The 102,529-nt window shown below is 42.6% G+C and overlaps 5 protein-coding genes across 8 annotated transcripts; 4 read left to right on the forward strand and 1 right to left on the reverse strand.

Moving 5' to 3' along the window:
• Positions 1-2,894: 2,894 nt before the first annotated feature.
• Positions 2,895-6,176, forward strand: LOC138608022 (TBC1 domain family member 7-like). The gene is made up of 4 exons (XM_069680678.1): positions 2,895-3,006; positions 3,116-3,196; positions 3,692-3,882; positions 6,132-6,176. Exons 1-4 carry the CDS (start codon positions 2,895-2,897, stop codon positions 6,174-6,176), a joined length of 429 nt encoding a protein of 142 aa, XP_069536779.1.
• Positions 6,177-9,513: 3,337 nt separating this feature from the next.
• Positions 9,514-24,698, forward strand: LOC138607096 (desmoplakin-A-like). Of its 2 annotated transcripts, none has more exons than XM_069679647.1 (24): positions 9,514-9,994; positions 11,378-11,471; positions 11,628-11,749; positions 11,874-12,006; positions 12,484-12,609; positions 13,029-13,088; positions 13,169-13,336; positions 13,625-13,729; positions 13,816-13,911; positions 14,778-14,903; positions 15,051-15,203; positions 15,687-15,841; positions 15,937-16,063; positions 16,147-16,327; positions 17,277-17,512; positions 17,642-17,820; positions 17,931-18,069; positions 19,240-19,430; positions 20,364-20,526; positions 20,614-20,697; positions 20,790-20,897; positions 21,021-21,119; positions 21,467-21,931; positions 23,301-24,698. In XM_069679647.1, exons 1-24 carry the CDS (start codon positions 9,612-9,614, stop codon positions 24,597-24,599), a joined length of 4,992 nt encoding a protein of 1,663 aa, XP_069535748.1. In that variant the 5' UTR covers positions 9,514-9,611; the 3' UTR covers positions 24,600-24,698. The 2 variants fall into 2 exon arrangements, with proteins under 2 accessions (XP_069535748.1, XP_069535749.1); XM_069679648.1 differs by having other exon boundaries at positions 17,322-17,512.
• Positions 24,699-27,518: 2,820 nt separating this feature from the next.
• On the forward strand, positions 27,519-31,658 carry tbc1d7 (TBC1 domain family, member 7). The gene is made up of 8 exons (XM_069679835.1): positions 27,519-27,730; positions 27,892-28,013; positions 28,123-28,203; positions 28,663-28,853; positions 28,969-29,106; positions 29,633-29,778; positions 31,070-31,199; positions 31,288-31,658. Exons 2-8 carry the CDS (start codon positions 27,902-27,904, stop codon positions 31,372-31,374), a joined length of 885 nt encoding a protein of 294 aa, XP_069535936.1. The 5' UTR covers positions 27,519-27,730; positions 27,892-27,901; the 3' UTR covers positions 31,375-31,658.
• Positions 31,659-31,728: 70 nt separating this feature from the next.
• Positions 31,729-73,049, reverse strand: phactr1 (phosphatase and actin regulator 1). 3 transcript variants are annotated; one of them, XM_069679834.1, is made up of 13 exons: positions 72,919-73,049; positions 43,922-44,086; positions 40,566-40,646; positions 40,070-40,192; positions 39,784-39,984; positions 39,450-39,618; positions 38,028-38,242; positions 36,689-36,845; positions 34,682-34,737; positions 34,529-34,590; positions 33,899-34,039; positions 33,735-33,811; positions 31,729-32,952 (listed from the first exon to the last, which is right to left on the reverse strand). In XM_069679834.1, the coding sequence occupies exons 1-13, from the start codon at positions 73,025-73,027 to the stop codon at positions 32,937-32,939; spliced, it is 1,572 nt and encodes a 523-aa protein (XP_069535935.1). In that variant the 5' UTR covers positions 73,028-73,049; the 3' UTR covers positions 31,729-32,936. The 3 variants fall into 3 exon arrangements, with proteins under 3 accessions (XP_069535935.1, XP_069535934.1, XP_069535933.1); XM_069679833.1 differs by having other exon boundaries at positions 39,450-39,705; XM_069679832.1 differs by lacking the exon at positions 72,919-73,049 and adding an exon at positions 51,967-52,258 and having other exon boundaries at positions 39,450-39,705.
• Positions 73,050-77,613: 4,564 nt separating this feature from the next.
• On the forward strand, positions 77,614-83,284 carry LOC138607354 (NAD-dependent protein deacylase sirtuin-5A, mitochondrial-like). The gene is made up of 8 exons (XM_069679938.1): positions 77,614-77,713; positions 77,802-77,935; positions 78,524-78,753; positions 79,176-79,259; positions 80,416-80,469; positions 80,566-80,689; positions 81,770-81,885; positions 81,971-83,284. Exons 1-8 carry the CDS (start codon positions 77,614-77,616, stop codon positions 82,041-82,043), a joined length of 915 nt encoding a protein of 304 aa, XP_069536039.1. The 3' UTR covers positions 82,044-83,284.
• The last annotated feature ends 19,245 nt before the right edge of the window (positions 83,285-102,529 follow it).

Below are 102,529 nucleotides of genomic sequence, written 5' to 3' on the forward strand. Positions count from 1 at the left end.
TATACAGCGCATTGAATGAGATATTCTTGTTGGCAAATAAAAGAGAAGATAAAAAACATTAAATTAAAATACCCTTTTTAAACATGCAGAGACTGTTTCACTAGAAATTATAACTTAAGTTGGTCAAGTATCTCTAAATCTGAGTTGTTATGCCCACAGCCTTCCTAAAGACACAGCACAACAACCGATACCATGGTTGCCTTGCACTGCATTTGCCTTCAAAATAAAAGCATGTTTGGTTTAATTCACTTGCTTTGTGTTTTAATATAGGTAAGTAATGAGAAAGCTTTCATGGTGGAGATTTTATACTGAAACTTTACAAGGTTTCAAAAAATGAACACGCCGTTAAGCGTACAAAGTCAACCAATCATCACTATCACCCACCACAGCACCAAACAATAAAGTAAGGAAGCTAAGGGAAATCCCGAAATAAGTTACATGGAGGGGGGGTACTACAAAACAGGATTTGCGGTTATCGAGGTAACTTCAGGGTTAACTCTGAGTTTTCAGTACTTCAAAGGTGGTTCACTTCTTACCGGGGTAGATCACCATAGTTATTTTTGCTGAACACCTAACCTGCCCTGGAGCAGATTATGTCCGAGATAAGAGATCAACCTGAACTCATCACCACCTACTGACCAATCAGGTCTCTTTATTTAGGAGCTCTGTGAGCAGATCGTGAAAGGGAGGAGGGAGAGAGAGACCGGTCAAACACTTCCCCTTACCGTCTGATTTTATGAAATATATACATTAAAGATATTCATCGAGCTTTACTGATAAAAACAATGAAGCCTGAAGTCCTTTTTTACTTATATTATATGAAAGTAAGCAGTCGTACTATTACTATGATATTATATTTGCATTCACACAGTCTGCGTTTTTTTTACTATTTGTCCTTCCTGCATTTGACCGCTGCATCTGAGTGGATATTAGTCTGGATTATGTGTAAGTTCTTCATATCTTTCTAAAATCATAGTTTGCTCTGAGTTTGTAAAATATGCTGATCAGCTGACGGCAGATTTGCCTGTGTTTAGATTGGTCATTTGTGCCAAACACCGTTGCGGTGGTGGGCGATATATTAAACAGGCCGTTGACTCGAATGCTGATTGGACGAAGCTCAATTGCCCGCACCTCTCGCGAGTATGCGACCTGGGGAGAGCGGCAGTGGGGACCAGAGAGAGAAACTGAAGCCTGAAAGTGAGAGAGAGAAAAAGAGAGAGTGGGAGATAGAGACGTATAGAGACGATAATGGCCTTTTCTACAGGAGATAAATTAAATTATTCTGATTGTGATTCTCATAACAACAGCTGTAAGGTTTTAGCAGACCGAGTCTATAAATTATCTATGTAAATTTGAAGATACAAGAACGTTCACCTTTATGTAATTTTAAACGAGCGACCGTGTCCTTACTGTAATAGTTTAGTATGCCTTGTACTTCCTGTGCTTTGTAGCGTACATTCATGTTAGCGCGTCGACTGGAGTTATGTAGCTTATGCAGCTAACTAGCTAATAGCTGTATTTGGCTTAACGTCCCTGCGTCAAACATCAGTGTCAGGTAAAAGTAGCCAGCTATATATAAAAGAAATGTTACCACCGTATTCTGCAAATCTTAAAGTGTCATAATTACCTAAATTAGGGTGACCATACGTCCCGATTTGATCGTCTAAAACACTAATATGTCCCGGTTTTGACCAATTGAAATAGTAACGATGCACCATGCTTACAAAACTGATTTGTCTGTATATATGTCAATCAATGTCGTTGCCAAGGCTGTTTTAACCAATAGAAAACATCACTATGCACCACCAGCCAAAGTTCAGTAGACGTATGTTTGTGCATGTGTCAGTCAATCGGTGTGCGGCTGTTGCTTCGCCTGCCCATCTTATCATACTGACAGGACCTGCTGCATAACATCGGGTAGGCAAACTGTCATGCCATTTTTATGTTTTCGTTTATCTGTTTAAGTTATATTGGCCTCGATGTATTTCCAGGCCTACCTTGTTTTTGTTAAAACGACTTCCAGTCAAGACTTCCTTTTCCACGTGCTGCATTGTTTACAGAAAAAGAACCCGCTTATCCTGTGATGTAAAAAGTAAAAATGAAGCTTTGTCAGGTCTGTCATCAAGAGGAGAACAAAACTACTTTTAAAATGCTCGTTTGTTGAGCGGAGGTCGGCTGATCATAAGATGATGCATTCAAGGAGGTCGGGAAATCTGAACGCTGATCGGCTTTAGTGACACAGTGTCAAGGGAATTTATCTCAAGTTGAATTTTAGATCTAGTACGGATTGTTGGCTGAACTTACATACAGACATCTGTTTATAGAGATTAATAAGAAGGTAAATCGTTGTAAGATGACGCTGATGGGATCCGCCTGCTTTTGCTCTCCACACAGACTGTTTTTCCTGCATGTGTCACAGCCTGCTGATACGTGATTGGTCAATATTACTCAGACTAAAAGCCTACTACAAATGGAAACCAGAACAATTGCAATCCCTTAAATCCACTTCCCTTTCTACAGATTCTATATTTCTAGAATCTGTAAATAGAACTCTCCGATCTGGTAATAAATAAATTAATGTTTTGTGTTTACTGGTGTTCTATAATTATATTTTTCAAATAGGCCTAAAGTTTCAGTTGATCTTGAGAGACATGATTTTTCATTTGCTGAGGCACTTTCCATGGTGTTGAAAATTGCACTGATGAAATATCCAATTGTACCATGAGCTCATACATGTGGGTTTGCAGTAAAATCCAAGTGTCCTTATTTGGAGGTTTGAAAATATGGTCACCCTAACCTAAATGAAAGACCAATGGCTCGGTTATTGTCGTCCTCGTGTTTGACACCTGATGTCATGTAAAACTGCATACTAAACATTGTGCAGGTGTATCAGTATGGCTGACGACCCACAGAGAAATTTCTGCTCTGCATATTATGAGAAAGTGGGCTTCAGGGGAGTGGAGGAGAAGAAATCGCTGGAAATACTGCTCAAGGATAATCCTCTGGGTAGGTAACAGTTCATATTTACCTGCAACACACAAGGGTAGCTTTTATGTTTAAAAACATACTACATGCAGGATGAAATGACTAGCAGCTCCTGTCCTGTTTGCCTCAGACCTAGAAAAGCTGAGCACCTTCAGTCAGAGGTTCCCCCTCCCCTCCATGTACAGGATCCATGTTTGGAAGGTATTGTTAAGTAATTAGGGCTGCAACTAAGAAATATTTTCATAACATTGCACATCATTTTTACAATGAATCGTTTAGTCTATGAAAGCCAAAATATTGTTAAAATGCTCATCACCATTTTCTAGAGCCCAAAGTGTCGTCTTCACATTTCTTCTTCTGTCAAACCAACTGTTCAGAATCCAAATGCTTTTCATACACTATGAGACAAAGCAGCAAATCTAAGAAGCTGGAAACAGCAAAAGTTTGACATTTTTGTTCGAAAAATAACAGATGATTGAACAATTATCAAAATATTTGGCTTTTAATCGACTTATCCATTAATTGTTGCAGAGAGAGAGTCACGCACACACACACACACACACACACACACACACACACACACACACACACACATACATATCACAGTAACTAAAAGGTCCAAATAGTATGTAAAACAATAATTTATGATGTTCTAAGCGTAATCTGCTCAATGATACCAAACAAACAAACTCTCCTGTCCCTGCAGGCATCCTGCCTCCCCACAGCGACTCTCACCCTCTGGTGGGAGGCTACAGGAAGGAGCAGTACCAGGACATCCTGCAGGCTCTCGAGGTGATGAGATACATCAACTCTTCCACACCCTCTACCCACATCTACCTGCGCATGTTCCAGCTGGAAGCCCAGGTGCTCCCTCGGTGCTCAGAGACCTCCGCCCCGGTAAGATGAAGCACACCCAGGGTAATGTAGTCATGAATGAGACTGGTAAATGGTTTTAAGCAGCACCTGTTGACACCTTGATCAAGGCTTAAGGTTGTGCTGAAACATCATGCAGGATTTCAATATGATGGTTGTGTTTTACCCGATCAGCTGATAACCTCAAATAGAAATAATTAGAGTAATGGGGGACTGTGACATTGAAGCTACCGTAGGAGGTTGTAAGAGTACCAATGTCTGCAAGCAGAGGTGATGAGAGGCCAGTGGTACTTCATAAAAATCCACCAAGCCTTGTATGTGAGACATCTTAACTGTTATCGTTTATGCTTTATATACTGCATTAAAAGCACCTATGTAAGAGCCTTTTTTGGGACAATATTTCATCAAAGCTGGGTATATTGTGTCTCTGGTTCGAAACTGCAAAATCTGTTGTTCTTCTATCAGCGCTGTCGGTTGAAGTCGATGGCTGCCTGCAACAACTACACACTTTTATTGACATGCGTTCGCTTGTTTTACAAATTAGCTAAATCTATTACATCTATTATACAATTAGCTATAATCAGCAAAAAGGGCATCCCATGTTTGATGTATTTTACTGGGTTTTTATTTAAGCTTTTTTTTTTATTGTGCAGCACTTTGGTTAATAGTTTTTTAAAACGTGCTATTTAAATAAAGTGGATTGCATTGGAAAAAATATTTAATGCAAAGTTTAGGTAACTAAGATAATTTGTGTTTTTGAATTGACCCAGCTTGAAGGCTGTAGCTGTGGAACAGAGTAAGTTCAAAACACAGATGGAGATTCCTCTCCTTCAATCATCCTGCTGTTAGTTTAGTATATATGAGAGAGTTTGATAATGCTTTTCCACTGCAAACCTAGTTTTAAGTTACTTCTTGAAGCTGCATTTCAAGATTTTCTTTGGCCATCATGGTGTTAGCACACAGCTTGGAAGATGAGCAGTAATTTAGAGTAGTTTGCATTAACCTGGTGAAGTCCAATATTCACTTTCCATTTAGCTCCAATTTGGTTTCCAACAACTGTCTGAGGAAAGTATTCGGTTCTCGAGCTGCTACATGTATCAGTAGTTCATGTTGCTTTGCTTGCCATTTGGTGCTTGGCAGGTAGCGCATAATGGCTTTAGCAACAACATTGAGTGAGTACGTTTTAAGCAGGGACACAGGAAGTGAGGTCGCCACCTACAATCAGGAATCATAAAAACATTTAGAGCCTCTGACCCTTTTTCGCCCTCCCAGTGTCCTTCTATTTCTAATAGTTCACCTGAACTTATTCAGAACAACTTAGTGAATTCTTCAAAGTAAAAAACCTGTTGATTGATATTTCTTATTTATGGATGAAATTCATATAATTCCTCTCTGCACCACCTGCTTTTACAGGTGCAGGCATGGATGACACATTGATTTGCCAATATCCTTGAGGGCGTTGAGTGCAGACAAGACAATGCAGGGCCGCGCCCATGTGTGAGTGTATAACCGGCTCCGCTTTATTTCACTATGTGAACTAGGGATGCTAATTTGGATTTTTGTTTCTGAACCCTGTTAATGATCATCAACCGTTAACCGATAAGAATAAAATATCTTTTTTAGAAAAACAGCCGGAGACCGACAACAAGCTCTCCATCATTCTGATGCACGCTCTCTCTAATACTCGCAGAAACATATTCACACACACCCAATTAAGAGGTACATTTATTATAATCCTCAAACATCAGTACTTGTGGCACCAACAATCGTGCCCACAGATAGCCATGTGATCCAGCAGCAACAATAAGTACATAAACATTTACAGCCGACCTTTCTTTGATAGTCAGCAGACAGACTTGTGACGTCAGGCTGTGTGCCGTTATCTCCATGGTGACGCGTCACTAATGAGGCATGACAGAAACAGTGATGCTTAACAGGACTTTTTACATGTCTACACATGTGTGTACAGTAACTCGTCTACAATATTGAGGAACAAGCGTCAGGATAGATTTTTTTCAGACTTTTGATTGCGTTTAGACTGGGATTTTTTTTATAACCGTGCTTGTGTGGACAGGATTTTTTTGGGAAATGAAGGAGGCAAAAACTCTACTAACAGAAAATTTTCTTCGAGTTGCTTATTTCCTGCGATATCTTAGAATCCTGAGAGCAGTTCCAGAACAAGCAACCACACCTGATGTACAGCGATTATCATCACCACTCACAAACGCTTTAATTTCTTTCGATTAATGACTCAAAACTTTCCCTTGACTCAGACACGCCTGCATCGTTCAGGTCAGGTGAAGATGCCAAAGATCTGACAAAAGATCAGACCGCCCCTCAGACGAGGAAAACACTAAACAAAAGAAATAAAACGCTTCTCCTATTACGGAGCGTCGGAGTGGAGAGAGATGAGCTGTCTGTACATGCACATGTGGTCTGAGTCAGCACAGCACTGCTAACGTGAGAGGATAGTTGTGTCTGTATGTGTGTGTGTGTGTTGGCTTATGGGGTTTCACTTGATAGTAAGGAATAAGAAAGCACTCATTCACTCCAGCTAATCATGGGTGTGGAGTGGTGTGGTGGGTGTGGTTCCATCAGCTCACCTGTGGGACAGAGCCAAGTGTGATGGCATCGAATAAGTTAATATGAACCTGAATGGTTGTAACTGCTACAAGACGAGTACATGTTACTGACAAGTACGATGATTTTCACACATTCGACACAACAAACACACTGCAGATGATCTGAGGTGCTGTGTTGCATGAAAGCACAAGTAAAAGGATGTTTGAAAGAATGTTTTTTGACTTAATGGTCTTGTGGTGTTTTTCACAAATAAAGATAAAGATGCCTGGGTGACACCAAACAACTGCACGTTAAAGTAAGATGGAAAGATTAAAGGGCATGAATGACTTCCTGAGATCAGGGAGTGCCCGAACGGGAAAATTATTCCGATTTAAACATCTTATTTTACTCGTTTATTGAATTTTAGTTCTAAACTCATTTCCTGTCCTATCCTTCTGCTCATAGCTGTCACTCTCCTTGCATTATGTCATAATATGCACTAAAGCATTCTCTTTCCTCTATCTTAGTTCAGTATCTCCTGTGAAGCATATTTAACCCACATACTTGAGCTTTGCAGAGCTGCAAATCAGGACGCAAACTGTCGCTTTCAAAAGGGGAAGACCAGCGCTGGAATGCTGTTTTGGCCAAAGACGTGTTATCCTTCTGAGTTTGTGTACAAGCAAAGGCGTGTCCTTGAATGTCACTCAAGAGGGGGAATATCATGATGGCAAGGCGGGCCTTTTATTTTCCCTGAGAAAAATGTTAGAGCGGTTAATTTATTATCTTCCTGAATCACTGACAGCGTGCATTAAAAGCTCCAAGGCCAAGTCGATACTAATAAAAGTGCTGAGTCTGTAAGCAGCGCTGCTGGATCTACCATCAGATCTTAAAATATGATGGTAGATAAAAATCCTGCTGCACCCACTCGTCCACACCGAGTCTGCAATTATGCTTGAGCTAAATAAAAACAAATGCTTGTACTGAAATAAATCACACACAGCAAACAAACCCTGATTACAACTCCTGTCTCTGCTTCTCTGTCTTGTCCTCTCAGTCTTGCACGCTCACACACATAACTCACAAACACACGTTACATTCCTCTGGTAGCTGCTGAGTTTTATCGGGTGATGTAGGTCAAACATATGTCATCATTGTTATTTGAATTTAACACAAGATATTTGTCCCCTCCCCTTGTTCCCTTATCCCAAAAATGAACCTAACCTGCCACTGCTCCACTACCAGCTTCCTTCTTTCTCTGTGACTTGCTTTGTTTACTCTTTCTGTACATTTTATGTAAATCCGTCCAGTAGTTGTTGAAATATTTTGTTCAAGGAAATTAATTTTCATCTGGTAATGGAGAATTGAGGTTGGAGCTTGTTTGCTTCACACTTTACACTTGTGAACAATGACCCTGAAGTCTACGGTGGTTTCATACTTCGACACCTCGACAAGTTTCCGAGCTCTGTCTGCCTCAGGTTTTCCTCTATGATGGCTGATTTCAAGCTTCTTTGAGGTCACATTGGCTGCAGACAGACGGTGGCTTTAAAACAAACAATGAACAGGAAACAATGATTAAAACTGCAGTTAAAACTCAACACTTACTGGAAGATGGACCTGCACCTCTACAAGTAAGAAAACTACAAAACAGTGACTGGATTGGTGTTTTTTTGAGTCCTGTAGAAATTAAAAATTTTAAAGTACTTCTACTCGACTTGACTTATCAATTTTATATGACTTGCTGCGTGCCTTTTCTCCTCTACTACTCAGAGAAAAACATCGTATATTTTACCCAACAAACTGGAGTGTCTCAAAAAACATTTATCCGTTATCAGTCAGTGGTGTTCTCTGATAACAAGTTCTTCTCATGTAGCTACAGCCATCAAACCTGTTTGTCCTGTGAGTCACACCCATTTGCTGGAATCGAGTGTTTAAGTAGGGTGTGACTTTCTCTCGGTTAAAGGGACCGGGACGAGAAGGGCGTGTTCTGTCTAGGTTAAAATGTGAAAAGATGCACCTTGGCGGTTGTTTAATAGTGGCGTCTTTCACTTAATGCCTCAGATGGTCAGGTGGATGCATCATCACCTGTCATCGCAGCAGTTTGCCCCGAAGCTTTTTCAGATCGGAGGCCAACACCTAGACATCACAAGAGAGACTAAGCTGTTGCAGATGGTGCAGGTGTCTAACTTATAATAAATAAATAGCTTACAAATGCAGAAATATTCTGCATGTCAATTATTTTTCTAAAACAAAGTATTAAATAAAAAATAATATTTTTGATAATCAAAACATTATAGTTATGTGTTTATTTATTTTAGGTTTGATCTGTCTACGCATGTATTTTTTCATAATAATGACATTAGACATCTTGTCCACTTTAGGCCTTAAAGCTAAATCTAGTTCTTTACCCTCAAACAAATCTTTATAGCAGTGAGAACCCAAGAAAATGGCCTCACTCTCCAACCCTTTCAGAGATAACATCACTTTTCTCTTTCCTCACTTTCAAAAATATCTTTCTTTCTTTACTTTAGTTTCATCTATTTAAGTCATTCCTCGTTTTTTCACACTAGTAGAGTTTTAACCTTCCAAAATAATTACAAAAATAACCTTAAATTTAAACAAATGTCTTAACTTTGAAAAAAATGTCCTGTTCACTTAGTTTGGAGTTCCAAAATGTTCTTGCTTTTTAAAAAAAAATGTCCTAGTTTTATTAAAATGTCCTCAAATCTTATTCCTGAGGTCTAAGTTTAAACAAATGTCATATTTTAACCAAACTAAAGTCCAATTACTCCAATTTCAGAACTTAGCTCTCTCTTCCAAACTGTTATCACTTTTAAAAAGTGTCTGAACCTTCCCCCCAAAAATAAAAATTTCAATAAAATATCCTCAAATTGTCTGAAAGTCAGAATGGTCCCCACAAAGATAGAAACACAAGAGCACAAACAAACACACTCTGCCTCCAGCTGAGTTTAGAGGGGAGTGTCACTCAGAAAACTAGTTTTTGGCTGACCACATTGAGGGAGGGAGAGGTGTTGTCACCAGCCTATAAAGATGATCCTCTCCTGCAGTTAGCTTGCAGTCTGCAGCAGAGGGACGGAGTGTCTGGGGCGATCAGGTGGAGACAGGTGGAGACAGAGAGAGTTTCACCGGGTGGTTTCTCACAGTGTTGCTGTGGTTGCAGTTTCCTCGTCAGAATGAATTACGGGTCTGAGAATCCCGTGTACACTAGCTGGAGGGTCGTGTCCGGAGGTGACTTAACTGGCAGGACGACCCAACAATACGACCAGAGCGAAAACGTGCTCGGAGGCGGTAGTGGATACGATCCCTACATGGAAAGATACAACACCTGCACCTTCTCACAGACCTCCTCGGGCGGCGGTTTGGGCAGCGGTTTGGGAAGCGGAATGACGAGCGCATCATTAGGCGGAATGAAGAGCGGTGACGGAATGACGAGCGCATCAATAAGCGAAATGAAGAGCGGTGACGGGATGATGAGCCCAGGGCGAATGATGAGTGGGTCTTTATGCAGAATGAAGGGCGGAGGCGGAATGTCAGGCACAAAAGGAGGCGGGATGAGGTATGAGTCATTAACTTTACACCTATTTAACCTGCGACCCTCTCGCTGCAACCTGTTACCTGTCTCGTCCTCTCTGCAGTCAGTCTAGAAAGCTGCTTGCCATTAAGTATTGATTATGACAGCCGGTTATATCCCAGTATGCATTTGGCTCCTGCACATCCTGAGTACGCATTGTAGTCCGTGAGCCAAAAAGCGCTGACATTTGCAACTCAAACAACTGAGCAAACGCGTTATCACATTTTCAGGGAGCATAATTACTTCTAAACTCTGATGTTGGACATATCCTGAAATTTCTTGTTGCAAAAAAGTTTTTCACAAAGTTTTTTGTCTCCAGTCAATATATATTCCTCGGCCAATATTGGCCTGATATGCATATGGACCTATCACAGATAGATATCGGTACCTGCATATATATTTTCCAACTTTTATTACAGGACATCTGAGGCATAAAACAATGCTTGAAACTATTTAGAAATGGTATCTGCACCTAATTTGTCCAGCAGTGTTTGCTCCGACCCCATCGCTTACAATACCCTTTACACCTTGCAGCACACGTATCAGAGCATCACATATGAGCAGACCCTGGTCTGTTTCTGTAACTTTCTCAGAACCTTTGAATGTTTGTACAGGTGCACAACCCAGAGGTTTATTTTGCTCCAACTCAAAAAGTGTAGTTATATCGGCCTCCATATCAGTAATAGAAACATTTGTCCTCTTTAAAATCAGTATTGGTACCTTTCTCAAAAATCCCTCATTGGTCTGTCTCTACTTCTGCCAAATATGACAAATTCTCCAATTTTCCTGCTGTTCTTTTGCATCCAGAACCTTTTTGCTTTATGTTGATGTGTTTCAGTGAGGTTGAGGTTGAGGGTGGTAGTGTGTTGGTGAAGGAGGTCAGCGAGGGGGCAAGATTGTGGAGGGCCTTGTAGGAGGAGTGAAGGATTCTTTGGTGAATGGGGAGCCGGTGGAGGTTTTGAAGGACTGGGGTGATGTGGTCTCTGGTGCGAGAGTGGGTGAGCAGACGGGCAGCTGAGTTTTGGATGTATTGTTGTTTGTTGAGTATTTTGTTGGCATCATCTTTATGTACTTTACCAGCCCCCCTTTGTTTTCAGTTACTCATAGACGTCTTTCTAGGAATGTCTTAGCGCTGAAACTGAGTCTGAAACTAAAATGCTTCACAGGCTGTGACATCCAGACTGTGCAGTCTAAATCAGCTATTGTAAGAAAAATACATTTTATGAGTTCAGACATGAACAGCACCAGAAAGCAGAAATAAATAAAGCCCATATATTTCGCTGGATGCTCTTTTAAAAAATGTATGATGAAGATTATTATTATAACAAAGACCTTGGTTGTGATGAGTTTCTCTGCTGCCCCCTGCAGTGCCTCCAGCCTCAACACCATCCACCAGAAGGCCATGATCCTGCAGGGCCAGTGCCAGGATTACCTGAAGAAAGCCGATTACGCCCTCCAGACTGTGAGTCATGATGTGTTTGTTTAGTTGCTTTACTTATTGGTTCTCTTCCTTCAGGTGTGCAAATAACAGCCTGTATTTAGGTTTTCACTTTAAAGTTAATCTCGTTCTGACAGTGGTTTTGTAAACCTCTGTGAATGTTGTGTTTGTGCCTTGCAGAGCGGAAACACCGGTGATGCACAGTTCTACATGGCGATGGCAAAAGAGAACATTGAGCAGTATAAGAACTTAGTTGCACCCCTGAGACAACTGGGACAACCCAACGACAGCATAGTGAGGAAGTAAGGACGACTCACCTCCTTCCCTCCTTTTCTCTTGTCCCTTTTTTCAATCCCATCTGTAATTAAATTAATAAACATACAAGTTATGCAAAATGTCCTCCCGTTTTTTCATTTTCATCTTAAGTTTGGACCACCTGATGGGGGTCCACATGTCCATCACAGACACCATGAAAAGGAAGACGAGCAACGGCTCCGCAGGCTGCGAGGAGCTGGGAAGGAGCGTCCGTGATGCTATAAGCTGGATTGCACAGCAAAAGGTTTGAGCACACACAGCTTCACATCTTAAACAGCAAAAACATTGACCGATAACTGCGTTGCATTTGTGGTCGGATAATAAAACCTGGGTGACAAATAAAAACAAGACGTCTGCAAGTTTTGGACACTATGTGCGTTTTGTTGATACCTCCAAGTTAGTTGCTGTTTAACCCAAACACAGCCGATGTAAACAAACCACCATGACTCGAGTAACTTTGAATCAGACGATAGAAGAAGGTTTTGTTTTGGGTTTATTCTCAGGCCAACTTTTTTCAGTGAAGAGGCTCATAAATTCACCAAAAGTTTCCTGCTCCAACTTGTTTCTCTGCCACCACCTGCTGGCTCATATGAGGAGAAAACTTTTTTTGAGTCTCAAAATAAAATCCATCCTGTCTTTAGCTGCAGTAATATGTGTGTGATTCTGCCCTGTGCTGATTATTGATTAGCAGTCACACCTCTGTGTGTGTTTGTTGTTTCAGCGTCTGATTGAAACGGCGTCCTGGGGAGGCGACGCTGCAGCCATCGATCAGCAGCTGGTGAGCCACCAGAGGTTTCACAGCTCCATCCAGAGGAGCCCAGAGGTGGACCGAGCCCGAAACGACCTGGTGGGTTCACGACACACCACACATGCTGTCATGATGCACAATCCTCTAAATTGCTCAATAATGTTGTTGAAAGTTTAAAACATCACCCGGAGTTTGGTCAGGACCTCAGAGTGGAGCCTGTTTTTATTATTTAGATTAAGTTTAACCTTTTTTTTTAATCAGAGAAAACACAAAAACAGCAACAAATTAGCCAATTAACCAAAAGTGGAAGTAATGCACTATTTAATTAAAGGGTTATTCGATCAGGAGTTTGTTTCTAATCCTCTAAACTAATTTATGCATATTGTGCTCGTTATGCTCTTAGGAATAGATTTAGATGAATTAATTGAATGCCTCAGAGTTTGTCATGTTTTTTTGTTTTAAGATAAAATCTCAAGTCTTGAGTCTCTTACCAAACCAGTTTGACTCTCTTCCAACAGATGAAGAAAGGAGACAAAGGAAATCTTCACGCTCTGGAACAAGAATGGGACAGTTTACAGGTATGAAACAATATCCACATTTGCTCATCACTTTTAAATATCTGTCTCGTACTTAAACTCGCTTCTTCCTCTCTTGCAAGAAAATGTCAATTGGTCGGACCGAGCAGCTGCAAGAACTGCAGAAGATCCTGCAGGAGATGTCCAGAGAGATCATGTGGGTGAACGAGAGGGAGGAGGAGGAGCTGGTGTTTGACTGGGGAGACAAGAACATCGACCAGTACATCCCACGCAAGCAGGAGGGCTACTCGGTCAGTTTAACACCATTAAAGGTTCAGAAGTTCAGTTAGAATCAGGAGAGAAAAGTTGCAGAAATTCATGTTTGATTTTAATATTTGAGCGCTTCATTCTAGTGGATGGCGATCCTGTGAGTCTAAATTACACTAATGCCTCTTCATCAAGCTGATCTGCATCTCATAAGGGAATAATCATCGTCATAGATTAGATTTTGGCAGCTGCAGTCATCCACTTAGAGCGAAGCCACAGAGTTCTCCTCAGGCTGCAGCCCTGTGATTTCTGAACCTCTGCTTGTGCAACAGAAACTGATGAGTGCTCTGGAGGACAAGGAGAAGGACCTGAACAAACTGAAAGGCAAAGTGGACACGCTCCTGAAGAACGAGCACCCGGCTTCAGACAAGATCGAGGTGTGAACCCGTCCATTCATCACGTGGAAACATCAGTACACACATGTGGGAAAATGATCTCTTTATTTTGTGTTTGTGTATTTCAGGCCTACGAGGACACTCTGCAGACTCAGTGGAGTTGGCTCCTTCAAATTACCAAGTGCATTGATGTTCATCTGAAGGAGAACGCAGCCTATAACCAGGTAAAAGGACAAAACATGAAACTTACAGCTGCTCTGATACAAACCCTAGAGACAAACCCTGAGAGAATTGTCAAAGGATTATCAGCTCTTTATTTTTTTAGCATCTTTCAGCTCATTGTTTTTTGTCGGAGGAGATTCTGTGTGTGGTGGTGACTGACTGCAGGTGTTTATTTATCAGACTAAAGAAGTAACGGACTCGCCGCTCGCTCGCCCTGTGAGATAGTGGCGGCCGAACGACTTAAAAATAACTGATCTTCACATCACTAAAGTCGGCTGTAATCTCTCTGGGGAAAAGCCAACAACCTCTGACTCCTGTTTACTGGACAAAGAATAAACAAATGTTAGTTAAACACCGAACAGGCTCACAGGCCAGGTATGGGGAGCACAGTATACCAGCCAAAAATACCTCTCACCTGTCACTCAAGTGAGCCGGCCCCTTGATTTAAGGCTTAATATAATTAAAACAGATGTGTTACTTGTGTTGGGGTAGACGGTAGTTCAGTCTGTGGGGGCTTTGCTTGGGAACCGGAGTGTGGCCGGTTCAAGTCCTGTTTGTGCATGTGTGTGTATCCGGCCTATGTTTGTGTAGTTTGTAAAAACAGAGTGAAAAGATTTAATTTCCTCTCGGGGATTAATAAAAGTATCGCTTCTTCTTCTCCTTCTTCTTATAAAAAAATCATCCTTGAACAGTAAAATCTATTTTTGAATAAAGGCAAAAATGGAAAACACAGTGCGTCCCGTTTTTTCCGGACAAAGCAGACGTGGTCTAAATGTGAAGTGAATCAGGAAATGCCCCATAAAGTATACCACCTGATTATCCTTTTACTATATCACACTCTTACATACCATGATGTGTTTAACAACAGTTCTTCAAGGAGGCCAATGAGACGCACACCGCCCTGCAGAAGGAACACGAGATGATCCGTAAGAAGTTCACCTGCAACAAGAAGATGTCACTGGAGGACCTGCTGCAGCTCCACAGGGAACTGGAGGTACAGCAGCTTCTTACAGCCGTAACAGATCAGCCAGGCTTTGTCAAAGTGTCATTGTGCACATTTACCCCTAATTTCTGTTTTATCACACTACATAACAGCTACATTTTGAAGTGATTATTTATGATATGTTTGAATTATCTTCAGAGTGAGAAGATTAAGATTATGGAACACAAGAGGCAGGTTCAACATCTGGTCAACAAGTCCAAGAGCATCGTGAGACTGAAGCCCAGAAACCCTGAAGAGAAGAGCAGCAGCCCGGTCATCGTCAAAGCCCTGTGTGACTTCAAACAAGACCAGGTCAGTTACCTTCAGGACACAGTCTCACACATACTGCATGTTTAAACCACTGAGGGTAAGTTCAGTCAATGCAAAGATGCAAACAGTTGCAAATTTAGCATATTAGCTTCACGTAGTTTGCATTACATGAATTATTTCAAAGCCTGTCAGTCGTGAGATTCTCCTGTCATCCTGCGATGCATCAGAAATGGTTCATCCAACCTCCATTAAAAACAGGCGTTTTAAAAGTTGTCTCATCTTGTGAACAGACCTGATAAAACCGGAGATTATTAATGCAAAATGATGTAGCTATTTTGGTAAACTCCAGTGAGTACCACGAGGTGAAAATGAGCTTTGCTTTTATTCAGAACAAAGCATCACAGGTTCTTGAACCAAAACAGGCCTTACGGATTAAGAGCCTTTGAATGTGTTGGAAGACTTTTTTCTTGTGGAGCAGTATTTGATTTGATTTTGTTATTAAAGTCATTTAAATGGGCTCCACAGAAGGTGATCTGTAAGGACAATGAGGCGATCCTAAAGGACAACAGTCAGCGCGGTAAGTGGCAGGTCACAGGCCCTGGAGGACTGGACATGACGGTGCCCTCCGTGTGCCTGATCGTACCCCCTCCCAATCCAATCAGCGTCAGTCTGGCCAACAAGTAAGACATTAACAATATGCGGCCCCTCGCTGAGGAGAAGTTACATGAAACCTCGTCTTTAAAGGTTCAGACTAAAACTTGTGTGTTGTTCACAGGAACGAGCAGTACTACGAGACCATCCTGTCGATCTGGAATCAGCTGAACATCAACATTAGGAGTCTGGTGGCCTGGCAGTACTGCCTCCTGGATATCAAACGCATCAACAGCTTCACCCTCGCCACGGTAAGAGATGCATAAATTACTATTTTATAAAAATGAGTACATTTATGTAGTTATGTACACAACCATGATGTTTGTGTGTTCAGCTGGCCCGGATGCGTCCTGAAGAGTATCGCCAAATTATCAAGACTCTGGAGACTCGCTTCGAGGAGTTCAAAGTGAACAGCCACGGCTCCGAGATGTTCAGCGACGAGGACAAGAGGGCGTTTGAGAACCAGTTCACTGGAGCCCAGACCCACTACCACCAGCTGTTGCTGCAGCATAATGGTAACATTTTACACATTTCACTCTTTTACTCAGAGTTGTTTTTTTACCCACGTGTCATATTTTCAGGCCACTGTGTTTACGTTGATTTTATACCAAGGATGTGATCAAATAATGTATAAAACGTAATTATATTATTAAAACCTACCGGATGTACCAGCTGGCGCATTCGTGTCCTACCTTGTTGGCAAATACATTGATTACACCTACGTAGTTACTATGCTATACTATACAACCCAAATCTGATTTAGCATTTAATATATATATATATGTATGTGTGTGTGTGTGTGTGTGTGTGCATGTGTGTACATATAGACTTAGACTTAGACTCAACTTATATATTATATATATATATCTTAGAATTTTTAATATAATAAAACATGTTACAAATGAGCCGCTCGACGCTCTCATGCTTTGGCGTTCCATACAGAGCAGAACTAGCATGCATGACATGTAAAAACTGTGCTTACTGACGAAGAACAGATACATGTAGACAACCGTGTGGATTTTAGCTCCACTACATACAAACACAACTTTACTGACTATGTGCTAATCCGTCTTTCTAGCTGCCATCCCACGCAGAGTGGACGGATTGGGTTGAAATTTCTCAGGGATGTTTATTACTGCACTGGTCACATGCTGCCGTAATACGGTCATGACTGCATTTACGTAGCAAGAGTAAACGTGCGTGTTACAACTGTAACGCATTACATTTAAGGCGACTCTCCCCTCCTTGTTTTCTTATAGGTTAGCACAGCCCACTCGATGTTCTGGACTCATGTCCCCTAGAAATATTAACTTGTTCTAATATGAGACACACTTCTGCTATAGCAAACAATGGCTTTCATATATGAGAGTCCACCTGTAGCATTAGGAGAATTAAATACATATTTTTTACCATTGCACATTTTATTCAACCATCTAAAACATAACCTGTTATATCTACTTACAGTTAAACCGATCACGCCAGAACCACTGCCCTCTCCTCCTCCCACAGATGTGATTACTCCGGACGTAGTGGACACGGAGATTGTATTGCCCCCTTCTTCGTCTTCACGCAGCTTATCCGAGCTGCACGCGCTCAGACTGAGGCTGGAGGGCGTTGAGGACACGCTGAGTCAGCACATTCACATCTGCCTCGGAGACGACGGGGTGCACGACTGTGGCCTCAAGATCACTCAGTTAGAGGTAGACACAAAAAGGCTTAAATACAAGAAAGACAGACGGAATTTTTGAGTATTAATAACCAACCTTTTTTCAAATACTTATCCCTATACTCATCGTAACCACTGCGTCTGTGTGTATGTTTACCTGTAGACGGTGCAGCGTGATGTCCACATCATAAGTAAGGAGTTTGTAAGTCTGAGGGATCGGATCATGAAGGAGCTGGAGGGCATGAATGACTCAGATAAAGACGAGTTCCTCCGCAGTGAGATTACAAACATTAACACGAGGCTGGGCAGTCTGGAGAGCAGATCATCAGCTTACTCACAGCGGTGAGCAAAGAAAACTCAAAGTCTCTTTTAGCTTTGACTAATACACAAAAATTATGTTACTTCAAATATCCATGTGTTCCTGAGCTGCATCGTTTCTTCTTCTCTATCAGGCTGCGGGCTCTCAGAGACATGCTGGAGAGCGTGGCCCGAGCTGAAGACATTGTGAAAGTTTATGAGGCGAGACTGACGGAGAAAGAGACCACCTCTCTGACGCCGAGTGAAGTGGAGGAGTACATGCTGGCCCTGAAGGTATTTTATTCATTTACATATTTCCTTTTCCTTCAGTACATTTCATGCTGTTACATCAAATGTCCAGACTCTCTATGAGCACGAGGAGAAGACTTGAGCAGGCCACGTAGACTGTGGTGATGTTCCTGTTCCGTCCACCTTCCAGATTCTGAAACCATTGTGTGCTTTGGTTCATGACTAACTTTGGCCATCGTACTCTTTACTTTATGAGTTTGTACACTGGCCAACACTAAGTCTGTGAAGACGGTGTCAGTTGTACATTTCTGTGGACGAGGCCCTGATGGGTAGATCTCAAGGGATCTCAAGGGACTTTGGTTCAGTGAAGGTTAAACAAAAAACAAAAATAAAAGACTACATTAAAAACTGATGGGTGGTATCTTTAAAAAAATACCCTAATTGACCCTTCGCTAAGGCCCGCCCTTGAACAGCCACTGTCCAATCCTAGGTTAGCAACCGTAGCTAGGCGCGGGGGGCCAGTCAAGCTTTCAGAACAAGGAGAAATGCCTAAAAGGTGTGCATACGGAATCTGCAGGTCCAACAGCAGAAAGTTTAGAGGGGGTTGTCGAGAGGAGAGATGTCGGACATGGATTAAATAATGTGGAAGACCGTCAACTGGTCTCCTCTTACGATCTTGCCTGGCCTTCGCTACCACCACCGATGATATCAGCACAGCCTTTATTTCACCACCCCTGGTTTGTGCCGTTGTTGTGGCTAAGTTCTACAGGATTTTGTCGGCCTTTCCTGTTGTGCCTTGAGGAGATCCAGTGTTTGGATCAAGCCCACGAAATGTGAGCAATATCCTGATGCGCTTTAAACTAAATGAAAATTTAGTTTTGCTAGCAATGGGCTAAAACATATTAGATAATGAAAGTTATAGGGAGTCATGACTAAACATTAGCTTTAAATAAAACAATATATTGACTTACCATGCTGTGCAGAAACATTGTTGTTCCTGTATATACACTCCGCTGACTAATTATATTCTGGATGTAGCTTTCAAAAGCGTGTTGTCGTCCGTTCTGTCGACTTCTCTCTCAGATTCTGGAACTATTTTTCCTGAAATTATTTCCCTTGGAACCTCTCTCACTGTTATAGTTGAAAACGGCACTCAGCGAAGGGTCACTTACAGGTCAGGGATATAACACTGGTGTTTTCTGTGTTGATTCATAGACTATGAAATCAGAGCTGGATCATAAGAAGTATGTTCTGACCTCCATGGAGGCAGAGCTGGCCAAGGTGAGCCACTGCAACAGCCAGGTGGGCACGCACTTTCACAGGTGTGACATGCTGTCCAAATACATGGAGCAGGTGACCCTGCTCTCAGACCGCTGGAGACGAATCCTTGGACAGATCGACAACAGGTAAGTTTGTCTCTGTCAGGTGTATATATAAATATATATATATAAAATATATTGCCCTGTGTCTACCAGCAATTTACCTTTACCTTACACCAACCTTAAAGACCTACATTGTCTCATGCTGTATCTCAGCTCAGACACTTGCATGTTTTATCAGCATGATCAGCCCTGTGACACGAACTTTTCTCCTACTTCCTGTCGGCACACACACAACCTCACCCCGTGTGTGCGCTGCAGATGAAGCCACTCCGCAGCACCTTCCCTGGGTGAATGTTCTGTTTGTGTAGCCACAGTGTAAATAAGCACCGGGACAAGGTGCCTCTGATGATGGGAATATACACACTAAAGAGCTGCAACACATAATTTAAAGCCTGCCTCGTTAATCGTGATAGCAGCAGCGTCGCGTGCATGTTTACAGTTTACAGGCAGGTGCACACATTGCAATCGCAAATGTGAATGTGAAATGATTTCTCGTGCATCCCTAGCTCCACCTTGACCGGCTGACTCGGGTCTCTGCAGGGCAGTAGATCTCTGCTCACAGGAGCCCCACAGCGCCCCACAAATACCCATGTCAAACTGTGGTCACATATGGAACTGCAGCGAGCCCCCAAGGTGACAGCCATCGGGGCAGAAATAAATATCCGTAATGAACGTTGACACACACACCTCGGTGGGCCAAGACAAAAGGAGGGCAGGCCAGACCTGGCCCGTGGGCCCCAAATTGGGCAGCCCTGGATTAGAGGTATAGAGTTTGTTTTGATTAGTGAGCTGTACCAAAGTTAATGTGAGATCATCTTATATCACACACTTGGGGAAGAAGCCCCAAAAACCATTTATCACAGACCTAAAGACAGAACTACTCCTTTATATCATCCATTATCTCATCATCTAAAGATATTTGCTATTGAATAATTTTTCCTAATTGTCTTTGCACAGAGTCCTAGATTTGCAGTCATATCGGCCTCAGCTGCAGCGCTACAAGAAAACCAGCACCTCCCTCAGCGACTGGATCGATGTCACGAGGAAAAAACAAGACACCCTGCGGGCCACCAAGATAGATAACGTCCAAGCACTGCAAGACCACATTGACAACCAGAAGGTCTCATGCTCATATATTATAGAGGTCTTTGTCCATGTGTGTGAAGTCCTCAGACACCTGACCTCTTTGTATGATTTTGTTCTTCAGGCCCTGAACTCAGAAATCAGAGCAAGGCGGGAGACGGTCGACAGTGTGCTGTTGGATAATGAAGCCTGTGTAACTTCTATCAAAGTAAAGAGAATTTCTTACTTCTTAAAATGATCTAAACTCTTTTATTTTTTTAATTTCATGAATTTGTGACCTTTTTTTTCTTTTTCTAACAGGACTACGAAACTGACCTCGCCTCCTACACCTCTGGTTTGGAGACTTTACTCAACATCCCCATCAAGCGAACAATGCTGAAGTCTCCATCAATGGATCTTAACCAGGAGGTAATAAAAACTAATTAAAAATGTTGTGTCTCATCAAAAGTATCTGGAAACATAGTGTGACATATAACGTTTAATTAAGTGATATCTAAATAAATACTTGAATGTGCTTTGTCTTTGTCTCAGGCTACACAACTGCAAACTCGTTACATGGAGTTGCTTACACAGTCTGGTGACTATTACAAATTCCTGGGAGAGCTGCTCAAAAACATGGAGGAGCTCAAGGTACTGATGTCGTGTTTTGTCGTCCTTTTTATTTGTATCATCATTCAAACAGGGACTATTGATTAAGTACTAATGATTGAGTTTGATTCATTTGAGCTAATTTCATAGACTATATAAGAAGTGGATGTAGCCGCCATGACGTCACCAGTAGCCTTGTGGAGTGCTGATTGAATATTTAACTTGACTCCTGAATGTAAAGCTTCATATCTGACTGATGTGTAAATAGAATAGATGGTGTTCAATCATTCAAGAACATTGTAGTGAAGTGTTCGTTACAGGTAAATAGGAATGCACTTGAAGAAAGTGCTCCTACCTCTGCATTGATCCTCGCTTTGTCTTGCTCACAGATTCGTGACACCAGGATTGGCTTGTTAGAGGAAGAACTTCCCCAGCTGAGAGAAGATATAAAAGATAGAAACTACAAGATCAAATCTTTGGAAGACGCTGTTTCTCGCTATCAGCTGGAGATCTCCGAATTAAAAACACAGCTTCTGTCGACAGAAGAGGTGACGCGAAAACTACACACGGCCCAGAGAGGGCTGGCAGACCTCAATGCTCAGGTGTCAAGTCTCACATACTCGCTTGAGGAAGAAAGGAGGAAGAAGAGGCTGGTAGAGGAGCGCTACGCTCAACAGCAGGAGGAGTACGAGGCAGTGCTGAGGAAGAGACAGAAAGAGCTGGAGACGGTTCGCTGGTCCAAGGTGGAGTGCGTGGAGAGTGTTGCAAATAAGGAGCAGGAGATTGAGCATCTGCGGCGGCAGCGTGCTGATGAGGCAGCGAGGGTCAGGGAGCTACAGATGGAGATTTCAGAGGTAAGGAGCCAATGCAGTACGGAGATCAATAACTTTAAACTCAGCCTCGAATCTCAGATCCAAGTCAGCCGCACAGACATGCAGAGGGAGGCAGCCAAGAGGGAGGAGGATACAGCCGAGCTCAAGCTGCAGTAAAACATGATGGTGGCAGAGCGGAGGGATCTGGAGGAGGAGCTCAGGAGGCTCAGGTTGTCTGTTAACCAGGCTGAGGAACAAAGGAAGAGGGCAGAGGAAGAAGCTCAAAGGTTCACATTTGGTATCATCCATGTGTCCTGGGTGATCCGATCCCAAGTGGTCAGCTCGAAGCACAGCAGTTCACACCGAGCATTAACGAGCCCCTCAAATGCGTCTCAAGTGATCTCACGTTCCTGCTCTGTATGCAAATAGCGACAGTTGGAAAAAATGTTCAGTAATTGATGCATTATAGACGTGTTGGTCAAGACTGCATCCTGTCTATGGGTGTTAGCTATTTGTGCAAATTTATAGAATGTGGGTACAAACCTTTTCACTCCGAACAAAGTCGTAGTTAAAAGAGTTGTTGGTTAATAGTTTTGCAGTTACAGTTACTGTAAACAATAAAGTGTCCATAAGGTTTGTCTGCAGGATCGGGAATGTTGACTTTGACATTTTTTATGATTATTTCTCTCTGCATAGTTTTCTTTAAAAATTGACCGCAGTGTTTTGATAAATATCTAAGAAAATCGCAGTCTCTACTGTAATGCCACGACCTATTAACTTTAAGTCTTGTATGACATTGTCCTGTTTTTTTTTAAGGTAAATAGCAATTTGCACAATACACAGATAACTTATCAAAGAAAATATGTCGGCTGCACACACACACACTCACTCGCTCACTTTGTTTTGATAAGAGTTATTATCAATAACAGCTCTTGTTTATTGAACTTCTGTACGTTTAACACTGCTATCTTTTGGTTTAGTCTATTCTGTCACAACTAAAGTGAATACAGACGAAGGACAAAAAGACCGGAGCTTCAGCAAGAACAGAAGCATTCAATCTGCGACATCGCTGTTGCACCGAATTAAGCAGAGACACGAGTTCAATATTTTTCTGCCTGGAAAAAAACAAGAATGTGTGCTGTTCTCTTGGAATTGTTAAAGTTTACCTTTAAGGTTACATAGCAATGGTTCCACTCTAATGTGTGTTAAGGCGCAGTTGATTTCTGATAGTAATTTAAATTTCATTTAAATCCAAACCTGCTTCATATCAGTTTCATTGATTCGACTATCGTATACCGTGCTGGGAAATACAGAGAAGAATGTATAATTTTTGTACATCTGTGAATATATTGTGTTTACTAACTTTTTATCTCTGTTCTATCTTTACTGTTTTCCCTCTATTTTTCTGCAGATAACAACCATGATGCAATCCATCCAATCCAAGTACAGTGAGATTGTCTCTGAGAGAGATGCTCTGTTGCTGAAACTCAGATTGTCAGAAACAGACCGTCCTGAACCTCAGAAGCCGGTAACTGTCCAGGGGCTCAGGGACCAGGTGTCTGTCACAGATCTAGTGGATGCAAACCTGCTGAAACGTTCTGATTTGGACAAACTAAAGGATGGTAGATTGACCATCCAGGATATTGAGGACCGCCTACGGCCATACCTGAGAGTTTCTACTTGTATTGCAGGAATTTATGATGAGGCAGGTGAAAAGGTGATGCCCATCTATCAGGCCATGAAAGATGGACTGTTAAGACCTGGGACCACTCTGGAACTGCTTGAGGCCCAGGCTGCCTCAGGCTTCATAGTTGACCCTGTCAACAACCTCTACCTGAGTGTAAGTGATGCCTACTATAAGGGACTTTTTGGGCCAGAGTACAAGGACAAGCTGCTGTCAGCAGAGAGCGCTGTGACTGGTTACAAACTGCCTGGCACAGACAGGGTTATCTCCCTCTTTCAGGCCATAGAGAGAGGTCTAGTGGACAAAGGTCATGGCGTTCGTCTGCTTGAGGCACAGATTGCCAGTGGTGGTATAATTGATCCTGGACTCAGCGCCCGTATTGACTTGGACGCAGCGTACAGGAGGGGTTACCTTGATGAGAAAATGAACAAGACCCTGACTGATCAAAGTGTTGATAATAAGGGTTTCTTTGACCCTAACACAGAGGAAAACCTAACCTATCTTGACCTTAAGAAACGCTGTGTCACAGATAAGAAGACTGGCCTCCTCCTTTTGTCCATCAAGGACAAGACAAAGCTAGAGTCACATCGGAATAAGAGGAGAGTGATAATTGTGGACCCAGCCACAAATCAAGAGATGACAGTACGTGAAGCATATGACAAAGGATTAATTGGCTATGACCAATTTGTGGAGCTGTCTGAGCAGGAGTCTGAGTGGGAGGAGATCACGATTACTGCTCCGGATGGTTCCACACAGTTTTTTATTGTTGACAAGAAGACTGGAAGAAAGTATGATATTACTGAGCTGCTTGAAAAGGGAGTAATACATCAGTCAGATATAGATCAGTACAGATCTCGCACCATCACCCTCACTCAATTTGCAGATATTATAACACACAAGTACGGACCTGGATCATCATCACTAACATCATCAACTTCAAGAACATCAGCTTCCAAGATTTCATCTTCAGTGACATCATCATCCACCTTTAGAACATCAGGAGCCTGGGGCGATGGTTTAGCTTAGTTGGTACAGCCCCATGTACAGAGGCCACAGTCCTCAGCGCACTGATCGCAGGCTCGAATCCCGGTCTGCCGATCATTTGGTGCATGTCTTCCCCCACTCTCTACTCCCCACATTTCCTGTCTCTCTTCAGCTGTCCTATAAAAACTAAGCTCAAGCCTGCCCAGAAAGCTTACTTTGGTTTTGAAGATTTAAAAACCAGGAGGAAGATGTCTGCTGCGGAGGCCATTAATGCTGCAGTATGTAAGATGGAGAAGAGAGCGGACTTTGCTTCAAAATTTGAAAGATTACAACCTCCAGGCCCCTCCCCCTTTCCCTCCGCAGCGCTCAGCCCTGCCTCCAAAGCCCTCCCCGCAGAGGAGGCTGTCATGCGCGTGCAGGCTAGTAACCACAGCAACTGGAGGAGCCAGGTATATAATATGGCAGACACAATGGTAAAAACATCAAATGACAACAACCGCTCAGGTCCCGTAGCTCTCTCCACCTCGAAAATGCCGCTCATGTTAATTTTCTGTCTCGGTCCAACTCTTTTGTTGGAGCAGTTGATCCTTGCAAATGCCATTAGGAGCAGTGGGAGGAGCTGGAGGAACATGATTATTTCATAGATTATCTCTCTCATTTACTACTGTATGAATAAAGTGACAGTTTGAACAAAAATGACAAAAAGTTAGTTTTGATAATGTTACCTACTGAACATTTAAGGAGACGTGGCTGCCACATGAGGCAGGGCAGAGGTTTCTGGAGTTCCAGTTCATAACAGGAGGATTTTATGACCCAGAAAAGGCCCAAGATGCAAACTAAGACTCTCATTGAAGGAGGCTCTGGATAATTGCCTGGAAAAGCACTGGAGTGAAAATGCTTCCAGCATCATCAGTGTCTTCCAGTGGGATCAGCAGACCTTACAATGTCTCCTCTGCCCCAGGATCCAGCAGTGGCTCAAGGAGTGGCTCACAGAGAGGCTCCCCCCTCTCGACAACTAGTCGCTACACCTTTAACTCCTACACATCCACCTCCACCAAATAAATGTGTTTCATGAGGAAAAGTTCAAATATGATGTCCTTCAAAGATGATCTCTTTAACCTTTTACATAGTTTTAGATTTAAGCTTTCTTGTTGCTACGCTTTTAAAAAACTTTTTAAGTTGCAATGATCAGCACAATTAACACTACCAAGATATGTTTTGTAGAATCAGGCTAAAGTGTTGATGGCAGCGAAAAGCTAAAAGGCTTTGAAATGACTGCCTTATTCTTGCATACACAGATTTTACTGACAAACTTCCTATTTTTTTTTGATGTAATTCAGTTTCAAGCTTTGTCTTGGTATATATAATGGTATTGTTTGTATTGTTTGACATCTAAATGATAGTTTTTGGGGGAAGGGGGGTGCAAGGTGGGGTTCTAAATATCAGCATATTAGTTTTTTACTTAATCGGTTGTTAATCTATTGTTTCTTGCTAATAAGTGCTTTTGGTTTTGTAACAGTTTCTAAATATCTCAAAATAAAAGAGTCTTGCTCATATTGATTTGATGACTGTTTTTTTTCATGGTCTCATGGAGACTTTTTAGAGCTACGTGTCAGGTGACATGAATATTCATCAGTTTGATTAATACTTTTAGGGTACCTTTATTCTACTATGGTATGAAAGTAGGCACAGTGACTTTCAATTAGCCTAACTCCTTATCAAATGAAATGTTAAAGACAAGTTGTTATTCTTATATGAAAGCAAAGTGTGATTTAACAAAAGGTCTGCATTGATTCCTTCTTTTAAATGTAACCAGATTGCTTGAAATACTGGTAACCTTCTGTATAATGTTGCACCAACTTCTTTCAGGTTCCTTTGGGTGATATACTTCAGAAATGTTTTACCTTTCCTTTAAGAAAAAATATTGTCTGATGGGCATGCCTACATGTTTTGCTGCATGTTAAATATGGGCACTTTTGACATTTATTACATACAGCGCATTAAATAAGACTTTTAAATGAGGCCTTTTTCACAGAAGACTTTTAGCATCACAGCAGGTAAATCGCAGGTGTTTATAGTAGCATTAATGACAGCTGTATTCCATTTAGCTACTTCAATTTCACGGTCCTGGTTGTGTGCATGCTGACTGCCTGTCAAGGCTTTCTCACACATCTAAATACCATTGAACCATTGTTCAAATTATTATTAACACCTGTGCTTTTCCACCTCTTAGAAGTCAAAATGTCCATTTAAAAAAAAAAAAGCCAAATAAATAAATATAATATTTATAATAATAATATATGGCAAATAAAAGAAGATAAAAAAATCACACATTGAATTAATCTTTTTACACATGCAAATACCGTTTCCCTTAGAAAGTATCACTCATTTTTCAAAGTTAGTCAAGAATCTCTCAATCCGAGTTGTATTGCCCGCTGTCTTCCTCGGACGAGACATAACACCGGAAGCCATGCTTACCTTGTACGGTATTTGCCTTCAAAATAATAGCATTTTCGGGACCAATTCACCAAATTAGTGTACTCCGGGTTAATGTAAAATATGAGATGACAAAGTTATCAGGGTGCAACACCAGTATGGCTGAGTTGTTTTTATAATGAAACATTAGACGGTGTCAAATGGAACACGCTGTTAAGCACTGAAACAACCACAACATTACAGCTGCAAACAATGACGTAATATCATAGACTGTATGAATAAGCGTAATATAAGGGAACTCCGGAAGTACGTTACCGGTATAAATTAACAATTACAAATAGGCAAAACATTTGTACGCTTTAACGTGGTGGTATTTGAGGTATTTTTTGGTCTGTTCTTGCAGTAAAGCAATTACGGAGGCTCCGTAAATTTCTCTTTCCGTTTGACAATTCGAGGGTATTTTATTTTGACAGTGCTACCCGGAAGTGTTTTGATAACAACAACAGTGCTTAGCTTTTAGCAGACTGAGTCCATGAATTAGCTATGTAAATGGAAAGATACGAAAACGTCAACCTTTATGTCATTTAAACTAGCGATCGAGTCGTTAATGTAATAGTTTAGTATGCCTTTTATTCTCTGTGCTTTGTAGCTTGTTGGATGAAGTTATGTAGCTCATGCAGCTAACTAGCTAATAGCTGTATTTGGGTTAACGTCCCTGCGTCAAACACAAACTCCAGGTAAAAGTAGCAAGTTATAAAAAGTGTAATTTTTTTACCACTGTACTCTGCTAATCTTAATGTGTCGTAATTACCCAAATGAAAGACTAACGGCTTGGTTATTGTCGCCCTCGTGTTTGACACCTGATGTCATGTAAAACTGCATACTAAACATTGTGCAGGTGTATCAGTATGGCTGACGACCCACAGAGAAATTTCCGCTCTGCATATTATGAGAAAGTGGGCTTCAGGGGAGTGGAGGAGAAGAAATCACTGGAAATACTGCTCAAGGATAATCCTCTGGGTAGGTAACAGTTCATATTTACCTGCAACACACAAGGGTAGCTTTTATGTTTATAAACATCCTACATGCAGGATGAAATGACTAGCAGCTCCTGTCCTGTTTGCCTCAGACCTAGAAAAGCTGAGCACCTTCAGTCAGAGGTTCCCCCTCCCCTCCATGTACAGGATCCATGTTTGGAAGGTATTGTTGGGTAAGTAATTAGGGCTGCAACTAAGAAATATTTTCATAACATTGCACATCATTTTTACAATGAATCGTTTAGTCTATGAAAGCCAAAATATTGTTAAAATGCTCATCACCATTTTCTAGAGCCCAAAGTGTCGTCTTCACATTTCTTCTTCTGTCAAACCAACTGTTCAGAATCCAAATGCTTTTCATACACTATGAGAAAAAGCAGCAAATCTTTAGATATAAGAAGCTGGAAACAGCAAATGTTTCACATTTTTGTTGAAAAATAACAGAAATGATTAAACAATTATCAAAATATTTGGCTTTTAATCGACTTATCCATTAATTGTTGCACAGACACACACACACACACACACACACACACACATATCACAAAATAGTATGTAAATCAATAATTTATGATGTTCTAAGCGTAATCTGCTCAATGATACCAAACAAACAAACTCTCCTGTCCCTGCAGGCATCCTACCTCCCCACAGCGACTCTCACCCTCTGGTGGGAGGCTACAGGAAGGAGCAGTACCAGGACATCCTGCAGGCTCTCGAGGTGATGAGATACATCAACTCTTCCACACCCTCTACCCACGTCTACCTGCGCATGTTCCAGCTGGAAGCCCAGGTGCTCCCTCGGTGCTCGGAGACCTCCGCCCCGGTAAGATGAAGCACACCCAGGGTAACGTAGTCGTGAACGAGACTGGTAAATGCATTTGTCTTTCCTTCCTGTGTTCTTTGTTCCTGTGACGTCTGATACTGATGTGTCGTTTCAGGATGAAGACAACGAGGACTTTCTCTCCATCAGTCGAGCCATGGAGGAGATCGCAGACGATCCTGTCGAATGTTATTGGCTGATAAAGTGTTTCGTCAATCAGTTCCACACAAAGTTTGGAGACTCAGTACCTCATCTGGTGAGCGCATTTAGCAACACAGCTGATGTGAGAAGTGAAAATGTTGATTGGGGTGGAATGGTTTTAGATTTTCATGGTACAATAATAGAAGGCATATTTTTATCAGTTACAATGTTCTGTAAAGGATTAAATCTGCAGGGCTTTACTTTATTTAACAAAGGATTATGTCCTAAAACAAAACAGTTCAGTTCAATAGATAGCAAATATTTGTGGTATGATAGCCCTACATTTTTTATATCATTGTATAACTATGTAACCCAATTGTTCAAAAGCAAACTAAGCTTATTATTAAGGATCTAAAATGATTTTCTTTATATAATTTGCTTGTCCCGTGTCGTGTTGCGCTTGCGTCATGGCACTCAGTGATGAGCAAGACACACATCATATGAGGCATCCTGGTTTAAATTCAGTTTATGAAACATCTGACCGAGACGTCCTGACTCGGGAGTTTGGATCATATTATTCTTTAATCTACGTCACCATGAATCATGACTGTGCTGTTTCCTGCTGTTCTGTTCTTGTGCAGCCAAAGAGCCTGGAGCATTATCTGAGTCAGGAGGAACCTCGACTGCTGAACCATCTGAAGAGCAGCGGCGCTCTCGCTCAGCTGCCCTACAGCCTCTGGTTCAGACGCTGCTTTGCTGGCTGCCTGCCCGAATCCAGCCTGCAGAGGTCAGTTACACAAAGCCAACCTGATCACCATGGCAACACACACTCATCAAGCACACACACACAGCGAAGATTAACACATTCTTTCATTCTCCTCAGCAACCTTAGATTTATTATCTTTGCAGAAACCTATGATGATGATATGTCTTTTTTTAAGAGGTCTTCATAGTACATTTCTGCCTTTGGCATCTTTGGTTTACTCATGGACCAGACCAAACCAAATGTGTCCTTCAAGATGAATTAATTAAAATACTCCAGTAATTTGAACCATTTTTGTGGTTTAAATGGCTGATAGGTACAACACCGTTAAGGGATCGCTTCAGTAGCCTCAGCTAAGAACAAAGACAAAACAAACAAAGGCTGTAATGGCTACAAAGTGTTCCTTGGGGGACCGAATGTACCCGATCAAAGTACAATCCCTGTTTTTTTGCCACTGACAGGCTCAGCATGTTAATCTATGTGTCTGGCAATATTACAGAAATGATCCCTACAGAGATAGACCTTTTTGTTAAAGAGCAAGGTGCTTTTGTTTAACTAGAAACGGCTCTGAAATCTCAGGAGTGTTGGGTTAAAGTGACAATCTGGAAGATCTCAGTTTCCTTCTCTTTGGCAGCACCTGTGGTGATAAATGGTAATTACAGGAGCACACTTCCCAGATATCCAGACAGTGCTGCATGTGTGACGTCCACGGTTGGCTCCGGTTGTAACTCTTGATTTTCCTGGCTGACGGTCGCTTTCCTTTTCAGACTGTTTGCTTCATCTGAGCGTCGAGTTTGTTTCTTCTTCTTTGGATTTTCACTTCTTGTTGAAGTTGTATCTGTAGTCATCCATCTTTTCTTTGTTTGTTCAGCCATAGTAGATTACTGTTTACTCGCAACACTTGCAGAGAGCGGAAAAGCAGCCGCTTAGCTCCGCCTACCCTCTCTGGCAGACCAACCACTGCTGGCTGATGGAAAACGCGTCACTAACTGGGCGCCGCTTGTGACACCCAGTTTGTAATACTGCAAATGCAAAGGCTTTCATCAGTCGACCATAGGCTCAATCACCTTTGTCTTACCTCATTCGGCGATCGAAACAGACATTTATTGAGATTATCACTTTAAATATGCCAAAATGCTGTGAAATTGACATTAACTCTGAAAGTTATGTTCTAAACTTTCTGAGTTGAACAGTTGGTTCGTTTCTCTGGACTTTAGAAGTTAAGGATATAAACTCACTAAGCCTGTTCGTAACAAAGCACAGCAGTCGAGCGTTCATACGGGTCAAACAAACTGAGCTCTTTGGTTATTTTCAGGGTGTGGGACAAGGTGATCAGCGGCTCCTGTAAGATCCTGGTGTTTGTGGCTCTGGAGATTCTGCTCAGCTACAAGATCATGTTGATGGGCATCAACCGGCCTCAAGGCGTCCTCACATTTCTGTGCAATGTGAGTAAAAGACATCAGTTATTGTTATTGTCCAAATAAACTGTTTTAATCCTTACATAGTAAAGGCCCACGATATCTTCCTCCTCAGATACCGCAGGAAAACACAGACGCCATTGTGACTAAAGCCATCGACTTATGGCACAAGTATTGCGGTACTCCGATGCACGCTGTGTAACCACACGGAGCTCCACAGGGACCTGAAGTGATTTCCCAGGATGCACCAGGACCTGCTCTTAACTTTGCTGAGAGACTAACAAACTGTGGCGTCTGTTTCCGCATGGCTGAACAGAAACCTCATCACAGGCTGCTTTTAATAAGCCCGAGGATGTTGGACGAGACGAGCAGTTTCCAGCCTGATGAACTGAACGATGCACGAATGGACACTGAAACCAAGAAGCTGATCAATGTGAACGCACAGGAACCGTTTGGAAAAAAGGCAAAGAGGAATAAACTTATTATTTAATAAGTTTCTTTCTTTAAGAAACTGCATACATCATAGAAGACTCACAATAAATTAATACACACATGCAGTTTTTCTGCTTTACAAAAAACATTTGAAAAGTTTCACTTTCTTTCTTTGTTATGTACAAGTTTTATAATTCTGAGAATCTTTCTCAAAACATTTCTTCACACACAAGAGACGGTTATATTCCCATCGCCTGTACATCCGCACACTCATACACACACAGTCATGACACACATACAACAGATCAACCAGTTCTCCCAGTTACACGGTCAAAACTTCCATGATCCTAATATGGACTGTAAACAATAAAAACATGGAAAGTAAGATGGCAGAGTTTTCATATTTCGTACCCAAAAAGTTTGTCATAAAAAAAGAAATACAAAAAAAAGTCTTTCTCAGAGAGTTCGGCAACATTTTACTGTCTCCAGATAAATCATCTGCATCAAAGGAAACAAGTGAATTTGGCAAATTTTAAATCCCTGTAAACAAAACGGTAGGCACAGTGACACAGTGGCTTACTGAACGCTCACCAGCGGCCGCTCTGGGATGCATTCAAGATCCCGACTTCTGCAGAAAGTCAAGTTTTGGTTAAAAAAAAATTGGGATCTAAAGTCCTGGTGGTGTTTTGAGCTTTCGAATGCAGCTCAAAAACAGACGGAGAAAAGCTGAAATTATTGCTCAGTTGATTGGTGTGTTTGTGTCAGGAGATTTTAATTTGTACTGTGACTTGCAGACGGATCATCTTGGGAATTTGACACGGATATATGGACATTTTGGCTTAAGATTCAGCTGCCGTATTTCAATTCTTCTGGCAAATTAAGACACTGAGAATAAAACTACGCCAACACAAGCATGCCCCTCAACAAAAGATGAAGTCCAGTTGAGAAAAAGAGTGAGAACAACCAACAAAACAGTCCCTTTGTACAAAAAGAAAAGGAAAATGGAGTCCCATCTTCTGCCGCTCCCTCACTTCAAATTGGCACAGATTCAGTTTGACGTCCAAAAGTGCTGCAAAGTAAACAAATCGCCGCGTCTTCCTCCTAAAAAATGAAAAGCTTTTGAATATCAAGCTGTCTGTAGAATCTCCTGAGGGGAGACGTGAGAACGGTTTGCTCCCGTTTCCTGTGACGGCCGCAGCGCAAAGGTTGCGTTCGAGTCCAGTAGGTCGATCCAAAGTCGACGCTGGAAAGGGGAGCAGTCAGCAGTCCGAGGGCAGCGGGTCGCAGTGTGAACACTCGAGGCTCAGTGTGGGAGAAAGACACTGAAACATCTTATGGCCGATGAAACCTGCAGGGAGATGTGAAGACGAACAGGTGAGTGCCTTTTTCGAACAGGTGCAGTTAAATATTTATGAACAGATTGTCATTAAACTTTGCTGCAGACAGAAGCAAAATGACACTTTGGTTCATCACTTTTAGAATGAATCAGCCCCAGCTGTGTTTCAGGCTTATTTCTAAGATGCTACAAGTACGCTGAATGTCTTTCATCAGTGCAGATAACAGCATTAAACCGTTTTCACACTTGGCTGCTCCTAATTATGGTCCGAACAATGTGAACAAAGCGCTGGTGGAGACGGGTCAGACAAAGTGCAGCTTCAACAGATAAAGGTCGAGCCAGGTCAAACAATGTAATCTGGGATGTCCTAATTTGGCCTTACACAGAGGACGACCTGTTTAAATAAACAGCACGACCCCTTCAGGACCAACTCGACTAATCGTTCGCAGGATAATTTGGAATTAAAAGAAAAAGAATCAAAGTAAACCTTCGGATGAAACAAGACCGTCGAGCTGCCAATGAGGATGCTGTTTAGATCTCTGTTAGAGAGAGATCTGACACGCACCTTCCATTACTGCTTATTGCCATAGGTGGCACCGAAGAGTGCAAAGGTACGGAAGCCTGAAGTGGACATGCATCCATGTAGCATAAATCCTCCTTTATTTGACACATATATCAATAATAAGACTGTTGTGTTGATACTGGAAACCATGACGACGTAGTGTTAAATAAATCATATGAATTCCACATGCCTCATCGCTCTGTTAGCAGGTGTGAGTGTAGCTTTGTCTCACCTGGTAAAATGACGGCTCGACTCGTGCACCTCCATCTCTGTGCTTTTAAACTCGTTCAGCTCCTTCCTGATGGCAGCCTGAACGACACACAAACACGTGTTCACATACACGACACACCTCCAGAGAACTTGAGTTAATAAGGTAAATCTGTGAGTTCTGCAGACCTTATCAGCAGCTGTTAGCCGCGTCCACGGCTTGTCCGCTCGCCTGTCGTAGTCCTGAGCCTCGGCCACCTCCACGTAGTCGCTGAAGCGGATCAGGATCTTCGCCTCCCTCAGCTCCTCCACCGTGGGCCTCTGGCTGAGCTGGAAGACGCAAGAAAAGAGGCGCGTCAGTCCAGAACTTATGAACCACATCAATGTTTTCTAACGTGTCTGTGGGGAGAGGACGGGATCGGATGGAGGGTCGTGTTTGTGATGAGAAAAGTTGGTGGTTCATCTCTCTTTGGCTGGTGTAAAAAAGTGTCACCTTTGTGTAATAATGGTTTTAATAATCTCGTTTTTCTTTGTATTAGCATCGGAGTAAAATATTAAATACTGGAAACACCCAAAAGTATAATCAATCAGTAAGTTGTCAACTATTAAATGAACCAAATGTTGACGATGGATTTGTTGGTTTGAGTTCTCTGTTTCATGACATCAAACATTATTTCAGTGCAGCAACGGAGATGGAAATCTTTGCCCACAAAGACACACACGACAGAGCGAGATTCGTTCTGTCGCCACAGCAACCATGTTCATATTTGCAGCGTTGGTTGTGAACTAAGCATCAAAGCCTCCACCTGTGAGTCCTACCTTTTTGGATAAATGTCTCTTGATCTCCCTCTTCTCCTCCTGCTCCTCCAGATCGTTTCGAGCTGCCAGGGAGAAAAAAAAAAAGAGAGCGTGATCAGCTTCACAGCGAGGAGTAATATATTATTATTATTACTATTACTGTGCACTCCTTACGTTTAAGTATGTTCCTCTGCTCCAGCTCTTCTGCTGTCGGCCGCTGACTCAACCTCCTGAAAAAATACCGACACGTCTATCAGGAAAACATTTCGCTGAGGACTCTTTGTATGAGGAGATAAAAGATCGACATTCTGATTTCTCTTGGAAAGATCTCAAACCACTTCCCCTCAGTGTGCAACTGTTTTCACTGAGTATTGTAATTTTTAGATGTTTTTGCAAATAAGGGAAACTTCATTACATGTCGAGGGTTAAATAAAAGTTTGCTGAATGATTGAAAGAATGAATGTTGTGAATTAAAGGGCTCTGATTGACTTTGAGGTGGTGCAGGGATAAACAGAAGTTGAAATATGCTAAGAGGAGGAGGTTTAAGGGACAAAAATCGACGACAGAATTAGTTGCCAGCTGTTGATAATTAGTCAGTTAGATCATCGCGCATGTTTTCAAGCTGTGCAAGGACATAACATCGTTTTCCGGAGCTGAGTTTGAGGTGTGAGCCATCTCGCATCCTTACTATCTTTGCTGAGAGTCGCGCATGCAAAGCAGCAACAGGTATAAAAGGCGGCGGCTGATGCAACATCACCGCGTCCTAAAAGTCTGGGAGCATTTCACCCTCAACGCTGCGAAGAGAGAAAGACGCCTGCAGGATTTGTAAAGTGGACAGGAGCACGTCGGTAACGTGCGAGCGTTTGAAGAGAAGGCATGATGGACTCATGGACGATGCAGACTCCAACAGATAGATGATCAGCTACTGTAGTTAACCTTAGCTATCTATAGACTGAGTTGGACTGGCTTCTTACATTAATAGAACACTGTAGTGCTACAGAAAGAACCTGATGCATCTCTCTTTTAAACATCAAGTTTAAAGTTACATCCACGCTGTGTGATTTTTCTCTTTTACATTTTCCCCTAGAACACACTTTTCTCTCCTTCTCTTGTTCTTCCTCCTTTTATTCATCTTTTGTATCAGTAGGAGCCAAAAAGTGTATTAAAATACATATTTGTGTTCGTTAGCACATGCCTGAAAGAACCTCCAACTAATTTTAAAAGCTGACAGTTAAGATCTTTATTGATCCCCAGAGGGGAAATTTGGGAATAAGAGCCATCAGGTAATTGTGCAATTAATAATCCGACCAGTCGACTTATCGTTTCAATAATCGGTGACTAGTCGACTATCAAAATAGTTGTTAGATGCAGTCCTAGTTGTGACCACTTAGAGGGTTCAAGGAAGAATCCATTAAAGGTAAACATCAACTAAAAATCCTTATTAACAAATCTTGAGGTTTGCTTTCTAATAAATGAGTTACTGTATAACATAATGCAGTTCAATCTGCTCATCTAACCATATCTCAGCACATTTCATGAATAGAAAAAGAAGGGATTCACTCTGGAGACAAATTCATCTTTAAAATGGGAGACATTTGTGTATCTGCACGTGCTTGCTGCAGCTTCACTCAGACACCGGGTCCCCTTTTAAATCCTCAGACTACATACTGCACTCCACTTTTTATTTCCCACACGTCGACTCGACACGTAGCATCTCCTCAGCGTTAATCTCCCTCCTCCTCGCTCCGTTATGACTCATAATCCATCATCTGCTCCCCTTGGCGGCCTGGTCGAATCTATCACAGCCAACATGGAGCTGAAGCACTTTGTAGGTGACGTCGCCCGCATGTGGAGGAATGTGTGTGTCTGCACATGTGTAAAATCTCTGCATGGGTTTTTGCTCCAGCAATGTCGGATCCCCTCGGCTATAGTCGGCAATGTAGCCTCTGGGGACAACGGTGAACAAGTCGGGCGTGTCCTGTTTAGCCAGTGGTTAGCGATAAATATAAGCTAACTCATGGTCAGATAGCTGCTGATGTGGATTACGTTCCGTCTGTTTTTGCTCTCGTTCCTGACTGTTTTTCCTGCCGATACGTGATTGGTCAATATTACTCGGACTACAAGCGTACTACAAACGGAAACCAGAACACCAGAATAGAGATTATTGCTGCGGCCGCTCACCGGGTCAGTTTGGTGGCTGTTTGCTGTCGAGACTCGAGCCTCTCTTGGTCCGACTGCAGCTGCAGGATGTTTTTCTCCTCCAGCTCCCTCTTGGATGGACGGTTACTCAGCTTGATGGCCAGAGAGTCCTTCCTTAACACCTTCATTGCCAGTGTGCCTGCAATGATTGAAGAAGCAACATGCATGTAATGTATCCATGCACATGGTGATCCAGACAGGACAAGCTGACTGTGAGAACCCTGTATAGATTTTCTTCCAGCAGCAAACACAAACATAGTTCTGTGAGTTATTCGTTTATTGTCTTGACGGCCGGCCGGCTGGAAACACTCAGATCCAGACATGCGGTCAAGTCTAGATATTTTGCGAAAAGTTCTTTTAAGTGGTTTTCCAATAAAGTGTAACATGACGTAAATAACGTTCCATTAACAACAATCGTTTGTGAGGCAACTCAGCTTTATATTTTCTGTTTCATTGTTTTACTTTCTTTCTTTCTTTCTTTCTCTCTTTCAGGTAAGATGTATTTCAAAGCTGTCCTTGTTTATTGATTCTCACCAGCACTTATCCTTTCCCTTTCTTTATGTATTATGTGTACAATAAAATGTGTGCAAAATAAATAAAATATATACGCGGCACTTCTGTGATTAATAATTTACGTCCCTGATAAACGGCAGCTTCATACTTCATGTTGTTTGTTCTTGTGCAAACATATGAAAACACATTAACATACAGTATATGCTCAGACACACATACAATGTATTAGCAATTCATGCATACAGTGAACTAGAATTACCGCCTTGCGGTTGTATGCCTCCACCACCATGTCCAGAGGAGGAGAGAGTACTGAGCTTTGACACATGATGCAACTATCATCACCTTAAGTTCAACATTAGCAGATCACAGAGCTCGTTGTGGATTAGCAGAGGAGCAGGAGGCCCCCTGTCCTGCTGTCATCCAGCGACAGGAAGTGAAAGGGTGGATTCACACACGTACCTCGGGGTCGAATCAATAAGAATTGTATTGGAGGGACATCATGAAGCATTATTCTGTCACAGTGAAGATGACCTTTCATGTTTTGGGTATAAAATGTCACCACTCCATCATTTTAAAACTGTTAGAAATGTGTGTGAAATTTTGTCATAATTAGCAGATTCATTCTTGAGTTATGGCCACAAGCGTGTTTTGTGAGGTCACAGTGACCTTTGACCTTTGACCACCAAAATCACTAAGTTCATCCTTGAGTCCAAGTGGACAATTGTGCCCCATTTGAAGAAATTTGAACAATTTAAGACAGAACTGACAACGGGGGAATAAAACATCACGTAGAGAAAGATAAACATACTTGTAAAAAATGTATCGTCCTCATCTTCCTCGTCATCGTCCTCTTCCTCATCATCATCTTCCTCTTCCTCGTCATCTTCCTCCTCCTCGTCGTCCTCCTCCTCCTCCTGGCCCTTGTACCTACCAGGCAGGTCCTCGTAGTCGGCCTGGTTTGGGAGGTTCTCTTTGTCGTCATCACACTCGATCATCACCGTGGGAACGGTGTGCATCATGGAGCTGCAGGAGGGAGGGAGAGCGTCAGAGGTTTGTGCTCAGTGTTGTGAAATGATATGAATAAAAAATCTATGAACAGTCTTGAGCCAACTGTGCTTGGTCATCAATCTACAGTCCAAGTATCCAAGTAGCACGTCAGTAAGAAGAGCCTGGCTTGTAGAAAATTTCTGCGCAGACAGGAAACCAATCATACTGATGGATGAGGAGGTGTGAGGAAGTGGAGGAGAGGGGAGGGAACCAGTACACTGCAGTTCATAACAGAGCAGGGGCGATGAAGACACTTTTCCATATTATATTAATATAAAATATTAGATTTTGTCAGGATTGTTTCCTTTACATGCAGCCGGATCAGCAGTAATTTAAGTTATTATACAGCTTGTCTGAAGAATTCTCCAAATTTGATGACGAACAATTACCTTGACCTAACATTACTTTAGACTATAATACCACATTATTACACGGCTGTGTTGAATACTTGATTCTGATTGGTTAAGTACGGCAATCCGAGGTCTGTTTTTTCTCGATAACAGACCGTTGCTATGAACAACAGACCGTTGCTAGGGAAGCTGCTCTAATCACACAATCCAGAGGACTAACTGTAATCGTATCAATCCGCCAAAAGAAGTCCAGTTAATTTGACGTCGGCTTGTTTACAGAGGGAAATAAGAAAAGACACAAAACAGCGGAGAGAAAGCAACAAAGGTTTAAAGACGCAAAAACTGAAGGCTGAAACAGACAGACAAGACGGCACACGAAGTAAACAAACAGAACACGAGGCGGGATACGGCGGTGTTTAAAGACGGTGAATGGAAAAAGGACTCCGACAGTGACGAGACAGAACACCTCATCAGGTGCTGCTGTGATTCCTGTGGTCCTGTTCACCGTGACTTACTTCACCATCAGAGGAAATGTTTCTATTTAATGTGAGTAAAAACAGCGAGGTTAGCTCATAGACTTAATGGTTGCTATGGACGCAGCTGTCTCTATGAGTGTAAGAGACCATTTGTAATCATGTTTTAATCAATAAAATAATTTCCAAATCAATATCTTGTGTGAAAATAATTGATTTCTAAAGTAAAACTCTGCGATAACAACCTACTCACTACACATTATCCTTACATTAAAGACTTGTGAACATGACTTCTGCCTTCTGTCCAAAAAGCCTGTAGAGTTTTAAGATCTGTGTCAGAGCTGACACATTGCTCCTCACCTCTCAAACCTCTGCATGGTGAGGGCCAGGGTCTTGTTGAGCTCCTCTATGATTCGGCTGGGAGGGTGGAGGGGCATCGTCCCGTACGGTAGGGAGTGTCCGCCCATTGGACCGTGGCCGGGAGGGGCGGGGCACTTCTGGAAGGCGAGCGGAGAGGGCTCCATGGTCCCTGCAGGTACAGAGATCAGGATCTTCTTTGGAGGTAGAGGAGGAGACAACTTCACCGACATACACGGCAGCTTCACCGGGGCTCCGTCTGCATGCAGGTGGGTGAAAGGATTAGATACACTGAGACGCATGTGTCATTAACGAGCGTGCATGCAGACAGACGTACCTGTCATGTGATTAGGTAGCCTGTTGAAGGGTTTGGGTGGTAGCGCAGGAGGTTGCTTGTGTAGCGTGGGAGGTCTGTGCGGTGACTCAGCGCCGTCGGCCGGGTACACAGTGGACTTCTTAGTGGGCGGAGCCTGGATGGATTTTTGGGCGTGGTCCTGTTGACACGCACCCTCACTGGACATCTGAAACTCCAGAGAGCCTGAGGAGAGGAAATAAAACAGTGAGATGCTACGATGAGTGGGGGAGGGGTGAGGCGATAGCGGCGCTGAGGCTCGGCCGCTTACCTCCAGCTGCAGCCGCTCCCTCCATCAGCTCAGCACCTTCACACTCTGACAGGCCGGAGCCGAGCACCGGAGAGCGTCCGTTCTCCATCTTCACCTCCTCTCGTACCGATGAGCAAGAGCCGTCTGCACAGACAGAGAGCAGAGTTAATAAAAGACAGGAAAAACTACAACTTAGGGACTCAAGTTGTGCTGATACTTATCAACAGCAGACAGTGTTTATAATCCATTAATAATTAAAGCAAGTAATAAAGCTTCACTGGTCTTAACTGTGAGAAGTTGCTATACTGTGTTTGATATTACATTAAGTTGATCATCTCTTAGTCTGGGACTTTCAAGGCTTACTTTGAGCTCTTGGAAACTTAAACAACCTTGTTTTACAGACTTTACAGACTAAACAAATCAAAAAATCCCTAAAGATATTTTTCTTAAACAATAAACAACTCATTTCTCGATCCTCCCACATGTGATCGATCCCCTCCGTTTCCTTGACCCTTACCTTTCTCATAAACCTCCTTCAGCACTCCCTTCTTGATGAGCTCCTCTCTGCTCTGGCGAGTGGACATTTTCCTCTCCAACACTGAGGGAGCAGAGACGACATGACGTCACATAAACAGCAAACAGGACTAAACCATCAGGCCACTCCTGTGCTGCTGGATACTTAAAAAACGTGTACTGCCTCCATCATTGTTGCTCCCCTGTTATAATCTTGCTCTGAGCTTTGAGGAGGCCTCAACACCGGCTCAGACTGAGACGAGATGTTTGCAGCAAAGGAGCTGAAGGATAAATAATGGAGTTTAATTATCTTTAATTTAATACATAAAGCAACATTTTAAACATTAACTGATTAATTAACCCATGTTTTCATCAAATTGAACAAAAAAACAAGGTTTAAAGCTAACAATCTTAAGGTCTGCTCGCTAACACTATAATTTATCCTGATTTTTTGACACTATTTGGTCTAGTCAAGTCTTGGTTCCTTCGCCTTATAAATAACAGCCCACACGCCTGTTTGTACTTATTTTCATAAAGAAACGTATCGCTCCTCCTGGACTCTCGCTCCTTTTTTATGAGGGTGTCAGAGACACTGAACCAAATGTGGTAAAAGTAGAGTTTTGGTTTGTTACAAGAGAACAGACTCAAACAATTACAATTGTTTGTAAGGACATAAAAACATGCAGCGTTTATCTGGAATAATTTCCTGTATTTTTTTTTAACTCGCAATAAATATCGCAAAACAAAAAGTTATAGCGTTCTTTCCAACATCGTGCAGCCTTATTGTCGCTTTTTTTCCCTGACAGTTATCAGAGAAGAGTTATTTGACTTCCATCTCTCCTCTTGAGACAGACGCTCTTTAACCAACGTGCCTGTGCCAGTTCTTATTTTCCTGGAGCACATAATTAAATCAGTTGGATGCAGAGCCTGTGAGTAATGTCCACAGCAACACACATGACGATAAGCAAATATCTGAAAAGACCAAAGGTGAATGCAAAAGGTGAGAACAACATGAAGCACCGTGGGAACAAACTGTGAGTTCCTTTAACTCCACAAAGGGGAGAAGAAATTGCAGCACAGGAACAACATTTTGCAAATGTCATGACTCATTGGAAGAACACAACACATACCTGCCTGTCCTTTAAAAAATACATACTTTCTTTTTCAGTATCAGGCCCCGATGAACCACGAATGATTGCACCACCTGCACTGACTGATGGCAGGAGTCCAGCAGTAACACATGGTGCTCTCAGCGTGCATCTACCTGTGTGCATGTACGTGCTGCACACTGCATACTGTGTTTTATTTGCATACACAGAGGAAGTAGGTTTCTGTGACCCGCTGTGACAGCTGGGAGAACAGCTTGACTGTAGGAAGCCTCTCGTCGCCCCTCTGCTGCGTCTCTCGCTGAGAACAGGATGTAAAAACCAGCTGAGAAACAACAACAGCTTCCAGATCAGACGCTCCCCTCCATCTCACAGCTTTCTGCAGGGAGCATATTGTAGCAGAGAAGCAGACATATGTACTGATACCGAGGCTAACGTCACTCCTGAGGAAAGAGTTCACGATCATCGTTTAAAGCTGATTTGTTGCTGCAGTAAATGTTTATAATCACCTCTTCCACAGCTGCTGTGTTTCCTTCTCTGATGAACGCTGTAATTATCGGCTTTAGTCGTAATGTCTGAACTGAGTATAATAAACGTGAACGGTGTACAATTAGCTTTTCAATTAGCTTTATTTTCCCCACAGACTCCTCAGTCTCCCTTTTTTATTTTGACGATCATATAGATTTATTTTCATTTTATACTTTTATATATAAAATTGTATTAAGACATATTTTGCCAAATTTTTAACACCTCTGTAAAGCACAAAGGCACATAAGAGCACTGAAGTCTGAAAACAACAGCCGAGAAGGAAGAGGGGAGTCAAACAAGATGAATGATTTTCAAGAAAAAGATCTCTGTTTCGTTCTCTTTGGCGCCACCTGTGGCGATAAACGGTAACTGCAGGAGCACACTTCCCAGATATCCAGACAGTGCTGCATGTGTGACGTCCGCGGTTGGCTCTGGTTGTAACTCTTGATTTTCCTGGCTGACGGTCGCTTTCCTTTTCAGACTGTTTGCTTCATCTGAGCGTCGAGTTTGTTTCTTCTTCTTTGGATTTTCACTTCTTGTTGAAGTTGTATCTGTAGTCATCCATCTTTTCTTTGTTTGTTCAGCCATAGTAGATTACTGTTTACTCGCAACACTTGCAGAGAGCGGAAAAGCAGCCGCTTAGCTCCGCCTACCCTCTCTGGCAGACCAACCACTGCTGGCTGATGGGAAACGCGTCACTAACTGGGCGCCGCTTGACCCAGTCTGTGATACTACAAATGCAAAGGCTTTCATCAGTGGGCCATCGGCTCAATCACCATTGAGTTACCTCATTCAGTGATAGATAGAGACTTAAGAGACATTTATTTTAAAATGAAAATCTTCTAACAAATATTCTGACTATAGACACAGAAAAATCATCTACTCTACACTGAGCTGTAGTTTCTCGAGTAAACACTCCACAGTACATTTCTCTACCAAAACAACAAAACAAAAAAACCCCCACAATATTTCATCTCAGAGGATTTCTGGTTATTTTTCTCACAAATTTATGACTTTTAAATATCTGAATTATATATTAGAGCATCTCTGTTCACTGAATATTTAAATCCTTCCCCAGCTCCATTTCCCCCCCACACGGGCTCTAATATGACGTCTAAATGTGTATATTACTCTGTCAGACATTTATCTGTATTTACAATGTTGGACATTAAACTATATGTACATTATCTTTATTTACGTTTATAGAGCATTAATTCATATCTATGATGTTATTATATGGCATGTTTATTGGAATTTAATGTGTTTTTTTCTGCCTGCATCCACACAGACAACTGGAGGAAAACAATAGATAGAATTTGTCACCTTTGTGTTCCTCTCAACAACCTGATGAGTTCACTAACGCGTGAAATGCACACATCCTTCTATTATGAGTTTATCAATAGTTTATACCAGAGCTAATCCAACAACCAGTGAGGAGCCGGCTCCGTGGTGCTGCTGGTTGATGAGGCAGCAGCAGGAGCAGCAGGAGCAGCAGGAGCAGCTGACCTGCAGCCTTACATAATCATAATCATGCACAGAAGATCTTCCCTGCAGCCCCTATATCAACCCCCCGCTCTGCAGCTCTCGGCTGCCATTCATCAATGCTTCTGTTGCTCAGAGCAACAGGGACACATCTATCTCCTGTCTGCCGGAGAGCTGAGTGAACACATTACTACAGGAGGCAGAGGAGGGGGAGGGGGGGTAATGGTCGTCATGTGTTTCTCACCAGCAGAGGTCTGTTTGAACTTCTCGCTCTTCTTCTTCCTCCACTTCCAGGGTTTGAACAGACGTCCCAGGTTGGCAAATTTGCTCCGCCGCCGAATGGGAGGCGTGTGTGTGCCGGGAACCAGCGAATCAGAGCGCATCGCTGCCAACCTCTCCACTTCCTCAGCTGGAAAACAGAAGAGGAACAACAAGGTCATTAACAGGCAGGTAAACAACTCCTACAATAATGAAGCGTCACGCTGGCTCATGCAGGACACAGAAGTCCCACACGCCCAGCTGTGATCAGCTGACAGCCCACTCTGTGAGTCGTTGTTTTTAAATCAGTCACACACACACACACACACACACACACACACACACACACACACACACACACACACACACACACACACACACACACACACACACACACACACACACACACACACACACACACACACACACACTCACAACAAGGCGGTCCATTTAAAGACGCCTCCCTCCTCACTGGGAGCTGCCACACTCAGGCTGCTGCTGCTGCTGGTAAAGCTTCGCCTGCACCTTTCTCGTCTGAAGCGCTGTCCACCCTTGTTGACCAAGGAGGGCTTTCTGCATTGCACTACCTGTGTTGCCGTAGCATGCACATCACAGGTGTATTGGTATCGTGTATATGTTTAAGTTAGTGATGTGAAAACTTGGTTACAGAACATTTAATGCAGAAAACAATGCATGTGCTGATTTAGAAGTGGTTTCATCGTGCAGTTTGTCCGCAGAACAGGCTCCTACTCCATGGTTTACATCGTCTCAGCACGGCCTGCAGCACATGCAGCAAACCATCTCAGTTGAGCCAGGATTTAACTTTCCATGTGTAATAATGTCACATATTCTTAAATGAAGTAATTGTTGAAGAAAGCAGCCGTGTGAGTACCCTGAAGAACCCTGTAGAAAACCCTGCTGCATATCAAATCAAGCACGCTTTGAATGCTGCTTGTTGTTACGCTAAAACAGGAAGAGAGCAAGTCACCTGTTAATCTGAAACGTCATCGGTTGTTTAGGGCGAGGGATGTTCTGCAAGAAAAACTAACATGCAAAGAGGTCATGAAGCCTGTGTGTGCACGGCAAAGCAATACAATCAACTTGTTCAAGCGGCTGAAAAAACAGCATGAGGAGTGTATGGAGGCCAAGAGGAAGAACGAGCTACTCCCCGTCCTCGTCCAACGGCATCCGTAACAGAGACGCTGCTGTACAGAGACACCCTATCCCAAAGACACACTGACATTACCTAATCAATCTGCATTGCACTCTGCTTCTAGAAGAACAAAGTTAAATTAAAGAAGCAAATTTGAAGTTTTAGTTTGCTACAAAATTTGAACATGAGCCTGAATGCAGCACACGATGTTTGTTTATTTAAATGTCAAAATAGTCGTGATTATCATTTTGGCCGTCATCGTGCGGCCTTACAGGTTAAGAGTCCAAGGTGCCCTCTGCTATAAGACGTCCTGCCCTCCACATGACTCCTCATCTGTCACATGAAATCAATCCAGCACCCCCATAAATTCACCTGTGACACGTCCTTAATGACAGCGGTGCTCAGAAAATCAATCTGACTTTCATTTTCAGACCCACGTATGAAGTCATGCTAAATATAGAGGTTATTTAAAGGTGAGATAATGAGGTCAGGGTTTAAAGGACAGGTAACCGTCAGTTTTGAGTGGCTTTAAATGCTCATACTGCTTCTTTACTGGGATGCTGGGCTTCTTCAACCCACAGGAAAACAGACGATCACTCGTCTGTAATTGAAATGTCAGGGGACACATCCTCCCAGGGGGCTGTGCATAATCAAGTCAGGTAAAGCTCGTTTGGATCACACTTAATCACAGTAAGTTAAGACGGGGAAAAACTGGCAGAGCAAAGCTTCACTGAGGAAGAAAACCAGAGGCCGGGCCTGACGGAGAGGAATGAAACGGATCTGAGAAAGAAGGTAAACAAGAAGCGTTACGCTGAATTTCCACAACACATTCCTACTTTTCTAAACAAGTTTTCCCTCCTCCACTTTTTCCATTCACTGTGCCACTCTGAGCTGTCACGAGCCTACAGGGAGCTGTTTGAAAGGAATCACGCTGGAGGCTGTTTCTATACAGCGAGCTGCAGTTTTCCATTCGAAAATTACACCTTTCCCATTACACACAACATCGCCTCTACAGAACGAGGACGCGCGGCCCGAGCTGGAGGCGATGTATAAAAACCAGAAGAGGATGTAAACACACAAACGCACCAGCAGACGCACACAGATATACCACAGAGGACTGGAGCGATGTACACAAGCAGACGGGTCAGACACACAAGATTCAATTACCTCTTAAAGCAGCAGAGTCTAACTGAAGCCACAATGTCAACAAGGAGTGGCCCTGATGCTGGCTCATACGCAGCCTAGAGTAAAATGGATCCTGTGCGTCAGGGAGCACACACGACTGAAAGACACAATGCTGCATACAGACGTCGTGGTCCGATTACTGACACAAACCATGAGTGGAAGGAGAGAGAGGTTACAAACGCTGACAAGGCTGCACAACCCTCAAAACAACCAACATTTCATAACCCAGTACAGGTCATTTCATGTCCAGATAATGATATACTTCAGCATATATCAACTGGAATGTTCAGTCAACCAATAAATAGTTCATATAAAATTACAACATTGATGTTTTTATGTCTGTTTCTCACTTTTTTTTTACCCAAACCACAATGAGACAGATGCAGCTCATCTTTCATGTCAGGCTCCTTTGTCTTATCCGTCGTCACTCTGCGCCATGTTTGTTTGCAGCTCTGCAAACATTTAAGAGGGATGGGAAAAATCTGTTTTTCTCTGGTTCTTCTTTTTATAGGTTTGTGTTTGTGTAAAATGAACTTCTGTTTTATTGTAAACAACATTTCTCACTACTTCCAAATCAAATATTCTCATTCAGGTCTTTTGTTTGCAGAAAATGACGACTGGTCAAGAAAACCAAAAGATGCAAAAAAGATGTTTTTCAGAGCTCCAATAATGCAAAGAAACAAGTTCCTGTTCATGTTGAAACAACAGAACACTCATGTTTTAACTCAGGAAGAGTTCAAACATTAGTGTTCTGTTGTTCAGTGTTCTGTTGTTCAGATCAGTATCTGGTGGAATAACCTGGTTTTTAATCACAGCTCTCATGCATGCTCTCCTCCAGTCTGTCACAGAGCTGCTGGGGGACGTTAGGCCGCTCTTTGTTCGATGGCTTGTGACCGTCCACCATCCTCTCGATCACATTCAGGAGGTTTTCAGTGAGGTTCACATCTGGATTGGGCCGGCCATGACATGAAGAGAGAGACGCTGATTTAACTAACATTTGGAGTGGTGTCTTGTTTATTTCCGGAGCTGCAAACATGCTATTCAGAAGAACGCAAAGTCTCAAATGTGTCTGTAAAGAGTATAAATATGAGAAGAAAGGAAATAAACTATCAAACGTCTGCTGCTTTTCTAGAGTCACACAAAATATATCATCAGCCTGAACATAAGAGCCCATAAGGAAATTAATGGAAATATAAGAGATTTGAAGGAGGAAAAGAAACTCACTATTTCACTGTTGTGCCATCGGACGTGTAGATATCATAGATATCATTTTTATTTGGTTGCCACTGCAAAATGTGTTAAAGGAAATTTAAATGACAAAAGGTCATGGACATGAAAATATGTCCACAAATAATATGAATTTAATTTGAAAATGTCTCGAATCAAATATAATGAACATTTGTAGGAAGAAAATCACAAGGAAAAAAACATTTTTGTAACACAAAGGATTCCAGAAAAACGCTTTCCTTTGCTGTCTTGAAAATGAGCTAAAAATAGCTTTATAAAAGACCGCAAGGTAGCAAAACCAGATCTGCATCAAACACATCTTTTCTTGCCTCACCAACAACCTAACTTTCAATCTAATAACAAAGAAACCTGTCACGTAGCTCTGAAGAGACATCGTGATAACAAACTGAACTATGAGTGTAACAACAACCAGACACATGGGACTGAAACGTGTCCTCTGTGAGTGAATCTGAATCAACTGTCAAGTGCTGAAACTTGGAATTAAATCATCTTCTTCTGATTATTCTTTGATAAGAAGTCTTCAGTAAATACTTTCTACTATACTTATTGTGCAGAATGAATCCTTGATTTTCAGGATAAAATTACCACAAATAAAAGCTGAACATGATGTCAGAGGTGAGGAGGGAAAAACAAATCACTGTGGATCAGTGAGCCGCTGCAGACAGGAGGAGATGTCAGGGTTGAGGTGGCCTTGTTACGACAGAGATGTCAGTTCGGATCTACACCAGCTACGATGGAGAGGCCCCCTTCAACAACAACATCCAACCCTCTACACCCCAAACCCTCTCCACCTCCCCTCCTGTGAGAACAACAGCTTCAGTCTGTGGTTTCTCCGTGTCGCACCCTGGTGTGAAGATCGGAGCGCTCACGGAAACCTTCCCTGGACAAATAAAGGAAGAGTTTCTCTTAAAGTCTAAAAACCCATGACATGAAGTCTTCGGTCTGCTGTTCAATCATGTGTCTACGAAACATCTTACTTTTAAGCCCCTTTCCCACTGGTCAAAAAACCCGCTAACACCCGGCTTTTTTGCTTAGTGGGAAAGGTTACAATCTGCATTCAGACCCATTCAGGTAATTATCGCCTCAGCTCCGATCGGCAATGATGGGAACACAAAACCCGGGTCGACACGCTTATCTCTGCACCCTTTCCAGCACAACGCGCATTGAAGTTCTGGCCGCTGTCGTGTAAATACAGAAGAACAACATACAACAGTAAATTTGTTCTTTGTTTCGTGCAAGATGCAGCAACACTGAGGTGAGAGAGCTTCTGCTGATCCGAGGGGAAGAAGAAATAAGGCCTCAGTTTGTTTTTTTTGTGACGTCAGCAGAAAAGAGAGCGAAAGGAGGATACTCCACTGGCAATGGGAAAAGAGACAATCGGCATTTATTAGCGGGTCTTCCCGGTTCTGAAAAACCTGCGTCAACATGCTAATTTTGGTGGGAAAGGGGTATTAATGACTTACGTCACATTTTTGAGGGGTCATGTTAGCACTGTGTCATCAGATGTAGCAGAGCATCAAAGTTAATACCTCTGCATTGTGAAATCACAATAGACATAGAAAAGGTATATTTTATATTCGAACACAAAGCCATCGCTATCGGTCGAGCTTTAGCAAACATGCAGAGCCATCTCTGGTTGCAGCTTTTCAAACTATTACTTGTACGGCTTCTTATTATTGACTGAGCGTGTTTTGGCTGTTGGGCTGCTGGTGGGATAAAAACAGACGTCTGAAGACAGCATCTTAAACTCTGGAAAGCTGGGGTGAACATTTTTCGCTCTTCCACGACATGTCTTTACTCTTTTCTTGGCCTTGCCTCTGGTAAACAGAGTCCAGGTGTCCGGTCTGTGCAGCAGTGAGTCAGAGGGCTCAGACTCACACTGCAGGGAGACATTCTTCAGCCAGACCCCCGGTCTGTTTACCTCCACTGACTCACTCAACAACAAGCTCAAAGCAGCAGAAGAAGAGAGGCCGCTGCCAGGCTGCAGACCGCTCACTCTATCAGCTGACTAATGCAGGTTATTGCTCCGCTCGTGTGTCTGCATCTGTTGTTTTTCATGGGTTTATTTTTAAAGGGACTGAGCTGTGATGAATACTGACAACGATCCTGCTTAGGAAATATGTCTTGACCAGGAGCATCGATCTTCTGCATGACTGTATTGATCTGTGGTTGGAAACAGATTTTCTTGAACTTGTCAATCAGTCATATAAATGCCCTGGTTATAGATTGTCCGTCAACGGGAATTAACAGTTTCCAGGTTGCCATCAGCCACCAATTTGAGAAACTGGAAAACAATTCTTGGCAAATAAGAAACAGAGAGAGTAAACAGCAAACATGCAACCCAAAGTATAAAGATTTGTTGGTTAAGATGAGGTGAATAAATGTGAATGCGGACAAACAAGGAAAACATTTGAACTCAGCTGCACCACTGATACTGTGTTTTAATGAAATTAAAGTCTGGGGCGCTGGTTCAGCTCAGCCGGTAGCCCACAGGGGCAAAGTCTGCGCAGCTAAGATTCAAATGTTCTAAAATATCAAATAAAACAAAAAAACTGACCTATAACTGCAGAGTCTTAAAAACTCAAAATATAGGGCGACTAAATTGCAACTATATTTCAGTTTCAACCATTTTTACACCGTTAACAAGTTTCTTTTAAACCCTGAATGACTAAGAATGTCATTGGCCTGTTAATTGACAAGCACTGGATTGTTTTTAACCAAGAATTATGAATTATGATTTTATATTGTTTTATGTTATTATTTTTATTTATTTATTTCATTTATTTTTCTCTTTATTTGCATTGCTTATTGCTCCGAATGCCTCTGTTCCTGTTTTGTCAATTGTCTTCTTTGGCCTCATTGTTGAGAGTTCCTTAAATCTGTTTTGTATTCAGTAATCCTCCTGAGTTCCTGCCTTTGCTTTGTCTGTCAAAGCACTTTGTAAACATTCTGTTTTTAAAGGTGCTATATAAATAGAGTTATTATTATTATTATTATTATTATTATTAAGAAAATATGACATAAACTTGTCGTTTTCAGGTTCTTAAATTTAAAGATTTGCTTCTTTCTTTTTTTTTAATATCATAGTTATTCGAAAATCTTTCAGTCTTGGGTTGTATGTTTGTATTGATAAAATAATCACTAAAACTTTAGGCTAGTTGTAGCTAAAATTAAAGTTATGGTCGGTCAATCGACTGTTTTTGATTTGCTTTAATTATATTATTACTGAAACGTATCGTCTCGTGCTGAAGTATCGACTCACAGCGTTTTAAGAAGCTTTCTGCGTCTCTGTGTCGATCTTAGACGTCAATAAAAAGAGATTTTCCAACCAAAGCAACTAGTTAATTAATTGGACAAATTCTTTGACCCCAAATATTGATCAAGTCAATTGACTTAAAACTAATCTTCAAAAATGCTGATCATTTGTAAGTGACGTCATTTTCAAGTTAAAAATAACCCAGTCTTTGCTCCAGCTTCTCATCTGAGAAGATTTCTGCTTTCTAGTGTTTTACTTTAGAGCTGCAACGATGGATTGATCGGACAATCCATCGTTGCCTACTTTTTAGGTTAATTAATTGCCAACAATGATATTCAATTTATGGTTTGAGTGATATTCCAAGAAAAAAAGAACTCAAGATTCACAGATTCCAGCTTCTTACATGTGAATATTTCCTGGTTTTGGACGTTTTGTGAGTAAACATAAAATCTTTGGGTTGAGGACAAAACAAGGAACATTAAGATGTCAGCTTTTGCTCTGTAGGACATTTTTATGATATGTTATCGACTAAGCAAATCCAAGATTGATTTAAATCAGAGAGTGATTAATGACTAATAAAATTAATAATGAGTTGCAGCCCTGCTTGAGGTCTTTTGGTGGGAATCAGCTGTAACTAATCATTGCTGAAGTGATATCCACATCTCTAGCTCAGAAATATGGTAATTACTTGGCACTAAATGATCTTCTGCATAATTGTATTAATCTGTGGAAAGATATTAACACTAACACGCTTAATTTTGCCATTAAATGGTTCATAGATTAAAAATATACTAGTATTTCAGCAAAGTATGAGCCAAACGTGAACCAAAGGACAAAAATGCAAGCAGGGACGCAAAAATTAAACCACACAATCAAATAAGCTGAATATAAATTAGATATCTTAAAGCAACATGTATAATACTTCGACTGAAAATAAAACCAAATACAAGAGACTAAGAAATACCAGCCAGCGCTTTAACGGTCAGTAAATATAGTCAATATAAACGACCGTTAGAGCTGTTCCCGGTGATGTAGAGCTGATTCCCCCCGGGTAAAGCAGGCAGGGAGCCGTAATCGACACATGACAATAATCATTTAAAACCAGAGGAGTAAAAACACCTCCTGCTCCTTCTCCCTCCCACCCTCCCTCCCTGTCTCTGTAGTAGTAAACGGAACCGGGTCGTCTCACCGTCCGGCGGCTCGGCTCCCCGGCAGTTGCTGCAGATGTGTTTGATCTCTTTTCCGATCTGGCAGTGGATCATGAACGGCATGTTGTTGTTGTTCGCGGCGGGCAAATGATGCGGCTGCTGCTGACCGTCGGAGCTGCTGCGGGTCTTGATCCTGGTCAGGCAGAAAGCTCTCCTCCTCTTCCTCGGTTTCTGCTCCTCGGACGCGGGCACAGCAACAGATGAGGAACCGGTGGTGGCAGAAGAACCGATTCCGGACCATGAACGCATCACGTCCCCTCCATAGCCCGCCATGTTTGAGCCACTGGACTGCAGGGGATGGACCCTCTTGCCCTCTGCTCCGGTGGAGGGATTTCAACTGGTTTGCAGGCAGCTCTGTCCACTACTAACAAGTCAACCATATTGACACAAAGACTTCCGGTCTTATCTTACAAAATAAAAGCATCTTGACTGAGCTATAATGTATGGGGAATTGTAATGAGCAACTTTTGTTTTTGTATTCATTGCGGAAATAATCGGAAAGTAAATGGATAAAGAACAATTGTTAGCTGCAGCCCTGCTATAAACAATTTAGGAGTCCCTTTGCATACTCAAGCAGAAATGTATTGGAATATTTTGTCGTCCACTGTGTTGTCTCAACAGCATTGAACTTTTTATTGGGGGTTTTTTTTATTTTTTTTTTATTGTTGCTAGACCGATACTCAGCACTAGTAAATTCATTACTCTATAACATTTCAATAAATGAATTGCATAAATAACATACACAGTTTTATGACAGAAGAAAATACTGACCGCCATGCCCTTCTGTCAGTTAATGTTCTGACCACGGATGTGTTACAAATTAAATTACAATGACAAACCACAGGAAATGTCAACAGAAGAAGGCTACAAAGCAAACACTGGCAGTCCTGTTGTCCTGTGAGACTGCTTGTGCACAAGTAAACACGACATTATAATATTAAGTAATTTCATGTGAGAACTTGATTTAGCAATTGTGGTTGCCATAAATCCCTGCTGCATTCAGGAGCAAATGTATCTTTTAAAAAATAATTTTCTTGCCACTGAAAGGGTTCTGATATTTCTTTTAAAACAGAATGTTCAAACATGGTGATTAAGATGTTTTACTGTAAATTAAACACATAATATTTAAATATTTAAATCTGATCGCCACTTCGATTTAATATAAAAATATATATAATATAAAACAGAAACCGAAGATGTTCACAACTTCTCTGGATCTTAATACGTGTGCAAAAATCAATACATTTCTCCTTTTTCTCTTAATTTATTTTGAAGGCTTAAACTGCTTCCGGTTTTGGTCTTTCTCGCCGGCTGGATTTGACGTAGATTAGCGTCTGAGCAGATTCAGCCAATCATGGCTCGCTGTTGAGTGTTAGCCTAGCGGCACCAGCCAATGAGCTTGCAGCACCGCGAGATTTAATTTAAACATCTGAGATTAAAAAAACTACAAATTACGCGTATTGTTGTCGTCTTTTATCATGAAGTTAATTATTCTGTATTCATGTGAATGTACTTTTTTATTTCTACGTGCTTTATTTCTAGCTGATTGTTTCTTTAAATGTGTTGCATATTGACAGAACGGTTCTACAACAACAACAACAACAGCAACAACAATTAGCACAAACTATATTTGAACTATAACATTAGGCTTACTTATCTTGATCTTAACCTGCCTCCACCCTTACTACAAGCAACTTATAAAAACACATTTAAATGTGCTTCAAAACAATGTAATTTAATTTAATTTATTCAATTGAAAAATAAAATCCTATCCTATCCTGCCATGATTAAAAATCTTTAAACACATTAATACTCCACTTAGATTGGCTCATATGGGGTTAAAAGCCCAGTAATAACCAGATACAAAGTCATAGTGAGTCTTGACAGTAATTAAGTAAAATTAATATGATCTTTATTGAAAACTAATGAAACACCAAGAGTGAGACTGTTTCCACTTTTACACTGGAAAGTCTGATCGTTTGAAATCTGCTCCAATAAAAATATTAAAAACTTAAATAAGAGAAAGACAGGGGTGAAAAATATTGGATGGAATTAGTTTGCTACTCTCAACAGAAGCTCATTAATGCAGTTTTTCAATTTCTAAGTGGAAACAGCGCTCGAATCCCCTGGTAATGATTATGAATTTTGTACTGCATCTCATTGTCTCTGCTTAATTTCAAATGCTACAAAAACAAGAGTAAAAAAAAAACAGGCGTGCACAACAGCTTCAACATTCATGGAGGATGAAAGCAAGTCACATTTCACACAACAACAAAATTAAGTCAACACACTTCTGAGAGACGCACTCGGTTTTGATCTGCGGAGGCCAATGAAGGGTCACAGCTTGTAGTTACACGTCTGTTCCAGCAGGTGGAGCTAACTGACAAGGTATACTGGTGGAATTAATTTGTCTGTCTGAAAAAACAGTGACAGACTCTGAGCTACAGGGTGCAGACTGGTGAGGAGGAGTCGATGTCTGCATGTAATCACAAGCGACTCTGAGCTGCACAGAAACCCTCAGCTGTGTGTTTTTTAATCATTTTACTCATGTAAATAGTGTGTACGTTTCTGTTCATGTCTTTTATGCAAGATCAAAGGAATACCCTGCAGTGTCCTTTCTGCAGACGATGACTCAGAAAGGCTTTCGTACTCAAAGTGCAAGGTTGTGTATCACAAGATGAAAGAGGAACAGTTAGTGAGCAGGCCTCCTGTCCGGAATGAGTACTCCTCCTTTAATAAAGTATCAGACCTGCAGTAAAGACCAATGGGCATGAAGCCAACAGGGAAGTGTCAAAAGACTGCAGTTCCTCTAGTGGCCACTTGAGGCTGGCTCAAAAAGCGAGTGAATTCCCATCAGGCCCCATGTTAAAATGTCCAAACACGTTTAGGGCCTGCTACAAAAAAAACAGTTTTAGTCTCTGTAGCAATTTTTTTCATGTCATGTGTTAGGTGAATTTTTATGCATCTCACCAGCAGTGTAAATTTCTTCAATAATAATAATGACGAAAAATGTTTGTTAACGATCTTTTTTCCACGAGGAAGACGAGACGAGCTAAAAATAGATTGTTGATGATAAAAACTCTGACGACAGGCATGTCTTGTTTTTGTTAATGAGTCGCGACTAGACTAAAATGTTGGGGGGCTGTCTGACATTTAAAATGCATATTTCCCCCCACTGTGCGTCTAATCTGTCTGTCAAAATACAAGCAATTCATTCCTGTAACTGGGCATCCTGGTTGGAGACAACAGGTATCACAAAGGTGGTTGTGAACATTCTCTGTTAACCAAGGCTTTCTGCTTCAGGCTCTGAGCGCGCTCACAGAAAAAGGGGCTTTTTACGTCATTTGATGTTTCTTCCTAACAAAAAAGGAGCGATCATCGGCCGTCTGCTTCAGTCAGACTGTTTAAATGAGAAGCAATGATGAAAAGAAACCTATAGATGCTGTGTCCTCATCGTTCTGTTACTGTTTGGATGAATTTAAAGTGTTAAGGTATAAACGAGAAGAGGGACACTGGAGGGGGGTCATATTTTCTCAAGAGAGAAAACGTTTGGACTAAAAGTAATGACTAAAATGTGATGACTTTTTATTGACTATAACTGGACTAAAATATTTTGAGTTTCCACTCAACTAAAACTATAAATGGTAAAAATGACAAATATGTGACTAAAACTAAAAAGCATTTTCGTCTGAAGACGAGGACTCAAATTAACACTGCTCACCAGTTTAAATTAAACAAGTCATACACAATTAGGGGCGTGGTCTCTGAGTGACAGCTTAGAGCTATTAGCAGTCTGCTCGATGTCACCCTGCTAATCTATCAGCCGTGTTTGTGGTGTCGGTGCCTTTTGGAAAGATTTCATGCAAATATCAGATAAATAATACATCTATTAGCAGATAACAATGTCTGCGCTCACAATACCTGGCTTGTTAGCTTGTTCAGTGTTTCTCATAAACTGATTTACTTGTGCAGAGGAGATTGCTGTTGGCTTCCCACAGCTCTCTTACCCCCTTTGGTCTGATAAATAAATAACTGGTCAGCTACGACCACAAACAGAATAGCACATTGTCAGCTAATTAGCCAGCTAATCAATAATCCACTGGCATATAAATCTTTGATAACTGGGTTTTTGCCAACCCCTCGCTCTTCTCCAGCGCCACCCTGTCTTCCAAATACTTTCACTTCTGGCTGCAGAAAACCAACATGGCGGCGGCCAAAATGCCAAACACGAGGCTTCAGAAAGGAAGTTGAGAAGCAAGTTGGTGACAACACATTCACTTTATTTGCTTTTGCTTATTTGCTATTTGCTTACAACCTTTTTAAATGGATGAGACAGTAAACCCACAGCTGCTTGACTGAAGAGGAGGCCCAGTCAGACGGACAATCTTTGCTCCCCATCTCAAGTACCACACAGGTCTCCTTCTCTGCTGAGTCTCTCGGTGTTATTGTGATGACTGGCCTGATCCATACCACTCCCTGACTGGTTTTGCTTTCTCTAATGAGAAGGAGATGTGAGATTAAAGCACTGCTGGTGTGAGTTTCATCGATAAATCCATAGTCTCACTCTCTTACACACAGGCTGAGACTCACAGTTTGTCTCGTGTGCCTGGAAGCTGCAGCTGGTGGGACTGCAGGTATGATTCATGTCCTCATTGTTTTCCATGTCTGATGAATGCAGACTTCAGTACCCATTCACACATGAAGTATTTCAGTTGGCTGAGTTTGTGTTAAAGGCTTTCCGACAGCGGAGCAGGAGGCTTTGTGTTTGAGGTTTTTCAGACTTTATGAGACATTGTTTGATATATTTTGAGGCGTAACTGTTCTTTTGTTTTTCATTCTGTCGTTGTTGTTTGTTTTGTTTGTAGTGTCTTGTAAGCCCATGTGGGCTGGGCACATTTCTGTGCACGACACGATGAAATAAACCAATAACTAACTAACTAACATATTACCTGAAGTGACACAGGAGAGCATCGATTGGTCTAAACTTCACTTCATTTTTCTGTGAAGGTACTCGTTACACTCTTTGGTGCAAACTTAAAAACAAGTCTACCTTTCGAGCTGTTGGAATGATTGCCTTTAAATTTGGTACAGATATTTATGACACCCTGAGGATGAATCCTGATGACTTTGGGGAGACTCTGACTTTCCTTTATTATTCAGCAAATCGAAATGTGTCTTTGAAAAGTTTGCTAACCTCTGCTTTAGAGTACATCAAGGACAAGTACCACTGCTCTTAACAAAAAACATCCCTATCAGCCTCAGCTTTACCTTCTGTATAGTGCTAACTGTTAGCATGCGAACATGCAAACCAAAAGCTGTGTCTCATTCAGGGGCTGCAGCCTTCGAAGGGCGCGGTCTACAGAGGCCTCTGTAGATGCTAAAGCTGAACTGAAATACGACGGCCTGGTCTACGGAGGATTTCCTGTTTGCGTCACCAGCTGTGCACCCTTAGCCTTGCATCACCAAACGCCGTTGCTGTCACCTAGCAACATTTAGCTAGTGGGCTAACTAGCTAGCATGACTAACGTCACGTTACTTATACTGATAATTTGTTTCAAAGCCCCTTTCATTTTTTTTACATTTGTATCGCAACTATTCGATTGAGTTGAAACCAAAAACTTTAAAGTGTATTTTCTGCCGCGTAAGAGTCCGCCATCGCGTTTGATTCGGCGCGCAATGAATCTCAGGATACGTTGGGCCACGAAGGATGACCTGATGGATCCTTTGTGGCCCGGGAAAAGGAGGACGCACCTGAAGAAGCCTCCGAATTGGGACAGCCTTCGATGCACCGCTGTGACCAATCAGCCATCAAATACGCCCTTCAAAGGGTGCAGCCCCTGGATTTTCGGAGTTTGAGGTTTGAAGTTTTTCCTCGCCAATGTGCCGAATGTTGCTAAGTGCGGCTCATGGTGATTCATGTTGGGTCTCTCTCTCTAAACAATATAACAAAGAGTACGGCCTAGACCTGCTCTTTTTGTAAAGTGTCTTGAGATAACTTTGGTTGTGATTCGGCGCTATACAAATAAAATGTGATTTGATTTATTTGATTGATTGGGACAGAGCTAAAGACTGCAGACACTCTCATACAACAACGGATAGCTGGGGATCAAATCACAAGCCCTGTGATCAGTGGACGACCAACTCTAACTACTGAGCTACAGTTGTTTTAAATGCAACTCATAACTATGTATGTATTTCTTTACAAATGATGGCTTAAAATATGGCATAGTGTGCTGCCGTAAATCACCACGAGCCTCATCAAGCGTTAGAATGTTTTGCCCTGCATGTCTTCAGGTTAATAATGGCTCTAAGTTTGTTCGGTAGTAGCACACAGCATGCTTCATTGAAATGCTGCAGCTGAGTGCAGTGCAGTGCAGTGTTCAATGAGGTAATGTCCAACAGTCTGTGAGGAAATCAATACACCAGTATGTCCAAACACAACTCCTGCATGCTGTATATGAATATTAATGCACTTTTTTTTACCTACTTGTTTATACAAAGTTCTGTTTATTTTTACGTATCTTTTTTCCCCTCATCTTCGCCTGCATGTCTATTTCTATCTTCATGTAAATTTTGTGTGAGAACACTGAGAGCAACTTCAGATTCCTTGTTTGTGTGCACATACTGCTGATTCAGATTATTACAATGAAAATGCTCACACAGCATGCTAATTATACGGCTAAACTTTGTCGTATTTTTACCTCTTCTGAACCTGAGCACTACACCTCATTTCATTCCTTCCTCTGCTTTGTTAAAATGTCTTTCCATACCCAGAACCGCCTGAAAAGAAACACAAGAAATGGAGCTGCATAGCGGGGACGTTGTGGGTGGATGTCATTTTGTTTCAGTCCTCAGACAGGCTTCCTGTTCCCTGCACAGACGAGGGGCTCAGTGGGGGCACAAAGGTTTTGGCAGGTTACAGCTCAATGTGCTGCTGACAGTAATAGACTTCATGCCTGGATGTGTCTGACAAGTCAGCGTGATCCCCTGAAACATACTAACATCCACATACAGACAGGTGTGGATAAATGCACACATACATGATCTCCTGTGCAGCATCTAGTTAGACCGCAGGTGTGCCTGTCACATCAGAGATGACAGCGTATCATCTGCGAGGCAGCCTGTGGCCTTTACAGCTGTCAGGTGGTTGTCGATCTGTGACACTGAGCTCTTTACTTCTGTCCCACTGTAAACCATCCTGTCCAACAGCATCCACCGTGTGGTGCATTCCCCCACTCCGTCCTGACCACAGCGGCACAAAGCAAACCCTACACAACCCACCGAGTTTCTTATTTATGTACCTTTTTTATCCTGTGATAAAAATCTCATATCGGCCTCGACTTAATCAATCTCGCCTCTACCTGTCTGAGACGTGATTCCCGCGGTGAGGTCTGTCTGGCAGGGCGAACCAGATTTACACTTGGAGGAGACACATTATGACACTGAAGCTTGTTAAAGGAGAATTCTGGTATTTTTAAACCTGGGCCCTATTTTTAAATACATTTCGCGGTCTGAATAACATATGGTATTAAAGGTTCTGGAGCTCCAGAAGATTGCTTCAGCCGGCAGCACAGGCTGCATAAAGAAGTGGACGAAAACCTGCAGGGGGCATCCTGCTGGCCAGCTGTATGGAACCAGATGTGAGAATAATCCTACGTCTCAGCTGATTTATCACCTCAGTAAAAAATGTCCCAAACACTTTTTGGTCTAAATCTCTAGTTTAAATGATGTTCACTTAGTAAACAATGGTTCCATTTAGAGTAAAATAGATGTTAAAGTAGGATATGCTTTAGGGTGTGGCTACTAAAGCGACCTGTCCATCAGCATAAATGCACTAAATGTACTTATATAGAGCTTTTCTAGGCCTGCGACCACTCAAAGCTACATGATCCGTTCACCCATTCACACACATGGCACTGATTTTGGCTATGCCACCGGGAGCAATTTGGGGTTCAGTGTCTTGCCCAAGGGCACATGTAGGCTAAGGGAGCTGGGGATCTAACCACCAACCTTCCAATTGAAAGATGACCGACTGAGACACAGCCGCCCCTAATAGACAGAAGCATAGCAGTGCGCATCAACCCTGTCGTCCAAATATGGTCACTTTTGGCTCCAAAAAACAACAAGATGACGGCACCAGAAACACCAACACAAGGCTTCAAAAGGGAGGTTCACAAACCAAGGTGCTTACCTCTACCTCTATTATACAGTCTATGGCCGATGGAGAGGGGTCCACTAAAAGTGCAGGCTTTTCTTCCCACAGAGAGGCTGAGATTGTTATCTTAAGTGTCTGACAACATTACAGAGGTAGACCTTATTTGTTAAGATAAGTTGCTTCTTTTGAAACCAGAAACATCCGTTACACTGCTCCCTTCAAAGCCACCAGACTCCACTGACAAAAACAGGAACTTTACCTTGCAGAAAATTATGTTCCTGATCTGTGTTTGTATTTTTGGTTGACTTTAGCTTGACTGTGTTCTTGTGTTGTGTTGAATCCAATCTAACAAACTGTTGAGACAGCAGTAGACCAGCAACACCCTTGTTCTGCAAGGTAAGATTACCCTTTTTATTAATGGAGTCTGGTGGCTTTGAATGAAGTGATGTTGCTGAATAGCTTCATAAAGGGTATACTTTTGTAGTAATCCTTTCTGTAACATTTTCAGACAGTTTTAATAACAATCTGAGCCTGTCAGGGGAACAAACAAGTACTTTTAGTGGACGGGCTTTCATCAGGCGCTGAAAAATGCCCTTAAATTCTTTCTCCTTCTGAGCCTTTGTAAACGTTCTTTAAAGAGTGATGTTTAAATAAAGTTTGTGTGCTAACTTTTACATTGTAAAATCAAGAAAACTGATTATTGATCAGGCTCCAGAGGTCATGTGTTTGGCCTCTCCAGCACCCCTCTAACTGTTGAATGAAAAGGCCATGATCGATAGCAGCACTGTAGCTGCTCCCTGAATGATGGTTAACCAACGATTCACAGACCTGCTTTTAAACCTTTGCCTTTAAGCTAAATGCTGCTGCCTTTAACATGTAGCTATTAACGCACTGATGCTCCCCTCCCAGAGGGAGCGTCTACAAAGTGTGGACTAAAATATCGCTGCTCCTCTTTAACGAGTCGGTGAGTATGTGCTGAGGATTTGAGATCTTTTTAACTCAGATTAACACAAATTGTTTCTGTTGAGTTTCCGTTCACACTTTGAATATGACATTCACGTCCATTGTTTCAGGACGGTGACTGCAGCAAAAAGAACTCAAAGCAACATCATGCCCGGAAACCTCTCGTGCTAAGAGGTGTGACTCATGGAAATGACTGTCTCTATATGATTAATGTCACACTGAATAAGCACATAACCTCCCCTCTTCTCCATGACCCTCTTGTCTATTTCTGATGACCATCCATTTCCCCAAATATCACCTTCTCATCCAATCTGGGCTTCTATTTCTATGAGGCAAAAATTATTAATCATCCTCCGGCCTTTGATGGTGCTGCTGCTAATTTGGGCGCACTACGATCCTGACAGAGATTTAGTGTGCAATATTAATGTGGCACTCTGGCGCTGAGAGGTGGAGACCGGCTGTGTGGAGTCTAACGCAGACTCCCTCTGCCATTTAATCTTCGTCACTCTGCTACTTCTACCCCCGTTCTCACACCAGGTCACCTGTCCACCCACCACGTCTCTGATTAAGACTGTAGCAATGTTAAATGTGAGGGGGACAAACGCACACACGCAGCTCTGGGTGTTCCTGGGTGACAGGAGTTAATTGTTTTGATACGGGAGCCTGCTGAGCACAGTGGATGTAAGAGGATAAACACGCAGAGTATTGTACATGATGAGTTGCACAGCAGGGATGTTATAACTCCACACTTCACCAAACTTCACAGCGTCGCTCATCAGGAGACATACAGAGAGTCAGGTGGGGCAAAGAGCTGCGATGCACAATCCATTATCGACACCGCTCATCCAGTTCAGGGTCACGGGGGGGCTGGAGCCGATCCCAGCTGTCATTGGGCGAGAGGCGGGGTTACACCATGGACACGTCACCAGTCAATCACATGGCTGACACAGAGGCAAACAACCTTTCACATTCACACCTACGGGCAATTTAGAGTCACCTGTGAACCTAAGGAGCATGTCTTCGGACTGTGGGAGGAAGCCGGAGTACCTGGAGGGAACCCACGCACGCACGGGGAGAACATGCAAACTCCACACAGAAAGGCCCACTGCAACCAAACCAGGATTCAAACTAGGAACCTTCTAGCTGTGAGGTAATAGCGCTAACCACTGCACCACCTTGGACGATATTTGATTGAAACTATATGTGTGACCAGGTGTCTGTTTTTGGTTAATCAAGCAAATAAAATACCAAACAAGTCAAGGAGCATTTTGATTAAATCTCCTGCCTCGAGAAATACAAACTAAAACAACGAGAGATTCATACGCCGCTGAAAATAGTCCCCCAACAAATGCACAATTTCCTCATTGATAAAACCTAAAACCTTTTCAGGAAATTACTAAGACTTTTTAAAATTCAAACTACATATTGAGGATTTATATGTTGGAACCAATGAGGTGGAAGCCACAAAGAGGGTAGGGAGGTCAGAAAGTATAGTGAGACGGTGGTTCCTAAACTTTTTCTGCAGCTCCCCCTTTGGTAGATAAAAATATATCCACTAACACACGCTATCAGAGCTGCTCCTCGATATTGAATCATAACTGCGCCACGCAATGGTGTTGACAAAGGGATAGCCTGAAGTTTGCTGACTGTCGCTTAATCAGTCACAGGTTAAACCACAATAGCATCAATAGGTCGTATTAATCCCTCAGCTAAAGTGTGCAGCTTTGTGAGCTACTTTATAAGAGGCGACTTGAGCATTTGATGGCACAGATGCAACTGTAGTAAAGCCACTCTGTTGGGCAGGACAGTTGAGACGTTTCTTTCTGAAGAAGCTCTGTGCCTTTGTAGGACGCTATCTGCTTCTCCAATGGGCCCTGGAAAAACCTCCGCCAGACGACGTAAAACGCGTCATCTGGCAGAGGCTGTGGAGCTCGCTAAACTACACTTCCTCTATCTAGGATGCCCGCCTCCGATGTCATGTCTCGTTCTTGGACTGCAGACCTGAAGATTTTTTTAGACAATCCACCGATATATTCTCGTCATATTTCAGATTCTGTCCCGCTCTGACCCATCGCCTGCAGCGATCAATGTCCTTGACTGGAAAACGGTAGTATTTCACTCCAGCGTCTCTCACTGGGCCGTTCCTTTCAGAGGGAGCAATGCATGCTGGGTGTGGTAGGAATGTAGAATGGGTGAAACCACGAGCTGTTTGTAAAACTTTCTCCACAGCTATGGCGGCAATTTCAAACATTATTGCTTCTATTTATTACAGAGAACACCAGCTGTAACTGACAGAGGCTTTTTCCAGGGGAGAACTGCTCCTTTAAATTATCAGAGGTGTCGGCCTTTTTTGGTAATAATTCTTTGACAAAAGCAAAAGAAAATATCATTTAGCTACGCGTACTCTTACAAAAAGATGTTTTAGAAGCTGCATTTATTGTTATTTATGTCCATTTTGTTCAGTCACAAAGTGATGAATGAATGAAACTGTTTTGCATCCCGAGGTCAAAGCTCAGGAAAGAGGAATCTCTCCTCTGTGGCTCTTCCTGTTCCTTACCATAATAAAGGGTCGAGGACAGAGTGTGTCACACGCCGTACACATTGTGAATCTCTTTCTGAGGTAAACTGGTGATTTGGGGCTTTATAAATAAAAGAGACGAGTGTAAGGTAAATTGTGAAAATCCCAAAGAGTGGTTTTACAGTGTTTTCTTACGACAACATGAGCGTCTGTGTCTGAGCTCTTTGTCTTTCTCCATCTGTCGAGAAATGTGTTGGCATCACCGCAGCAGCAAACACATGGGAACTGTGTCAGACAATGTGAGGAAGGACAAAAGAAGTCTGGGGTTCAAAGACGGCACAAACTTCTTCCTTCAGTTTCTTTATCTCCTCTCTCGCTCTCTCTCTCTCTCTCTCGCTGCCATTCACTGTTCAAAGCCTCATATCCCCCCCTCCGCCTCCCTCCTCTTCCTCCCTCCCTCCCCTCCTCCTCTCTGACTGGACCTGCTGTGTGCTGAATTAATACAAAGTGACAGAACAGCAGAGCCTGTAGGAGAGTGTGCGTGTGTGCATGTGTGTGTGTGTGTGTGTGTGTGTGTGTGTGTGTGTGTGTGTGTGTGTGTGTGTGTGTGTGTGTGTGTGTGTGTGTGTGTGTGTGTGGACATGACTGTAAATGTGTGAATGCGAGACTTGGTATATCACTGGGATATGAGTCACCCTCTCTTCTCTGTCTCCTGTGTGCAGCTCATCGTTTTGATAGGTGGCCTTCACCGATTCAGACAGCATATTTAAAAAGGAAAAAACACAGAAGAACTGCGGGAAAAACAGCTCGTGGCGATTCAGTTTGTGCAGTTCTCTTCCTGCAGATACCCCGACAGCTGAAGTGCCCTGGGATGAACCACAAGGGGGCACACTTTAAACAACCACAGGCAGGAGGTGGGGTGGGGGGGTGGGGGGGTGGGGGGCAAATATCAAAGAGAAGCTCACAGGCAGGCTGCAAAACAAGGAGGAGTACAACACAGTCGGAAACCAATAAGGGATTAAGAGCCAGAAATGACATTACAGATTGCACGAAACACCTGCACGACAACAGGAATAGAGCCTGACCTGAATCTGAGAGGATACAGAGTTTGTAAAAAGAGGGAGAAAGTAAATAAAGCTCTATACGGGCTTGTATTTGTTGTGTAAAAACCAGGGCTGCAACTAATGATTGTTTTCATTATCAATCTGTCTGTTACTCTAGGGACAGATTGATTCATTGTTTGGTTTATTTAATGTAAACAAAAAAAGGTGAAAATGCTCATCACGATGCCCCAGAAACCAAAATGACCTCTTCAAATTGCTTTTTTGTCAAACAAGAAGCACAAAAACACGAGGAGGCTCCTCGCCTCCAGAAAGAGAACCACGGTCAGAAATGACAAAGAGAAGCAAGAAATCAGAAGAACGCAACAAATTCTTGTTTTTATTTTCATGTAAATAAATGTCTGTTGAGTCTCTATCTATCACTGAATGAGGTAACACAATGGTGATTGAGCCGATGGCCCACTGATGAAAGCCTCTGCATTTGCAGTGTTACAGACTGGGTGTCTGTGGCGCCCAGTTAGTGACGCGTTTTCCATCAGCCAGCAGTGGTTGGTCTGCCAGAGAGGGTAGGCGGAGCTAAGCGGCTGCTTTTCCGCTCTCTGCAAGTGTTGCGAGTAAACAGTAATCTACTATGGCTGAACAAACAAAGAAAAGACGGATGACTACAGATACAACTTCAACAATAAGTGAAAATCCAAAGGAAAAGAAACAAACTCAACGCTCAGATGAAGCAAACAGTCTGAAAAGGAAAGCGACCGTCAGCCAGGAAAATCAAGAGTTACAACCGGAGCCGACCGTGGACGTCACACATGCAGCACTGTCTGGATATCTGGGAAGTGTGCTCCTGCAGTTACCGTTTATCACCATAGGTGCCGCAAAAGAGAACAAAACTGAGATCTTAGAGAATAGCACTTTAAAGAACGTCACAGTAACCTTCTGCATCAAAGCTGACAACTGTAGACATGTGATAATAGTAAATAGAGCACAGTAGTTAATTTTAAAGATCATTTTTATTCATTTTGAAAAGACAGTGGAGTTAAATCAAAGGTAAAGACGGAAATGTATGACATATCTGGGATAAGCCAATAATATCAGCCTCAGTGTTGTATTATTTGGACTACAACAAAAACGCTTTATCTCACTCTGAAGCAATTAAAACTCCATTCACAAAGATTTTCAAGTGATTGTGTCATTAAAAGAGACATTAAGTCTTGATGGGGGGTGTTTGATTGAAGGACGGCTGCCTTGGCCTATAAACAGTCAGCTGTCACCTCAACCAGACGTTTACATGTTAATCCTTGGGCCAAATAATAAGGAAGTCCTTCCCAGGAGTCCTCTCCAGAAACAGGGGGTGACATGGCAGTCACTAGGACTCATACACGGCCTTACAACACTGTAACCTTTGTGAGAGTCCCAGTGTTTCTATGATGTTGTTAAAAAGCAGGAAACAGCGAGAGAGCAAATAGTAAAAACTATAAAACTCTCACCCCCATGTTCAGAAATCAAAGACATTTCTCCTCCATGACAGTTGACCTCAATATCCCATAATGCAATGCAACCACCTGACACTGTGTTTTGAGTAACTTCTGCTTCACCTCATCTGGAAATATGTCCTCTCTCTCCGTGTGCCACTGGTATCACTATCACTTTGCCCTCGCTGACATACAGTGCGGGTGATGAAAGCAACAAGTTCAGACAGGCTGTCAAAAAGATTCAGAGCAACAAACATCAGTGAAAGTGTGGCCCAGATCTTTACTTTGTATTCCAGGAGGGGTTTCAGTGTGTAGTGTGTTCTGACTATAGAAAGAAAACGCATACAGTATTACCACTAGCTTATTACTGATCTTTAAAGCACTAGTAAATTATGTACTTACTATTCATAAAGCCATTGATTACAACAAATAAACACTTCAGTAAAAGGTGCCTCAATCAGCATCACAAATATTTTCTATTATCGAAGAAGTCAGGATGCAAACAGGCTTGGAAATTGAGTGTGCTAATTGTACAGATATTTTCCCACAATGCAATGTGCAGAGGAACGAGGGGTGCTACTTCCAGCTGCGGAAACCTTAAACAAACAAGAGGTGTTCGACATCACAGGGAGGATGTCCTTCTCGTCAATGCAGCCGTATGTCAATAGAGGCAGGGTAGACGGAGACAGCTACAAAGCAAACAGGGAGGTTGTTTAAAAATGTATTAAAAATTGGCAACACATTAGTGAGACCTCAAGGACACTTATAATTCCTCTCGGTGTGTAGCACTGAATGTAAACAAACCTTGTTTACAAGAACACTCGATTGATTGACCTCCATCAGCACATCCACTGCATCCTTTCCTGTTCGTACAAGACAGGGAAGTACATCGATTTATTTCATGTCAACTGTAAACCCGGAGCTTTCTTGCCAAACATTACATACTGCTTGCCAACTGTACGTATGTAATGTGGGGTTTTAAAGAAGCTTGAATGAATAGAAGGAACTGAAACATGTTGATGGAAGTGGGCACGACCATACGATACAGAAACACAGGGCTGCACGATCAAGTTATAGGATCTGTTAATGACTTAAAACAATGACTTTTTATGTTATGAAAACAGATATTATGAAACAGAATATCGACTCAACTCTCACTGCTATTAATAATCATGCAGACGGCTCTCACGCTGGGTAAAAAGCTGAACAGCTGCTGTGACTATTCTTACTACTGCCTGGTGAAAAGCACATCTCTTGAGAACGGTGGATTTGTGGTTAAGATAGGACCTTTCTTTCATGCAGCCCAAGATTCTGACATTAATATCCACAATCTGCCATTATATAATAACCACCTGCCTGATATTGAGTAGGGCCCCCCTTTTGCAACCAAAACAGCCCTAATCGTCGAGGCATGGACTCCACTAGACGTAGACGAAGGTGTGCTGAGGTATCTGGCACCAAGACGTGAGCAGCAGTAAGTTGCGAGGTGGGGCCTCCGTGGATCGGACGTCTTTGTCCAGCACATCCCAGAGATGCTCGATTGGACTGAGATCTGGAGAATCTGGAGGCCAAGTCAGCACCTTGAACTCGTTGTGTTCCTCAAACCAATCCTGAACCATGCTTGCAGTGTGGCAGGGTGCTCATCCTGCTGACAGAGGCCACTGCCATTAACCCTAACCCCACTTGCAACAATGTTTAGGTAGGTGGTACGGGTCAGAGTAACATCCACATGACTGCCAGGACCCAATGTTTCCCAGCTGACTTTGCCCAAAGCATCACACTGCCTCCGCCGGCTCGCCTTCTTCCCATAGTTCATCCTGTCTTCCCCAGGTAAGCGAGGCACCGGGCCATCCACATGATGTAAAAGAAAACGTCATCAGACCAGGCCGCCTTCTTCCATCGCTCCCTGCCCATTGTAGGCGCTTTCAGGGGTGGACAGGGGTCAGCATGGGCACCCTGACCGGTCTGCGGCTACACCGCCTCATAGGCAACAAACTGTGATGCTCTGTGTCAGTGGTCATAATGTTTTGGCAGATCGGTCTAAAAACAACAGTAACATGATTAACATGTTTCTGCTCCTGTCCTCTGACATCACAGCAGCTAAGAGACTCCCTCCTATCTTCATTGTCAGCTTCAGGCTGAGTCATGCCCTTTTCTGGATGTTTCAGGTTTTCTCTGTCTGCACAAAGGTTAGCTTGTCTGAGCTGAAAGGACGGACCCACGTGCCAGCGGAGGAAGAGTGAGGGGTTTTGTCTGAGTGCTGGTGGGGGACAGCGAAGCAGGAAGTACTCCTCTGCATGTAAAGCTCTCACGCTTCCTCTCTGTGCTCTTGTATTCTGCCCAGGTAGCTCTGCCATTCTGCCGCTCAAGGCCGGGCTAATGTATGCAGATAGCAGCAGACAATGAGTATTACCCAGATAGTGGGAGGCGGTTTGTTTGTGCACCGTTCCCACCATATTCAATGGACGACAGCCAACTCCGTGTCTGTATGTCGCCACAATTTAAAAAGCCTCCATCCTGCCACCCCTGTCCTCCTCCTCAGACTCTTCCTGCTCCTCCACCTCCGCTCATTTAAGCCCCCTCTGTCTCAGCCTTTCATTCAGGTCTGTATTAGAGCGCTCTGTGTTTGAATGAGAGCGTGGTAATGCCTGCGTCTTGGTCTTTGTGAGAACGGCTAAGCTCTAACCGAGCTGACCTGGATTTACATGGATGGAGCAGAGCTGTGCAGCCTGGGACCTGGACCGGCTCAAGCTCAGCAGGAATGCCAAAAAAACAGGCTTTGAAATGGATCTGCTCAAATAAGTTGGCGGACAAACAGTACAGGACGTAACGTTTGGAAAATGTTTTCAGTGTTCTTCCTAACCAAGGTAGATTGACTAATGATTTAGAGCACAAAATATGTAGTTAAAGTTAGAGAAGGTTAGTGTCCGTACAAACCTAGCTGGTTAGGTTTGAGGAACAATCAGGGTCATCGCTAAAAAGAAAACATGTTGACTGATGTTCAGAAGTGAAACAGAAAGCAACAATCTGACACGTCCATTCTTTGTGGACCCATTACTTCAGACAGATATCCTGTCTCTCTCTCTCTGAGGTGCTAAAAACTAATATTTATTTCATTAAATAATCTAAATATTGCTCCAATCGAATGTTTGCACAGATGTTTATGTGATATAATGAGGATGCATGTGATTTTGTGCAGCAGTTTAAAAACTGATAAATAAATGGGGCGACGCCTGCGAGCTAGTTCAGGCAGCCAACTCGAGCTGCACTGATTTCACACTTGACATGTGTCACTCTCCTGACAAACACCTCCCAATGTGGCGTCTATTTAAGCTGTAAGATTCCCGCTCTCTCCCTCTGCTCTGTCATTGCCACCGCTGCCCTGCACCAGTACTGCTCTCATACTTTTAGCCCCACCATCCACCTGCAGGCTCCAGCTAGGGGGGTTTAAGATGTTACGTCATCACTCCTCAAGTTTCTGCATGTAAAATAAATCTGCGAGGAGTGATGGGGGCGGAGCCTCGACGCCAAACACAAGCTGTGTTCTGATGCTGCAATAAACATTTCACAACATTACACAACAGCGTGATCATATGTCCCCTGTACTCGCCTCTCTCCACTGGCTACCCGTTAGTTTCAGAATACATTTTAAAATTGTACTACTTGTTTTTAAGTCGCTCCATGGACTGGCTCCTTCTTGCCTAGCAGACCTTTTAACCCTCTATACCCCATCACGAGCACTCAGATCCTCTGAGCAGTCCCTGCTGCTTTTCCTTGGCCTTTGAAAATACTTATAGCCAATGAAGAAGTTTTGAAATTGTTCACGAGTATTTTGTATGAATGGGTGTATATACGTGTGTGTGTGTGTGTATGCATGTGAAAAAAGTAGCATTTATGTTCCCCTAAAGTGTCTCTTTACATCTTAAATCAGGTCAATGAATGCCTGGAGTACAAGCAGAGCAAGCAGCAGAGTGATGATTCTGCAGAAATCAAGAACTGAACTGTAGTGAAACCATCGCGGCCCTGGGTTAGTACTGACTGTGGCTGAAGAGGGCAGGGCTCAAGAGAGCAACAACAAGCTGTCTGGCAAAAGGCTCGGTGATACACATTTGTTTACTAAATACATTACTCACACGCACCCAGCCTCCCACACACACACACACACACACATGCATACACACAGCAGGGAAGCATGTCACACAAGCGCACTGAAGATGACTTGAATATTGGTCACATGCGAACAGTGGCACACATCAAAGAGGGAAAATAGTGGGCTGGGTTTATGCTAAACAACAGCAGCTAAACACACAGACATGAAGAAAAGGGGAGTCAGGGGAGTGGGTGGGCAGATGGCTTCATGGTGTCAGAACAAAATATGAGATTAGACCGAAGAAATCGGGTTTGGGGGGAGGAAACAGGAGAGGTGTGAATATCCCTCTCCTGACGTGCCTGGCAGTGCCCCGCTGGAGTCTCCATGATGCCACACCAGCAGCCTCATGCAGCCGCAGCCTCATGCCCGCTCTGTTTCCAGCTAATAGCCAGGAGCAGCACTGTTAGCAAGACACAGCACCACCCTCCTCCTCCTCCTCCTCCTCCTTTCTCCTCCTTCATAGAGATTCAAGCCATGCCTGACAGAAAGAACAGTGTCACTCGTTTTAGGGAGGCTCGGCTAATGTCGCTAAGAGGTGACAGAAAACAAAATGGAGAGGAGGATTGTTGAGGAGGGCCAGAGAGAGGGCAGCTGAGAGAGATTATGAGGAGGTGGGTCTGAACACCATGAGTCATAAAGGTCTAAGCATGCTAAAAGGGAGCAGAGGGGAGGCGGTGCACGTTGTAGAGCAAGCTTGTGAGTAATTCCTGATCTCATTAAGATTTATGTAAGGCTGGTTTTTCACATGGATTTCTCACCTTTGCTTGAGGCAAAAAATAATGCTACACATGTTTAACAGTGATGGGAATTATGAGTCTTCTCAGGGATCAGATCATTCGGCTCGGTTCTGCTTCCAAATGGCTCTTCATTAAGTACCACTTCTGCTTTTATAGTTAGCCAAATTAAAACACCTATGGTTGGTCTTTGTGGACATATACCCCTTGAATTATTCAATGTAATTATACTAAACAATATCATATCCAGAATACAGTAATGTTCATCATGTTTGATATAAAAACCTTAAAAATATCAAACATTATTACTTATGTATTGATTGATTCCTCTCTTATTTGTTGCAAGAAATAAATGTGCGAGATTCTTCATCTTTAAAACGATAAACTATCCGGTCAAACTGGTGATTAAAAAGTGGATTATGTCAAGAATAACTATCCTATTTGTCTGAAAATAAATAATACACTACTAAATAAGATGGCTTTTAAGTAAACAACAGTACACAACATTGTACAGACATATTATGAAATTTGACTGATCTGAAACAAAAAAAATTTCTGGTCTGTTCAAAAATGTTATTTGTTTGTTTTTATGATTATTCTCCCCACGATTTATTCATTCGTTCGTTTATCTAAGAGACGTTTCCTGATTGTATTTCACATCATTCTATTATGGCTTGTATTCGTTATTCAGAATATATACATACTGTATGTACATATAGAAAAAAAGAAAGAAAGAAATAAGCTGTCAGACTGGACTCCCCTTGTTCACTTTAAGGAGCCAACTCATTTGCATTACTAATGTATCGCTACACACTAAGCTTTTCCTTTTCAAATATAATAACTGACAAGTGTTCTGCATGTTAAACAGGAGAGTGGTGAGAAAATGAGAAAAAGCAGCCAAGCAGGAGAATCTTCTAGAGTTGGCATGTGTCCGAAAAGGAAAATATAGGCTCCAGTCTAGCCATGATTAGCAGGCTGCTACACACACCATGTGACTGTCACACCGGCCAATTCTGGGGGAGGGTCCATACAGTACAGCTGCATTAAAAAAGGGAAGAAAGCCCTCTCATATATGTGCTGGGGATAATCATAAATAGAGAAATCCGTGAACATCCTGCAGGCTCTGTTCTGCTCGGTGGCATTTTCAGCACCACGGGGCAGTGGACAGCTCCGCGCTGATGTGATATTAAAGCAGCCTCCCTCAGGGATGTGGACGGATTCTCACAGAAGAATCTGCTTATTTTAAAACACATAAAATGGACTACATGTAGCTGCAAACGCACACAAAGATACCGATGATCCAGGCTTCGTGACAGCGTACCATCGTGACCATGGCAACAAAGGAAACAATAACTTATCTAACCCGTTTTAGCGCAGACAGTCCCGGTTTTTGCGAGGAATCGGCACGCCGGAGCCTCCTCTCCTCAACCATCTTTCTCCAAATGCAATAATAACACCTGCATTTTAAATGAGACGCCAAGTTCGCACACAGCATCTCACTGCAGCCGACAATCAAGGCGGAGTCTGTTCGGAGCACCAGCAATCAATCGTCCTATAGGGGTGATTAGGTTCCCCATACCTAACCGTGCCTTGCATATCACATGTAGGCACATTTGGAATAAAAACCAGACTATGAGGGCAGATTCTTCTCCTTGTGCATGACTCAGTGTAGATAAGCTACTCTCCACCCAGGTGCAGCTGAGCACCATGGGTACCGTCAGAGCTGCACAATGAAAGCCCAAAGTCATGCTGCTGCGTGGGAACTGTCACTACACCATGGATTTCTCTCACAGCAAGAACCGATTCACTATTCCCCCCTGTGGAGACTGCAAATACACCCAGACATGCAGTGGAGAGCATCCGTGTCAGTGTCTGCCTACCTGTCTCCAGGTGCAAAGAGATCCTCGCCTCGTTGATGTAAGGCGTGTCACTCTTGGACCGGACCCTCCGGATCGGTCTGCGGTCTACCTCCTCCGGGGCCGCCGCCATGTTCGGCCAGCCGGGCAGAGTCCACTGGCGACCGGCGGGACTGCGAGAGATTCGGCGCCGCAGCAGCAGCCACTCGTGCACCCGCCCGGGCTGACGGTGTAGGAGGGGGGCGGGCTGTTGTAATGGTGATGGAGGGGTAGGAGGAGGGGAGAGGGAGAGAAGGAGAGATGGGAGGCTTGATGAGCTTCTTGTTCCTTTCTTTTCCTGTAAGTCAGCTCCACCTGAACACACCAGCCAATAAAACGCAGTAGAGCACATCCACATCAAACACATCATTTCCACTCTCCTGCCTGCGGTTTATGTCTACAGGAGAGCAGAAATGAATATCCAACTAATCAACCAATATTTTGGTAATTAATTAAAATGTCCTTTATCAAGGTAAAATGCCAAACATTCTGAGGTTCAAGCTTTTCAATGCATTGCACATAAATACATGGGTTTCAGATTTTACCTTTGGGTTTGGGAGCTTGTGATGGCATATTTCACATTTGACATGTTATAGACAAAAAACAAATAATAATATGCAGAAAAAATTTACTGGGTATTTGAAATCTCTTGCAGCTCTGATACATCAAAGTCACTTTCCGTTATAATGTAGGACAAAGAAAGCTAAAACAGACCTGTGAACATTTGTTTCTTGGTCATGTTAAGGCAAACATTATAGGTGCAATAATAGCAAAGCTAACAGTGCTCACCCCAAAACATTTAAAGCTATGTCTTATTTTCCTCTACCCCCTTTAGGCTGATAAATCAGCCTTGCAAGCTCCAATCATGAAGCGCTTCGGCATTCCAACACCACAAGCTTATAAGGATTTCTGTTGGTTTAGTAGCACCAATAGTATTCAGGGTGAGAGACAAAGAAATTAGAAACGACAGCATTGACTGTGCTCAGGCTGCAGGGCCAACAGCAAAGAGACACCAAAAGGTTTCTGTTCTAATTTTAACTCATGGAATTCATACTGGAAAAGAAACATGATGCAAAACAAATGCATTTAATAAAACTGGCCTGGTGAGTTAGACAATAGCATTTTCAATATTTCCAATAAGTACGCCTAGATAGAAGACACACTGCAGCTACTCTCTTTTAAGAAGCAAACTTTTGCACATTATTTTTTCCTGAGTAGGAGTAGGAAGCTTTTGGTTTTGGAACCATCTTACCAAACTTAAATAGTACACCTTTTACTAATTAAAAAATGTTTTTGAAATTGCAATGTTGCAAAATCTTGTGACAATAAAAAAACCTTCTTACCTTCTAACCTGCCCCATTTGTTTGTTGTTTGACATGGTTGCTGCTGGTATTTCTAAAGTAAGCTATAAATCAACTGATGTATCAAACTCAAGTCACACAGGATTAAAACACCACAATACTGTATATCCTTGTGTTAATATTATATTCTAATAATCCAATGCTGGCCTCTAGTGGTTAAGGGGGGATGGAAAAAATATTGTAAAGGGTTCACAATGTTTTTTAGAAACAAAGCACAATAAAGAGGCGGTACAGCTAAACACAATTAAAAAGGCAGTACATCCCAAAAAATAAAATATTGTTGATGTAGTTAGTATGAAAGAATATTAATAGTTCACATAGTACACATACTGTGAAAAGACATGGTGCCTCACTTCTGCATAACTGATTATAAATAAAGAACTTTTTAAATAATTTATTGTCTTTATCCCTCCAAATTATTTACACAAAGGAAAAGAAACACTGATACCCCACATATGTCCACAATTTCCCAAATTTATTGACTCTGAATTTCTCCTTTTATATGACAAACTAATGCTTTGCCCTTTAAAATACACCTGTAAAAAGGATGTTTGATACTTTATCACTAATTCGTCTTTTTTATATTCTTCAAAAAGAATTCAATAAATACATTATATCAGTTATATTCTGAATACAGGAAAATCTATCAAAATATTGACTAAGGGTCAGGTAAAGCATTTCAATTGACTGATTTGTGATTTTGTGAGTGGTCTGAGCCCCAGGTCGTATCTAATCTCGTAGCCTATTTAGTTTTATTTTTTGTAATTAAAATGCTAATAATAGAAAAATAAATACAGTAAATGAGTAATGTTGTACAAATACCCCCTCTGCTGGTCATATCTTATTTTGAAGGGGTTGTTATTTACCTCGCTGACCCTCTTGATAGGCCCATTTCCTGACAGCCATCTAATCCACCAACAGCTGCTGAGCTGGTGAACGAGAAACACATCGACATACTTCCGGGTTCCTCCAGCTGATTTTCCTGCTTCGGTCTGACAGGTAGCTTGTTAGTATTAGCAAACCTCAGATCAAACAAAAGGGTCGAACTCATCAACCACGTGCATGCTACACCGGTGTCTTGAAAACGTAATATGATGGTGGTAAAGCCGTTGCCAATAGCGGTGTCCTTGCGCTAGCTTGTTAGCGTGCTAACTTCCATTGCTTCCATTGAACCTGTTTGCAGGCTGTTAGCCTAGCCGGCTAGCATGCTTTACTATCAGCTCGTAACTGCGCTGTCAGGAAGGTCCATGCTTGTTATTTAGCAGAAAAAAAACTATCGTAACTATGTGTATTATTAAACAATTCACTCAATCCTCTTGGTCGTTTAAGATTAACAAATTCTGCTTGGTAGCTAAGTAGCAGACTAGCTTTGTGGTTTGTTTATGTTGACTCAAATGACCTTTTAGCTTGAAAAAGCCACAACGACCTTCCTGAAAATAAAAATCTGCACACTGAAAGCTACAGGCTGTGCCTCTCACCCAACATCGCTTTTATACATTTTGTGTCTTCTGAGTTTTCTATTTTTGTGAAAGAGAAATATCCAAACTTTGATAATAATCTTCATGTGGCCATTTGAGCACACTTACCCTACTTTTGGAATCATTTGTAGTCGTTTAGGTTGGAACAACAGTTCCAAAACAACGGAGTATTTTAATTGCATTTCCTAATTTGGAACTTTTTTTTGTTTTTCCAAACAAATATGTCAGCCGGATGTGACGTATGGCAGCATTTTGCACATTTAACAGCCTTGATTTAGATTAGCATCAGCTGATTCATTTAACGTTTGTGCGTTTTTTTTCAAAGCAGCATTAAAAAAAGGTCACCCTGATCCAGATACACAATTGCCAAGATTACTATGCTGGATTACCACTGCTCTAAATGTGACTGCTTTTAATAATGTAAGCTGTAAAGAACAAAAGGTAGAACAGCTTGTGTACAGTCACTTTGTGTGGTTTAAGTGACAGAAAACAAACTCAAAAAAACATCCCCTTCCATTTAAATTTCTGTTGTAATAGTCAGACCTATCTGACCCATTACAAATAAATAAAAACTAAGAATTATATAATATATAATATTTTGATCAATAGACCAAAGACCAGTGTCGGAGGTTCGTAGGTCAGGCTTCTGGTCCCATAGGGTCCAGGTAGACCAATGAAAACCTCTAATTTGGAATAAGGCATTTTCTTGGAGGAAGTATGTGTGACTGTGTTACTGTAATCATTATCAATTACAATGAAGAGATAAAAGTTTGAATGAATCATTTTTGTGTGATACTGACAGCTATTGGGATTATTTCATGGGGGAAGATACATAATTTTTTTCTGACGCCAGCATGGCTTGAAGTAATCTATAGTATAGTGATAATCGATTATACCTTTGATATATTGATATCATTTTATGGGCATTTTTCATTGTATTTTGACATTTATAATTGTGGTACCTTTAATTGTAATTACTAGGGATGCATGATATTGGATTTTTTGCCGATATCCGATATGCCGATATTTTACAACTCATTTAGCCGATTACCGATACCGATTTTTTCCCGCACACCTAATTGCAGAGATCATCAACTCTCTTCTGTATTGGAGTTAGCGTACAGTATAATGGTGATATTTTATCACATTTGTTACAGCGGTCGGGATGACGGGTCTTGAGATGGTTAATCAAGTTCGTAGTGTTGAAAGACTTTGCCTTGGCTCGTCCTCGCATCACAGAAGCTGAGCAGTCATTGCAAATAGCAGTTTTGCTATCTATTTCGGACACTTTGAAAAACTTCCACACCACGGACATTTTGGCTTCTAACTCTCTCATGCTGCAGGTAGACACACGTGATGTCATCACGCTGCGCCGCACGGGTCTTCTTCGCGTCGGGGACATTGTGCCGAGGTCGTTTAGGGCATTTAATCAAGTATGCAGCAGCCCGTCATTTTTTTATTTTGCTTTACTGTACTGGCTAATAGATAGTCATGTCTGTTTTTATATAGTATCTTATATAGGATCTTTTGGAAGGTTTCCCAATCATACTATGGTTTTACACAATACACTCTGAAGGTTTTATCAACATCAAAACCAAACCATTATCTGATCCAATCAGATTCAGAATCCTTTGTTTTTTCTTTGGAACAAAGAAAGATTAGACGCCACCCAAAAGCCAAAATCCCATCCGATTACCTTTGAACAACTGGCTCTAATATGCAAATTAAGTCTCAATTGTAAATCATTGAATAAACTGGAGGCACAAACTTTAGTTAAAAGGTCAGCTGTATTACACTTATCAATATTGTCTTTTTTATTCTTTCATAGACGCCATAACCTGATGATTTTGCGCCAGTTCATCTCTAGAGGCGTAAACTCTCACCTGTATGCCCACCTGAAAAGGAGCCGGGGCAGCCAGGACATGGCCAGACCAAGTTCAGGTAGTCTTTATGCTTCTGTTCCATCCTCTACAGATCCATGCTCTTCCATCATTTTCATTCTGTGTCATATTTATGTGTTTAATTTCAGACCTGGCAGCCTTCAGGGAGATTTTCTCCAAGGCAGAGAGTATCGCCATTATCACCGGAGCTGGAGTGAGTGCAGAGAGTGGAGTCCCAACCTTCAGAGGAGCGGGGGGGTACTGGAGGAAATGGGAAGCACAGGTGTGAAACCATAGTGTTTTATTATTGAACTCTACTGCATTATACATTACACTGCCCTCATTCATATGAATGGAGATCGACAAAATAAGAAACACCTGTCAGTATAATGCAACACAAAACTCCCAAGCCTGCCTCCCAATCACATTACAATAATTTTCGCTAAGTGTACCTAATACATTGGTAATTGATTTGTCATTTTATCCGTGTAGCAGCTGATTTGAATGTGTGTAAAATGCAAGACGGCACATTTAAAACTTTATTATCTCTTTCTGAGAGTTGCAGTCGGTGAAATCTGTCACAAGGGAAAAGTTTTAAAGAGATGCTGGCTTCAGTCTGACTCTGGCTGAGGAAACTGTACTTATCAAGCATTCCTTGGAAGTGCACTGAAAGTTTAACTAAAAATAGTCCCGACTCAGAGAAGAAACCGACATACCTGATTCCTTTGACACTTCATTGCCATGCTGAGGCTGAGCTGAAACAGAACTGTGTTTACTTGGCCTACATTCCAACAAGGAGCTTCAGTAATAATAATTTTCTTGGGAACTGATTTTTTTGTCGGCGTTTAAATTTCTGCTTCTCATCCTGTAGAGACTTGCAACACCAGAGGCCTTCTCCAGGAATCCCTCTCGTGTTTGGGAGTTTTACCACTACCGCCGCGAGGTCATGCTCACCAAAAATCCCAACCCGGCCCACCTGGCCATCGCAGAGTGTGAGGAGCGACTGAGCAAACAGGGACGTACGGTCACGGTCATCACGCAAAATATCGACGAGCTCCACCGACGAGCCGGATCCAAAAACATCCTGGAACTCCACGGCAAGTAGAAAACAACAAAGACACCCTGACGCCAGCATGGCTTGAAGTAATCTATTGTACAGTGATAATCGATTATACCTTCGATATATTTATATCATTTTATCTGCATTTTTCACTGTATTTTGACATTTATAATTGTGGTACCTTTAATTGTAATTAAATTTAATTGAGAAATAATTCTTCTTTCCATCTGCACTATCTGCCAATGTCTTTTTTGGGTTCAACTTAATTAGTCCCCATTTTTTAAATAGCTAACTGTTAAATCCACAAAATTTCATAAAATTAGGGACACTTTTCCAAAATGAAGATGTTGGGCATTTTTATTTATATAAAATAACTGTTGATACATTACACACATTCTGACTAATTGATTGACGTGTTGTTTCATTAGTCACCTGTCGTCTCTTGTATTGATAATCCAGGCAGTCTGTTTCAAACTCGCTGTATGAGCTGCGGCCATGAAGCAGCCAATTACAAGAGCCCCATCTGCGCCGCTCTGGAGGGCAAAGGGTAAGAGCTTCATCTGGTGTCATTTGCTAAATTGGACTGTTTTCGTCGACAATATGAAAATGCGTCCCAACTGATATCGATCGCTTTCCTTTGAGCACAAAATGCCAGCGACAGAAAAAGCCTGTTTCAGTCTGTCAGATGTCAGGAGCTTAATAACACCTGATGACGCGGTGAAAGGAAAATCTGTTACCGAAATTAAATGTCACTTTAAAGCGCCGCTTATCTGACATTTAAAATGGATGTTTTTAATAGCTGAAATGTTCCACTAATTAATTCGGTCTCTGCTGTGAACAGAATGACAGACGACCTGCGCTACATTGTAAAATAAGGATCAGAACTGATTATGTAATGTTTAAACTGATCCGTGCAGGCTGTTAACAGTAATGAAGATTAAATTCTGATCTTGTTATATTCCAAGTACTTTTCTCCTGACATGCGGGTGATGTAAACGTCTCATTGTGTAGAGCTTAAATTAAAACCCTTGAAGGATTTCAGTGAGTTAGTCCTGAAGAGTAATAGGAGCATTATTTTAGGAATAAAATTAAATCTAACTTTCAAGATGAGTGTCAGGTATAAGAAAGAATAAATCAGAGGAGGAACTTTAGTCTCTATATTTCAACTTTATTCTTGTAATGTAAATGTATTTCTTTTGCTTGGCCTTAATACTTCTAACTAGGTATATACAGAAGATGAATAAATACATGACAATATGACAGTTTTCTCATAATGAAGCTCTATTAAATTGTCATTAACTCGATTTTCTTTCTTCTTTTTTAAAAGTTATTTTATTTGTACATTATGTTGACAATAAAACAAACATACATAAACACATAAAACACCCAGTACCATTATACAAAAAAGAAGAAAGAAAAACAGGGGAGACGTATCTGAAAATCAAAATAAGAAATAGTCCGAAGCTGCCAGTCGACAGCAGTATTTGCAATAAAAAGTAGACTAGCCCTTTTCCAAAGAAGAATTAACTGGATTTTCTTGAAGTGATTTTGTGTGTATTGTGTGGAAGTTAAATTAATGAAAAGATAAATATCAAATATCACTAAAACAAATGACTTAATTTGATTAGAAATTTTAACTGTATTTGGGTCTAATTGCTGTTTTTAGTGACACCAACCCTCTTAATCAAATTTGCCTCCTTTAGCGCTCCAGACCCCGACACAGACGACGCCAACATCCCTGTCCAGCATCTGCCCAGGTAACACACACTCATATCCTCTTCTAGTGATCTGCTCTTGTGATTTGAGTGTATTTCTTTTTATACAGTGTGTGTGTGTGCGTGTGTGTGTTTCAGGTGTGAGCAGAAAGGCTGTCACGGCCTCCTGAGACCAGCTGTGGTTTGGTTTGGAGAGACTCTGGACTCAGACATCCTCACCCGTGCAGAAGAAGTGTTGGACAGCTGTGACCTCTGCCTCGTGGTATGTGTATGTGTGTGTGTGTGCCTTATGGAGTACACCACAACGTCTACCGCCAGGGTCACTAGGGCCCCTTTCACACATTAACTGCACTCTTGAACTTGTACATTACCCGGAGGGGGCAGCATGTGAGAACGCAAATGTCTGCATCCGTTGACCCGGACATGAAACGGACTGTATCCTGGCAGCAACCTCGTACCGAGTCTGTGTCAGAACGAGCCGATGTGTGAACGCGGCAGGTAATGTCCGGGACAGCTGCTTCACACTCCTTTCTGCTTGGCTGTACATTTCTATTCACTTGATTATGTAACGGATACGTCCAAATCAAAGTTGTATAGATTTTGTTACGCCCCACCCTAAGGCAGCCCTCCAGAAGTCTCCTGTCTCCAGATGTCATGACTGGGGTTTTAAGCATCTAAGACCAGGTGCACCTTACCCAGGAAGAGCTGGGAAGACAGAACAGAAGGTGAAAGGGAAATACAGTGTAGGGAACACATACAGCCGTAACAATGTCAATGCAAAAACAGCCATCGTCACAAAAAGTCATCCTCCGCCTGCATGCTCTACCCGAGCACCAACCCCTAAATTAAATAGGACTGAGTGTTTCCTGAGAATGTGCTTCACAAGGACAATCTCACAGTGTGCTGCATGTGTGAAAGAGCAAGTCCAGACAATGTTCTGACCTGATTCTCTGCATAATATCCAAAGTTCATGTGTGAAAAAGGCTCAAATTACCGGCCATTTTTTTACATACTTGGTTCTGTTTAGAATAGCAAAAACCTTTTTCCTACTTTATTTTTAGCAGATGCTGCAGGCATGTTGTACTTCAATTACACTGCACTTTTTTACACAATGTCTTTTTACCTCCAGGTACAAAAAGGTACAAAAACTACTTGTTAGACATTTAAATAAGACATTTAAAAGATTTAAAGGTTATTGAAGAGGAACGTCACAGACTTGCCAACCCTGGTGTGATCATTGATTTAAGCAGGTACCTCCTTTTAGATGTGGGGCCACTTCACCCTTTTAAAGCTTTTTTTACTGCTTATCTATTTAAATGTTCAATAAAATCCCTCTCTGCAGGCTGGCACCTCATCCGTCGTCTACCCAGCAGCCATGTTTGCCCCTCAGGTGGCAGCCAGAGGTGTCCCTGTGGCTGAATTCAACATGGAAGACACGCCGGCCACCATGCGCTTCAAGTATGCCTCATTCGTCTACGCACTATCAGAAGCATGCATCATATTCTTGATTAAAGCATACTCCGCTTGTCTTTGTGTGTTTTAGGTTCCACTTCCACGGCCCCTGTGGCAGCACGTTGCCCCCCGCGCTGGCACGCCACGACACTGAGAAAGATTAAAAATGAGCCCCTGCACATCAGCCGCTCACAGACCAGACTGTCTAACACTGGAGGACTTCATTGGTACAAATACACAAAATAACTATATAATGAGGACCCGACATGAACAGTGAGGGGATGGGGTTACTTAAAAATAAGGACAACAAAGCTGCTGTTTAAGCTGTCAGATAGATCATAGTAAATACACAGTTATCACAGTTACACACTCATGATGCATTTTGTCTTTGTGACTTCTTTTTTAATTGTTTAATTTAAATGTTTCTTTTTTTAATTATTGTAGCAAATGATGCTTTAATGCCAAATCAATCCCCAGCTGTGTGTATTTATAAGAATAAAACTTGTATTTCTAGTCGGGCTTGCCAAAGGATTAACAGGGCTGTTCATAAAAGGCAGTCTTGAAAAATACAGTAAACACATAGCTCCAAGTACGGATTAAATGCTATCAAATGTTATCATTCTTTTTGCAGTGAAGCAATAGTGTACTCCTGACAGTAGGGGGCAGTGTTTAGCTGCAGCTGCGCACAGCTACACCTCCAGTTAGGAGGAAAAACTCCTTCCAAAGGATCTGTTGGCTCTGCTTTGGATGTGTGTGTGAGTGTAGTGTTGTTCGTTTATAGACTGTGATGAACACTGTGGGCCTTTCTCAAACGGGACCCTCCCCACTCACGCTACGTCGCGGAGTGAACTCCCTCTGTGAGTGTGACGTGACTCTCACAGCCGAGCGGAGCACCCTTCATTAAGGTGAAGGGATTAAATACAGCGCCGAGCTCTGAGACGAACTCCCCTCACTGCGGCGGAGACAGGAAGTTTGTGTTACCATGGTTTCATGTCACACAAATAACAAAAGCTACGTAAATACCAGTGAGGCAGAGTCATTAAAATCACTGCACATCATGGGGAAAATAAACTTCAAACTTCCTTGTTGACATTTCTTATCTGTTAAACTATTTAACAGACTCTGTTAATGTAAATGTTAATGACCTGCTGAGTTTTCACTTGTGTCGTTTCTAGACAAGTAAACAGTTTATTCGATCCTCCTGGTTTGAGAAAGGCCCGACATGACGCCTTTCAGTGGCCATGAGTAAGCTCCAGTTATACCGGGGAAACCAGTGACTCTGCCTCCCCTCAGCCAGTCACGAGGAGATGCAGGATTTGTTACATGTATGTAAAAGTTTGGACATGATCATAACAGCAGATTCATATGCATCTGAAATAAATGAATGCTCTTACAACCTGAAGAACGTCTCTGCAGAGCTTCCTCAGAATGTGTGCATGCATGCTGCTCGAGTCGCACATGAGTCTGAAGCATCTGTGTGGTGCTGATGGTAGCATAGTATCTGTACTCTGCTCTATATGTTCTCTCTTCTATATGTTCCCCGTTCTGCTTTGGCTGAAGATGAGATCGCACCTGACACTTCAGAGCTCGGCCACGACAAACCCAACCCCCCGTACCTCCATTGTCTCGATGTAAACACAGGCTGCACAGGCCGAGTCCATCACTGTGTTTGTGTGCATACGTCCTTTTTTCCGGGGGATTGTTTCTTTGGCATAATAACATATAAACTCAAGCTCCGATGGCCTAACTGCACAGTACACACATCCTGCTTATCGGAGTCCCATCTGAACACCACGTGCTGCTGAAATATTGAAAGTGTAAAACTGTCGGTCCCTCGGAGAGCACAGACCTCTGCAAAGATCTTCAACATGACCTGCAGTCCAGTCTTCCTTGTTAATCTATATACAGAAGGTCTGAAATATTAGGTATACAAATTATGCAAGAAAAACTGCTTATAGCCGGAGCGTCTCAGCTCTGCATTTATTAAAAACATTGGAAGTATTGCACATACTTGACATAACTTCTGAAATGACCTCATGATCCTCCAGATTCTGCCGTCAAACAAAGATATCTGTTTAAACGTTAGGAGGCATTTTGACAGAACGATCACTGTGCAAAAGTAGAGAACAAAACACAACACACGGGCAAATACGCTGTGTAAGTGCTGTTAAATTGAGCTAAATTGCAGGCTGATTTTGGTGTAAGGAGCTGATCACAGTCGTGTTCATCACCTTTAAGTGTCCCCAGGAAACACTTGCAGAAGTCGTTGGTGCTCCTTGCAGCGTTTCTGGATTTGTTTGTCGCTCTTTAGAGCATTTTTTCTAAATGCTGCTCATGTTTCATAACTGCTTTATTTGCTTTTTTTTTAAGTCTATTTGCACAGTTTTTCTTGAATGCAGTGCAATAAGCTCTCAGTGCCACAATATGTGTGATGTGAGTACATCGGACAAAAAGGATGGGATCCACTGCTCTGTTACAGGCGATGTTCTGCTTTGGCTGAAGATGATATTGTTCCTGACACATCCTCCTTGGCCACAACCCCCAGAATCCATCATCTCACAAACACACACAGTGCGCAGGCCGAGTCCAGCCCTGTTAACGCTCATTTGCAGCAGAGGCGGATGTCAACAGAGGTTATTAATATTTGGATAATTTGATGGTGATATTCATATTAGCCACATGAAATCTCATCACACCATCACCTCCCTTCTTTCTCCTCTTCCTCCCTCTGCTCTCTCTCAGATACCTTTTCACATCGCTGTTTTCCCTCTGCGCTCTCGTCTGTACATCTGCCGCGTGTGCTGTTTGAGGCGCCGTGCATCCCTCCCTCCCCAGCTACGCCTCCATCACCTGCTCATTAGAGAGAGGATGATGGTCCGACGGTCCCCCATGACTCTGCTCCAAAAATAACAGAGCCAATTTCCCGCCTGTTAGGCGGCGATTTCACACCAATCTGAGTGGTACTGCCAGCTCAGCCTGTCAGAGAGAGAGAGCGGCTCTGAGAGGGAGAAATAAGGTGGAAAAGAAAAGCAATGCAATAAAAGGAAAAATGTAGGTCAGAGTGTAATGTGTCTGAAAATACAAGTTCTGTATCCCACAAACACACTGCCCTCATCAGTCAGCAGAGGTGGAACATTTCCGCAACAGCTAAAATACAAGTTTGAGCTATTTTAGGAGGAAAGCAGCGCCGCCAACAGATCAAACTGTAGTGTTTTACACATCAGTTTATGTGAAAATGTAAACATATCAGATATTATGTGTTGCTTTTGAGATGAAGAGAGTGTTGGACATAGCCAGGCTCACTGTTTTCAATCTTTATGCTAAGCTAAGCTAACCCATTACATGCTGTTGCCTTATATCTGCAGTTCAGGTGTGAGAGTGGTGTTAATTCTCTGCTCTTAATCTCAATTAGGCAAATTTCACAATTTTTAGCCTCAGTGACTCACAATCCAAAGTTACTTTACTGCTTTTTTCTTTAATGTAGTTTTCCTGGCCTTTTCTGCCTTTATTGAGAGGTAGGACAGCGGATCATGTCAGAGTTCGGGGGAGAGAGTGGGGATGGCACGTGGTGGCGGGGGGCCGAGGGTGGGAGTCAAACCTGGGGCCTGAAATTGACATTTGTCACATTACAAGTGGCAGATTAAGTTTAAAGTGTCATCTTGAATGATCATCCCGCCTCTCCTGGCTCTGTACAGATGCAGAGACCCTGGTTATCATCTGTAAAGAATTCGCCGGCTTCCCCTGCACGCCCACTTATAAATGAACACGGCCTCCAGTGGCCTCCACGTTAACTTATTTGCAGCACCGTGCAACGTCTTTGTTCTTGTTCCTTTGTGCGTGTGGTGTAGCGGTCACATTGATTGTACTGATTGAGTTTTTGGTCTAAAGTCTTCTTCAATAAATCCTGATGTTCATTTAGAAAACTATAATCCATTTCACGTTAAAATAGTGATCGACAAGTTGCTATCATGACGGCCTTTCAAAGAGGATGGAGGCTTGTGATGTGTCTCCACCCTCTCGTCCAAATATGATCACCTCCTGCTTAAAAAATACAAGATGGCAACGGCCAAAAATGGCAAACTTGAAGCTTCTAAATGAGCCACACCAATGAGTTGATTTCTTTACTCCATGGTTTCCCCAGGACTGTCTAATTTGTCTACATCATCAAATTGGGGCTTTTAGTGAAAGATGTAAATCCTTTTATAAAATGAAAAGCATCTGGAGAAACTGTTGCAATGAAAAGAGATCACAGAGTTCTCTCCTCTTCAGTCGAGGCCACTGCGAGGTTACGGTAAATATCTCCATCAATGTCACTGTGTCACAGGCTACAACGTCAGTACGGTTCTCCCCCTCCCCACCCCCTCGCCACCAGTTTTATGAGCCGTGCGCCCACATGTGACCTCTAACGGACAGGGGCTTGTGTTTGTCTGTGTGTCTGCGAGCGTCTGCGTGACTTGGAGGATGGAAGCAGTGTAGCTGATTTCCCAGAAGTTTGTCAGCTTTATTTTGTGCAAACATTTCAAAATATTTCACGGGTATTTGTACAGAATTATCACCTCGGGGCCGCATGTTTGACTTTCTGTATTTCTGTAGCCGTTAGGGTCGTTAAAAGGAGGGAAAATAAGATGCAAAGTAACAGCGGATCATGAAAAACGTTGTGGAAATCTGTATAAATAGAGTGATATTTAAAAAGCAAATGACTGCACAGAGCATTTTTGTCCTATTTCGATCAATGTAGATGTTCTTATTCCCACGTCATGAGGGACGGAGCTAATGCCAACACCTCAGGCTGCCTAATGGACCAACTTGATTAAATGTGCAGTGTGTGTGTGTGAATAATTTGTCTCCCCACAACTCTCCTCTTTTAGCCGACAGAAATCCCAATTAGAGAATCTTCCCCTCCTTCCTCACAAACTGGAGCATCATATTTTATTCATCCGTTTGGCAAACGGTGAAAGTGAATTAACTTTGAGCCATGATTCCACAGACGCCCGCCCCTCATCCACCGACACACCTGCAACTCTCAGCGCTATCGATTTTTCATTCACACCCAAGAAAACTTGTTCTTTATTCATTCTGAGGGAGAAACTTTCGCTAGAGGATCTGCAGAATGACTGTGAGGATATATACAGTGTGCATGTGTGTGTGTGTAGAGAGAGTCTTAGATTTCTCTTCTTATGAGGACTTTGTGTGTCAGCACAGATACGAAGTTCAAGGAAGTCTACGTCTACAATAGAAAAGAATAATAACTAAAAGATAATTGGACAACTTCTCTACACTTTTTTTAAAGTGCTTGCTATTATAGTTATAATATCAAAGACTACAGTTTCGTTTTCTTTTGCGGCACCTATGGCGATAAACGGTAATTACAGGAGCACACTTCCCAGATATCCAGACAGTGCTGCATGTGTGACGTCCACGGTTGGCTCCGGTTGTAACTCTTGATTTTCCTGGCTGACGGTCACTTTCCTTTTCAGACTGTTTGCTTCATCTGAGCGTCGAGTTTGTTTCTGTTTCTTTGGATTTTCACTTCTTGTTGAAGTTGTATCTGTAGTCATCCATCTTTTCTTTGTTTGTTCAGCCATAGTAGATTACTGTTTAATCGCAACCCCTCCAGAAAGCGGAAAAGCAGCCGCTTAGCTCCGCCTACCCCCTCTGGCAGACCGACCACTGCTGGCTGATGGAAAACGCGTCACTAACTGGGCGCCGCTTGAGATTTTTTACGCGAAAGTCACAGACACCCAGTCTGTAATACTGCAAATGCAAAGGCTTTCATCAGCGGGCCATAGGCTCAATCACCATTGTGTTACCTCATTCGGCGATAGATCGAGACTTAACATTTATTTACATGAAAATCTTTGAGATTATATCTTTAAAAACAAGAGTTTACAAAGTGCTTTCACAAACAAGCAATCATGAACACAGTAGGTAATAAAAGAACCCAAACAACATGGCCGACACAGCGAGACAATTGCTGTGTTCGAGATGCCATACTATAGTATGTACTGATGCGGCCTAAATGTAGTCTGCAGTATGCAAACAAAAGCAAAATGTACAGTTTGCCAAAAATACCCGGATGTTGTACTGATTTGGAGAAAATCTCCAGTATGCATCAGACTAGTCTACCTCGCCTACTGTATCCCACAATGCAAAGCGCTGGAACATCACACAGCAGTTGAAATGACGGAAAGCAGCAGCAGCATTCCAGCAGAAGGGGGCGCTATAGCTAAAGAAGCCGCGGTTATTGTTTACTTCTGCCTGGCGTAGCATACTGAAGAATGAATTTGAAAAGCTCCTCCATACTACAGACTACCGCCGAACGCAGTGTGCAGTATATAGCATGTAGTATGTAGTGTGTAGTCTGGGATTTCGAACACAGCCAACATGAAGCTACGGTCAATATGAAGATAAGTCAGACAAAAGATGTAAACGTGTAAACACACGGCAGAGAGGAAACAGAGCATAAAGGGTGAAAGGAATTTAAATTAATAATAGAAATTTGATGAAATAGGAACAAATAAAAACATCACGTCACACAAGACATCACATTAAAGCAAGTGAGTTTTAAGAAGTGATTTCAAAGATGTCACTGATTCTGCAGCCTCATCTCTTCAGGCAGGTCGTTCCAACATCGAGGGGCCTCACCTGAGTATCTAAGGCTGGCGCTAGCTCATAAGGTGTCAACAATTCTGCTATGTAGCCTGGAGCCAGATCCATATGTGCTTTAATAGTGATCAGGAAAATAAAATTAAAATCAATTCTAAAACTAACGAGAAGACAACACAGGGAAGCCAGGATTGATGTTTGTTACAACCAGTAAGAAGCCTCAATTTCCTCACTATATTACATCTTGTTCTTCTAGCGTCGTTACGACTTGTCCCAAAAAGAACTCGCAAATGTCATCACTTGAAGAAAAAAAAAAGTGCTTTGTTTTATTCCTGTCTGAAAGTTTTTTATGTTCCAAAAAAACGTTCCCACTTTGCAAAGATGTCTTGACTTAAAAAACGTGTCCTCGAACTCTTTTTACAATCTAAAAACATATTTATCTTCAAAAGTGTCCCAGAGCTGTCCTCGCTTTTCTTAATGTCCGCACTTTCATGGTGTCATAATCAAATTGGTCCTCATGAAGATAGAAGTTCAGACGCACACACACACACACACACACACACACACACACAAACACATATTTTGTTTACTGGCTCCTCCATGGTAGAGTTGAGTGCTAATGTGTTGCTGTGGGAACTAAGATGTGTGTAGCGCCTCAGCAGAAGGAAGCCTGCAGCTCTGAGACTCCACACACACTTCTCACATCATTTCTCACACGCTGCTGAGCACTGAGGGGCTGCATGGGCCTCATCGTGTACACGAGTGTGTGTGTGTAGAAAGGTGTATCCAAAACTGTTTTATTATCTACTGAGGAAAGGTTAATGAGATAATGAAAAGAAAAGGCCTTTGAAGATTTTGTTTTGTAATTCAATGACCCAGAATGTCTTTACTTTAGCTCTCCAGAGACTTTATAGAAAGCCTCTGTTCACAGTTTTGGCTGTAAAGCATCAATGTATGGTTCGGTCTTTGAGTTTCCAGCAGCTGGCAGTTGTTTCCACCTGCCCAGCCTCTGTTACAGCCAACAAACTCAGAAACTAGGTCAGGAAAGTGGAAGATTTTTCTTGCTCAAGAGCCAGATGTTTCTCTAAGGAGTAGGTGCAGGCCAAACCAGAGCTAGAAGCAGAGTGGATACTGGACTTGCCTGCATGAGGTGGACACATAAACACCTTAGGGATGATAATGTAGAGCAGCGTCTCCTGAATCGACTATTTGCCAACATATTAGCCGAAACTACTTCATCAGAGAACGTTATGGGGCTGCTGGTTTGGCTCGGTTGGTAGAGCGGGCGCTCCATTTGGTGCATGTCACCCTCCACTCTCTCCTCCCCACACTTCCTGTCTCTCTTCAGCCGTCCTATCCAATAAAGAAAACAAAAATCTTTAAAAAACAAATAAAACATTAAGGGATGTTATGTAGAGCTGCCCATTTTTTTTGTACACTTTCAAGGTCTTCTGTCCCCTTGTGGCCGAAAATCTCTCACGGCAGTTTCTGTTTCTCTGCAGGACATGCAGGCATGCAACTTTTTATAACGTAGAGCGCTGCGATAAAACTACACACGATGACTTTCTTTAGATATGGTCATTATGTTACAATTTTTTTATTGGTGCAAAGCCAGTAACAACAAACAAAGCAATAGAACTCACTAACAAAGGGTGCAATACTATGACGGAGTATTAGGGCCACATTGAGGGAAAAAAAATCTCTAAGATTTCGAGAATAAAGTCATAATTTTATGGTTAGCCTGTATCTTATTTTGAAGGTTATTTTTACGACTTTACTCTCGTAATATTACGTCTTTTTTCTTGTAATCTAAATTTTTTTGTCTTTAACGAGGCCCTGATACTCCGTCGTACAAAACAAATACAACATGTAGAGAGACAAAGGAGACATGACATAGCACAAGACAAGTGGGAGAGCTAATAAAACAACTAAGACAAAACAATGAAACAAAAACAAACAAATAAACAAAACAAAACAAAAAAAAGACAGAAAGAAAGGGCGGAGGAAACAGTGCGTGTGTGTGTGTGTACAGGGGGGGTTTGTGTGGAGGATGGCACTGGGGTTGGATAAGGGGGATGACGGTATTTAATAAGAAGAGAAAAATGACCTCTGATCTGGCCCTGAGGACAGAGAGGCGGATCTGATGAAGGATGGATGTGGGCAGAGTTTTGTATTTGTTTTTTTTTTTGTTTGTTTGTTTTTCCTCTGTTCCCATCACCTCTCTTCTGCCCCCCCCCTACTGTAGTTTTTATGCAGTTGTCGGCTTTAGGCTGCCACCAGACCCGTAGGAGGTGGCTGGCCTGCTGCAGGCTACCTTGAGAGCAGACCCCACCTCTCCAGTATCTCATCATCTTTCATGATTTGTGTAAAGTACAGATGTGTTCTGTAAAAGATGGCACGTTTGCATATTAACCCATGAAGAACCACAGCGTGGTCCCTTTGAACCCCATGACAACACCAACAGGAAGCTGTCCTACACAAAAGGTCAGGACTTTTTAATGTGTCTCATTGGCTGCATCAGCTTTCTCACCCTATGAGAAACGACTTGAGGCTGCTTAGTGTAAATGAGCTGTATATGTATCGGGTGAGGACATCACTATGCAGATACTGTGTAGTGTAAACCTAGCATTATGTTTCTAAGCCTTCATAAGCCTTAAACATGGTCGTATATCTGTCAGCTTGTTGTCATGTTTTATCGCCCTCTTGTGGACAAAGATTTATAAATGCAGCTTTAATTTTTACCAAAGTCTTTTTTTCTCAGTGAACGGCGGAAATATGTGAATGTCAGCTCATTCCCTGCAGGGATGTTTCCGTTGTTTTGTTTTGTACCACAGAAGTTATTCTTAGCACCTCGGTCTGAATGTGTGTGTGTGTGTGTCACAGTGTGTGTGTGTGTGTGTGTGTGCTGCAGAACAGTGTTGTTTAACAAGCTTAGCAGGATCAGGTGCTGAGTAATCTGCCGGTAATGAGGCTCACAGTGGTGTGTGTGTGTGTGTGTGTGTGTGTGTGTGTGTGTGTGTGTGCGCGTACATTCATGGCAGCATTCGAGTGTGTAGCTTTCAATTATGACCAAACCAAAACACACATCTGCAGCAGCAGCTCCGTCTGTGTGTAGCTCACCTTTACATATCTTCTTTCTCATCACCCTGCTCCGCCTCCCGCTCTCACCAGCGAAACATGTGTGTGTGTGTAAATGTATATTTCTGTGATATGATAGCGTGCGAACATGCATGCATGATGTCTATCTGTGGTGGGCAGGGTTTAACTGAATTAAGATGACTGAGGCTGGTGCTTTTCCCAATCGCCCCAGATTGGGCTTTGGAGTGAAAATCCTCCAGGGAAGCACTAATCCCTGACTGTCGCGAGCAATTTTTATTCCGTAAGCAAAGCTTTCTCACTCTCTCTCGCTCTTGCTTGCTGCCTCTCTTGGTCTGTCGCTCTATTTATAGCCCTCTTAAGCTGCTCTGCGTGCCACTGTTTACATTTAGAGCCCCCGATCTTTAGATTTAGAGCCCCCCCTTCCTCATGCTCCCGCTCCTCCCTTGGTTCCCTCAGCTAGAAGAATTAAAAAGCAGGACGTCTCTATTGACTGGCATGCTCACATAAAGGAGGGGATGGACAGATTATGAGGAAGAGGGCGAGACAGATAGAGGAAGAGGAGGGAAGACGAGGGAGATGTAAAGTGACAAGCAGATCCGAATGTGTATTCCAGGCGGTCAGGCAAGCTGTCTGTGTTTGGAGAAGACAGATTGAGATAGAGACGAGGAGGAGGAAGAGGAGGAGGATGTGTTTGAAGGGAAAAGGGAGGAAGAGGATTTGTGCTTTGTTTAATCGAGCAGAGAAATGGAGATACAGATGATGCTGGTTCTTCAAATATAACAAACCGTGTGATGTTCAGTCTGGGCTTTTAAATGCACGTAGAAAAGGGAAAAATTTGGATACTGATGTCAGTGATACAATCCAAGGTACTGGGTTTGCCTATTTGTGAGGGACAGCGCTTTATCATCGACATAAAAATATAAGTAATGAGCTTAAAGTTAAAGTTGTAATCTCGAGGTCTCAGTTTTGTTCTCTTTGGCGGCAACTATGGCGACAAACGGTAATTACAGGCGCACACTTCCCAGATATTCAGACAGTGCTGCATGTGTGACGTCCACGGTCGGCTCCGGTTGTAACTCTTGATTTTCCTGGCTGACGGTCGCTTTCCTTTTCAGACTGTTTGCTTCATCTGAGCGTCGAGTTTGTTTCTTCTTCTTTGGATTTTCACTTATTTTTTTAAAAACAAAGTCTGAATACTTTCAGACCTTCCGGCTGCATCTGTGGCACTCGCTGGAAGCTTGTTCCGAAGAGCTGGACACTGTAGCAAACATTACACAAACAGGAGGAACTTGTGTACTTAATTGGGACTATTTTTTTGGCTGCAGATTATTTCTATGTAGAATTCGGGCAGCAAGACGGAGTGTGTGTGAGTCGCAGTTAATTGCAGCATCTGTGTTCATGGTGTTAAAGAAACACCTGTCCCCTCACTGATGTGTTCTTATCATAGCGGAGCTGCATGCCACAGAGGAATAAGATATATCAGGACACACGTACTACTTCTTAGTAGGGTCAGTTAAATCTTTTCATGGGATCTGTTGACAATAATAGAATAAAATATCACCAGATTTATCCTTTAAGCGCTTTCTAAAAATGGATTTTTTTTTTAAGGTTTCAGACATTTGGAACCTAAATTTGTCCCTTAAGCCTTCCTGCTTCCTTCTGTGGAGGTCAGCTTGCCCCCTACAGCTGAGAAGTAGCAGTTTAAGGCGGCAGCTAACATTTAGCTCATTATGTAAATGCTAATCATCAGTTGTAGCACAGACCCCGGGGCTTTAGAGATGCTCAGACACAACCGAGGCTGGCAAACCTGCACGCTGCATGAACTAGCACATGAACACAGCGATTTATGGATTGCGAGGCTCCGCTGTGCTAATCTGTCGCTTTGGTTCCCTGCTCGCTGTAAAGCAGCCGTGATGTAAACTAGTTATGTCATTTAATGTAATGGAGCAGCCGCGTCCTCTGTGTATTTTACACTCAGATGAGGCACGCTTCAACTTGTGTTTCCTGCCCGGTGTCAATAACATAATCAGATGTGGGGCTCCCAGCTGCCCTACCTGCGAGTGTGACAGAGTGTGTGTGTGTGTGCTGGAAATACAGAGAGACAGAGTACAGTGCAGTGTTTGGACACACACATTTTTTGTCTTCAAGCACTTTGGCTTTAAAATGAAGCAGTGACTCGGAGATGTGTTTGTAATGTTCTGCTCAGACAGAGCAGCAGTGAAGGCCTGTGTTCTGACTTACTGTCAGTCCCAATATTTTGTTCGACTATTAGCTTGGGAACAGAAGAATCTGTGAGCTCATGTTTGTTTGGTCAGCGCTACACACGGGTCTGTATGTGACTGAGTGAGTGGTGAGTGAGTGAGTGACGGTACTTTCACAGCCATAGAGAGAGAGAGGGTTGCGACATCACAATGGCGGATCATGGAGCATATTGGACCTCCACTGAAGCGACTCTCTGTCTATACGGCTCTGGATACTTTGTTCGGGGAGTAGGCGGGGCTGCTCCTCCGCTGCTCGTCTGCTGTCCTCACCTACATCCGCACCTGCTTTCAAACACGGTGTCATCGGCCTCATAAGGACAGTCCTTGTAACACATTGCCCACAAAAGCGCACCTTGACCTGATGCGGTCAGCCACATGCGAGGTTTTGACCAAGTCGAGCGAGTTTATTTGCTGAGAAGGCCTTTATGGAAACAACCAAGATGGCTGCCACTGATCTGGATCATTCTGAGTCTTCTTCTTATTAAACACACTGGACTCTATTACATACAAATCATGTCATGCCAACGTCCTTGTATTATGTTGAACCAGAAGCCGTATGAATTGGCTGTTGGAACTAGCTATTTAGCCTAGCAGCCTTCTGCTACGTCAGACTAACGTTGCTCTGATTGGTTCTAGCGTCCAGAGGTATTTTGTTCTGCAGCCGTTAATAACGCCTCATGGAAACTAAAAATCAACTGATCAAAAAATAGGAATCAATACAAAGTAAAATATGATAAAATTAACACCACGGATACAAATTTCCATCTATCCATTTTCTTCTGCTTATCCGGGGTCGGGTCGCAGTGGCAGCAGGCTAAGCGAGTCAGCCCACACCTCCCTCTCCCTAGCAATGTTTTCCAGCGCCTCCTGGGGGATACCGAGGCATTCCAAGGCCAGATAGGATATAAAATCCCTCCAGCGAGCTTTGGGTCTGCCTCGGGGTCTCCTCCCAGTTGGACGTGTCTGGAAAACCTCCACATGGAGGCGCCCAGGAGGCGTCCTGATCAGACGCCTGGACCACCTCAACTGGCTCCTTTCTGATGCGAAGGAGTGGCGGCTCTACTCCGAGCTCCCTCCGGATGTCCGAGCTCCTTACCCTCTCTCTAAGGCTGAGCCCAGACACCCTGCAGAGGAGACTCATTTCTGCCGCTCGTATCTGCGACCTCTTTCTTATGGTCACTATCCAAAGCTCATGACTACAGGTCAGGGTTGGAACGTAGATCGACTTAGAGCTTCGCCTTACGGGTCATCTCCTTCTTCACAACGACGGTCTGGGATACAAAAAGTGCAACTCCAATTATTAAAACTGAGCTATAACATTAGTCCAAATTAAAACCAGGTTAATTTCCTTTTAAAAATACAGAGAAAGCTTGTGACTCTAACATCCAGAGGCCGTTAGTTCTGTAGTTTAAGTGATATAAAAACAGAAGGCGACTTCCATGATGCTTTTATAGGACTCATGAGGAACACTTAAAAGACAAGTGATCATTCAGACAAGCTATTTGTGATAACTCAGATGCATACATCACCTTCAAAGGCATCTGCTGAGGGAAAAAGCCTCAGTGTTGTTACAAGGAAGTTCATTAGTTGACATTTTTGACGTTAAAAAGTGGTTCTGAGTTGGATTATTTCATGTGGCAGAGAGCAAATTGCACTTTTTTGGGAAACATTTCGAGAATTAGAAAAAATAAAAGCAAACTTTCACAGAAACTGTAGATATTTTTGGATTATTTGTGCTTTTAAAGGCCATATTTTCCTGAATGCACTGATATATATATATATATATATATAAAGATAAATCTGTTGCTTGTGCGCTCGTAACATGCGAGCTGATCATCACAGGGTTAATCGTCAGGGTTACATGTTCCAGCACCTCTTTACAGCAGGAGTGTATCTGGGTCTCTACAGAGGTGCTCAGCTGTCCATTTAGCCCCCGCTCATTAGCTCCCCCTCTGCCAGCTGAGAGCTGTGATCTGCAAACATTGATTGGGATCAATAATTCACACTGCGGCTTTAATATTTGATGTGTGGGGCTATAATCTGTCGGGGATAAGTGCCAGAGTAAAGTGTGAAACACACACACACACACAGCTCCTGGTGATTTGTGATTATGTCCCAGGTTTTCCCTGCTCTCTGTCTCCTGCGCGAGCGGCTTCAGAGTGTCCCCGAGCCGCTGCTGAATATTTGATGTGTCAGGTTGATTGTGAAGTCGACCCCGGATCGCTGTCGTTGAGGGTTTCTCTGTCTCTGGGCCCGGCTCCTGCATTGATCAGACCGGCCACCTGCTACTCGCTCATCTGGAAATAATGAAACTATTGAACCGCACTCGCAGAACAACGAGCACAAGAGAAAATACCTTTAACTCGTGTCAACATCGGGACCGCGAGGGCTGAAACCTCATTACTGTCGCCTCTGTTTTGTTCATCTGTCTGAGGCTCCGTTTGGTTAAAGGTGAAGAGGAACTTTGTCAGGATGCAGAAGGTGTTAAAGTTTTAAAGTGTGCCTGCAGCCTGATTCACTTTCCTGTTTTTTTGAGGACTTTTTGCTTCAGTTTTCAGCCGTAAGACGTAAAACACAGCCAGCTGTACAAGGCCCCTTGTGACATTAGAAAAGGGGGAGGTACGATGATGTAGTAAAGAGTGGTTGGCTGAACTCATGACTCTCAAGAGGGAAACAGTTTTAAAACTCACCTTTTCTCCTGCCTGGAGCCGAGGTCCCCATGCTATAACCTCACATGCACCTCTTCAGAAATGTAACTGCACGTCACAACAGCAGTGATTTGTCCGTTTGGTAGCAATGCACTGAAACTACAGAGCACACGGTGCTATACCTCAGCTAGCTGCTGCAAACGCTAAATGTCTCAATGTCTGCAGGTGTACTTTCTGTACATATTTTCTGTCTTGGATCGTTATCCAAAACACCAGACAAGTCTGCAAGCTCATGAATAATTTTGCTCAGGTAGATGCATCTGTTCAGATTTACTGATCACAACCTTTTATCTATTATAGAGCGGGTTTAATACGATGACTGACAGAGGAGCACCGTTCAGGCACTTCATAAACAACTGGAGATAGTTACCGTTCATGTCCCGCCAAACGTCTGTGTGTTAGAAGAAGTAGAAGCCGACTGAGCCGAGATGCCTCCTGCTACATCACACAATCTGTTGGTCTGATTGGTGTAGCATTTGGAGGAATTTTAGTTGATAACTCCTGAAAATGAAAAATATTAACTTAAAGGTGACCAGATTTTCATGTGTGAACTGCTGTGGTGAGTTATCATCGTCCTGCCGCTCCGTCCTGATTCAGCTTTAACAGTTAACACATTCAGATACTACGTTTCCATAGAACCACGGGAGGAAGTGAAGTTTTCTCTGTGACTCAGCTTCAGGATCCCTCCCAAATCTTGAACAGCCGTGATGCTAATAATAAAATGCTGCTGCGCCGAGAGAGGCTCAAATCAGTCATTTTTGTCTGCAGTTAAGATGTCGGCAGATTTTAGAACCGCCGTGTTTGTGTCTTTCATGTTTAGGCAGGAAGCATGAGCCCCGTTTGCACCCCGCTGTGTGACGTGTGAATGAGACGACTGTGTTTTCTCACAAGCTTCACTGAGAATAAGAGTGCGAGCAAAACCTATTTACCTTCTTACTTTAGAGACGTCCTGCGCTGTATTCCTCCAGGAGGACCTTAATCCTGCTTTACAGTCCACAGTGACTTTACTCTCCTAAAAGCAGCTGTATATAAGAGAGTCATTAGATGGATGGCGGCTGCTCCACAGGGGATTATTATTGTCATCATCTGCTGTATGGTGAAGTCTTGTTTAGTCGCTGTGGCTCGAAGGTGTTAGGAGAATTAAAAGCCTCCTGGAAGTTGATGATTCCTCTCACACAGCAGCATCGCCTTCAAGTTTCGGACTTATATTTGGACTCACGTGGAGTGTATCCATTCAGGAACACGCTCATATTTTAATTGCGTTCATGTAAAATTCTCTCACAAGCTCTCTGAGGGAATAAAAAAAACCCCACAGACAATCTGGCAGCCGGCTTTTTTTCAAACTTTCAAAGACGCAACTGGTGCCGTATGAAAGAGTTCTGACACTGTACGTGTGTGTGTGCGTGTGTGTATGCAAGCAGATGTGTGTGTGTGTGTGTGTGTTTAAATGATACTTGCATTGGAAATGTTTTGCAGCTTCCCTCCGACGTCTCTCGCTGAGGAGATGAGAGGAGCTGACACACGGAATTAAAAATATCTCTCAATAGCACTCCCACACACACACACACACACACTCTAACACACTACTGCTGAACGCTCTCTTTTTGTGTCTCTCTCATCTTCCTCTTGTGCATACGGATGTATACATACAATCTGGTGGCAGTTGAGCGCTTTAAAGCGACAGTATTCAGGCGTCAGAGATAGAATTAGATTTGACTTCATCTGTTTATCTTCTTACCTCACCTTTTAGCACCTTTATGCACGCTAACATCATGTTACATATGTATGAATGAATCCATGTAGCCCTGCAGGGCGATTATGCAGACAATGCGGCTCATGAGGTCTATTAGCGGCGGTATAAATATCAGCGTTCATGCAAGAGAGCCGGTTTCTGTCTCCATCTATTCCTGTCTCTAACAGGAGGAGCATGGAGCTAATTGTGTTTGTATGAATGGCAGCGAGCAGGTTTATTCATGAATGCAAACAACACTGCAGCAGCAGCTTCCTCGGCCCCCGTTGGAGGGCTCCTATTCACTGCAATGCTGTAAATCCCAGTCTGCTTAAGTTTTCATTCATCCGTCTCTGCCTCACAGACTGTATCAATAATCGACGTAGCCAGAGGAGCGCTACATTTTAGCCGTCTCCTAAATGTTGGTTTGCTGGAGCCACTGAGTAAATAAGTGAGTAAAGCTTAGTCACCATATTTGGTCGAGAGGGAGGAGATGGAGAGGAGCGAGGGGCTGATACGTGCAACGTTATCAAAGCTACGCAGTCTGTGGCTAATTTATCAGCTGTTAAATAAGCAAGCTGAACATCCTGTTCCCCAGATGACATTGTGTTTGAGGTGATGGCCGACCAGAGTTCTTTGTTCATCAGGCCTAAAAGGCTAAGACAGCTTGTGGAACTTCTAATCCAGCGCTTGTTCGCCCACATCTCAGCGAAGAGAGCCAGCAGCTGCAGCTGAACATACCTGTTGTTCTCATCATTACAGCCTGTCGTCTTCTCTGTAGGGGAAAAGTCAACACCATCCTGACTCCCGTGCATGGCCGTCACAAATACATCGATGTTTGACAAACACTTAGCAAGCTAACAAGCCAGGTAAGGCAAGCAGAGTCCTGCTTATTTGTGCTAACAAATAGATAATACAATACTAGATTTACACGCAACAAAAAAAACGGAGCTCAGACTTTTTGTATGCTCTGTTGGTGCGTTAAAGTGCACAGTAAGACAGATTATTTGTCCGATGTCTGCATTAAAAAATCTCCAAAAGGCACCAACAACACAAAGACGGCAAAGAGGTTAAAGTTGTAATCTTGTAGATTTCAGTTTCGTTCTCTTTGGCGGCACCTGTGGGGATAAACGGTAACTGCGGGAGCACACTTCCCAGATATCCAGACAGTGCTGCATGTGTGACGTCCACGGTTGGCTCTCGATTTTCCTGGCTGACGGTCGCTTTCCTTTTCAGACTGTTTGCTTCATCTGAGCGTCGAGTTTGTTTCTTTTTCTTTGGATTTTCACGTCTTGTTGAAGTTGTATCTGTAGTCATCCATCTTTTCTTTGTTTGTTCAGCCATAGTAGATTACTGTTTACTCGCAACACTTGCAGAGAGCGGAAAAGCAGCCGCTTAGCTCCGCCTACCCTCTCTGGCAGACCAACCACTGCTGGATGATGGAAAACGCGTCACTAACTGGGCGCCGCTTGTGATTTTTCTGTCTGTGTCGCCACAGACACCCAGTCTGTAATACTGCAAATGCAAAGGCTTTCATCAGTGGGCCATAGGCTCAATCACCATTGTGTTACCTCATTCTGCGGTAGATAGTCTAGTTTAAGGTTTAAGGACTAAATTATTGTCTGTGTATACTAGTTATATAAAAACTCACCCTTGTACAGTTGTAATGAACAGAGAAAGCAGCTGTAGAGACCAAAACTATTTCATCTTACCAGGCTGTAAACATGTTTCAATCTACTGTTAAGCGTGTTAATATGAGGCCTAATGGTGATTGACTCACTCTTGGAGCCGGCCTCAAGTGGCCACTAGAGGAACTGCAGTTTTTGGCACTTCTGCGTTGGCTGTGTTTCTCAGCCCCGGTGGTTGCTGCTTGTTCTCTGCCAACTGGCTTCCATCACACACACACAAATGATTTCTCACACACACACACACACACCAGATCCATGGACAGGAAATCACCTGGCTGTGGTTACGTGAGGCAAATCAAAGCTGCAATCTCGGGGTCACCTGGTTTGAGGCGGCGTTCGACTTGCTCTGACATTTTCAAAGTTTATTATAAATTTATGGATAAACTCACAAACACACACACGTTGTCGTGCCACATTGTGCGGTTGTTTTTCCATGGTTGGGGGGGCGGTTTGTGTGGTTGGGTCACCTCTGAAGCTTTCATCTGCAGCACCCTGTCCTTCATGTCAGAGCCTCAATTTGGAGAAATGTCAGTGAGCACAATGAGGCGGCAGGGCAGGGCGCTGTGTCACCGCCGCGCAGACGGATACAAACACATCGGCGGCACTCATCAACTCAAACCACCTGAAACAAAGTCCAAACAGAGAGAGAGAGAGAGAGAGAGAGACATCAACACATGAGAGGTAAAAAGATCAAGAGAGGGAGAGAGAGGAGCCGGCGTGTCAGATTGGGAAACACCTCAGCGGCATATCAGTCACAACTGCTCGCCTTACTTGCCTCTGTTGCCATGGCAACGAGGGGGACTGTCAGGCATCCTGGAGGGAGGGATGGTCCAAAAAATCTGCAGCTGTCACTTACTTTCAGGAGAGAGAGAAATGGAGCCTGTGTGTGTGTGTGTGTGTGTGTGTGTGTCTGTGTGTGTGTGTGTGTGATGCCTTGCTGCTGTATCACCTCACCTCGCTTCACTTCACTACACGGGGAAGATGCTAAACAGGAAGGATGAGGCACTTTGAACGAGCCAGTGGGGACATGAGATGGAAAATAATGCTGCATTTTATGTTCCAAAACAACTTAAAGCTGTTTAAGTGCTGCTTCCTGGACAGGTTTATTTCTAAAGCGCCTCATTACACGAGGGATGCAGCTCAGAGGGTTTCACATTAAGAGAAAAAATAATTAGTGGGAGAAAGCAGACAAGTTAAATAGCTATTTCAGCTCACATAGATGCACCTGTGAAGTAAGAAAAAAAGACAAATCAGCAAATTTAAAACACTGGTGAGGAAGTAAGAGGTGCTAAAACTCTAACTAGATGATTCTGTCCTCAAAAATCAGCTTTACCAAAGGTCTGCAGGCCTGGAGCTCTTCTGATGTGTTCACTGGGTTTGCATCATTTCTGTTTTTGCAGAGTGTTTCATGCATTTGTTTTGGCCTTTTTGCAGCATGTTTTTTTAATTCAAGCTTGTTTCCGTCCTTGGATTTGTTTGTACTTTTGCATTTGAATTGGCATCGTTTCTGAATTTGCAGCCTGTTTCTTCTCATGGAAATCTTTTGGGCCGCTGCAGCGCGATTGTCTGCCACCGTACTTGTAGCCCAAAGAGTCATCCACAAGAATCCACTGTAAAATCATTAAAAGATTCAAAATATACAATAGAGCAAACACAAAGTCATGTTATGCACACGATCTTATGCACCCATCCAGATCAAGTTCAGTCTTGACCTTGGAAAGAGCAAAAATAATCTACTTGATCCAGAGATGACGACTTTGTGAAGTGGTTAAAAAGTCTGGAAGAAGCTTGTGAATGGAAGAAGTCGAGACTGTTCAGAAGAACACAAAGCCACCGTGTTTCAGTCGCAATGCACACCCACCCTGACATCCAAACATGCAGACGGCCACAATGCCAAACTCTTCAAAACCAATGGATGATGTCGTGATGGCGTCCACCTCTTATATACAGTCTATGAACAAAACACCCAGATACAGAGAGCTGACAAGAACAAGAGCTGGGTCGACAGGCAGCAACGAGCTCAGACCTAAATTCTGATATGTAGCCTGCCTATTGATGATGTAACCCAAACTGTGATCTTTTCCTGAACCTAAGCAGGTCGATTTGATGCCTTAACCGAACCCAACTGTGACGTTGTGTTTCGTTTTTTAAACGGTCACAGTTTCTTTAGTTGAAGGCAACGAAACTTCTTGGCAGTGTTTAGGGAAAGATCATGCTTTGGGCTAAAATGAAATGTTAGCACTGATTTTTTATTTTATTAAAGTCGAGATGAGTCGAGATTTCGAGAGTATCTAGCTTCCGTATCGTGAAGTATTTCCGAGTGAAACAGGACGTGCAGGCGGGACATATCATTAGAGTGATTTGATTTGATCGTTGCGAAGTGGGCGTAGACAGACGTTCTCCACAGCGCAGTAGCTAGCTAACTGACCGAGCGTTCTTGGTGCTCTGCGGCTAAATGTTGCAGATTGATTGACAGGTGGATGTCATGATATTATTGGTTGAAATTGGTTGGTACTAGCTTACGTAAGCACAAGTGATATTTTGTTTTAAAGGAAGAAA

This window comes from Semicossyphus pulcher, unplaced genomic scaffold, assembly GCF_022749685.1.
Source record: "Semicossyphus pulcher isolate SPU_LCO1_2020_fin unplaced genomic scaffold, fSemPul1.0.p SCAF_4, whole genome shotgun sequence".
NCBI classification, from domain to species: Eukaryota; Metazoa; Chordata; class Actinopteri; order Labriformes; family Labridae; genus Semicossyphus; species Semicossyphus pulcher.

Coding starts and splice junctions, on each gene's coding strand:
- LOC138608022 (XM_069680678.1), top strand. CDS start 2,895: ATGGCTGACGACCCACAGAGAAATTTCTGCTCTGCATATTATGAGAAA. Junction 3,007..3,115: donor GCTCAAGGATAATCCTCTGG/GTAGGTAACAGT, acceptor TGTTTGCCTCAG/ACCTAGAAAAGCTGAGCACC. Junction 3,883..6,131: donor GCTCAGAGACCTCCGCCCCG/GTAAGATGAAGC, acceptor CCCTTGACTCAG/ACACGCCTGCATCGTTCAGG.
- LOC138607096 (XM_069679647.1), top strand. CDS start 9,612: ATGAATTACGGGTCTGAGAATCCCGTGTACACTAGCTGGAGGGTCGTG. Junction 11,472..11,627: donor CCGATTACGCCCTCCAGACT/GTGAGTCATGAT, acceptor TGTGCCTTGCAG/AGCGGAAACACCGGTGATGC. Junction 16,328..17,276: donor GCTGTTGCTGCAGCATAATG/GTAACATTTTAC, acceptor ATCTACTTACAG/TTAAACCGATCACGCCAGAA.
- tbc1d7 (XM_069679835.1), top strand. CDS start 27,902: ATGGCTGACGACCCACAGAGAAATTTCCGCTCTGCATATTATGAGAAA. Junction 28,854..28,968: donor GCTCGGAGACCTCCGCCCCG/GTAAGATGAAGC, acceptor GTGTCGTTTCAG/GATGAAGACAACGAGGACTT. Junction 31,200..31,287: donor TCCTCACATTTCTGTGCAAT/GTGAGTAAAAGA, acceptor CTTCCTCCTCAG/ATACCGCAGGAAAACACAGA.
- phactr1 (XM_069679832.1), bottom strand. CDS start 52,258: ATGGCGGGCTATGGAGGGGACGTGATGCGTTCATGGTCCGGAATCGGT. Junction 40,193..40,565: donor GAAGGAGGTTTATGAGAAAG/GTAAGGGTCAAG, acceptor CTGTCTGTGCAG/ACGGCTCTTGCTCATCGGTA. Junction 33,812..33,898: donor GGCTAACAGCTGCTGATAAG/GTCTGCAGAACT, acceptor TGTGTCGTTCAG/GCTGCCATCAGGAAGGAGCT.
- LOC138607354 (XM_069679938.1), top strand. CDS start 77,614: ATGATTTTGCGCCAGTTCATCTCTAGAGGCGTAAACTCTCACCTGTAT. Junction 77,714..77,801: donor CATGGCCAGACCAAGTTCAG/GTAGTCTTTATG, acceptor GTTTAATTTCAG/ACCTGGCAGCCTTCAGGGAG. Junction 78,754..79,175: donor ATCCTGGAACTCCACGGCAA/GTAGAAAACAAC, acceptor TAATCCAGGCAG/TCTGTTTCAAACTCGCTGTA.